Source organism: Ursus americanus, chromosome X, assembly GCF_024610735.1.
Source record: "Ursus americanus isolate L20-20 chromosome X, mUrsAme1.1.p, whole genome shotgun sequence".
NCBI lineage: Eukaryota > Metazoa > Chordata > Mammalia > Carnivora > Ursidae > Ursus > Ursus americanus.
This window is the reverse complement of record NC_142164.1, coordinates 30,020,155-30,141,963: the sequence shown is the minus strand read 5'-3', so window position 1 is coordinate 30,141,963 and position 121,809 is coordinate 30,020,155. Positions and strand designations below refer to the sequence as shown.

General features: G+C 46.7%; 1 protein-coding gene and 1 long non-coding RNA gene across 4 annotated transcripts; both read left to right on the top strand.

Moving 5' to 3' along the window:
- Positions 1-23,255: 23,255 nt before the first annotated feature.
- ZCCHC12 (zinc finger CCHC-type containing 12) lies at positions 23,256-26,518 on the top strand. The gene is made up of 4 exons (XM_045790479.2): positions 23,256-23,531; positions 23,853-23,904; positions 24,098-24,231; positions 24,656-26,518. The coding sequence occupies exon 4, from the start codon at positions 24,767-24,769 to the stop codon at positions 25,979-25,981; it is 1,215 nt and encodes a 404-aa protein (XP_045646435.2). The 5' UTR covers positions 23,256-23,531; positions 23,853-23,904; positions 24,098-24,231; positions 24,656-24,766; the 3' UTR covers positions 25,982-26,518.
- Positions 26,519-36,060: 9,542 nt separating this feature from the next.
- Positions 36,061-101,499, top strand: LOC123787670 (uncharacterized). 3 transcript variants are annotated; one of them, XR_015723366.1, is made up of 4 exons: positions 36,061-36,176; positions 39,860-39,935; positions 77,873-77,990; positions 99,828-101,499. It is a non-coding gene; the product is annotated as an uncharacterized LOC123787670 (long non-coding RNA). The 3 variants fall into 3 exon arrangements; XR_006778304.2 differs by lacking the exon at positions 77,873-77,990; XR_015723367.1 differs by lacking the exons at positions 36,061-36,176; positions 39,860-39,935 and adding an exon at positions 70,085-70,159.
- Positions 101,500-121,809: the final 20,310 nt, after the last annotated feature.

Genomic DNA, 121,809 nt, shown 5'->3' with positions numbered 1-121,809 from the left:
TCTCGGTCCGCGCGTGTTTTCCGATAAGAGCACGCACCGAGTTTAATATCAGCACCGCCTGTGCCAGCGGTACCTAAAGGGATGGGGAGTATTTGATAAATTGTAGTTGTGATAATTAAGGGAAATGCACCGTGGGGTGCAGTGCGGGGGTGGGGGGCCCGGCAGCAAGAGCTGGGTCCACAGGTGCAGCTGAGGCAGCTCCGCGGGGCGGGCGGCTGCAAGGAGCTCGAGCCATCCTCGTCGTTCAGCTACGGGACGGCAAAGTATGTCCTTGCCAAAGACAAGACAAGAAGCGGGGGGTGGCTCTGCCGGCTGCTGCGGGTCTGCATCCTGACATACCTGATGGTTTGGGTGTTCCTGGCGAAGAAGTGTTACCAAGACAGCAACACCTCCCAGCAGAGCTGTGTGTCACCAGAGTCAAGGGCGTGACCTTCACCAACACCACCTTAGAGCTCGGAGCGGCTCTGGCCTGTTGCCAATGATGTCATCCCACCCCGGGGGGAGAACGTCTGTCGTCACCAACCCGACTGTGACCCCCAACCAGTGGCAGGAAACCTATGGGAAAAAAAGAAATACACGTGTGCACGTGCTTGCACGCACGCACGCACGCACACACACGCACATTCTTAAGGAGACTGTCATGGTATACATGATGCGGGACCCCCAGTTAGAAATCAATCCCATGAGCAGGTTAGATTTGAGACTAATAATCGGTTTTCAATAGCTGTCCTCTTAAGAGATGGTAATGTGGTTTCATATTTTCTGTAAATACAGCAAAATGGTTTCAATGTCATGGAGGGTTTTGTTTTTTTTTTTCTCATTCGTGTTGTTAAAAGAAAACCACTGGCCCAGAATGGTGTCACTTACCCAAGTCAGTAAGCCAAGACTTAATACCTAACCTAACTGCGGTCCCAGCCTCCCAGAATGTAACCTTTAACCAGTCACTGTGGGATTTCCTGGTCAGCACTAGGAATTTTACTGATAGACCCTTTCCGTTCCCCTTGGGAGGGTGACCTTGCTTAAAACAATGGATTCCTTGCTAATAATTTCCTTTTTTCCACTCCTTCTATATCTTGGTTATTAATATTTTTTAGTGAGGGGAGTGGGGGAGGGGCAGAAGGCGAGAGAGAGAATTTTAAGCAGGCTCCACACCTGCGTGGAACCAACTGTGCGGGGCTCGATCTCACGACCCTGAGATCATGACCTGAGCTGAAATCAAGAGTCAGACACTTCACCGACTGAGCCCGCCAGGCACCCCTCACCTTGAAAAGCCTTTTCTTTTCTGTGGCTCTTTGGAACTCCTCTCTACTTACTAGGTGGGATGCTGCTGGATTCATGAATCAAATAATAAAGCCAATTAGACCTTTAAAATGTACTTGGTTGAGTTTTTATTATTTATTAGTGTTAAGTTGTAGGAGTGGGTCTTTAGCCAGACCACATTTATTCATTGCCCTGAATCTTTACAAGATCCAAACCTAGGGGGTGGGTAAGGGGCTGCTGATGTCGGCAAGGTGATTTCTTCAACTATCTAGAATGATCCAAGAAGATTCTGGAAATCTGCCTCCAGGTAAGTATAGTTGTGTTTTTAATAAGAAAGCGTTGCTGCTTAATACATCGGTATACTGAGTATTATGACGGAAGACACTTGAGCGCAGACCCTGGAGGCTGCATATCTCTATGAGATCTCTGGCAAACACGTATTCGTAGTCATAAACATGTTCACCTTGTCTCGGGGAGAGAAGCCAGAATGATTGAGGTACATTGATTTCCAGAGTAATTTGCCATTTGTCATTTCCATGAAGTCCTGCTCGTTTACAAGCTCACATGAGAGACACATTGTGCCATCAGGACATTAGTAGTTTCAGGAGAAAACAAGGCAACAAGAACATTTCTTTCAGAGACTCTTCTTTGAAAGCCCACTGATGAGATCAAGCAGTAAGTTTCTTGTAAATACTGTAGCTAAATCTTGGCGTGCTTTTACTTTAAGCGAGGGAGGAGTTTTATTGGCATTTGGATGTGCTAGATATTTTTGACATCAATCCCCGAGACAATTTCTTCCTGAAGGTTCTTTGGCCTTTAACCGTCTTTCCTAATCGTCACACTATTAGTTTACTATTAGCAACAGGAAAATATTTCACTGCTAGTTTTCAACATTTATTAGGTCTAAACATGACATAAAAAGAGAAAATAGTTAGTGGCTACCGGGTGCCAAGTTATATGTAGTATTTCACTAAATTCCCACGTGACTCCCATGAGCTAGGTGGCATTGTTATCTTCATTTTACAGATGAAGAAACTGAGACATGAAATGATTGAGTGGGGGGCGCCCGGCTGGTTCAGTCAGTTAAGTGTCTGACTTCCACTCGGGTCATGGTCTTGGGGTCCTGGGATGGGACCCCATGTAGGGCTCTGTGCTCGGGAGGGAGTCTGCTTCTCCCTCTGCCCTTCCCCCTGCTTGTGCACTCTCCCTCCCTCTCTCCCTCTCAAATAAATAAAATCTCTAAAAAAAGTAAAATAAAGTGGATGGAGTTGTGTACGCAAGATGACCCAGCTAGTAAATAACAGACAGAATTGGAAGCCAAGTCAGCCTGACATTAGAGCCTGTATTAGAAGGCCAGTGATGTATTTACTTGTCCTAAGAAGAAAGCTACCTAAAGAAGAAACATTTTAGTTCAAATTGTTGCCAAATTGCTTATCAAATGGAAGCGATTTGAGAATTTAAACCATTTAAGTGAGCTTTTTACAGCGTCTTCCTACCCATTTGTGCGTTCTGTTCAATGTGCTTTGCACAGGGCAAAGTAACCTAGATTAGAATGTAGGAGTTCCAAGTGACCTTGGGCAGGCTTTCTTCCTGTTTGCATCTGCTTCCCTATCTATAAGATGAAGATGTTAGTCTTAGTGATTTTTCATCCCGTCCCACGTTCGTAAGGGTGGCCGTAAGCTGTGGAACTCATTCGGAACAGGGGAGCTTGGCTGCAAACACGAGCAATGCCACGGGCAGGTCCCTTCCTCTCTCTGGGCATCAGTGTTCTTATCTGTAAAATGAGGAGACTGGACTAGATTCGCTCTATTCTGACAGCCAACAAAAACTGAGATAATGACTTGTTTTGCATATCAAGAAAATGCATTTACGGTCACCGATTGTTGATACAGGAAGTAGCTAGCTAGGAGCAGTAACTGCCAAAAATAACCAGAGTGGGTCCCTTAATACAACAGTAAGAACAGAGGAATAGGTATGTGGGATTAGCCCTGTGGTCCATCCAAATCAGAATTTTCACAAGGGCCCAGCCATGATTGTGCCTAACAACTATTTCTTACCATGCTTTGCAGATCTTAGGTCATTTTGCCTAGAAACACAAAAATGGGTTTTTGTGTAATATAGATTCCTTGTGTAATGACATTCAATATGTTACCTAAGACAGAGTCCCTTTGAATTCCATACTTGTAAATTTGGTCATTGGATTTAACATTTTGGGTTTTATTTGATCAAAATGAAACATGTACATAATTTTAAAAGTTGAAGAATACCACAGGGTTTATAAAAAAAACAGTGGTTCTCTGCCCCAAGACTCCTGACCCCTGATTCCTTCTCCCAGAAAAGACACCCTCACCCTATCCCTGGAACCTGTGAAAAATGTTATGTTACATGGCAAAAGGGGCTTTGCAGATGTGATTAAGATTATAGATCTTAAAATGGGGGAGATTATCCTGGATTATCTGGGTGGGCCCAATCTAATCACTTGAGCCCTTAAAAGCAGAGAAATTTCTCTGGCTGGAAGTGGAAGAGGAGGACAGAATCAAAGCACAGAAAGGCCTCAAAGTGCTGTTGTGGGCTTGAGAATGGAAGAGTCCATTAGAAAGTGCTGGAAGGAACTGGATCCTGCCAACAACATGAATGAGCCTGGCAGCAGACTCTCCCCCTAGCATCTCCAGATAGGAGCCCAGCCTTATGAGACCCCAAGCGGAAAATGCAATCATACTTTGTTGGACTCCTGACCCACAGAAGTGTGAGATAATAAAGCTGTGTTGTCTTAAACTGTTTTTAACGTTTTTAGCTGGTTCTTTTGGTATCTCTTCTAACACCCAAATACGGAATGATATTTCTTATTTTTATTTAGGTTTAGAAATTACCTATTTCTGAATTTCTGCTATGGAAGATGAGGAACTAGCTTTCTTATATGTCCCCAGCACACACACACACACACACACACACACACACCCCACGTGCACTCACACTTCTGCAAATACAAAAAATTTTGGTTAAAATATTCAATATTTGCAATATTTGTATGATCGCTGTGCACAGTTGATCCATGTATGGTACCATTAAATTGTATTTCCTTTATCTTATCTCCCCCAAATTGTCTCTTTTTTGGTTTGACTTGTTTTTCTATGTACCTGTCATGAGTTCATCCCCAAACTTGCTGACAGAACCACAAAACACCCCTCGGCATGGTCACCTATCACACGTAATCAGTGAGTTCCATTTCTTTTTCTTGGAGACAACGTTCACTCGTGGAGTTTGCTGGCTTCCTGATCCATTCTGGAATGTTTGCCCTCCAGGCTTGCCACCCAGCTGTCATCCGGGGAGCACCCTTTGTTTTTCTTCTTTGTTTGACTCTGCTTTCCACATTTCAGCTGGTCCTCTTTCTTACTTTACGCCCTGGTTTTGCCGGACTACACCCTGTGGTAACTTCCTTAGAAAAATGGCGAGGGAGGTATTTTTTAAAAAGATTGTTTATTTGAGAGAGAGAGTGAGCAAGAGAGAGAGAGAGAGAGAGAGAGAATGCAGAGAATGCACACGAGCCAGGGGAGGGGCAGAGAAGCAGACTCACCACTGAGTAGGGAGCCCGATGTGGGACTCGATCCCAGGACTTTGGAATGATGATGTGAGCCGAAGGCAGATGCTTAACTGACTGAATCACCCAGGCGCCCACGAGGGAGGTAATTTTTTAATAAAACCCTTCTGTGTCTGAATATATCTTCACATATGATTAAAATTAGCCCTAGGTGAAGCATTCCTAATTAGAAACAATATCCCTTCAGAATTTTGGAAGCCATATTCCACTATGTTCTTGCTTCTAGTGTTGCTTTTAAAAAGTCTGATTCCTTTATTGATTTCCAGTTTGTTGGGTGTAACTCTTCTCTCTCTGCAAGCTTAAAACTTTTCTTTTTCTCTAGTGTTTTAAAATTTCACAATGATATGCCTTCTTGTGCATATCATTTTTTTTAAGATTTTAAGTAATCTCTATACCAGCATGGGGCTCAAACTTACAACCCCAAGATCAAGAGTTGCCACTCCACCGAGTGCGCCAGTCAGGCGCCCCTCCTTCTCCCTTACGTGAAAATGAGAATCCTGGTAGCAGCAGTGTATCTTGCTTTTACTATCTCATGTTACACTGTTTACCTTCAGTGGACTGAATTGGTAGTGGCACGACATTTTCCAATTGCACTGGTTTTAGAAAAAGAATTCTATACTCGAATCTTAGGAATTTAGAATCTTAACTCTTTTTAGGCTTCTAAAAACACTTAAAAGGTTTTTTTGAAAGATTTATTTATTTGAGAGAGAGAGTGGAAGGGGGAGGGGCAGAGGGAGAGAATCTCAAGCAGACTCACGGCTGAGTGCTGAGCCCCACATGGGGCTCGATCTCACGACCCTGAGATCATGACCTGAGCCAATATCAAGAGTTGGTCACCCAACTGACTGAGCCACCCAGGTGCCCCAGATCAAAAGTAGTTTTTCTTTCTTCCCTTCTCTCTTTCTGTCTCCCTCCCTCCCTTTCCTTCCTTCCCCTGGGGTAGATGAAAACTGGAAACATAATGCTAGGTAGCTGCTCCTTGTCAGTACAATAGGTTGTCTGGAGCCCACACTAACCATTTTCTCAGGATGGGAGTGCAGTATGAATGTCTAATGTACGGGGATTAATGGGCGCCCCGCCACGCAGCCCAAAATAAGGCTGGCCAGTACCTGGGGGCACTGAGGAAGCTAACAGACAATTGACAAGCCTCAGCCCGAGGAGAAAGCCTGGGTTAGCTGTAGGCTTCACACCCAGGAGCTGCCTTGCCAGCACATAGGGGCCCCATGGAGACGAGAACTAGAATCATAGAGGAAGAAGGTACCTAAGCCAGGAACAGCCTCAGCTTGCCTTCTCTATTGATTTGATCATTTTCTTTCGACCAGCAGTGACGTGAAAACTACACGACATGGGCACCAACCCCTCAGACCTGATGTCAGCTCTAATTTCTTGGTAGAGTCAAATTAGTACACATCGCTACCGGACTCAATAGATCGCCATTGAGCACCTACCACGTGCCTGCTGGGCGAGTCACTTCCTTTCTCTTAGTTTGCGTTTTCTCACCTAGGAAAAAAGTGGTAAGCAATCTACAGGGGGCCTTTCAGGTCTAATATTCACAGCTAAGAAAATGGCAATTTGGGGTCGTTTCTTAGAAAATAAATGGAAACAGACATAGAAAAAGAGCAGCTGACCTAAGACTTGTAGATTTGAAAATGCAGACAAAACCAGAAGGTGATTCTATGAGTTATTGTTTGACTTGAGAATTGGACTAAGAATGAATTCCAAATGTCTTATCTCCGCAATGTCTCTGAAAGCACCGGAGGGGAGACAAGGACAGATCTCCCCCAAACGTGAGTCTGCTTTACAGCTTGGATGTTCAAGCTGCAGCCCACCAGCCCCCCGCCAACATGCATAGACAGGATACCTTCCCCCTTCCAAGTCCCACTCCTTTCTTCTAGAATTCTCTCTCCAGCTGCCACCATCCCCAGTGCTGTCCTTCAGTAACAGGCGGTGGCTTGTCCAGTCTGGCAAGAGTCCATGTTCCAGGCCTTTCCCGCCTTCCTCTCTTTTCAGACTCGCCTTGCCTCATTTCTCGTCCCTCTTTGCCTCTGCCTCCTGATACAAGACATTTGATCTGTTCATCCTTTCTGATATGGTCAAGGAAGACCCACGTGTTTGTGGGTTCCTACTCCTGGGTAAGATTCATCGTCCGAGAAGGCTCTCCAAAATCATGCTACCGCTTTCATGGTGTATTTTTCAAAATCTTTTATTATGGAAAAGTTCAAACATAAACAAAAGTAGAGAGACTGTTACAATGAGTGACCATCCTCCAGCTTGACAGTGATCGACACGGTCGGTCTTGCTTCGTCTCTACCTCCACCCAGTCTCCATCTCGCAGACAATGAATTATTTTGAAGCAAATCCCAGACATTGTATCATTTCATCTGTAAATACTTCAGTACACATCTCTGAAAACTAACGACACTTTTGTTTAAAAGAAAAACTACAATAGGGAAAATATTCGTTATTAAAGCTAATTTAAGGTTGTGGTTTTAATGAAAATAGACGTGTCTTTAGAGTTATCGGGATTGAATATACAGCTTCTGTTCTGTCTGTGTTTACTGAAAATCACGTAAGTTCCTGTTATCTCAGTTGCAAATTTGTCACCAAAAAAAATAATAATAATAATGATGATTGACTTTGTCCAGTGCCTCCCAAAGTGTTGTGGGTAGTCTAAACATAATTAAGAACAAGTAAATTAAATAGATGTAAATAAGATGAAAAGGTTTATAGGCAAACCGTTAAAGAGCTTCCAGAATCTTTAGTAACCGGTAACTTCAAAGTTTTGCCAAGTTAAATGATGAGTAAAGTGAAAATCATGGACTAGCTAGACCTTGTCCAAAAAGGTAAGAGAAGAAAACACGAAGTACCAAAAATCAATCAGGAAATAAACTGCAATACCATCATCATACTTTTAAAAATTAACAATAATTGCTTAATATTATCAAATATCCAGTCAGTGTTTACACTTCCCCAACTATCTCACTTGTTTTCCCTATAGTTTGTTTGAATCAGGATTGAGCAAGGCTCATGATGGATTTTTGAAGACCAACGCTTTGTTATTAATAGGGGCAAGGATTTAGGAGCAAACAATTGTTTGGCCCTCAAGACCTTACTGCATTGGCATCTAGTCATGAATATGGCCCTGTCACCACAAAGTAGCTCCCCCCACCTTCCAGATGGCTGTACTGCACATTAGTGTCACCTGTGTATGCCACGGGGCTCTGGAAATTCTCGATAAGGACCGTAAGTCACCCATAAAATAAGTGAAAACTCAAGATTAGCCTTGAAATTCAGAAGTTCTTAGACAGCCAACACCCAGTTTTCCTTGGAAAAAAAAAAAAACAACCCTACACACACACCCTGCCCCACCCCCCACACAACCAAATGCCAACTTTTAATACACGTAGGGGATGTTCATGCACATGGCAATCGAAAGCACTTCTCTGTTGTATCATTTCTCCCCCCTTGAGATAAGGCCCAATATAAGCATGTTGGAAATGTGATAATGAAAGAACTCTTCAGCATGGGTTCATTAGGACCAAAATGGCGCGACCCCTTTAGGATATTTTTAAACGTGCTGAAAATTGGAAAGCAGGCTGGAAAAACAGGCTTAGGAGTCTGCTTGGTAGGCCGAGGAAAATTATGTGTGGTTAAGTACGTGCTCCTTCCACCTGATGAGTGAACACTTAGTCATGCAGCTTTTGGTAAGTTGGAGTAGATCCACTAGAGTGAAACAAAGATGAATGAATTGAACCGTGGAGTCTGGGAGCAGCATTCCTGCTCCCAGGGTCTGCTCTAGTCCACTGCTTTATTCCTTCGTTCAGAAGCATTTAAATGAGTATAGATTAGGTACAAGATGCTGCGGTGGGTTCAAAGAATAGGACTTGCTTTCCATCTCATTGTTTCTCAGAGTCCGAGGTAGGGAGGGGACATCTGTTCCGTCTGGTGAACCAGCTCTGTCTGCCTGGAGACACTGTTTTGAGAAGGATTTTGAGATTGAGTTTAGGCTTGGCAGAAAGACAGCTAAGATCCATTAGCAAGGCCTCATTGGGTACTGGTGGGGAGGACTTGAAGAATTTGTGCCACGTAGTTGCCATCCTGGGCTAAGGGAAGGAGGGAGATTTCCATAGATATAAATAATGAATAATCTTCAAGGCAGAGGGTGAAAAATGAGAGCTATCAGAGGAGGTCCAAATGAAGCTCAGTAGACCGTGGAAAGAATGATCTGCACCTTGAAGTGTGAGGAGAATCTGAACAGATTCATGAAAGGGGGCATTCTTGTCCTGGGCGGAGTTTGGGCAAAGTCACAGATGGTGGCAAGATGGATTGTGGGAGGAAGACGATGGAGATAAGCGGATGAGGTAGGAGCTTAGCTGAGCGGTGGTGAGGCTCTCCTGTGCCAGGAGAGTTAGAAAAGAGAGCTCAGATCTGAAATGTTTCGGAGGTGGACTCACCAGAACTTGATGAATGGACAGATGTTCAAGATGCTATAGAGAAGTGAAGGCTGGAGTGGGGGTGAGGGAGGGGGCGCGTGAGATACAAATTCTGTTTTGGACATGGTAGACTGTGGATTGTTGGCGGGAGCCATTGGGTCACGATTTCCAGCAGGGTTGGAGCGCACCCTGGGGGGCAATGAGAGGAAAGCAACTTCCAGAGTCAGGGCTGCTGGGAGCCAGCCCCCAAGGAAAAGACCAGTGGGCTCACTCCCAGAAGACACATTGCAAGCCTCTTGGCACAGGGTGAAGAAACTCCGAATCTGAGCTTGCTATAGGGCAGTCGTGCGATGGCAAGCAAGATGGCAGGGCAGAGCCCTTATGGGCAGCTTGCCGCTCAAGAGTAACACACTGCTGCCATCTGGGGGCTGCATGGAGAAATGCTAATGGCAGCTCTGTGATTGCCACTTAGAGGGGACATGATTTGGGGGCCACCAAGACCCCTCCTCTGGAAAACCTTTTATAGTTCTTCCCTGAAGACTCGTTAGGCTAGCTCTATTCCTCCATCCCCAACGAAGAAAACTACAGGGGCACGTGTTCCATAGTATCCTTTCTTTCTGGAAGGGTTTGACCCTCGACAGCAGACTACTTCTGGCCAGCTATGGCATGCTAGCGCCAAATTGAGATCTTTCCTGCCGCTGCTGCTGTCACGTAGCTACGACCAAAGTTCTGGCTGGCACCACAGCTCTCTGCCGGACCCACCGAATCCCTCATTTTGACCAAGTCACTCGTTGGCTTTGACTTTTGATACCAGGGCCCCCTTCTTTTTACCTCCAGCGGCACCGCTTTCTCCTCGATGTTTTCCTTTGCCAACCTCCTTTTCTGGAGTGGAACCAGGTCTTCGTGTTTTGGTTCATTCATTCATCATTTATTGAGTGGCTACAATGTGCTAAGCGCTGAAGCTACATTGGGAAGGAAAACAGATGCGGCCCCTCAGGAGGTTGTATGACGGTCTAACTGTAAAGGCAGAAGACAGTCGTATGACATGTGATGGATGCTCTGAGGGAAAGATGGATGTTGCCGTGGGAGCAGGTAACAGGGCAATCGGACCACAATCTGACCATCTTGAAGGGTAGCAAAAACTTTTCTGACATTTAAGCTGAAATTTGAACGATTAGTAGGAATCGGCCAGGAGATAACTATTCTGAAAAATATGATGAAATCCCCAAGGCTTGGGAAATAAGGAGCTATGGTCGTGTTTCCTCTGTGTTCTGGGATGACAGTGCAATAGGGAGAATCATTGGCTTTATACAGACAGTCCCTAGGAGAGTCTTGAGTCTGGAACTGTTATATCAATTAAAGTGAAAAGTATGTGTTTAAAATAAAAACAATAACAACAACAACAATCAGAAAATCAGGAAACTTAGAAATATAGAACCAGGAGCACCTGGGTGGCACAGTTGGTTAAGTGTCCGACTCTTGATTTCATCTCATGTTGTGATCTCAGGGTCATGAGATCAAGCCCCGCATCGGGCTTCGCGCTCAGTGCAGAGTCTGCTTAAGACTCTTTCTCCCTCGCCGTCTGCCCCTTCCCCCTGTGTGCACTCACTCTCTCAAATAAATAAAATCTTTCAAAAATATATGGAACAACAACAACGACAACAAAAATAACCCCCCAAACTCTGAATTAGCCTGAACTTTTGGGAAAAGAATACATATAAGAAGATAAAGAAATACTAATATTGAGGTCTTGAAGTACCATGTTTCAGTTTCTTTCACTTTTTTTCCCTTTCTAGGAATTGAGCCAATTTTTAAAATCTCCACATACACTCATTTGAACTGGAACATAATGTCTTAAATATTCTAACACATTGGATCTGAACCAACACAAGATACCAAACACCTACTTGAACTTCAGATTCCTCATCAGTAACATAGGGATGATAACAGTAGCTACATCCTGGGGGTTTTTTGGAGACGTAATGAGTTAACACCTGCGAAGCACTTTAAACCAGTGGCTGGCCCCTCGTAAGCACATAATACACATTAGTATTATTTCAGGGCTGACCTGTTCATAGAACATGTCAGGGGAAAGACTATCGGGCTGATGGAACGAGGTTGCTTCGACACCATGCCATGGAAAAGACTGGCTACTCCGGCCACCCACAAAGGGCCAACCCTGACACTAGAAATGCTAAGCGGAAAAAAAAGAAGCCGAGAATGTTGCACATAAGTCCGCTCGTTTGCAGAGGCGTATCCAGAAAGACACTTATTCCGTAGCTCCTCTTCCCTCGTTCCTGACAGGTAATCTGTCTCCCTCTAAACACCTCCAGCGACAGGGAGTTCTCTGTTGTTGGAGAGAGGCCGTTTCATTCTCTGATGGTCCGTTCTAATTTTTTTAGATCACTCTTTACATTCTATGGTCAAAAATCAGCTTCCTCGTGTATCTATCTACCTGTGAAAACTTCTACCCTGGGGAACCAAAGCGAACAGAAAAAGTTTTCCACACAATACTTGGAACAAGGACTGTAGACTGTAGATCTTGAATTTGATAACCGTGCTGTGGTTATCTCTGAGAATGTCCTTGTCCCTGGAAACTACCCACTGAAACATGAAGAAAAGTGGAATGACATACACGATAGTTCTGCAAATGGTTCAGAAAAAAGAACATTAATATATAAGTAGTGAGAGAGTCCCAAAATATTTGCAATTGGTGAGGTCTGGATAGATAGCCTAGGAGGATTCTTTCTAGTATTCTTTTTTTTCTAAGGTTTTATTTATTTATTTATTTAGAGTGCGAGCAGGGGGAGGGGCAGAGGGAGAGAGAGAGACTCTCCAGCAGACCCCGTTCCTAGCACAGAGCCCCATGCGGGGCTTGATTCCGCAACCCTGACATCATGACCTGAGCCGAAATCAAGAGTCGGAGGCTTACCCGACTGAGCCCCCCAGGTGCCCCTCTTTCTAGTGTTCTTGCACCCACTCTTTAACTTTGAAATTATTTCAAAAGAAAAAGATAATGAAAAAAAATCCTCCCTCTTCCATATGACAGCTCTTCAAAGTTTGAGAACAATTACCACATTAATCTGATTCTACTTTTCTCTCGCTTGTTCGTTCATTCATCCCTTCATTCTTCGACAAATATTGATTAAGCACGTGCTTTGGGCCAGGCCCGGCGCTGAACACTGTGGGTCCAGCGGGGAAGGTAGTCAATTCCATCTACTGTCATGGAACTTGGGGGCACTTAGGGAGACCCAAGGCGATCAACAAGTAGTTCTATTCTTCTACCTGTGATAGAATTACAAAGGAAGAATGGAGGTGGCAGTATGGGAGAGCCTACCAGAGGGTTCTGAACCTAGCCAATGGCCCTGGCATCTAAGGTTGTAGGGTTGCAAAGGGCAGTAAGCCAGAGAGATTAGCGCTCCTTTATGAAAAATCTGTTGGCTGAGGGGAAGGATTTGTGGGCCCAGGTGAGCAGCTTCGGCCAAGCATTTGACAAGTTGTTCCATCTGCTCCCTTAAATGTCACAGAGCATTGAAAAGAGATTACCTGGATTTGAATGACAGCTGCTGTGTCCCAGCGATGTAGCCGTGAAAGAAAGAGATGAGTCTCGGTGCCCTGGTGCACGTTGGAACCCATCAACAGTCGGGGTCTTTAGCTGGCCCGTCACAACACTGGGGACCACCTCAGGAAGAAGAGCCCCAATGGCTCGCCCCCTGCCCCTGCTTTTGCCCCGCGTCAGTCACAGCCAGGCCCGATGGCACAGCTATGGTAGCTGGGCCCCTTGCCACGCACAATCGAGCTTGGGGTTGTGTTGTGCCTACAAGAGCCCTGAGAAAAGAAACTCCCACAGGAACCAAGCCAACGTCTGTAGTAAGATTTGCCTTACAGCTTCGGTGAGAAAACTCAAGCTTTAGAGCCATTAACATGTATTTTTTTCCCCCAAGAAAAATAGTCATTACACGTGGGGGTGAGATTGGAAGATGAAGCTGAGGATGTGCACGCAAAGCCTAGTGCCGAGAACATCATGAGCTCTTGATGAATGGCCGCCGTTGCTCTTTTCATGGCGGGACTGAGTGGGCGGGGCTCGGGAAAACATGGTAGCATGAGCACACTGGATATTCATACCTCCAGGGCACCTCCCTGTCAAGGGACGGCGACGGCACTCCAAGGAGAAGGGTGCAGAAACTTACTTCTGCCTGTCTGCTACCTTTGCTTATCGCGAGCACCCAGTCTTCAAAATAGTCAGTACTCCTAGTCTAGTACATATATTCTTCATTCATTCAACAAGCGTTTATTGAGAACTTGCTGTGAGCCAGACACCGTCCCAGGGGCCCGCATTACACAAGTAAAGAATGCAAGCAAACACATAACCCCATCTTTCTGTATACCGTCAGTTTTCACAGTGCTTTTTTTTTTATTTGAGAGAGAGAGAGAGCACGAGCATGGAGAAGGGTGGAGGGAGAGGGAGAAGCAGACTCCCCGCTGAGCAGGGACCCCCGATGCAGGGCTTGATCCCACGACCCTGGGATCATGACCTGAGCCGAAGGCAGATGCTTCACTGACTGAGCCACCCAGGCACCCTTTACAGTGCTCTTACAGGATGATTTTATTTGATCCTTGCGACAGTCTGATGAAAAAGCTACCCTTGTTAGGACGTCCGCCCTTTAGACGAGGAAACTGACATGCCCAGAGATTGATGAATTGTTCCAAGAGTGGCAGAGCTGCCATTTGAACCCAAGCCTCCAGGCCGTAATTCAGTGTGCCCTTCATTGCACACACCGGAATGGCCAGCAGCCTGATCCGCCGCTCACCCCGCCAGCCTCCCGTGACAAGGGGGCACCCAGCGCTTTCCCACCTGCCTTCACCTCTGCACACCACCCTCCTCCCTCTCTCGCTCTAGATCTGATCCGTGAGAAAGACACATAGCATACGATTTCCCTCCTGCACGGGATCGAAAACACAAAACCAACCAACAAAAAAACCAAAGAGACCCTGAAACACAGAGAACAAACTGGTGGCTACCGGACGGGAGGTAAGGGGAGGGAAATTGATGAAGGGAATTAAGTCATACAAACGTCCAGTTATAAAATAAATAAGTCACAGAGATGAGAGGTACAGCTCAGGGAATTTGGTCGACAATATTGTAATAACATCTGTATGGTGACAGATGGAGACCACTCTTGTGGTGAGTCATGTGTGGAATTGCCAACGCGCTACATTGTACACCTGAAACTAACACAACACTGCATGTCACTGCATGTCAACTATACTTCGAGAATAAAAGAAAATCTAAGCCACTTAAAATTCTTAAAAAACGCAGCTGTTAAAGTGATCTGAAAAATTAAATAAAAATGTAGGGGCGCCTGGCTGGCTCAGTCGGTAGAACATGAGACTCTTGATCTCCAGGTCGTGAGTTCGAGCCCCACGTTGGGTGTAGAGCCTAGTTAAAAAAATAAATACATAAAAATGAAAAAATGATTTAAAAAAAAACCCAGCCTTATTGTGATACAGTGCACACTCGTACAATTCATCCTTTTAAAGTATACAACTCAGTGGTTTTAAAAATATATTCAGAGCTGTACAATCATTATCACAATTGATTTTTACAACTTTTCCGTCACCTCAAAATGAAACCCTGTACCCATTAGCAGTCGCCCCCTTTTCTCTCCTCCCCCCAGCCCCGGGCAACCATTAGCCTACTTTCTGTCTCTTTGGATTTGGCTCTTCTGGACATTCCATACAAATGGAACCATACAATCTGTGGCCTTTGGCGACTGGCTCCTTTCACTTAGCACCGCGTCTCCAAGGTTCATGGGTGTGGTAGCGTGGATCAGTACTTCATTCCTTCTATCCGTCCACCAGTTGATGGACATTCGGGTTGTTTCCACCTTTTGACTATTACGTGTAATGCTGCTATGAACATTCGTGTACAAGTTTTGATAGGGATATATATATTTTCATTTCCCTTGGGAATTCACCCAGGTGTGGAATTGTTGCATGGTATGGTAATTCTGTATTTAACCTTTGGAGGAAATTCCAAAAATTGCCAAAGTGGCTGTATCATTTTACGTTCCCACCAGCAATATTTGAGGATTCCAGTTTGTCCATTGCCTTGCCGATACTTGTTGCTGTCCGTCTTCTTTATTTTTTTATTTAAGATTTTATTTATTTATTTGACAGAGAGAGACAGCGAGAGAGGGAACACAAGCAAAGGGAGTGTGACAGGGAGAAGCAGACTTCCCACTGAGCAGGGAGCCCGATGCAGGGCTCGATCCTGGCACCCTGAGATCATGACCTGAGCTGAAGGCAGATGTTTAACAGACCGAGCCACCCAAGCACCCAGATTATTTGTCTTTTTATTATTGAGTTATAAAAGTACTTTATATAGTCTAGACACAAGTCCCTTATCAGATATGCGATTTGCACATATTTTCTCTCATTCTGTGGATTTTCTTTTCCCTTTCCTGATAGTGTCCTTTGATGCACAAATTTTTACACTTTGATGAAGTCTGTTCATCTGTGTTTTCTTTTGTTGCCTGTGCTTTGGTGTCATAGAAGATTCTGCCTAACTCAAGGTCACAAATATATACTTCTACTATGATTTCTTCTAAGAGTCTTATAATTTTAGCTCTTATATTTAAACCTATGATCTATTTTGTATTGATTTGTGTACATGGTGTGAGGTGGGGGTCCAACATCATTACTTTGTGGATATGTAAGTGTCCCTGTGTCATTTCTTGCACAGACTATTTTTCCCCAATGAATGGTCTGGCACCCTTGTCAAAAATCAATTGACCATAAATGTATGGATCTATTTTTGGACACTGAATTCTATTCTATTCTGATCTGTATATCTATTCTCATGCAAGTACCACACAGTCTTGAGTCTGTAGCTTTTTATAAGTTTTGAAATTGTGAAGTGTGAATCTTCAAGCTTTGCTCTTCTTTTTCAAGATTGTTTTGGCTACTCTGGGTCCCCTGCATTTCCACATCAATTTTACCATCAGCTTGTCAATTTCTACCAAGAAGCCAACTGGAATTATGACGGGGATCAGATTGAATTTGTAGGTCACCATCTTAGTAATATTAAGTCTTCCAATTCATGAAGATGAAATATCTTTCCATTTATTCAGATCTTTAATTTCTTTTTTTTTTTAATTTTAAGTAGGCTCCATGCCCAATGGGGGGCTCAAGCTTGCAACCCTGAGATCAAGGGTCACGTGCTGTACTTACTTGAGCCAGCGAGGCACCCCTAGATCTTTAGTTATTTTCAGCAACGATTTGTGTTTCTTATGGTAGGAGTCTCACACTTGTTAAATTTATTCATAAATATTTTATTTTTTGATGTAACTGTAAATTGAATTGTTTTCTTAATTTCATTTTTGGGTTGTTCGTTGCTAGTGTATAGAAATACAATTGAGTTTTGTATATTAATCTTGTATCTTACAATCATGCAGAACTAATCGATTTGTTCTAGTAGTTTTTCAGTGGTTTCCTTAGGCTTTTCTATGTACAAAATCATATCATCTACAAATAGAGATCATTTTACTTCTTTCTAATCGGGATGTTATGTATTTCTTTTTCTGGCCTAATCTCCCTGGCTAGAACCCCCAGCTTTTAGGGTTCCTAGACCCAATTCCAACATGGGGCAGTGGTCCCCCGGTGAACACCAAGCAATTCTCAAACACCACCAGGGTGTCCGAATATTCAGCTTAATTCTGACTCCGTCTACCCAGAGATGGCATCAGATTCCACAGGTTAAGGGCTCAGTCCTACAAGAGGGTCCCCCGCCCCCACCTCAGACACACCAGTCTCAAGCCCAGGCTGTTCCCTGTGCTTCTGACTGTTTGGCTATGGATTCCAGGTTCCAATGGTTTGATGAACTTGCTAGAACAGCTCGTATAACTCAGGGAAACACTTACGTTTACCAGTTTATGAAAGGATATGATAAAGGATACGAATCAACAGGCAGATGAAGAGATCCATAAGGTGAGGCCCTGAACAAAGGAACTTCTGTCCTCGTGGAGCTTGGAGCCTGGCTCCGTGGCATGTGGAAGCATTCTGGTCTCCCAAGCATGGAAGCTTCCAAAAGGCTGTCCTTTTGGGGGTTTACGGAGGTTTTATTACACTGTCTCGATTGACTAAGCCTTTCTCCATTGTCTGATTCAAACTGCAGCCCCTCCCCTTTCTCCAGAGAGGGTGGAACTGAAAGTTCCAACACTTTAATCACTTGGTTGGTCCTCCTGGCGACCAGCCCCTACCCTTGTGTGGGGTCCAATAGTCACCTTCATTAATAACAAGACACCCACTTCACCTTTCCGACTCTGAAGCATTTACAGGAACTGAGGTTGAAGACTCAATATATCTGAGGAATGTATTTTGGTCCTCTGAATGACGGAATCTATATTTCTTGTAAATCATTAGATCGTACCCCAGTACAATGTCGAATGGAAGTGTCAAGAGAGGACATTGAATTGTGAGGTGGTTTTTTTGTTTTGTTTTGTTTTGTTTTGTTTGCTGTTTCATTAATCTCTGTTCTTTATAATTTCCTGTTTTCTTAATTTTGTTGGGATTACCTTGTTTGCTTTTTTTAAACCTTGCAAATGGATACTTAACTCATCAGCTTTTGGCCTTTCGTCGTTGCTAAGAGATACTTCTCTCTAAGCATTGCTTTAGATGCATCCCACAAGTTTTGATGTATTTTCTTTTTTTTAAAGATTTTATTTATTTATTTGACAGACAGAGACAGCCAGTGAGAGAGGGAACACAAGCAGGGGGAGTGGGAGAGGAAGAAGCAGGCTCCTAGCAGAGGAGCCTGATGTGGGGCTCGATCCCACAACGCCGGGATCACGCCCTGAGCCGAAGGCAGACACTTAACGACTGAGCCACCCAGGCGCCCCTTGATGTATTTTCATTATTGTTCAACTATAAATGTTTTGTAACTCCACTATCATTCTTCTTTGACCCATCAGTTATTTCCGAATGGGTATCTTAATTTCCAAACATGCAGAGATCTCCCAGCTATCTTTTATAGTTATCGATTTCTAACTTATTTGCATTATGATCAGATTCTAGTTTTTTGAAATGTGTCGAGGCTTGCTTTCTGGCTTACTACATGGTCAAATTTTATAAACGTCCTGTATGTGTCTTCTGTAGTTGTTGGGTGCAGTGTTCTATACATTGGCTATAAGCTCAAATGACTAAATATGTTGTTCAAAAATTCTATATCCTTAGAGACATGTTTTTTGTCTCTTTGATGAACTACTGAGAGAGGTGGGGAAAGACCTCGCACTCTGATTGTATATTTGTCTATTTCTCCCAGGAAGTTAACTTTTCCTTTATATAGTTTGAGGTTTTGTTATAAAAGCACAATCATTCCAATCATTCCTGGTGAATTGAGTCTTTTATCATGATGAAATAAATGACCTTCTATATCTCTAATAATGCTTCTTGCTTTTTAAGTGGCTTTTTTCTGATATGAATATCACTACACACGTTTTCTATCACTTACATAAGTATTTGTATGATTTATCTCTCTCCATCTTTTTATTGTCAACCTATCTGTATCCTTATATTTTGGATTTCTCTCCTTGAGTGCAGGGGAGGGGAGGGGCAGAGGGAGAGGGAGAGAGAAACTGAAGCAGACTGCACAGAGCGTGGAGCAGGAAGCAGTCTTGATCTCAGGACCCTGAGATCACGACCTGAGCCGAAACCAGGAGTCAGACACTTAACCGACAGGGCCACTCTGGTGCCCCTCTCTCTATTTTAAAAAGACTTATTTATTTTAGAGAGGGAGAGAGAGGAGAGCATGTGTGAGTGGGGGGGCGGTGGAGGCAGAGGGAGAGGGAGAGGTGACTCTCAAGCAGAATCCCCACGGAGCACGGAGCCCGACACAAGGCTCAACCTCACCACCCTGAGATCATGACCTGAGCTGAAACCAAGAGCTGGAGGCTTAACCGACTGAGTCCCCCAGGCGCCCTGGATTTGTTTCTCCCAAACAGCATATGGATGTATTTAATATTCCTATTTGATAAGACTTGAGCACTTAGCTCATAAACATTTAATAAAATTATTGATACATTGGGGTTTCGAGCTACCCCTTTTTTCCAAGCTACCATTTTATTTTGCGCTTGCATTGGTTCCGCCTGTGTTTCTTTTGCCTCTTCTTTCTTGACTTAAAAAGAATTGAGATTTTTTAAATTTTTCAATTATTTCCCCCTCTCTCCTAGTTTGAAGATTTACATTATGTTGCTATTATTTTAATAATTACATCCTATTACTTTCTACATACATAATTACCTTTGATAAAAGCCTAGATTTAATAAGTACCTAAATCGCTTCCAATATGAAACGAGCTTCTTAGAAAACTTGAGCTCCATTTATGCTGCTCCTGACGTCTTTTCATATTATAAGGTACTTCAAGTTTATTTTTGAGAAAACAGAACGGACATTTTTATGATTCCTTCTTCCATCCACGTTCCCTTGAATTGCCCACATACCATTACTTTCCTTGCTCTCCATTCCACTCTGCATCTCGTTCTTCTAAGATAATTTTCCCCCTGAAGTACATCCTTTAGAATGTCCATTAGTGCAGTCTGACGGTGACAAACTCTCTTAGTTTTTGTTTGTCTAAAAATACCTTATTATCACCGTCTTGTGGAATATTTTCATGAAACATGCCACCCTCGGGGTCCCTGCTCCGTCTAGAAAGGGTCTTTTGGAAACATCTCTGTTTGGCTTTGACTTCCGATGAGCCAGAGCTCTGGTGTGAAGTGACCGCAAGCCCTTAGCTATTATCTCCACAGGACTGCTGGAGATGCTTAAGTGACATAATGGATGGAAATTTCCTGATAAAGAGCAGCAAGGCAAGCAAAGGTAGCTATTACTGCTTTGATTGAAAAGTTTTAGCTCCTGACTGTCAGTTTGTTTAAAGTTTATGTTTTGCAATTGGAAAATCAGATGTGGCCTCCTTAGAGCCACCAGAGCCTGAAGCGTTGCGATTGGAAGTGTCCCCAGACACCCCAAAACATGAAGTCAGAGATAAGGGGTGCCGACTGGGGCCAGCTTAGCAAGTGCTCCTTCCAGCGCCACGTGGAAAGACCCTCTTTTTGTTCTAATGACCCAACCCGGGCACCTGCTACACCATCCATTTCCCTTCAACATTTCTGCCAGAGCTCTGAGGTCTCATCTTGGTCTTCTTCGATGCCACCAGGTCCGGCTGCAGATCACCTGACTTGGTGACGAAACCATTCAAATTCAGAAAAAGAATCTGCTTAGAGGCCAGGGTCAGATGTCATGGTGCTGGGGAGCCAAAGGAGCGGTCTGAAGTTAACCCAGAAGCTTCTGCCAGCATCATCGCTGACTGCAGGGTGACCAGCCTGCCTTCCCCCTACCTCTACCACCCCCCACCCCGCGCTGCTCCATCCACAAGACACAGGCCACAGTCCTGAGATGGAAGGGGCTTTGCCTCCCAATGTGGATTGTATCCTCCAAATGTGGATTGTATCCTCCAAGGGATTCTAAGTAGTAGGGTTGGAAATAAGAAAGCAGGAAGGAGCAGGCGAGGTATCCTGACAGGCTGAAGAAGAACCCGGCAAGAGCTGATGGGCATCCAGCTGTTCACTTACTTCCAAGCATCACTGGTCAAGAACAAGCAACAGCAACAACCTTGAACTTGGGCAGTCCACTTGGGCAGTGCCGGCCCTCACCACCCTGAGCCCCCAAAGTCCCACAGGGACCTCCTGGCCACACTGTACCTTAGGGAAAGGAGACACGCTTTCCCAGAACCAAAAGTAAGGGAAAATAATGTGTGATGGGCTGAATCGTGTCCTCCAAAGTACATGGGTGGGGGCCCTAGCCTCCAGTACCTCAGACTATAACTGTATTTGGAGATGGGCCCAGAAAAGAAGTGATTAAGTCAAAATGAAGCTGTGAGAGTGGGACCCTTGTCCAATATGACTGGGGTCCTTATAGGAAGAGGAAATTTGAGGGGCGCCTGGTGGGTCAGTGAGTTGAGTGTCCGACTCCTGGTTTCGGCTCCGGTTGTGATCTCAGGGTTGTGAGATCGAGCCCCGTGTCAGGCTCTGTGCTCAGTGCGGAGTCTGTTTGAGGTTCTCTCTCCCTCTCACTCACTCTTCCTCTCTCAAATAAATAAATAAATAAATAAAATCTTAAAAAAAAAAAGAAGAGGGAATTTGAACAGCAGAGCAGGCACAGAGAGCATCGACCCTGAGAGGAGGCAGCAAGAGTAGAACTTTCCGCAAGCCAAGGAGAGAGACCTCAGGAGAAACCAATCCCGCGGGCACCTTGATCTGGACCTCTAGCCTCCAGAACTGCGAGGACACCCATGTCTGGTTTTCGCCACCCGATCTGTGAGACTTCGTGATGGCAGCCCCCGCAGGCTAGTATGTGGAGCCACTGGCTTCCGACCACTGGCCCCGGACAGCCCCGCAGGCTGTCTTCGTGCGGTTGCTCCTTCTCTGAGGCCAGGGGTGCCACATCCACAAAGGAGAGGTCCACCCAGGAGCTCACAGAAGGGCGACCCAGCACCCCGTCCTCGAGTTGAGAGACCGAAGAACCATATCACCTGCAGAGAGCTGTGGTTCGGGGGTCTGGTCGCGTTGTGTGTCATTCCTCACACTTCTTCCTGTCCTACAAGATGAGGGAGAAAGATATTAATGAGGAAAGATTGGAAGGGAGTGGTTTTTAACCATTGCTGGACCCCAGGCCCCTCTAAAACTCTACAAAGCTGTGGACTCAGAAAACTACAGAGTCCGTATTGGTTTCCCAGGACTGCCATCACAGATCACCACAAATCTTGCGGCTTAAAACATGAGAAATGTATACTCTCATCGTTCTGGACACTGGAACTTCAACACCAATTTCTCCGGGCGAATCCAAGGAGTGGGCAGGGCTGCGCTCTGTTCTTCGCCCCCCCCCCTCCGTTCCCGATGGTCCCCGGCATTCCTGGGCTTGTGGCCACACCGCTCGCTCCCTGCCTGTGTCTACACCTCCCCTTCCCCTCTTCGGTGTGCGCTGTGCGTCAGCTCGCCCTCTTCTTCTCTCTCACGAGCACAGGTGACTGCATTTAGGGGCCGCCCAGATACCCCAGGATAATCTCCCCACCTCAAGATCCTTAATCTAAGCACCAAGGCAAAGATTCTTTCAGTTTACAAGGTACCATTTACACGTTCCAGGGATGAGGACTTGGTACATTTGAGGGCCCATTACTGTTTCCTACAGACTCCAGAATCTTTGCACACAATTTCGGGCGGACCATGGACCCCTGGGGGAGGGGCGTCTGCTCCGGAGCTGCATTTCCCCACAGATAGGCTATGAACTGATACATTGGAGGCAGGTCCATTTACTTATTCACCATCCTCCCCGCACCTCTCCGAATGAACCGCCCGAGCTGGTTAAAAATACGAAGCGCCAAACCACGCCCAGTTCTAGTCCTAGTAAATGAGCCTTCCCCCCAGATACGGGGCCCAGGAATCTGCATTTCTAACAAGCGCCCCCAAATGATTCTCATGCAGCCAGCCTTGCACCCCTACTTCGGTGAGTACCGGTTAAGAGCCCGGATGCCTGAGCACCTTCCCTGTTCAGCGGACACACTACTACCTCCTTCACAGCAAGAGTGGGGCGAGCCTGTTTGCGCCGAGAAAGCGCTCGTGCTCTTCGCTCCCTTCCCCCCCATACAAAGGTGAGCGACTTTTATCGTTGATTTGATCGCCATCCCACTCTGGGTTTAATGCACCCGAGCCCCCGAGGCGCGGAGTTGAGCCACGGGGGCGAGAGCGAGAAGGGAAGAGCCGCGAACTCTTCCAGTCCAGGCAGTGAAGCTGCCCTGGACGCCGGCAGAGCTGCTGCCCCCCGCCGCGCGCCCCGCGCCCCGCGCCCCGCGCCCCGCCGCCTCCGCAGGCGTGCGTTTGCATCCGGCTGGAGCCCGCGCGGGAGCCCGCCCCCGCGCCCCGCTGATTGGCCGCGCCGGCCCTCTCGTCACGCTCTTTTGTCTCAGTGGGCAGAGGATAAAAGGCGCGGCGGCTGCCGTGGGAACCGCGCTGTCTGGGCTCGGCTACCGCTCGCTGGAAGGCGGTGCGGAGCCGCTCCGCGGGCAGCTCGCGGTCGCTGGGCGGCCGAGGCCGTGCCCGTCCCTTTGCCCCTGTAGGGCCGCGGACCCCGGAAGGCGGCATCCGCAGCTGCCAAGGCCCGCGCGTCCGCTGCCCAGCAGCCGAGCACAGGTAAAGAAAGGGGGCGCGATCGCCCGGCGCGGAGAGAGGAGGGGAAGCCCCGCCAGTCCTGGGCGGCTCCCCGCTTGGGGGATCGAGGACTGCGAGGGTTAGGAGCACTCCCCTGGCCCCGCGGCGCTGAGGGAGGAGGTGGGGTACCGCCGGATGCTGCCTACTGGGTAGGATTTGCCTGGATTGAGAGGGGGGTGTTTTCGGGGTGGGGGGGAGGAACGCAAGCTGTCTGCCTCGAACCCCCTTTGCATCTCCTCATCTCTTCTGGAGAGGAGTATGTGGGTGTGCGTGTCCAACTCCCATTCCCTGTCTCTGTGGCAGGCCATCAGAGCCGAATCTGAACTTGAATTCTGCGCGGCTGATTGCAGAGCTGGTAGGCCGAAGATTGCCCGGGCGGAAATGTCCTGGGGCGGGGGTCGCTTTGGCTGGTACTCGGAAGGTGGGAGAGGAATTTTCCGCCTGCCGGCGGCGGAGGGCGGGGGTGGAGCGGGAGGGAGGGAGCGGGATGAGGGATGAGGCTGCTCCCGACCCTTCCCTTCCCTGCCTTGCCCTCCGCGGCGGCGCAGTCTGGACACCCCGAGGTCCCGGATCGGCGACCCCCGGTGGACAGAGATCGGCGGAGACGAGCTTTCTCACGGAGGCCACCGGTTGCAGTGGCTGGAAGTGAAATAAAGGCGCGCGCGCCTGTTCTTGCGCTCCCGTAAGAATCTGAGAAATAACGGGGGAGGGGAGAACTTTGAGAAGGGGGTGTGGTTGGGACCTGAGACCAGGAGGTTGATGAGACCTTATTTATTCCTACAAATCTGTGACCACTGTGCTCTATTTTGAGAGCCCACTATCAGCTTCCATACGCTATGACACTTAGAAGCAACAGTTGCCCTCCCTCCTGGACGACTGGCGGGAGGGGATGGATATGGCTGTAAAAAGCACCCTGCTAACAACGCAGACACCGGCTGGCTCCATAAGGTTGTAATTGCCAGTCTCCTAGAAGATATTTTTAGGGCAGTGGGCAGATATAAAATGTACTGCAGGACATTCAGGAAGGGAGAGAATACCACTGCAGCCAGTTCCCTTATTAACTACTCCCCGTTTTTTGTTTTTTGTTTTCTCTTTCTTGTTTACAGTCCCTACTGAGACGGGAGGAAGGCAGCGTCCCGCAGCACGCCTTCAGATTAGGCTTTTTCACAAAGCCTGGGCATCCTGTTAGACTCGGATCCTCCGATCCTCGATCCTCGATGTCAGGCATGGCTAGCATCCTTGCGCGCATGGGTAATAGCCGGCGGCAGAACGCACCGTTGCCGCCCTGGGCCCATTCTATGCTGAGGTCCCTGGGCAGAAGTCTCGGTCCTTTAATGGCCACCATGGCCGAGAGAAACATGAAAGTGTTCTCGGGGAGGGTGGTGCCAGCCCAGGGGGAAGACACCTTTGAAAACTGGCTGATCCAAGTCGATGGGGCCCTGCCAGATTGGAATATGTCTGAGGAGGAGAAGCTCAAGCGCTTGCTGAAAACCCTGCGAGGCCCCGCCAGGGAGGTCTTGCTTTTGCTCCAGGCCGCCAACCCCAATCTAAGCGTGGCAGATTTCTTGCGCGCCATGAAATTGGTGTTCGGAGAATCTGAAAGCAGTGTGTCCACTCACGGTAAATTTTTTAACACCCTGCAGGCACAGGGGGAGAAAGCCTCCCTTTATGCGATCCGTTTAGAAGTGCAGCTCCAGAACGCTATCCAGGCAGGGATCATAGCTCAGAAAGATGCCAACCAGACTCGCCTGCACCAGCTCCTTTTAGGGGCCGAGCTGAACGGGGACCTGCGCTTTAGGCTCAAGCACCTTCTTAGGATGTATGCAAATGAGCAGGAGCGGCTCCCCAATTTCCTAGACTTAATCAAGATGATAAGGGAGGAAGAGGACTGGGATGACACTTTTAGTAAGCAGAAACGGCCCAAGAGATCTGAGTCCATGGTGGAGAGGGCCACCAGCCCGGTGGCATTTCAGGGCTCCCCTCCGGTAGTGGTGGACAGTGCTGACTGCAACGTGATAGAGATAGATGATGCCCTCGATGACTCCGATGAGGACGTGATCCTGGTGGAGTCTCAGGACCCTCCACTGTCCTCGGCTTCTCCTCTCCCCAGACGCAGGGCCAGACCTCAGGATCAAGTGCTAGTCATTGATTCTCCCAGCAGTTCCCGGGCTCAGTCTCCTTCCACCAGTGGGGGTTCTGGGTATAAGAATGGTGGTTCTGGGAATCTGCGTAGAACCAGGAAGCGAAAACACGCAATCCGCTGTTCATATTGCGGCGAGGAGGGCCACTCAAAGGAAACCTGTGACAATGACAGCAACAGGGCCCAGGTGTTTGAGAATCTGATCATCACCCTGCAGGAGCTGACCCATACGGAGGAGGAGGGGCAGAGAGAGGCCCCTGGAGAACAAAATGACCCTTCTGAGCTACAGTGAGGTGGTAGCCCCCCAGCCCTAAGTGAACCCTAACCCACACTCAGAGTCCAGCAATGGGACGACTGGGGAGGGGCGCTTCTAATTGCATGAATCCACAAAGCAGCTTTCTTTTCCCAGCGGAGCAGAGTAGAAAGGGTCTTGGATACCAGCTCAGTGGAGGGAGACAGCCCAACCTCTGCCCTTGCTTCCCCACTCCCCTCTCTGCTGCCTAAGGCTCTGTATTCTTTGTGTGCCCATTTCCTTGATGGCTTTATTCTCTTTGTGAAAGTGGCATAATTCATCCTTAAACCTCCAAACAATAAAGAGAAGTACAAAAAAGTGAAGTACCAGTTACCCCAAACTCTCCACCCTGATCTAACCACTGTGGACCCTTTGATGAATGTCCTTCTAGATATTTCCCTATACCTACGTACCCAGATAGATACATGTATAGATAAAAGTGCTCAGTACAAGTGCTGTTCTATAGTCTGTATTTTCCCACCGAACAATATATGTCGTGGGCTTCTTTCTATGTCAATAAATATATATCAGCATCTATTTTAATGTCTCTGTGTTATTATTTTCGGAAAAGGTAAAGGAAAAAGGAACAAGGGAAATAGAGTAAAAAGCTATAAAGGGGCGGGGTTGTACCCCGAGGTGGGGTTCTTATCAACCTCAATTTGCAGATGTGGTAAAGGGAAGAAGAAATGGGCTGAAATAGTCCCCAAAGGTAGATGGACAGAGCCCCTTCCCACCACTGGCCTGACCCGTCGGTCATACAGCCAGATGAGGGCGCGCGCTTGTTGACCGCCCCAACGTTTTCTTCTCTACCGTATCCGAAGGAGTCCGATGGGGGAGGAGTCTGGTGCTGAGGTAATAACCCCCAAATGGGGGATTCCAGGGACACAGCTCCTGCTCTTGCTGCTGCTTGTGGACATCCCGGTCACAACGGAATCTCTCCTGTGGCCTGACACCACCCTCTCCTCACTCCCCAGTGAAGGAAAGGAGAGAGCAGCTCCTCCTGGGAGCCCTCCTGATGGCGCCAGGGCCTCCTCCTCATAAGCCCTGAAGAGATCTGCTCCAGGACACAGGCCCCCCCTCCCCGGGCTCCAGGCCACCCCCTCCCCACCCCGAGAACTGAGAGTAGCTGGGGAGGGATGAAAAGCCATCTAGCGGCCCGGCCCGTGGCACCTGAAGGAACCTGGCGATCAGAAAGCCGAGAAGCCCCATCCCGCATTTCAGTCGAGTGGAGGGCGCTCATGGGGGAGGGAAAGAAAAGGTGGACCTTCCTGGAACCTGCCCTGTGCCATCTCCGGATCTCATTTTGGAAGGTGATAAAAGAGGACGTGAGCGGCCTCAGCCCTGAGGGTCCCTGTGTCTTGTGTAGGTGCACACGTCCCTATTTCTAGGAGCAGGACAAGGCTGGGGGTGGGGGATGATGACATTTAGGGCAGGGTGCGGAGAGGGAACTGAACGCACAGACCTGAGGACCCGGAGGCGGTTGTGATGCGGGAAATAGGGACTCGCCGAGCTCAGAGGTTAGCGTAAGCAGCAGTGGCAGCGGGGGCGTCGGGGGGAGAAGCGCAGAGCTGTTGGGGCAAGGGGAGCGCAGGTGCGGGCGCGGTGACCCGGAGACACACGGAGAGCCACAGGACAGGAAGGCCGGGCTGAATCGCAGGGTCCAGGGGATCATACAGAACTCCGGGCTGTGTTGCCCCGGGAGTGGCGGAGGTCGAGGGGCCCTGGGAGAGACACTGGGGCTTTAGTTAGGCTAGCAGTTGATGACAACTCAGTAGGGACAAAGGGGTGCAGGCCGAGGCCCCGAGGGAGCAGGAGAAGCCAGGACAGCCCTCCCTGGGCTGCCATACCCAGAACCGGCCTTGAAGTGCTGCTTCTTCCAGAAACAGCCCCTCAGCTCCTCGTTGGCTTCTTGCTCCTGCTCCATCGATGACATCACAATCTGACCCTAAAACCCGGAGTCCGGACACCCACACTCACCTCTCCACCTCTCCGTGGTGGTGATGGAGGTGAGGGTTGGAGGTTCGGCTTCCGGTGCTCTGCCATCACCCCTCCCCCACCCCCAGCACCCCGAATTTGCCTTAAGCCTCAGCCTGCCTAACTCTCATGGCCAGAAGGAGACCGGGCGGGCCTCTCTGCCTTGTATCCTTTAGCTGGTAACTGGTCAGGACAGAGCCACTGCTTGCATCCCTCTGGGGCACCTCTGGGACCGTGAAAGCCACCCTCATCTCTCCCAAGCCAAAGGGGACCCCTCCCCCACCCTGGGCAAGTGGCAGCTCCCCCCAGGCCCCAAAGCCACAGGGGCCCCCAACACTTTACAGTGTATGTAGATTCTCATCCTTAATTCCTTCCTATGTCTCCCTAAATCTTCCCTTGGGAAGTATCTACCTCCCTCATGTAGTCTAGATTAGAAGAGCAGCCCACTTTCCTATCGTTTTTTCTCAATTTTACTCTAGAAACACTTGTTGAATATTTGTCCAAAGACACAGTTTAGGGTTGCCATAATTTCTTTGTGGCACCAGGTAGACTAGAAAGATGGAATGAAACATCCATAAGTTCTGTCCATTTCCTACTCTCCTTTTCACTGGAGTTAGTTTGGGGGTTCAGTATAGACCATTGCTTTGAAAACCTGTTCTGTGATCCACCCCTTTTTCTTCCCCTCCCCTCCCCTCCGCTGTGTAAATTGGAGATTGTCTAAATTTTTATTTCACCAACCTGATGTAACCTGACATTTCTTTTTTTGTTCTGTTTTGTTTCACTTTAAAGAAAAGAAATACGTATTTTCCCTAATTAGAAGACATGGAACTGACACCCGGGCATTCTGATCAGATTAATGGAGTTAGTCTAAAAAAGGCTTCACTGAAAGCTATAGGCTAATTTGCAATGACCTGGATGGAGCTAGAAAGCATTCTGCTAAGCGAAACAAGTCAATCGGAGAAAGACAAATACCACATGACTTCACTCTTATGTGGAATTTAAGAAACAAAACAGATGAGCAAAGGGGGAAAAAGAGAGAGGCAAACCAAGAAGCAGACTGAACCCTAGAGAACACACTGGTGATTACCAGAGGGGAGGGGGTGGGGGATGGGGGAAATAGGTGATGGGGATTAAAGAGGGCACTTGTCGTGATGAACACAGGGTGATGTATGGAAGTGTCGTACACCTGAAACTAACAACACCATATGTTAACTAACTGGAATTTAAATAAAAAACTTGAAAAAAAATAAAGCTATAGGCTAATTTTCTTCCTTTCTGCCTTTATTCTCATCGGTCGCTAAGAGATGAAAATTGCTCTTTTGTCTTGTCAGAGGAAACCGGCCTCTGAGTGCCCTTTTATGTTAGATCCCCCTCCTTCCTGGCATTCTCTCCCCTCCGTTTCCATGACACCCCTCTCTCCTGGTTCCCCCCTCCCTGATCTTGTTGGTGCCACTTCTCAGTCTCCTTTGCTGAATCTCCTTCCTCTTTTTGATCCCTCCATGATCGTAATAAAAAAAAAAAAGTCCTTACAACTGTGATTTATGAAGAACATATTGTGGGCCGGGCAGCCTGTACCAAAGTCCTTTAAATGCATTAGCTCTTTTAACCCTCTTATTAACCCCCTAAAATAGGCATTACCATTAGCACGCATGCGGGGAAGTTAAGAAACTTGCCTAGGGGTCAGGCTGCTAGTTAGCGGTGGAGCCCGGGGTCAGACTCCCGGTGAGAAGGGGTGAGGAGCGTGGGTTTTAAGGCTGGCCTGTGATTACAACCCCAGGGAGCCGTGATCATCGGCGCGTGACGTCGGAGTAAACTGAGGTCTGTCTATTCGGGATAAGGTGCCCTGCCTTTCCCTGGTGCGTCCTGTGTATGACGGTCACCGGGCTGGCTGGTCCCTCGTAGGCTTTCAAGAAGCACTAGCTGCGATTACTCTGCTCGAATGCGTTACTCTGCCTTAGAAAAGAAGACAGGGACAAATGAGAGGCTGTCCAGGCCGTGCAGACAGGCCTTATTTAGTGTTAATGTGACAACATGACAGTCTGGCTGGAGCAGCGACAGTCGCCGAGAGGATTCAGAAATGCCTGAGAGTTTAGCGATGATGAGGATGAAGCAGATGGTGACGATGACAATGATGAGGTGATAAGAGAACACTTACTAAATGCCGAGGAGGATCTCTCCTTGTTCCATGTGTCCCCAGGGAATGTCTTCTTCCCCCACGTGTCCCCTTGGAGAGCCCAAGACCAGCCGAGTCTTCCTCGACCCAAGCCACTCCCCTGAGCAACAGATGGGGGCGAGGGGAGCTCATCTCAGAGGGACACAGAGGCTCCCCAGCGTGTGGTGGGAAGGGGACGTGACTGAGGTCTGAGGAGTCCTTTATGATCCAGGTAACCTTGAAATCCTGTCACTACTACCAGGTTCTCAGGGGCAGCACAAAAGGGTGTAGAAAGAGTGGGGCTGGGTCCCATGCCTCATGCTGACAGGATGTATGGCTGTCATCTCAGACCAGAACTCACAGCTTATTACGGCCCCTCACAACCACTCCTTCAGAGATGGGCTGCATTCACCGCCCCATTTGACAGACCAGGACACTGAGGCACACCCAGGTATAGTAACTTGCCTAAGATCAGTGAGCGGATGAGGGGTGGAGCTGGGGTTGGACGTCAGAGCTGCCCCTCCCCAGAGCCAGAAGTCTTGCCGAAGCCGGAGGAGTCAATCCTAAGGTCATGGGTGCAAATGGTCTGATCATTCTATGGGTGACTGCGTCCCGAGCGTGGATTTCAGAAGCGTCATACTCACCATGTAAAGTCCGCACAGCAGGATGGCTTCCGTCTCATTTCTTTTATTGAACAAGATAGAAAAAAAAAACGATCAGTTTAGGAAACTTCCTTCTCAGAGCCTGAAACTGTCTTCTCATATTTATTTTTATATCCAATTTCTGGGATAAAATACTAAAAATAACAACCTGTTGGTAAGGATGTGGGCAGAGTCTCTCTCCCACACTGCTGGTAGGACTGAGAATTGACACATTCTTTCTGGAAGGCCAAGCGGGAAATGTATCAAAGGTTGAAATATGAAAACCCCTGAATCCAGCAGTTTAACTTCCTGAAATTCATGCTAAGAAAATAACTGAGCAAGTGTAAAAAAGATTTATGAACAAAGATGTTTACCCTGGCTTTCCTGGGCCGTAGTGGGAAGCTGCGAACAACTTGAAAGACCAGGGGTAAGGCTCGGCTGAATAAAGTAGGCTCCGTGCTTGCAGTGGAATGCGATCCATCCAGAACTCTGGCTGTGCCTTCATACGACTGGGCCTCACCAGACAAATGAAGTATGGCCCCTCTGGAAAAGGGCCTTCAAAGGTCACCAGTCTGCCAGGTCCTCCGTGTTATCTTTGACTCCCAACGTGCTGTTCCATCGGCCCGGTGCTCCTCCTTACCTGGCAAAACCCTTGTCAAACTTCTAGAATCATCTTCCCTGGCAATCCCTTGGGTCAGCTTTCCCTGGCTCCACTCGAGGTCATCCTTTATATCTTAGGTAGTACTTATCAGTTTTTAAATTCAAATTCAATTAGCCAACCTATAGTGTATCATTAGTTTCAGATGTAGAGTTCAATATCACACCCAGGGCTCATCACATCACGTGCCCTCCTTCATGCCCACAACCCGGTTAGCCCATCCCCCCCACCTCCCCTCCAGCAACCCTCAGTTTGGTTTCCAGAGTTGAGAGTCGTACTTATCAGTTCGTCATAATTGCTTATATCTGTCCTCCCCTCTAGGCCTATCACCCGCATACCTAGCAGCACGGTTTGATTTTTCGGGAGAGAACCCAGGCCCACCCACACCAAACGTGTTTGCTCTGGTGGTTGTTACTGTCCCTCGATCCTTCACCGCGTTCCGATTTTTGCTCAAATGGCACCTTCTCAATGAGGCTGACCCTGAACAGCCCATTCGAAAACGGCACACCTGGCCACCAGCACCCCCACGCCCCTTCCCTGCCCTATTTTTCCATCACACGCCTCTCTTCTCGGCTACCTAATGTACTGATGCTACTCTATCAATTATTCATTCCTGCCTCTCCCTGCTGGAATACAAACTCAAAAGGGCAGATGTTGTAGTCTGCCCAGTTCACGGGTGCACCCCCAGCTCCTAGAACGCTGCCTGAAACACGAGCTGGCTCTTATTACGGGTTTGTAGCTGGAACGAACGAAATGCTCTCCTGCACCCAGCGCTGCTGGGGAGCAGATGGTCAAGGAGGCACCAGCGCACATGGAACGGCCATCCACCTCTCATTAATGGGGTAAGAAACCTGGGAGACGTTCTAGATCCATTGCTTGCTTCTCACTCTCGCGGGCTGTGGCTTATGAGCTGGACCATTCCCTCCCCGCGTGGCAGAGAGCAAGAGATGGGCTTCCGTGTGACTTCAGCGCTGTGACGTCATCAGACCTTAAGTTTAGGCCTTTCAAATTGCCAGGCACTCCGTGCGCATTTGTAAATCCTAAAAGCAACGGCACCTGTAACATATGACTGTTTGGGGTACTGTTTGCTCTTTTCCTTATAATAAAGGATAATCAAGAGTAATAACAGTAATGATGAATATTATTTCCAATTGCTCGGTGTTGACCATGTCAATAATAGAGTAAGAGTTATTAACCTCATTTTAGAGGATATGAACGAGTCTCAGTAAGAGATAGCAAGGTGATATAACAGTAAACAGATGGTAAGCCTGACACCAAAGCCTGTGAACTTCCTATCATATATTTCAAGGCAAAGTATTGACATTACTGAGAAAACCTGTATCGCAGTGGAAGATTAGTTATTGGGGCAGGGGTAATAGGCAGATACAAATATTTGACCAGTTTCCTGTCTGTTAAACACAGGTTAAAGCTGTTTGAAAATTTGTAAGTAAGAGAAATTTTACTAGAGGGACACGATGAAGGTTGATTTAAAAAATGTTTTTTAAATTGATTTAGTTTTTTTTTTTTTTTTAGTAATCTCTACACCCAACGTGGGGCTCAAACTCACGCCCCCCAGATCAAGAGTCGCGTGCTCTTCTGACTGAGCCAGCCAGGTGCCCTGATGAAGGTTGATTTTAAATATCTTGGATGAACCAAGATCTATTTTAGCTCAAGAAAACATCATTGAAAATAGAATCTCTTTGGTATCGTTGATAGCTGACACTTAAAAGAGACCACATACACACTTTTTCCTTCCTGCCTGCCAGAATGTTTTGTACAACTATTTTATTTATTAAATAATTTTAGAGTTGTTATAAAAGTAGAATGTACAGAATGGCACAAAGCTATGTAAAAGATTTTGTATGGTTAATATTTAAATAGGTATAAAAGTACACAGAAAGAGCAAGAACAGCCATAGGTAAGCACTGAACCTTTTGGCATATTTCTTTTAAAATGTTTTTCTAACTCTGCATGTGAACACAGATACACATACAATTTACTTTATTGAGGTTGTGCTCTCTAGAGTTTTACACATACACAGCTATCATTTTTTGTTCTTTTTCTAATGAAAAGTGTTGTCATTTCAAGAGCAGAAATGGAAGATCATTTCTAAAAAGAGGAGTAAAGGGGTGGGTAAAGTCTAAGCAAGTATAAAAACATACAAAAAAGCCTACAAGAAATAAACACAGTTGTTACTGGTCAACAAATCCTGAGCATTAATTGTAATAAGTATGATTGTTTTCACAGGAAAAGCAAGAGAATTGGTGGAAACGTCTGAAAATAATGAGGGACATTAATATAAAATCGGAAAGATTCAGAAGAAAATGTTAAAACTCTTTTGGGCACTCAATGAGAAGATTTGAATGGAAGAAGAGAACTCAAGTTCAGCTACAGCACGGTGGGCATGATGCCTGCGGAGAGAAAGAGATCACCATAAAATCACCCAGGTCCCAGCCACATCACTGGGTGACCTTACAATTACAATGCAGGGGACTTTGGCCCCACTAGGCTTACCCTTATGGACTCTTGTAGTGAGAGCCATGGCGAGGATGAGCCGGGGACAGTTGGAACACAGAGGGCCCTACAGTCCAGGGGGTCAGGAATGGCTTCTCATTGGGGGTGACGTGTGGACCACAGGACTAGTGTCCTTAGCAACTGGGAGCTCAAAGGGATCAGACTTTAACCAATGTGAAACCTACAAAACCCACTTTTGCAGTCAGAGAGTCCCAAGCAGGAAGTTTAAGAGGCCTCAGAGGAAGACACTCATTTCAAGTTGAAGGTTTTGAACTATAGTGATGAGGTCTCAGCCGCCACCGGATCTCTGTGGGGCCTTCAAATGCTGAACTCCCCAAATATCACCGACACACCTATTGATTTGACAAGGCTGAATGTATTCCTTACCTCAGCATGGGAGACACCCACCTCTCGAGGTTTTGGCAGCGTTTCAGGGAGGAAAGGAAAGGTCGGACTTTATCTAGAAATGAAGGTTTGTTTTTTTTTTTTTAGATTTTATTTATTTATGTGACAGAGAGACAGCCAGTGAGAGAGGGAACACAGCAGGGGAGAGGGAGAGGAAGAAGCAGGCTCCCAGAGGAGGAGCCCGATGTGGGACTCGATCCCGAAACGCCAGGATCACGCCCTGAGCCGAAGGCAGACACTTAATGACTGCGCTACCCAGGCGCCCTTAGAAATGAAGGTTTTGATTTAAGGCACAGAGTCTTTCAACACGGAGACTGGATTAGGTTGGATATGGGTCATGATGCCAACAGTCTAGGATTGGTGGAAGCAGCAAGGGGAGAATTTTGAGGAAAGGGGAGGATTTTAGGGGGCAAACCGTTGATGCTTTCCATTGAAGAGCTGATGGGACTTTGGAGAAGTACCTGTAATGGAGAAACTTTTGCCTGGACAGGAGAGTCTGGGAAAAGCAGTGCAAGCGAAGACAGGGGACTAGCAAAGTCCTGTGTATGTAGACAGTAAGGTGTGGTTTTATTTCTCAGCGTCCAGGCTAAGTGTGGCAACAGACTATTTTCATTCTCATATACTTAACGTTTTTATGAATAATTCACCTTAGGTATGTGTTTATTTTGTGGCGTCAAAATCCTTTTGTTTCCCTGAATCCCGAGAAAAGATGACCCCTACTCTTAGGTAGTTTGCTAAGTAAGCCCTGAGAAACATTATATAACTAGCTTTAACTAGTCCGCTATACCCGTTAGGTGTGTTAAAAAACAAAATTCAACTGAGTCCATTTTAAAGATGTTATCGGCTTTATTTAAGGATTCATGAATTGGGCAACATTCCACCTAGCAGACAGAAAGAAGCTCAGAGATGCTGCATAAGATGAAAGACTTTTGTATACTGAAGGGAGTAGGAACAAGGAAGATACTAGCAAAAAGTGAATTGGTTGGGATGAAATCACTTTCCTTTATGTTACTTCGTTAGTACGGACCTGGTGATTCCTGATTGACTGCTTTAGGACTCCATTTCTGGGAAAGGTGGAAACCAATATTAGGTCTGGGTTTGGTGACCCCGAGCTTAGCATGAGCGCCTCCATTTTGCGCTAGCTGTCTTATTTTTAACGGATGGATTATTTTATTTAATCCTCACAAACACCTTGTCAAGTAGGCGCTATTATTATCCCTATTTTATAAAGGAAGAAACTGACGCCCAGGGAGGTCATAATTAGCTCACATCCACGCACCTAAAACTACTCTTTTTTCAGGCCCATCAAGAACAACCCACGTCCAACAAAACTGCCTTGTTCTGTTCCCCTTTTGCAGAAGGGAACGGGTGTCCCGGTGCAAAATATTTATTGGCCCGTTCGGCGCTCTTTGGGGTCCCCGGGGAGAAGGAGGCCAGGGTGGAAGGCAAAGGCCGCGGGCGCCCCCAGTTTGGGTCTGGGTGGGCTCCCCTGGCCGCCCCGCCCCGCCCTCCTGCAGAGGCCTCACCTGCGCCCCCGGGTGCACCGGAAGCCAGCCCGGCCCGCGCCCGTACTGCCGCCGTGCCCGCCGCTGGCTGCCAGGGGGCGCTGCGACACCGGCGCCGGGCGCCGAGGGGCGGCGGCCACGTGACCGGGGAGCGGCGCGTGGGGTCCTGGGGTCCGCCAGGCGGCCCCCACCAGCTGCTGGTGCGCTCGCCTGCTTCCCCCCACCCCCCACCCTCGCCTTCTCCTTTGGCTCTGCGCCGGCCGCGCGGTGGGTCTGCGTCGGCGACAGCGACTCAAGTCCGGGCTCCCCGACCTGTAACCTCCCGGCGACCCTGCGGAGCAGCCGCGTGAGTTTCGCGGGCACCCGGAGCCCCCGGGAAGAGACACCGCACTCTGGCTTTGTGGCACTTTTCGCCCTTCCCGCAAGGCAGAGGAGGGGGGACTCGGTGCCAGGCTTTCCCCTAGCTCGGAGAGGGGCTGTCACCTCCCGTCGTCCCCGTGGAGGGACGTGCTGTTCCCAAGGGGACCCCGTGGGAGTGCGCCGCGCGCGGGGAGCGGGGGTTGCCGTGGGGGTTTGGATCATTTGGCTGTTCTGGCAGGACCCCTTGCCCAGTAAGCACTGACCAAATTACCCCCCACCCCCACCCCCAAATGACCATTTTCACGGATATGCCCTAATGGAACATTCACTTGGTTGTGGACAGGGCTTGAGAGTGGCAAGAAGTGAATGTCTTAACCGACTACGTTTCTTACGTGGAGTAGGGGCCTTAGGCACACCCCCCACTTAGCGGGGCAGAGCGGCCACGGATGGTCCAGACGACACACTTGGATCGCCCAGCCGGAAATGCCTCGTACACCTCAAGACATCTCACGGTGTCACACACACACGCAGATGCTGACTTTGATGTGTCTGTCCGCACAACCCTCAGCCCCAACCGACAGGAATGCGTCAGAAACTTCGTTCCCCACCATTCTCACCAGGCCCTGTAACGCGGGTAGTCCCGCTGGGGCAGGGGGGAGGTTAATTTGGAGAGAAACTAAGTAATGGGAGAGATGGAGGGATTTTAAAAAGAGCCTTACACTTTGCTTCCTATAACGTTCACTCATTTTAAGCGCCCAGTTATTTTTAGTAAATTGGCGGAGTTGTGCGCCCATCACTGCCATCTGGTTTGAGAGTACTTTGGTCCCCATTCACCCCCCCCCGCCGCCCACGCAAATCCCCATAAAATTTCAGCTAATCTCTCCTCGGACCTCTAGCCCTAAACAACCATTTATCCGTCTTCTGTCTCTATATAGTTGCTTGTTCTGGTGCACAGGAATGGAATCCCACACTGCTAGGTGGTCTTTCGTGACTGGCTTCTTTCACTTAGCACGGTGTTGTCCCGTGGCTTGTATGTCGTAGCAGGGGTCAGTGTGTCATTCCTTTCTGTAGCTGAGTCATGTTCCCTGGTTTGGGTCTACCGCTTTATGCAAATACCACGTCTGTTGATCCATTTGGGTGGCTTTCATTTTTTTGGTTATTAAGAGTAATCCAATAATTGGGAACATTTGTGTGGACATATGTTTTCAACTCTTTCGACTTCACTGCCTTTGGCTGCTGCTTCCCCGGCACTCTTAGCCCATTTCTATCCTAACACTTCACACACTGCCCGTAAGCTTGAATTCATTCTCTGTCTCCCCACTAGAGAAGGCAAGGACCAGGTTCCCTCGTGCCCTGCTTCACGAGTGGAATTTCTGCATTAGATGGCAACTGTATGTTTCACTTTTTTTTTTGAAACTTCCAGACTCTTTTCCAAAGTGGCTGCACCATTTAAGACTGCATTGGTAAATGTAGGAAGCTGCCAATTTCTCCATATCCTCAGCAACACTGGTTTGGTCTTTTTGTTTGGTATCTCATTGTGATGTTAATTTGCCTAGACTGAACGGTGTTTGTTAATCAGTTTCACTTCACTTTAATGACTAGCTTTTTAAATATTATAAAATCTCGTTGCTGAAATGAATAATACATAGCCCAGCCATGCAAGGAGCTCATGGCTCCAAGAAGGAGACAGAGGAACATAATTACAGTACAGTGTGTTAGGTGCTCTGATGGAATGGAGCACGGGATGCTGTGGGGAGCAGAGAAGAGGGACCCTAACCTCAGCTGGGAGGATGGAGGAAAGTATTCAAGAAGCCTTTTCTAGAAGGGGCTTTAACGTGCCTCTGGTTTTCTTTCTTGTATTTTTATCAAAATTATACATGTATGTAGTTTTAAAAGTCAAATAGTTCTACAAGCTTTGTTATTTTTTTAAAGAAAGGAGTCCCCAGCTTCTCTCCCCATTCCCTGCTCCCCCAAAAGCAACCACTTTCTATTCTTTTAACTCTTTGGCTATTTATTTCTCTATCTTTAAATAGCATAGCCTGTTTTTATTTGAGAAAAAAAAAAATAGCCCTGACATAGGCCAATTACCGTCTTCACTTGCACTGATTTCTAAATTGGTCAGCCGCATGAAATATTAACACATGGTTAATTATGAAAGCCGCAGTCACAATGCAACCTACCTTCTTGCGATTTAAACACAAGAAGACAGGCTTTACCAACAGTTAGGTACTGAAGTAAGACAAGATAATGCATTTCAAAGGAGTGGCTAAGGAGTTTTCCTCAATGGTACTTTAGTACCATATAACTTCAATAAGCTGGAACCCAATTATGACTTAATTAAGAAGGATGTTAATTTCACTCAAACACAAAGAAAAAGCCAAATCACAGACAAGCAGCATAGCCTAGGACAGAGGTTGGCGAACTATGACCTGCGAGCTAAGAATCTTTTATCAGATGAACCTTTACAATTAGTTGGATCGTGGGGAACATTAGCTTTCAACCATAATTAAATAAAATGTTATTCTTCTATTCCATTTTTTTTTACTAGTAGACCTGTATTACAAAACCTTGTAGTCGATTATTGTATTTCTATCATTATATTTTCTTACAAAGCCTAAAATATTTATTTTCTGTCCTTCACAGAAGAAGTTTGCCAGCTCTTGGTTTAATAGAATAAACAGAGAAATGGAAAGCAATTGCCACGTACTTGCTGGGTGACCTTGGGAAGTCACTTCACTTTTCTGGTCCTGATTTTCATTATCTTTAAAATAGAGATAAAGGGTGATGGGTGGAGGAGAAAAAGCTCTAAGGTGAAATCCCCCCCCAAGTTTTATATTAATTAGTTCAATTATGTAAACATCTATCGAGCTACTACCGGGATACCAAGAACTGTCAAAGGCATTGGGGATAGAGCGGAAAACAAAATCCTCATCCTGAAAAAGGATACGATTCTAAATGAAAAGAGACTAAAGATGCAAAGTGTGGTCTGAGATTGGATCCTGATTGGAGCAAGCCAGCTTTATCGGACATTCGAGGAAAAGTAGGGAAATTTGAATATGGAGGGGTATTCGATGAGATGAAAATTTATGAACGTGCAATGACGAATGAAGGTGACCGACTGATAAAAAGCAGTTATAAAGCATTATGTACTGTATTATCTCATTTTGGTAGGAAGTTCAGATACATATTCTGTAAACTTAGAAGACGATCTGGAAGGATATGTACTAAGCTCTTTTTTTAAAAGATTTGTTTGAGAGAGAGAGAGAAAGCACGAGTGGGAGGAGGGGCAGAGGGAGAGGGAGAAGCGGACTCCCTGCCAAGCAGGGAGCCTGAGGCAGGAGTGGATCCCAGGACCCTGAGATCATGACCTGAGCTGAAGGCTTAACCAACCGAGCCACCCAGGCGCCCCTGTACTAAGCTCTTAATATGGGTAATTTCTGGGAGGTGGGAATATAATATTTTGATTTTCTTATTTTTGTTTTCTAATTTTCTACAGTGAACGCACACTGCTTTTATAAAAATAAAAGATTCTGTCTAATTAAAAAAAATAATCTCTCCCTCCGTGGAGTTTACATGCCAGGGTCTCTTGTGAGTATTAACCTCGCTGAATCTGTCACTTTTTTTGCGGGGAACATCTGTAAGACTGGAGACTGCTCTTTCCCCCTACAGGTAACAAAGGAGCAAGGCTTTCTCTGTGGGATAGCTGTGAACTGATGCTGCTGGCATTTTCCTTGGAGTTTTAAGGGTGAGTAGAGCCTTCGTATACCCAATGCTTTAGAAAAGGGTGGGATTTTGTAGGGTGGCTGGCATTAAGAAAGGTCGAGAGAGGCCAATGTTGGTGGTGTCCGTCTGGACACTGTCTAGGAGAGAACATGCCCAGGCTGATCCCGAGGCGGGTTTATCTCTGTCGCATCAGTGGACACATCGATGTGATGAAGCATTCGAATCTTGAAACTACTCGTCTTATTCCAGGGCTCTGTAAACCCGGCCTCCTATTTTTGTAAATCAAGTCTTGTGGGAACACAGCTTACGTACTTGTTTATGAGTTACCTATCCCTGCTTTTGCCCCGCAGTGGCAGGGTGGAGTGGCGGCACAGAGACCGTATTTGACCCACAAAACTAAAAGTGTTTACCGCCTGGCCCTTTAAAGAGAAAGCGTGTGGACCCCGGGTCTCGGCCCCCCAGAAAACTGCCTCAGGAGGCATGCCTGGGGAGAGAATGGCCACTTCCCAGCTCAGCGAATGAACTGACACTCTGATAAACTTCATTCTCTCCTGGGCGTTATTAGCATGGGCCAGTATTCCCAACGTCAGATAACTCTAGGTTACTCATAATACTGGATTTCTTACCCTGCAGAACGGTGGCGAAGGCCGGACCATAGGAAAATAGAAACTTCATCAAGGAAAATGATAGCCTGTGAGCCCGGTCAGTAGCGGGCTAGTTGGTCTTCCGTTCGTCTAGCTAAGGTCTACTTGGGCTTCAAAGTTTGTTCAAGTGCCTCTTGCTCCCAGAAGCCTCCTCTCGCTCCCCACCCTGATTTCACTGTCCCAGGCCAGTGCTCCCACAGCACCCTTAGCAGAGCCCTATCATGACCCTTAGCACCCCACCCTGTAAGCATGATTTCCTTCTCGGACTGTCCACCACACAGGGTAAGGACCATGTTCACTCGTTCCCTGGTATAGCCCCGGAGCCCAGCGTAACGCCTAGCATATAGTAGCATATAGTAGCTTCCTAGCTGCGCGTCCTCAGCCGCGCTACTCCCCTGAACCTCAGTCTTCTTGTCGGTCCAATGGGAATAATAGTAATAGTAGCTCCCTTGTTGTGTGGACTAAATGCGTGTATATTAGCTATTCAGCAAACACTTGTGGATGAACGAAGGAATGAACGACATATAGGGAAGTGTTTGGATCGTACTGGGGATTGTGAGTCTGCATCAGCAGTGCCTACAGTCACAGGGGTTGTTCTATTGACTGTATTTAGACCAGCAACACACTCATCCTCCACTGGCCACCCAGACGGGAGCAGCACTCATCTATCCTGTCAACACTTAGTGAGTGCCTACTATGCGCCCAAGATTACGCGAGGTATTGGGGATATACGGGAATACACACCGTCTCCACCCTCATGGAGATTACGTTCTAGTGAGGAAGATGGGTCCATCCACAAACTGGTACATAATATGTTACAGACCGTTTGATCGGTGATAAAGAAAATAAAGAGGCTAAATCGTAGTCATCGAGATGGGCTGTTACCGGTCTGGTGAGCAGGGAGAGCTTCTTTAGAGAGGTGACATTTGACATGAGACTGGAAGAGTGAGCCAACCATTTAGAGGAGCTGGAGAAAGAATATTCTAGGCAGAGGAAGACGACGTGCAAAGGTTGAAAGCCATCAAGGATTTGGCCCAGTCAAGGACATGGAAGGAGGCAAAGGAGGCTGGCAGGATGAAGAGGCTGGGCTCTTTCTAAGAAGAAAGGGGAGCTCTTTAATGATTGTAAGAAGGATACTAAGATCTGTCCCTCTGTGTTTTTAAAAACTAAAAAAATATCTGGGAGAATGATGGCCCTCCCCCAAAGATGTTCACATACTAATCCCGAGAACTGACTGTGTTGCCTTATATGATGGAAGGGACTTTGCATATGTGATGAAGGATGGAAATCTGAGATTACCCTGGTGGGTCCAACAGGATGACAAGGGTCCTTGTAAGAGGAAGACACAAGGGTCAGAGTCAGAGGGAGGAGATGTGCTCATGGAAGCAGGGCTCCCAGTCAGAGCAATTTGGAGATAGAAGAAGGGGCCGTAGCCAAGGAATAGAGACAGTGCATAGAGGTTGAGAAGACAGGGGAACAGCTTCTTCCTTAAAGCCCCCAGAAAAAACAGCCCTGCCGACACCTGGACCTTTAGCCTTATGAATGTCAGTTTGGACTTATGACCTTCAAAACTGTAATATAATACATTTGTGGCGTTTTGAGCCACTAAATTTGTGATTATTTGTTACAGGAGCCACGGAAAACCAGTGCTCATTGTGTGGAAAGATAAACCAAAACTAATGACATTAGTAATTTACATTGGGATGGGAACAGGGTTGAAAGGACCGGGAAGGAGGTAGAAGGGATGGGAACTTTTCTGAGTTTACCTTTTTTTTTTTTTTTAAGATTTTTTATTTATTTGAGAGTGAGCAGAGCGTGCAAGAGAGAATATCAGTTGGGGGGGGAGGAGCAGACGGAGAGGGGGAGGGAGAAGCAGACTCCCCGCTGAGCAGGGAGCCCCACATGGGGCTCAATCCCAGAATCCTGAGATCACGACCTGAGCTGGGGGCAGACGCTTCACCGACTGAGCCACCCAGGCGCTCCCCCCCCCCACTGCCCCGCTTGCGGGCACTTGAATCCTGGACTTCTGGCCTCAAGAACTGTGAGAAATAAATTTCTACCATTTGAGCCAACCCATCTGTGGTATTTAGTTTTGTCAGCTCGAGCAGACTACTGTACTAACTTCGGAAAAGAGTATTTTGACTTGGACTCTACGGCAGGGGTCCTCACACTTCAGTACGCGTCGGAGTCCCCCAGGGAGCTCGGAGAACTCTGGGTGATGGCCTCCCCCTCCAGCATTTCTAATTCAGTGGGTCTAGGGTGGGGCTCGAGCATTTGCATCTCTGACAAATTCCCAGATGAAGCTGATGCTACTGGTTGAGGGACCACGCTTCGAGAACCACTATTCTAAGGCTAGCGACCAACCCCCGCCCCCAAACTGAACATCAGTCCCGCACTCTAGATAGTAGGTTTGTTTTCCACAGGGACACGGGTTGGCCATTCTGAATCTACTCGAACAAATAATATACCGTGAATAACGAGAGCCAGCTTTTACTCCCTCGGAGGAAGGAGTTCCACAGAAGAAAAGACGGAAGCCTGGTGGTGATCAGAGGTTATCAGTATGAATGCGTCATTTCATGCGCGCACAGCCGCCCACCCAGAGATAGATCCAGAAATAGAGTTGTTTGTAGAGACGCATGTGTTTCCTAGCTCTGTCTGCTGAGAAGGCCTGGAAGCGGCGACACCCCAATACCAGCGAGTACACCTAGCACTCAGATCTTGGTTTCCAAATACCATTCTCCAAATAAAAGGAACCAGAACTCTCAGAGAAATGGCTGATTCCCAGGCTGGGGCAGGGAGACTAGAAGAAGAGCGGGGCATGTCTTCCTCTGCCAGAAAGTAAGACAGTGTCCATGGGATAATGGGGACATGCCAGGAGGATGCAGGAGTCACTCTGAAGGGATTTCCAGTGGTGAAATCTGTGACAAGCAACAAGATAATGCTAGTCATGGATCATAACCCAGACAGGAAAATAAGAACCCACGAGTCCATGCGAATATAAAGGACTAACTGAGTAAATAAATGAATGAGGGGGAAGGAAAAGCACTTACTTACAATAGCATTCCAATCAGTAACATGTAGAAAGAATAAGAGGACTAGAAACTTACTTGGCAAGCCCAGCAGTAATAACTATTTCAGGCCAGGACCATCAGTGGATAGTAAAATGAATGGACAAAAGTATGATGAGAAAGTGTGTTTATATAGTCTTAAAGTATCTTCCCCCCCAAAAAGCTTATTTATTCCAAAGGGCAAAATACTAACGTCACTGGGGAGAAACCTCGCAGACACAGCCTTAACCAAGTGATCAAAGTTCACATCACCAGTCGTGGAACAAACCGATGCCATGTGTCTCTTGACAGGATGCATCGAGAAGGACACACCATCATATCTGTAGTGTTCTTGCCAAAGCACATAACCCAATTTGAGTCACCATGAACCATCAGATAAACCCCACGTTGAAACCAGCTAGTGTTTTCCAAAAGTATCATGGTAATGAAAGACCAAAAAAAGACCGAGGAACTGTTCCAGGGTAAAGGGATACATCAAAGAAAACGTCTGTGATCCCTGACCACAAAAAAGGACATTGGTGGGGCAAATGGAGAAAATGGAGTCTATCGATTATAGTATTGCATGGACATTAATTTCTTGATTTATAAAGTATCGTAGTTATATAAGATGGTAATATTTGGGAAATCTGGGTGAAGGGTATAGGAGGACTCTTCGTACTAGTTTTGCAACTTTCTGGGGGGTAAGTCTATAATTTTTCAAATGAAAAGACCTGAGCCACCCTGAGATCATGACCTGAGCCCAAGGCAGACGCTTAACCCACTGAGCCACCCAGGCTCCCCTCAATATTGTGGATTCAGAATCCTCTAGTATATAAGCTGGACAATGTATCATGGAGTTTGTTTTTTATCTTTGTTTTCCCCCATAGTTTTTAGTAGTGTTCCTCTCATCCAAGGGAAAACAAGGAAAAGGGGGGATTTCTTTGGTTCCTTCCTGTGTTTACCTCTGCCGAGGACTTTTCTCTTGAGAATTTATCTCTGCTCTTTTCAAGGAGGGGTTTGAATTGTGCTGTCGCCCAGATTGTGACATTTGCAAAGCCCTGTTGGCCTACTAGGGTTTCCACATGCTGTGCCCTTCCCAACGTTTAGGCCTTTACCTGGAATGCTCTCTTACTCAAATTTTGTCTGTCTTTCAAGGCTCAGCTCAAGAACCACCCCCTCCAAGTTGTCTTCCTGGATTTACTCAGCCCAAAGTTATCCTTCTCTTTCCCGAGTAAGTCATAGCTCTTAGTTTATTCCTCTCATTTGGCCCCCATTCACTCATTCACAGCCATACCCGTTGCTTTGTACTTATTTATACATAATTTACGTCCTCTACCAGATTAAAAATCCCTTGGGAGTAGGTACTTACGTTTTTCAGCTTTCAGTTAATTATTTTTTTTCTCAATTTCAGATGCAAAAAAGGTTCACCAGTAAAATAAGTTGATAAGCCCCCATCCCCCGCCATGTCCTTTGAATCTAATCTTTAGTTCCCCTTGTTTCTCTTGAGGACTTTCTCTGTGAAATGCTGGAGTCATCTCCTTTCTCCCCAGTGGTCTCCTTTATAACTTAAAGCCTGTCGCTCTAGGATTTTCTCTTCCGTTGTTTGGGTGGAGTTGCTTCCACCAGGGGGCGCTCTTTACCATATATAGGTGCATTGCTCTGGGAGGCAAAAGAAAGACTTCATCAGGTGAAAATATCAAAGCAATGGAAAAACAAACAGTAGGAGACTGGAACTGAACATCTCCTGGGATTTGACTTGGTCCCAGCACTAGCTGGCTGCTCAAATAACATTTCACTTGTTATATTGTGTTTTGGTATGATTCTGGCCCACGTGTAAAGATTTCCCCCTTCGTAACCTGCTTCATTTCTTTCCTCTACAACTATATATTGAGTGTGTGCTTTGTGTCAGGTATTATCGTAGATAGTGAGGCTTCCACTGTGAACAAAACACACCAGGTTCCTGACTTACAAAGCTTATTCATATGTGGGCAGCAGATAACCAATGAGATAAACACATAAAAGATATAGGATAGATAGGGATAAATACCAAAGAGAAAAAAGAAATTCAAGGCTTTATAGGCCATTGGAAGAATCTTGACTTTTTCTTTGAGTGAGATGGGAAGGATTGGGGAATTTTGAGTAGAGGAGGGATGTGACTTGACATATTTTAAAAGGGTTGCTGTAGTTGTTTTTTTTTTTTTTGGATAAAAAGTTATAAAGGGACAAGCTTGGGCTGGGCTGATAGCAATGGAACTGGGGAGAAGTGGTTGGGTTTGGGGATATATTTTGAAGGTAGAGCCAAGTGAATTTGCTAACAGATCAGATGTAGGATGTTGGAGAAAGAGGAATGAAGGGAAACAGGGTCACCATGTTGCATAACACCAGTAGCATTGAATAAAATGTGGCTGGTGCCCTCTGGGGTTGTGTAACACAGCATTTCTGTTCGGGATGTTGCCAAGGTTTTTGTTCTGAGCAGCTGGAAGGATGGAGTTGCATTGGTAAAGACTGTGGGAAGAACAAGGTTGGAAGTATATCAGAAGTTACATTTTGAAAGAAATCGACACAAGTAAATGGAAAGATATTCCATGCTCACGTATAGGGAGAATCAATATTGTTAAAATGTCTGTGCTACTGAAAGCAATCTATAGATTCAGTGCAATCCTTGTAAAATTCCAATGGCATTTTTCAAAGAAATAGAACAAGTAATCCTAAAATTTGTATGGAACTACAGAAACCCCCACATAGCCATAGCAATCTTGAAAGGGAAGAACAAAGCTGGAGGCATCTTGCTCCCTGGTTTCTATATTACTATATTCCAAAGCTCTAGTAATTACAAAGTATGGGATTGGCATAAAAACAGACATATAGGGGCGCCTGGGTGGCTCAGTCATTAGCATCTGCCTTCGCTCAGGTCATGATCCCAGGGTCCTGGGATCGAGCCCCGCATCAGGCTCCCTGCTCCGTGGGAAGCCTGCTTCTCTCTCTCCCACTCTCCCTGCTTGTGTTCCCTCTCGCTCTCTTTCTCTGTCAAATAAACAAATAAAATCTTAAAAAAAGAAAAAACCAGACATGTAGATCAATGGAACAGGATCAAGAGCCCAGAAATAAACCCACGCCTATATGGTCAATTAATATATGGCAAAGGGGGCAAGAATATACAATGGGAAAAGGATATCCCTTCAATAAATGGTGTTGGGAAACCTGGACAGCCACATGCAAAAGTATGAAACTGGACCGCTATCTTAACACCGTATACAAAAATTAACTCAAAATGGGTTAAAGACTTGAACGTGAGACCTGAGATCATAAAACTCCTAGAAGAAAACGCAGATGGTAAGCTCCTTGTCATAGGTCTTAGTGATGAGTGTTTTGAATCTGGCACCAAAAACAAAAGCAATGAAAGCAAAAATAAAGAAAAATACAGAAGACTGTATCAAACTGAACCGCTTCTGTACAGTGAAGGAAACCATTAGCAAAATTAAGAGGCCATCTACTGAATGGGACCAAATATTTACAAATCACTTATCTGATAAGGGGCTAATATCCAAAATATATAAAGAACTCATACAACTCAGTAGCAAAAACCAATCTGATTAAAAATTGCCAGTAGATCTGAATAGACATTTTCCCAAAGAAAAAATACAAATGACCGACAGGTACATGAAAAGATATTCAACGTCATCAATCATCAGGGAAATGCGAAGCAGAACCGCAATGAGCTGTCACCTCATACCTGTCGGAATGGCCAGTATTAAAAATACGAGAAATAACAGGTATTGGTGAGGATGTGGAGAGAAGGGAACCCTTGCACGTGGTTAGCAGGAATGCAAATTGATGCAGCCATAATGAAAAACAGTGTGGAAATTCCTCAGAAAATTAAAATAGCACTACCATACGAACCAGCAAGTCCACTATGGGGTATTTATCCAGAGAAAATGAAAACACTAACTTGAAAAGATATATGCACCCCATGTTTGTTTCAGCTTTATTTACAATAGCCAAGATATGGAAACAACCGAAGCGTCCATTGATGGATGAATAGATAAAGAAATTTTTGTGTGTATATATATGTGTGCATATATATGTATATACACACACACATATATTTAGTAGAATAGTATATATATTATATATACACATACATATACACACATATATAAATACATGAAATATGTATACATATACACATATATATAAATATATGGAATATATATATATATAATGGAATATTATTCAGCCATAGAAAATAATAAAATCTTTCCATTTGCAACAACATGGGTGGACCTTGAAGGCATTATGCTAGGTGAAATAAGACAGGCAGAGAAAGACAAATACCATATGATCTCATTTCTATATAGACTCTTAAAAAAAAAAACCCAAAGAAAATCTAAGCTCATTGGGTGCCTGGGTGGCTCAGTTGGTTAAGCGACTGCCTTCGGCTCAGGTCATGATCCCAGGGTCCTGGGATCGAGTCCTACATCGGGCTCCCCCTGCTCTGCGGGGAGCCTGTTTCTCCTTCTCCCTCTGCCTGCCACTCCCTGTACTTGTGCGCGCGCGCTCTCTCTCTCTCTGTGTCAAATAAATGAATAAAGTCTTAAAAAAAACTGAGCTCATTGATGCAGAGAACAGATTGGTGATAGCCAGAGGCAGGGGGTGGGGGTGGGAGAAATGGATGAAGTGGTTTTTTTTTTTAAGATTTTATTTATTTGAGAGAGAGAAAGCAGAGCGGGAGAGAGAGAGAGAGCACGAGCAGGGGGGAGGGGCAGAGGGAGAAGCAGACTCCCCGCTGAGCAGGGAGCCCACCATGGGACTCAATGCCAGGACCCTGGGATCATGACCTGAGCCAAAGGCAGACGCTTAACCAACTGAGCCACCCAGGTGCCCTGAACTGAGTTTTCAACAATTTAAATAAATTGTTGAAAAAAAATACTGTGGGAAGAACAAGGTTGGAGGTATATCAGATGTTAAATTTTGGATATGTTGAATTCGAGATGCCAGTTAGACACCTGAGTGGAGATATCAAGGACGCTGTAGGCTATATGAGCCCGACGTTCATAGGAGTGGTTAGGGCTGGAGATGAACATTTTTTAGTCCTAGGCATCTAGATAGTATTTAAAGCCCTGAGATGGTTGGTAAGAAGGCACCAGAAGACAATGAGAACAGTGAGAGAAGAGAAGGGGACCAAGGAGTCAGCCCCGCGGCACTCCCACATGTAAAGGTTAGCAAGTCAATGAGGAACAAGCAAAGGAGACTGGCAGGATGTGTCCCGTAAGGCAGAAGGAAAACCGGAAGAGCACGGTGTCATGGAAGTCAAGCGAAAAAGGTGCTTTGGGGAAGAAGGAACGACCAACTGTGAAAAGTATTTCTGGTTGGCCAAGCAAGAGGAGGGCTGAGAATTAATTCTTGGTGGACTTTAGCAACATAGGGGCCTTGATGAAAGCCATTTCAGTGGACAGAAGCTTGATGGGAGTGGATTCCAGAGAGAAGGGGGAGGAGAAAATTGTACACAGGGAATACAGACAACCGTCTTAAAGAGTTTTGTTGCAAAGAAGAGTGGAGAAGTGAAGCAGTCGCTGGACCGGTGTGGGGGCTATTTGCAGGGGTATTGAGAATGGGAAGAATAATTGACAGTTTGCCTCGGGTGTACCCACTGGTTGTTGGCGTTCGCTTGTCCTTATTCGCCTGCATTTCTGGGCATCGTAGCCAGCCATCCTCAGAGAAGCTGGAGGGTGAGGGAAGGGAAGTGGTCAGCAGGTGTGAGTAGAACAGACTAAGGGAACCCCTGGACGGCCTTTGATAAAACTGGATTCAGAACCTCTGTGGTTAGCAAAGGAGAGAGTATCTCCACGTGTGGACAGAAGAATGGGAGCCATGAGACCTAGCTGTTCTAAGTTGCCCACATGGTGACTCCAGCCTCCTTCGCCAACCTTGGAGGATCTGGCTTCAGTTACACTAAAGGAGCATGGGGGTCCCCTTCCAGAAACATTATCTATCGTATGAAAGGAAGAGGGAGAGAACTTCCTACGGATACCGTGAAGCTGGCTGAACCCCAGGTCGAGTTTGAACCAAGTGGGAAAACTGCCATAAACATTCAGGCCACAGTTCCACGAATTCTTTCCTTGTTCCTTGGTGAGAAGTTGCACCAGGCTTGCTGCTTAGCTCCGTGGGTTGGTTGTGATGGCTTCAAGAACACAGCTAAGTTTTCCTGGTCTCCATGTACCGTTTGGATTTGAATTTCTTTCCTCTTCTCATGCCTTCAAGGCCCAGCTCAAGCGTCCCCTGGTCTGCGGAGCCTGCTCCAAGCCCCCTCTCAGGCAAGATGAATCCTTTCCTTCTCAGAGCTTCCATAACCACTTTTCTCTGTCTGGGAGGAGGCGTGAGTGGTTGTCGCGGAAGAGGCAACGGAGTGTGGTGGCGGAGAGCCTGGGTTCAAGCGCTGGTCTGCGCAAGGTGCTCAGCCTCCTTGGGCCTCAGTTTCTCATCTGCTTCATCTCCATTTCTTTAAAAAAGACCTATCTATTTGACAGAGAGAGAGACAGCCAGTGAGAGAGGGAACACAGCAGGGGGAGTGGGAGAGGAGGAAGCAGGCTCTCAGCGGAGGAGCCCGATGTGGGGCTCGATCCCATAACGCCGGGATCATGCCCTGAGCCGAACGCAGACGCCCAATGACTGAGCCACCCAGGCGTCCCTGCTTCATCTCCATTTAGTAAGACTAGGACTTGCCTCGTGGGGGTTTTGTCAAGATTACAGAAGCTAATACACGTGAAATACCGAGAATGGTGCCCAGCCCATAGTCAGCACTCAATATGCTCTTGTTACTTGTGTCTCTTTTCGAGGAATACGACCATACCTTTATCTTGGCGCCCTAATTCATAGCAGTGGGTTCGGCATGGAATACTAGGTGCTTAATAAGCTTTTGTGTGAATAAACCAGGTTTCTAAATCAGATTAATTCGGTTTCATGTTCAGTGCTTTCATATGTCGATAGCCCTTTTATCATCTCACGTACTTATTCCTGTGTCCTACTCCATGTGGTTAAGAAGGAAGGTTCTAGAGCCTGATCCCCTAGTTTGTATTGTTGCTTTGCCACTTATGAGCTTATTAACCTATCAGTGCCTCAGCTTCCTCAACTGGAAAATGAGAAAAAAAATATAGGAAGTTAAACCGAGTTACTGAACACTCAAGTGTTAACTATGCTTACTATTAATCTTACTGGTGAGGACATGATTTAATGAACACCTATGATGTTTCAGGGACTGTGCTAGACCATAGAGACGCAGAGAGGAATAAAGCTTGGTCCCTGCTCTCAGAAGCCCATAGGGTAGTGCAGGGAGCAAGTGTGAGCCAGTCAGCTTGCAGAGAGGCTAGTGGAGGAACGGACCAAGTCTATAAGAGGGATCGGTGAGGGGAAAAGGGAGCGTTTTTTAAAGTTTATGTAGAAAGTACATCCTGAGCTTTGCCTCTGGGGGTGGAGGGTCCTGCGATATTAATGTCTTAAATGGAGGCGACGATCCCTTCTGTGGCCCATCAGAAATGAGTTTTAGTACAGATTTCCTTAACAAGACCCCTTCCCAAGAGTCCCCATCCTGTATTTTCAAACCCAGAGGAGGCACTCTGGGTCAACAACAACGTATCCTCAGGCCTGCCCAAGTGCACCTAACGCGGTTTTGACGTTTTCCTTGAGCAAAACTCCTCTTTCCTCTTTGTAGGCAAGCCCGAGAGCTTCCACCGGCAGAAGACCGCTTTTGAGGTACTTCTGTCCTGCCCCTTCACTCCCTCCCTCCCAATGAACTTTCTGAAAAGGTTGGCGTTTATGTTCTTCCCTTTCTCACCCCAACCATCGGGTGAGAGGGAATGTAAAGAGTGGTATGTTTTCTAAGAAAAGGCCAGGACCCCTTTCTAGCTCACACTTGTAGTAGAGACGGCCCCGGGGACAGGAGGATGGAAGCGGCATTTAAATGATTGAGATCAAGGGCAGGCTACTGGTGGATGAAAACCTTTATGCCTCTGTCTCTTAGAAAACCAATAAAGCCATTGAAGCTTGTCTGTTTCCCCAAGTAGTGAATGAGAACAATAGAATTGAGAGTTCCTGGTGTTCCTCTGGAGCTGATTTTGGCAGGTGACAAGCAGCTTGTAAAAGGGCTTATTATTTGTGCAGAGCTTTGGCTGCCTGACTTTTAAAGTTGATTATTTATTTTGCATGTTGTATAACAGAGCATTGGGCAATGCTCAGAAGAGGCCTTCTGGGTCAGAGACTAGGGACTGACTTTTCTGGCCATCTCTTCCTACCAGACCCCACTTCTAGCTGCGGGGTGAGGGGCAAGCTTACAGAGGAGGCCCAGGCCGTGGCGTCTGTATAGCCCCTAACCACCAGCCAGGCCTTCTCATTCAACAGGGGCTGTGAAGACATCAAAGTCTTCATGAAGTCCTAGTTCAAGAAAAAAATGTGCATGTATAATTTCTCCAACTTATGCTGATAATGAGACCTGCCTTTGAAAGAAATAGTTTTAAAGACCATATTTTGGTCATCTGCTATAAGCAGTCATCCATGGGGTCCCTGTCATCTCAGGGAGTAGATGTTCTGAAAGGTAGGGCTTTCCGCTGGTTACAGTGGAAAATAGTCAAGAGGTCTTCCCTCCTTTGTGAAGAGTGCCAAGCCAAAATTGTCCCCAGCTCTTTTGGTTCAAGCTTTAAAGCATTGTGCCTCCTAGCCTATGCTGGCCCTGCTGGCTCACTGAGATCTCGCCATTTTAGAAACAGTGAGTGAGGGGAAGTTTCTTTTCTTTCAATTCTAAACTTTAAAAGTGGATTGAGCCAGGTCCCTCTAGGAATTGAGATGATCTTGATAGAAACTTGGTTGTGTTTCCTTTTTCGCTTTTCTCTTGTTTGTTTTTTTTTTTTGAAGATTTTATTTATTTGACAGAGAGAGAGACAGCCAGCGAGAGAGGGAACACAAGCAGGGGGAGTGGGAGAGGAAGAAGGTGGCTTCCTGCTGAGCGGGAAGCCTGAGGCGGGGCTCGATCCCAGGTCTCTGGGATCACGCTCTGAGCCAAAGGCAGATACTTAACCACGGAGCCACCCAGGCGCCCCTCTTGTTTGGTTTTGATGGAAACCTGAATTTGTGAGGAAGTTCTGATATAGAGGCTATAAGCCGGCTTCGTGTCCAGTGATGGGAGGAAAATGGGGAGCAGCAGGAGGTGATGGGTGCCTAGGAAGAGAGTTCATGAGCTATCGGATGAATTTGGGATGTCTTATGATATTTTGGAGACACGTGTCTTGGGAGCAGCAGCCTTTACACTGGAAGTTACTGTTTTGGGACGAACCATCCTCCCTCAGAGACAACATTTTGTTGAAAAACGTCTTGGGAAACAGGAAATCCGATCACCCTTGTAGAGTCTGTGAGCACGGCCAGGTTAATTTCTCGCGCTAAGGTCTCTAATGTTCTGGATGGGCCACTGCTTTGGCTCCCCTGCGAGTCAGGATAGGCTAGCCTCTGATGCAGTGACACATAAACAACACAGGCTCATTTGCTGCTCACATAAATAAAGTTTGATGCAGACTGGTTGGCCCTTCCCTGTCACGTAGCAATGCCACCCGGAACGCGTGACCTTCCAGGACACCATGGCAGAGAAAAAGACAGCTGGAAGCCCGCATGCGTTCACTGCCACTTTTTTTTTTTTAAAGATTTTATTTATTTATTTGACAGAGATAGAGACAGCCAGCGAGAGAGGGAACACAAGCAGGGGGAGTGGGAGAGGAAGAAGCAGGCTCATAGCAGAGGAGCCTGATGTGGGGCTCGATCCCAGAACGCCGGGATCACGCCCTGAGCCGAAGGCAGACGCTTAACCGCTGTGCCACCCAGGCGCCCCGTTCACTGCCACTTCTGCACCCATTTCAGTGACAGCAGCTAATCTCCTCGCCCCGACCTAACTGCGAGGGGGACTGGGCTGTGGAGAGGTGTGCCGGGTATATATGGCGGCTGGTCGCAGCCTCCGCTGTGTTGTCTGGGTACCACCTGACCATTAACTTCCCATCCCACTCTCAGGGAATGCATGAGCGATGCTGACGTTCTAATTCCGTAACAGACTGGACTGCGATCACCAAACCCCCTCTTCCGTGTGGCAGGACAGGAGGCAGGACAGGCATACTCCCCTGTTTGCCACTTACTGTCCTTTTCCCCCCTCGTCACTCACCATGAAACACACACTCTCCCCTCTGCTTCTGTCCCTAAGAGTCACGCTCCCTGTGAGCGTAAGTGTTGCCTCCAGGTCAGACGCCTTTGTCACTCGTCCCAGGTTCTGGTTCTGACAGGAGCCGTGGGAGCGTTGGGTAAGAAAGTGCGGGAGTTGTTCTTTGTGAAGTTGGTCTCCCAAGGCCAAGGCAGGCCGGCCATGTCTGCAGTGGCCCTCATGCCGCGGGGCTGATTGAGCTTAAGTTCATTTACGATCTCTGACAAGATCGGGTGAGCAGACTCCCCCGGGGTCTGTGAGTATCACCGGGAGAGGGAAGGCGGTCCTTCTCCCAGGAGGAGGATGACTAGTGGAGCCATTTCCAGATTTCTCGCTGGCAATGAAGACCAAATTCCCAGAAGTTACCTGCGCAGTAGAAAGTGGTTGGCTGTTCCTGACCCGACTCAGTGTTTACCTGAACCATAACCACTAGAGTATACGAGAGTGTGTGTGTGTATGTGCGTGTATTCAGATATATATGTAAAATATATATCAGATATATATTTATGTACGTATACGTATATATAAATCCTATGGTACTTGCTCAGCCCTTACAACAATTTACTTCTGTCGCTTTCCCTTTGAATCTCAGGCATGAGCAAATGACGGCAGTCATTTGCTCTTTCGGCCTTCGGGGTCTCGCACAGGAAAGGAGTGGGTGGAGTCAGTGTGGACGAGCCCAAGGAGCGCAGATCTGCCAGACCTGCAGCTCGGCTTCTGTGCCTCCGACATCCATGCCTTTCTGAGGCGTCGGCTCCGAACCGGCTGTGAGCTACCCACAGAGTGGCCGGTTGGCTGATGAGCTGGCTGGGGAAGAGGGGTGGGAGGGGCAGAAATGGAAGGAGGTAGGGGTCAGGAGGGGCCGTGTCTGAAAGAGGTGGCGATGATCTGTTTTCACTTTCCCTCTTGGGCTTCATCGCTATACTCTGCGTGGGTCTCGTTTTCTTGTTTTCTTGAATCGGGGCGAGACTCACCCAGATGTCAGTTCGCAAATAGAAATCACATCCGCTTATAGAATCACTGCCAGACTCATTATGGTTCAAAGATTTCTAAGATGCGCGTACAGCAGTCACTTGGGCTGGAGTTTCCCATTTAAATTTATTTCACACAATTCCATCTTATGTCCTTTATAACGTGCTCTCATTGTGTCTCCGTTATTTCAGCTTGCACTGCTTTAAAAAGTTCCTTGACGTAATCTTTAAATCTAGCTGTAAAAACATCGTTTGAGGGTTGCCGTTTACATTTCCCTTTTCTTTCGCCATAACACAATTTCGATTCTTCAGTTTGACACTTTCATGTCTTCCTCTTTCCATTTCATATCTCTGCTATGATCGCCACTTTCTTCCCTAAATTCCCTCCTCCTCCCCAACATCAAATCCTAAGCTTTCCCCCTTTTCCAGATCTCTGATTGGAGGTGTTACGTATGATTTCTAGTAAAGCTTTGGAGAGGTATGTGTTTAACTTTTAGCCAGTTAGACTGTCTCAGACTTACGTGATCACTCCAAGGACTTCAAAGAAATTCGCCTTAAAAAACTAAAATAGTCCACTGTGATACCTCATTTATCCTCTCCAAATATCTGGAAACTAGGTGGGGATGAGTTTTCCCTCCCCTGTTTTACAGATGGTAAATCAAGGTTCAGAGATGCTCAGTAACGTTTCCGCTTTCATCGTCCCGCTGGTTGGTGGGCGTCCAGCCCAAAATGACGAAATGATGACCTGTGGACTCTGCATTATTGCTTGTAGCCTGGGCTACAAATGACACTGGACAGGCTGAGGGGGACTTCTCTGCATTATGTGGGGGTTAATGGTCTGGCAGAGGCAGAACTCTGGGGTTCGAAGTCCCCAGAGGGCAGGGACCCCGGCCTCTAGGCCACCCTCCTTTTTTATCCTGTGCATAGCTGGGCCTTTGGGGCCTGGCCCAGCTCTCCCAGCAGCGCCTGGTGGTAATCCTTGCCTACAGAGGGGTGTGGACACAGTGAGGATTTCTCTGTCAATAATGACCATTTTCAAGCGTCGGTCCTTAAAGTAAGTGATGGCTGAGGATGGGAGGCAGAACGGCCTTCCCTGCAGCTTGTCACATGAAGCAATGACTATGAAAGTGGGTTCTAAATTGTGAAACTACGGCACCTATGAGGGCTAGTGCTATCACCTCGTCAATGGCGTGCGTCGCTTTTCTCCCAAGATTTTTAGGAAAGACCTCAAAGATCTCAAGTATTGCTACAGTTACAAAACTTCAAAAATCACTTTGTTTGGCTTACTTCTGATAAGTGCCTTTTTTTTTTTTTTTGCTTGAAGGTAGAACCCCTGGCTTATTTATCACCCCCCACCCCGCCCAGCTTCATTGAGGTATAATTGGTATACAAAAAACCTGCAAATAATGAATATATATAATTTGGTGAGTTATGGATGGACCCAGAAGACATTATCCTAAGTGAAATAAGCTGGTCACAGGACAAATACTGCATGATTCCTGATACACGAGGTGTCTAAAATAGTCAAAGGTATAGAAGCAGACAGTACGGGGGTGGTTATCAGCGGGGGGGGGGCACAGGGATGGGGGCATTGTCGCTCAATGGGCATAAAGTTACAGTTACACAATACAAGATGAGTAAGTTCCAGATATCTGCTGTACGGCATCGTGCTGAAAGTTAACAATAGGGTATTGTGCACTGAAACAATTCATTAGTGCATTTTTTTTTTTTAAACGCCATCGGGTTTCCCTAAGGATCTGCCTAAGCACGAGAAATCACATTTTCCATTTCCTCAGCGCTTCACGGTCCTGGGAACAAAGCAGAGATGCTCCCCCGTTGGAAGTTAGAGGAGATCTCCGAAGCCAGCGTTGTCCCTGCTTTGTCAGCACTTGATTTTCTGAAAGAAGAATCTGGCATGGCCTCGTGTTTATCCTTAGCTATTCTTCCCAATTTTCTGTCACTCAGAGCTGTCTGAGCCCGGGAGTTGGTGTGGGGACAGGGAATTTTGAGGCCTGGCCTGATCCCAGGCAGATATTCAGTAGCACAACACTTAACCCTAGGCCAGGCTTCTGGCACCTTCTGTTCTCTGGTAATATGCCCTGACTCTGAAAGGAGAAAATAGCTACATACTCCGTCAAACACACAGAGATAGCACTGAAGCTACAAACTTTATTCCCTAGGCCTCTTCTGGTGCCTTGTTTATAATTGCAACAAGCTCTAAAGGGTTCTGTACTCTGGTTTCCTAGGCGTACAGATCAGAAGCAACAGGAAGAGATGTTGGAGTGGGGGATGCGGGCGTGGGCTGGGGAGAAGCTCAGACAAACTGACAGGGGAAGTGCCCACTTGAAGGCCTGATATCCTGTGAAGGGACAGAAAAACAAAACAGTATAACACAATACAGGATGTTGCTGCTTCTGGTTACCCTGAGTTAGCCGGAAAGAAGATTTGAGTGAGTAAGAAATCTGGGAATGGTGTAATATATACGTATATATTTCATGTTATCAAAACCACTGTTTAAAAGTTTTGGAGTTTAAAGGAGAAGATTCCCTTATGTGCACAAATCCAGTTATTTCTAACTCTGCCGTACCTCACCTAAACCAGAATTATGAGGCATTTACTGGAATGACATTATAATGCTTTTTTTAGAGTAAGGATTTGCAAGGGCCCAGAGGGACCAAAACGAACAGGGGTTTTGTGAGAGAGATTCAGGCCCTGAGGCAGAATGAAGGAGGCGGGGGTCATTCATTCTCTGATTTGGTCCGTGTAGAAGTGTCCCCTTTCAGACCTCATCGCAGCCTCCCTCAACGGCCCGTAGGATTTTTCTCAGATTTCTGCGATTGGCCCAGGATCGGCCTGTGATCCTCCCAGGAAGCCCGAGCTGTGTGGGAGGGCAGCCGAGGGCTTGGGGTCCCAAACAGGAAGTGACTTCAATCCTGCCCGAAGTCGCCGCCTGCCAGCTCGGCTGTTGCCCGGGTTCACTGTGCTGAGGCACCAGCCCAGCCTATTCATCACGGGCGCTGAGTCAGCGATCGGGGCAGGGCACAGAGGCTGGCGGTGCGCAGACAGGCTGCCTGTCCTTTCTGACCTGCTGCTGTGAACTGGCAGGACTTGGGTGGGAGGCGACGCTGGTGGGGCCGGGGCTTTCAGCGGCTGTCACGTGGGACAGCAATCACCACCCCCCTCCGCTCCCCCCATCGCCGCTACCCGCCCCCGGCCTTTTGCTGGTCATTTGAGAGTCTGGCCTCCCACTTGCGCCAGCAGGAAGGTCTGTTTTGCTCACTGTTCTCCCCGAGCCCCCGTCCCCTGACACAGAGTATGCTTGACTTGGCTCGAAGCCAAGAAGCAGCGAGGCCGCCGAGCCCGTAAAGCAGGCAGAAACCCGTCTCACGAGTCCTTGGAATTGTGATGCCTTGGCTCGGCCTTTTGCCGCCCTTCCCTGTTCCCCTGTTCTGGGCCCTTAACGCGCTCCATCGAGGGAAGGTTGCTGATCGGAACCTACGGCATTCACCTTCTCTGGGGGATGACTCTTATGGCGGTGGAAGTACTACGTAGGCACTAAAATGAGCTTGACACCAGGCCGGGGCTCAGGAAGGCCGCGCTCTGGTCCTGCATCAGCCGTGGACCGCCGGGCAGTCTCAGGCAGATCTCTTAGCCATCTCCCCGAGCGGGAGGGAGCGATGGTTCTAGGAGACAATCTCTAAGCTCTAAGCGTGAAGCCTTCCATCCTCTTTCCTGTTCAGACAGACGGAAACCTTTTGGTCCATCCCCGAGAGTGTCTTTTCTTTTTCCCTTGGTGCCCTTGTCCCCCTTCCCAGGAGCCTCGCTTTTGGTGACGTAGTTATTAATCGATTCCTTTTGGAGGCTGCTCTGGGAAGAAGGAGAGATTGTTTAGAGACGCAGAAGTGCTGGGGGGTTTGACTTTGGAACTGCCGTATGGAATTCAGGATGAATAGTGAGTGTGGGCCCATCTGGAATTCTAATCACGGAGTCACAGGGAGATGAGCCCAGCTCCCCGTCTGTGACGCAGTGAGATTGGGAGCTAGACCCCTCCGCCTCAGTTTGCTCCCTTGCAAGTGACCGAGTGGGCGCAGAAGGGCTGTGCTGCGCCGTCACCTCTCGTCCTTAGCACTGCCCAGGAAAAGCAGGAGGGTGTGGCAGCAGGCTTGGACCTGGAGACCCAGCAAGTGGCAGACTGTATTAAAGGCCCACTGTTTGGTGCCTGAGCCAGGCATTGTGGAGTAGGGAGACTAAGAGGACAGCTTTCTTCAAACAAACCCTGCCTGTTCTTGCTTTTGGGCCTACATCAAGTTGTTCCCTCCAGCTGGCATGCCCTCCTTCTCCGCTTAGCTTATGCAAAAAATGCCCATCCAGCAAGTTCCTCCTCTTCCACTAAGTCCAGCACACTTTTACTGAGGACCTCTCACTTACCCAGCCCTCTCTGGGGCATACACAGATGAAGAAAGGCTTAGTCCCTATCCTCAGGCTGACCGAACTCTATTCCTATTTGCTTCACGCTCGTCCCTTTCTCCTCTCTGGCTAACACTTAAGCGCTCTGAGGGTGATGGCCGCATCTCGAGGGATCCACAGCCACTCCAAGTTGGGCGAGTCACTAGAAGGACTCACAAACCACAACAGCAGATTTTACTCACAGCTCAGGTTTTCACGGCAAAGGGTACAGAGACAGGCAGCTGGAAAATGTAGGCCTCAGCCAGGCATGGGCTTTCAGGTTCTTCCGCTTCGAGGGTGACCCAGGAGCAACTAGCAGCGAGCTATAGGGACACCTGCGACATGTCTCTGCCCAGGAAAGCCCGCTCAAGCCTCAGGGTCTGAGGCTTCCATGAAACAAAAGTCAGGATTCCAACATCAAAACCAGGTACACCATGGATCTTGTTAGACGATTCTGAGAGGTCCTCCTGAGCTGGTGCAACTTGCCCCATTGCTCTGGACATATAAAACAACATCATCGGTCAGAGACACGAAGAACCTTCTGAGGGCCGTATTCCCAGGGGTGGGTCCAGGGTCAGTCATGATTCCAGGCTCCCGTGGGGACGTGCAAGGAGTGATCAACCAGGCCTTCTGCATTCATTTTCTCTTCTAAGCCGTGTCTTCTCCATTTCACATATCCTCTCAGAGTACCCTCTTGGCGCGGAGTCACGCCAGACCTGACCTCTCCTCTGAGCCCGAGACTCGCGTATATTTCACCATCTACTTGCCATGTCGGGTTCCGTGAGTGTTGGCACGTCCACACATCAAAACGTGAACTTGAATCCCTCTCTTAGCCTGCCCTTCCCCGTCCCAGGCGCTGTCAGCATCAATCTCGCTGTCGCTCAAGCGCCCGAATCTGGCTGTGACCCTTGGTTCTCTTCTGCTCACCTGCCACAGCCGGTCAGTGATTGCCATTGGCTCTAACTCGAGGCGCCTCCCAGATGTGACCCTCTCTCATTCTCTCAGCCGCCGTAGTCTACAGCACCAGCAGCTTCCATCTGGATTACTCGCCTTCGAAGTGTTTCTGCTTGTCTCCCCGACGGCCCGTTCCCCACCCCCCACCCAGAGTGATCCCTGAGAATGCAATACCAGGTATGTCACTGCCTGCTATTCACAACCTCCGATGGCTTCTCGACAGGCTGGGATTAAAATTCACACCTTTTAGTCCGCTGCTCACTCGTCATGCTCTAGCCTCACACCAGTGAGTGGGTCTCTTTCCTCCTCGTAGGATCTCCCTTCTTCCAGCACTGTTCTTCCTCTAACCCTTCAAATGCTTCGTGGTTTTTTTTTTTTTTAAGATTTCTTTCTTTATTTGTTTTAGGGAGGGGGAGGGGCAGAGGGAGAGAGAGTCGCCAGCAGTCTCCACGCTGAGCACAGAGCCCCAGGGCGGGGCTCGACCTCATGACCCTGAGATCATGACCTGAGCCAAAACCGAGAGTCAGACGCTTAACCGACTGCACCACCCGGCTGCCCCTGAAATGCTTTGCGTGTTACTTCCACGGTCAGTCCCTTACCGAGACCTTCTCTGACCGCCCTACCTGAGGCAGCCTTGGCCCTCCCCTCATCTGAAATCATGATCATTGATTTGTTTATGTATTTGTTGTCACGCAACACTGCCTAGAATGGCAGCTCATGAGAGAAGACCATCTGGCACCTGGCACCATGCCACATTCAGAGTAGGGATTCAGAAATATTCGTGATAAACGCAGTAGAAAATTAATCAGTAATCCACATGTGATTACGAGCGGGTCTCTGCCCTTAAAGGTTTATGTTCTACGGAAGAGTTGAGTAGGAGAAAGCAAAACGTACAGAAAATGTTCCTGTGCTTTCTGGTGTGCCCAGCATAGGACAGGTCAGCGTCCTGGGTAGGAGAAACTAGCCGCCGATGGGCAACATCACACAGCTGAAGTCTCTCCAGCCCAGCATTCTCTTCTGACCGGCTTCGAGGGGCTGTTTGGAGGGAGATGCCAGCAGCCTGGAAAGTCCAAAAGGAAGACAAGGGTTGTGGGAGCCGAGGTCTTACCCAGGGTAGAGGCGGTGGTGTCTGTGCCGGAGTAGTACCCACAACTGTGCTTGCACCGGGCCTCCGGCTTCTTCAAGCCCGGCCATGTGGGTCTCGACAGATCCTGTGGACGCTCTGATATTGTTTACTAAATTTCTGTTCTGCTTAAACCCGTCAGAGTGGATTGCGCAGTTTGCCACTGAGACCTCTGCTCTATCTCCTAGGTTGAGAAAAAAAAAAAAAACGTTGAAAATCAGGATCCTGACTTGTAACTGACATTGAAGCTTGACTGGAAAACGTTAAAGTTATACGGGCCTTGGAGGCTTTGCCTCAAAACCGAAGCGATACGTGTAACCGTATCAAAGTGACATGCCCAGTCTGAGGCAGAGTAATTTATTTAGTCACATGCCTGGGGAAAATTGCATATGTTGTTATGTGTTTGTGAAGCACCCTTAAAAAAACGAGCATCTGCTTCTTTAAGTTACACACTATTATAATCCAGTGTAATTCTTATTACAAGGGAAAGAGACTTAAAATATTTTAAAAAGGCAAAACTAGGGGCGCCTGGGTGGCACAGCGGTTAAGCGTCTGCCTTCGGCTCAGGGCGTGATCCCAGCGATCTGGGATCGAGCCCCACATCAGGCTCTTCTGCTATGAGCCTGCTTCTTCCTCTCCCACTCCCCCTGCTTGTGCTCCCTCTCTCGCTGGCTGTCTCTATCTCTGTCGAATAAATAAATAAAATCTTTAAAAAAAATAAAAAAAAAATAAAAAGGCAAAACTAAACTGCAGCGTTGAAAGTTGTAACTTGGGTGACGTAAAACAATAAACAAAGGTAAGGAAGAGATTACTGCAGAAGTCAGCCTGGCGGTTAATTTTAGGATTGGGCTGTATGTGTCAGGCTTCTGAAGCAGCTGGCAAAGTTCTATTCCTTGACGTAGATGATAATAAAAAGATATTTACTTTATAATAACCTTATCAAGCTCTACTGTTTTCCATATGTTATATTTTACAATTAAAAGTGGTTAAAAAATGAGTATATCAACTACTCAAATGTCAATTATTTTTGTGCAGATGGCCCTGGGTGTTTTCATTTCAGCATCTCTCAAGACTTTGTTGTAGATTTTTGTCTCTGGGAACAAGTGAGTTCCTGTATAAGTTGAACAGAGAGCATAAAACATGTCTCATTTCTTATCATTAAAGTCCTACGGATGACAGCAAGCACCCTTTTTTCCCCTATCAAGTTGGCAAAGACTTACAAAGACGTTATTACTCAATGTTGGCGAAAATATGAAGAGATGGGTATTTAACGTGCCCTGCTGGTAACAACGTAAATGAGTACGATCTTTCTAGTAAGCCATTTTGTGGTTTGTAACAAGGACCTTAAAAATCGTCACACTTTTTTTTTTTTTTTTTTTTTACCCCGTGAACTCAGTTCTAGGAATTTTATGTTGAGGAAATGATCAGAGATGTGCAAGAAAATATACATGCAAGGACGTTCTCACGGCAGCTTTGTGCAATGTCTTAGAAGCAGCAGGAATGTTGACCAGTGGGAAAGTAGTACCATCCCCAAATGAAATAGTACACAGCCATCAATATGATAGTTTGGAGCATAGGCACAGGGAATGGGGGATACTACTGCTGCTGCTGGTGGCCAACATTTACAGATCACTTACTGTTTGCCAGGGACTCCTAAACCTCTTTACCCGAATTCTCTCATCCTTGCAACACTCGGGTAGAGTACTTTATTTAGTCCAGCAGTATCTCATTTTATGTGAGTAGTGAGTGGTATCTCATTTTGCAGATGAGAAAACTGAGGTTCAGAAAGGTTCTGTAACTTACCCAGGCAACAGCCAGGGCCTGAATCCAGGCCTGAATACTCCAATTTCCAGAAAAGCTGTTAATAGTACTAATATTTAGGGGGAGGGAGTAGAGTGATTCTTATTTCCTACTTTATATTTTCTTTCACAAAGTTTCATGAAAGAAACACTTATCAATATTGCAATCAGAAAACAAGAGGAACTCCCGCCAGATATTCCTGCCGCACAGAGATACGCTCGCTGACTCCTAGTGGAAGTGTCCAGGAATGGGAGAAGGGCCAAGAGTCTTGAGGCAGGAAATACTAAATCGTTTCCTTGGGCTCGGCCTCTCAGGCTCTGTGACTAGGCCAGGACTTTCCTAAGAACACTGCCACCTAACTACAGACTGGAAAGCGGCTGCCTTGGTCTGGGTGCCTTGCTTCTGTACAAGTGGAATCTGGCTGGGGACAGAAAGGGCACGTGGACAGTGACAAAGGGTGGGGACTACCTGCTTTCTGAATGCTTTTTTTTAAAAGATTTTATTTATTTATTTGAGAGAGAGAGCACACAAGCAGGGGGAGCAGCAGAGGGAACGGGAGAAGGAGACTCCCCGCCGAGCAGGGAGCCCAACATGGGGCTCGATCCCAGGACCCCGGGATCACGACCTGCACCAAAAGCAGACACCTCACCAATGGAGCCACTCAGGCGCCCCTGCTTTCTGAATTTTCTACTAAAACTGCCTCCCTAAAATCTTGAGTTTCAGACCGCTTGCCTGAGAGCTGTGCACTAGGCCGCAGGAGTTCTGATTTGGCACTTGTGTGTACTTCTCTGCCACCTTCTGGCTCCATGCCAGGGGCCAGGTCCCCTCCTTCTGGCTCTGGGTAAGCAACAACCTTGGTTAGTTGGGGAGGACTTGCGGCTCCCAGTGGGTCACCGTGACTTCATACTGTGTCCGTAAGAATGCCAGCAGCATCCCCTTCCACCGGGTCACAACCAGTCTCTTCCCCAGACTTGGATCTTTTGAGGGAAGGTGAGGCAAGAAAATACAGCAGACCCAGCGTGAACCCTTCTCCCGGCCCGGGAAAGCTTAGTCAAGAACGCTGCCCTCCTAAGGACAAGTCAGTATATGGAAGAGAGACACTCGGGGAGTTTGCCCCAAGGTTAACTGCGAGACCTGGAAACGAAACCTAGCTGTCCTGCTTCTTGGGCCCCCCTCTGCCGTCTATATTTAGCCAAGAGGCCCCGAGGCTTGTCCACCTTGTCTGAGAGCCAAAGTAGGCACACAGTTTGCTCATAAACATTCCCGTGCTTGCCAGCTCACGCCTGCCAAGCATTTACATGTTGGTTTTAAAATGCGAGCCTCCCCTTGCACCCAGCTCCCAGGGCCTGCAGGGAACACACACCAGGGGATCGACAGGCCTGAGTTTTTCCCAAAGCCAAGTGACCTCAGCCAAATGGCCCAAAATGAAAGGCGTGACTCTCACTGTTTCATCTTGGCAGGGCTCAGCGAATGACTCCCTCTCAGACCCACTGTTCCCGGTCACAGTTCTTTGAGTGTGTTGACCTACTTTCTCCCCTTCAGAGGGAAGACAGAAACCAATAAACGTCTCCAGCGAGTACTCTGCTTTCAGGAACATGGATTCTGTCTTCTGGCCCCTGGTCCTCCTTCCCATGCTCCATTATCACTCGGCTCTAAGCACTTCGAGCATGACTGCGTCAGAACCCTGAGGGTCGCTTACTGTCCCCATTTTACAGCTGTGTTTTCAGAGGTAGCACGCCCCACACATCCCCGAGGTGGGGGCAGAGCCTGCCCAGCCTGCTTTTCCCTGCCACAGCTCACTATTAAGTGGCACGAACTGCACCAAAGTCCCTTCTGCCTCCGAATCTTCCGGAAATCAGCAGGGGGGCCTCTGATTTGGGCCACCTTATACCGTGTGCCTGGACGCATTACGGACTGAGAGACATTCAGCTGGAGACCCCAGACCTGACTCGTTTTAATACATCTTTGGTGTGGGCCTCCAGGAAAAGTCTTGGGGGGCTCAACTCTTTAGTCACCTTGACAGGTGGAACCCCTCTTTGGACAGTGTGTACAGGTGACTCTCAAATACCTACACTAATTTTTTTTCTATGACAAATCGATCATTCTAGGCTCTTTTACCCTTCCCAGTCTGCACGCTCTTGCCCACTTCCTGTAGCTGTCGGCTAGAATCAGCTTGGAAAGTATATACTCGTTTTAATGTCAAGCTGAGAAAAGTTAATTAGAGGCATAAATCTGCTGGGGCTCGGAGGAAGGGCGTGGATGGGTCACATCATGTATTCCAGAGTGCCTTTTGGATTCTCGGCTGGCTTTATTAACCCTCCACGTCCGTTCTCCACGACCAAGGGTAAGTGAGCATATCTTAGTTAGCTCCGCTATCCCTGGGGGTCCTTCCTCTCCTTTCTTCCCCCCTCATCCGTGTGAGCAGAGCAGATAATAACCTGCCTGCCTTCTAGCCGCCTCTCGTATTTCATTTACATCGGGGAACTTGGGATTTTTAAAAAAGGTTCCGGGTCTTTTTTACCAGCTGCACAATCATACTGGAGTCCCAGTGGCCACCAGAGGCTGTACCCGAGCAGCCAGCAGCTCTCAGGCCAGCTGGGCCCGGGCTGGGGTGAGCCGTCCCTCGGGAGAGCCGAGCAGGCAGCAGGTGGTGGGACAGGGTGTGGCTGCAGACGGCCATCCGGGATCTCTACTTCTTGGGGACCTTCCAGACTTGTGGCCCTAAAGGGGCTGTCCCCCACCCAATCATCCAGGTGGGAAGCAGCATGAGAGTGAATAGAGCTCCGCATTCCCAGAAGCAGAGAGAGGAGGGGCAGACAGGACGGGGCTGAGGATGAGCCACGGGCAGCGGATGGAAAGGGTGACATTGCCAAGGAGGTGAACGGGGTGGGGGGGGGTCAAGAGTGGAAGTTATTACCTTAACGTATGTCTCCGAGTTGCCCCAGGATCCTGAAGTGAGAAGAGCCCAACTGGCACGGGAGAAGGGATCGGCCCCGGGAGGCAGCCAGTGGAGCCGGCGCATGAGGGAGAGCGCGCCGTTGTGCCGCGCCGTCCTAGAGAATGTCCCGTCATGAGGGAAATCGTCTCTGTCCACGCTCTCTCGCGGGGCTGTCAGCAGTCGCCTGTGGCTTCTGAGCGCTTGAAGTGTGACTAGTGGCACCGAGGCACTGGATTTTTCATCTAATTTTCTTTGAATGAATTTAAGTGTCCCCAGCCACACATGGCTGGTGAATATCCAGCAGGGGGCATGGCGGGGGCGGGGGGGCGTTGCAGCTCGGGAGTGACAAGGTGGGGGACCCAGGTGACCGGAAGCCAGCGGCCATGGTGGTTCATGGCCTGCTCCTGGCATTTGTCCCGGTTGACCGCTGACTACCTCTGCAACCTTGGACAAGTCACCTACCCTCTGTGGGCCCACTCTGCCCTCTGGGCGGTGGAGAGCAGAGCCCTGCCGACAGCACATGGGGCCACCAGAAGGCCTGACTGCATGTGACATGCGTCACCAAGTGCCTGGTGGCCACGGAGCTCTCAGGAAATGGTTGCGGTGGCGATGCTTTGGTGTCAGGGTGTCGTGACGTTTACTCCCATCTCATTTTCCTGTGCCTTGGCCCTAGTCACTGAGACCGATAAATCAACCTACCTTGCCAGTGCTCGAGGCATGAGGCTTAATGGCCTGTGCTCCGACTGACTCCCTTGAGTGCCCCAGCAAGAGATCCGTTATTTGATTTTGGAACTTCATTGTGTCTGAGCTTTGAACGAAATGAGATTTTAAGATGAAAGACAAGATGAAATAGTCAAGGTCAGAATAATAACATGAAAGAAATCACAGGCCCCACGTTCCCAATTTCCCATCCGTTGAACAGACATTTATTTACTGAATCTATACTGAGAGACCAGTGCTGACAAGCATAGACTCTGGGCTTGTATCCAGTACTTACTAGCTGTGTGACCTTGGGCAAGTTACTTAACCCTCTCTGTCTCTATTTCCTTATTTGTCAACGGGGCATAATAATAGTACCGATCTTTCGGGGCGTTGTAAAGAATCAATACACGTAGCGCACTCACGGAATTACTTGGCACCGAGGAGCACTTGATAAATATTGGCTGATGTGACGACTATATGCTGGTACCACGATTGGGTCACTTTAAAGGGACCCTGGTGGCAGCAGTGGGGGGCAAGACGGGCAGCAGAGCTACCAGCCAACAGACGATTGTATTCCAGGCATGAGATGAGGAGATTGAGGGACTGAAGGAACTATTGCAGGGATAGAAGGGTAGGGAACAGCTCTGGATATGTTAAGAGACCCAATCGACAGATGAAGGGATAGAGGATACAGAAGGAGGACCGCTTTTGGAGAGCAGGTGTCTATGCAATCATCTCGGCACGCATCAAGTTTATGCAGGGCAGTTAAGTAGTGGTTGTGGAACTTAGGGAAGAAAGAGGTTAGGACCAGGGGTACAAATGTGGGAGACCTTAGAACTCTGTGTCAGGCCCTCTTATTTCTCTTTCTCCACTTTCTTTCAAGGTGATTCCCGGTGCTTTCCACACCGTCTTTAGGCTGAGGAATTTCAATTTTCGAACTTCCATCTCTAGCCCTGATCACCTGCCTGAGGTCTAGACTTCTGGATACAGCCAGCTACTTACGCTCTCCTGTTGGAGGACTAACACACAGCTCAAATTCAATATGTCCAAAACCCTGTTCTTAAATCCATCCCCACCCCCACTCACTCCTCCCCCGTCTTCCAGTCACAGAGAATGGCACCCACCATCGGTCTAGTTGCTTAAGCCCAAAAACGTGGGGGTCACACGCTCTGGTTGTTTCTTCAGGTCACTTTTGTAGGCATTCCTCCCTCTGCCCACCCCTTTGGAATCTCATTCTACTCTTCAGGCTTTCCTTGAAGTGACGCTAAGACCGTACCTTTCCCGTGGCTTCGAGCATCCATCCCCTGACTCATTCATTCTGCAAAGACTCGCCAAGCACCTGCTGGGTACTGTGCAAATGCTAGAGATTCAGTAGGAGCAAGGCAAATCGAGGCACCGCACTCATGGAGTGCTATTTGAGGGGTGGGGAAGACGTGTAATAAACAAACTGATAAATGAAACATGATTTCGGATGATAGTAAGGGAGAGAAAAAACAGGGTGACATGATGAGACACTGACCAAGGTCAGGACCATGATCAGGGAAAGCCTCTCCGAGGAGCTGACGTTGGAACTGAGACGTGGATGGTAGGAGAACATTTTAGGCAGGTGCAAACACCCTCAAGAGGGAACAAATGATAGGAGCCTAGCAAACAAGGACAGCAGGATGGGCTCAGATTAGAGATTTAGGTAAGGGCTCTATCTTATTAGGTCAAAGTAAAGAGCTTAGATATTATACACAGTGTAATTGAAAGCTCTTGGAGGGTTTTGAAGCAGGGAGACGGATATGGCATGATTTACATTTTGTAAAAGTTGGCTCTGGCTGTGGTGTGGAGAATGGCCTGTACAAGCTGGGAGACCAGGGAAGAGACTTGCCTCCACCCAGGAGAGACACGGTGACTGGGATTACAGTGGAGGCCAAGGGCAAGGAGAGAAGGAGAGAGAGATGAACATGTTAATTGGGGATAAGGCTGGTGGAATTTGCGGGACGACGGATGGGAGAGGAGGGAGAGGAAGGAATCAAAGGTCCTAGCAGGTGTTCCGTGAGTATTTGCGGAATGAATGAGCCAGGGGATGGATGGAGGTTGTTGAGGCCACGGGAAAGGTATGGTCTTAGGGTCACTTCAAGGAGAGCCTGAGGAGTAGAATGAGATTCCAAAGGGGTGGGCAGAGGAAGGAATGCCTACAAAAGCGACTTGAAGACACAAGCAGAGTGGTAGGTGGAGGAACAGGGAAGTGCCGCAGAAGGCGGTCCCGCTTCCCTCTCCAGAAGTAACCGATGCTAACAGATGGGTGGGTACCCTTCCAAATCGTCTTCTATATATTTACATACATTCCCCAATGTTTATATTACATGCATATGTAGTCTTTGGGTTTTTATATAAATGAGCTCATAGTACATGCATTATTCTATCACTTGCTTTCTTAAAAAAATAACAGCTTTATTGAGCTATAATTCACATACCGTAGAATTCACACATTGAAAGTGTACAATTCGGTGGCTTTTTAGTATATTCACAGATATGTGCAACCACCGCCATAGTCCATTTTTAGAACATTTTCATCGCCTCAGAAAGAAGCCCCGTCTCCTTTAGAACGATTGCACCCTTATCACCAGTCCCCTCCCCCCACCCCAAAGCCACCACTGATCTCCTTTCTGTTTCTACAGATTTGCCTATTCTGGGCTTTCATATAAATGGAAGCATATCCTACGTGGTCTTTTGTGACTGGCTTCTTTCACTGAGCACCACGTTTTCAAGTTTCCTTTATGTTACAGCCTAGCTCCTAATGTCTTTCTGTTTATTGCCAAATAATATTCTATTGTATGTATAGACCACATTGTGTTTAGCCATTCATCAGCTGGTGGACACTAGGCTGTTCCCTACTTTGGGCTATTGTGAATAACGTCGTTACGGACACTCGATGACAAGGTTTTGTGTGGACACACATTCTCAGGTCCCTCGAGCGTCTATCTAGGGGTGGAATTGCCAGGCCATGTGATAACTCAATGGTTGACGTTTTGAAGAACTGCCAGACTGTCTTCCAAAGTCACTGTAACCTCCAGTCATTTTATACCCCCACCAGCATCATCACTACACACTGTCCGCATCACCACAAACACTTGTCAGTGTCAAACTTTTTGATTACAGCCACACGAAGGTCTGTGATATCACTCACTCTTCTATGTAATGCACCTCGAATGTTCTTCCATATTGGCACGTATCGATCTCTCGTGCACTGAACTGCTGGGTAATATTTCACAGACACCATTCTTTCCGAGACGATCCCGTCTAGACGCCTGTGTTGTGTCCCCCCACCCAGGGCGCCGTAGCCTGGAGATGGAAACGGCAGTGGCGGGTGACCGCGTCGATCTGAATTTGGAAGTTGTGTGGCAGGTAAGGCAGGAGGCCAAGGTGAAACACGGTGTTCCTGGCTCATGGTGAGAGGGTATGTGAAGTGAGTGGCCAGCCCTGGCACGTACGGGTCCTGGTAAGTGACGGTGACAAGGAAGGCAGTGTCAAGTACAGCGTTGTGCCACACCCTAAAAGCGGGTTTCGCAGGAGAGTGGAGACTTAGTTTTTTGTCTTGTTTTGCACTTACTCGTTTCCTCTGTTGAGTTCCTTCCTTCCCTTCCTTCCCTCCTCCTTTCCCTCCTTCCTTCCGTCCTTCGTTCCTTCCTCCTTTCCTCCTTTCGTTTCCTCTTTTCCTCCCTTCCTTCTTCTTTCCTCCCTCCCTCCGTCCCTCCTCCCTCCCTTTCTACCGCCCCCTCCCTCCCTTCCTTTCTTTCTAAGATTGCGTCATTCGCTGTCTTGCCTTCTCAAATGATTCAGAACATAATATGACCTTGTCTTGTGACTCAGAGTGGCCATTCTGACCATCTGCTTTTGCCCTGGACCTCTGAAGCATGTAGGAATACGTCTTTCTCCCTTGAACGGGTCCCAGATTTCTGTGCTTTTGAAATTCTGTCTGCTTCAACTTCCAGCTTTACTCTTTGGTAAAGAGTAAAGAGACTGTGATCTGCATTATTCTAGGTTCTTCTAATATATATATATATATATATATATATATATATATATATATATATATATATATATATAGAGAGAGAGAGAGAGAGAGAGAGAGAGAGAGAGAGAGAGAGATTTTTGACCAAGGACTGACCCCATGCATCTCCTGGGAAGTTTCTGGGTTTCCTGATAGCAATTTTACCTGCTGTTTAGATGGGTTTTTTCCTCGTCTAGGTTTGTGGTTACATTACGGTGGAGGCTACGAGGAGTCTGATCTCCAGAGAAGTTGTGGGTGCCTCTTTAATTGGATACAAGCTGTTTTGGGTGGGCGAGTTTTCCAGCATAGAAGAATTTAAATGAATAAGTTTGTGTTCACCTTACCCACGCTCTTTTTTAATGGTAGGGACCTGCCCTGTTGAATACAGCAACCACTGGCTACCTGTGGCTTTTTTTTTTTAAGATTTTATTTATTTATTTGACAGAGAGACAGCCAGCGAGAGAGGGAACACAGGCAGGGGAAGTGGGAGAGGAAGAAGCAGGCTCCCAGCGGAGCAGAGAGCCCGATGTGGGACTCGATTCCAGAACGCTGGGATCACGCCCTGAGCCGAAGGCAGATGCTTAACGACTGAGCCACACGGGCGCCCCTACCTGTGGCTTTTACAACTCAAATAGAAATTAAATGAGTAAATCAAATTACCGATTCAGTGCCTCAGAAGTACTGGCCGCATTTCAAGTTCTCAGTAGTCACATGTGGCGAGGGGTGACCCTCCTGGAGAGAGCAGGTAGACAACATTTCCGTCATCGCAGATAGTCCCGTTGGACCGCAGTGGTCTCATCTCCGAGCCAATCTCCTCTCGGCTCTCTCCTTCCCAGTCGGGAGAGTCTCCTGCTTTTAGCAGCAGCCGCACTCGTCCTACTCCGCAGTACCCCCGGTTGGGTCACCTGTCCTCCGTCAGCGTGCCGGGCCCCTGTTGTTGCTGTAACACAGCCCCACAAACGTCATGGCTTCACACAACACAAACACGTGGTCTTATGGGTGTGGTGATCAGAAGTCTCAAACCAGCCATCTCCCAGCGTCTGGAGATCGCCGGCCCGCATTCTTTGGCTCATGCCCCCGTTCTCCATCTTCAGAGCCAGTGCGGAGCATCTTCACATCTCTGCCACACTCTCTGACCTCTGTTTCCAGCGTCACGTTGCCTTCTCTGACTCCCACGCTCTGCCCCTCTTGTCTATGAACTCTGTCATTAGATTAGACCCCCCCAGGTCCCCAGCTAACTCCAGGTCCTGTCTGAGTGTTGGCCCCGCTCTAACACAGGCTCTATTTCAGGGCCGATCTCTGCCAGCCTTTCTCCTTTCTGTCTCTCTCCCTGTCTCCCTCTGTCTGTCTGTCTCTCTTGTGTGTGCATACACACATGCACGCACACGCACACACACCAAAAAACCCTGGGAGCTTGCTACATTAACCAAGGCAAAGCCACCCGAGCTTCCTTGCCCAGAAAAGGGAGGCAGATGAAAGCCTGAGTCATTCCTGGAGAAGCAGCAGCAGAACCCAGTGCAAAATCGGTCTTCTATTTTCAGTCAGGACAAGACGGCATAGACTCATTTCTCCTTGCTCCTCCCCGCTAAGTATAACTATAAATCCTAGAAATAATTCAAGAAGCCACCAAAGAAGAATTCCAGAAGGCGTAAAGAGGAAGGCAGAATGGTTAGGGACCCCAGGACTGGGGGAGCATCCTCATAGTGAGGCGCCTTATGACTTCCGGCCCAACAGAAGGTGAACCAGGCCCAGCGTTCCCCAAGCCCCAGCCTGGCAGCAGGAGGTGGCTCAGGTAGGCGGCCTCTTCCTCGGGATTGAATGGGAGGCCCGCGGACAACCCCGGTGGGCCTGGCAACTCCAGCAAAGGGAATCTAGCAGGGAGCCCCTCTGACACTAAGCAGCCAGGGGAAGTGTTCTCCTTTCCCACCAGGCCAGACTCCTCTCCCTTTAGCACGAGATACGACATAGCTGGGCCATCATCAAGGGCAAATCCGACCACAAGTACTCTGGCCCAGGAAGCCTGTTTGGGCCCGTGGTCTCCAGAGTGCCCTCTCCCTACGAGAGATGCCAGGATGGTATACAGCCCAGGCAAGGAAGGTGCTGCCAGAGCAAGCAAAACCAGGGGAAATTAGTTGCTTCCACACCCTCGAGACTCACTTCTTCCACCTACAGGCCTCAGGCAAGCCAGCTTGATGGAGCACCTTCTGCCCCCTTACGCAGCACCCACACAGACCCGTGGGGGCCCCGTCAGCACCACATTAACACGCAGACCAAAATAGCAGGGCAGAGGCTCTGGAAAGTAAATCGCCATTGAGATCACAGCCTACAAAAGTAGGCCAGGACTTGTGTGCGAAACCTAGAGCGACTGCCCACTAAAGGAAGAGATTTAAACAGTCTCCTGATACAACAGCCAGAATACAATGAAAAATCACCCTCATACTAAGAACAAGAAAATCAGGACTTGAATAAGGAAGGACAATCAACTGAGGTCAATAGCGCGGTGAATCGAGTGTGAGAATTACCTGAAAAGGATTTTAAAGCAGCCATCACAAAAATGCTTCAATAAACAACTGCAAAGTCTCTTGAAACAAATGAAAAAGTGGAAAATCACAGCAAAGAGAAACAAGTTATAAAAAAGAACTAAATGAAAATTACAAAACTGAAAAAATACAATAACAGAAATTAAAAAAAAAACTTGCGGGGCCCATAGTATGGTGAGATGACAGAGGATAGAATCAGTGGGCTTGAGGACACATCAATAGCATTTACTCAGTCTGAACAACAGAGAAAATAGACTGGTTAAATAATAGAGCCTCAGAGACCTGTGGGAAATAACAAGAGATCCAACATTTATATCATCAGAGTCCCAGATGGATATCAGAATCAGACAAAGACAGTACAAAAAAACCCCAACCCTATAGTCCAGTGTCCCTCATGAATGTGGACACAAAAATCCTCAAAATATTAGCAAAATGGGGGCACCCGGGCGGCTTAGTCGGTTAAGCATCTGCCTTTGGCTCAGGTCATGATCTGGGGTCCTGCCATCCAGCCCCACATTGGGCTCCCTACTCAGCGGGGAGTCTGCTTCTCCCTCTCCCTCTGCCCCTCCCCCTGCTTGTATTTTGTCTCTCTGTCTCTCTCTCTCTCTCAAATAAAAAAATAAAATATTAGCAAAATGAATCCAACAATGTATAGAAGAATTATATACCATGATCAAGTGGGATTTATTCCAGGTATGCAAGGCTGGCTCACTATTTTAAAATCATTCAGTGTAGTCCACCATATCAAAAACAAAAGAAAAATCATATGACCACATCAACTGATACAGAATAAAACATTTGACCAAATTTGAGTTTTTGATACTAGGGATAGAGGGGAACTTCCTTGACCTCACAAAGAAGATCTATGGGGCACCTGGGTGGCTCGGTCAGTTAAGCATCCCACTCTTAATTTTGGCTCAGGTCATGATCTCAGGGTCACGAGATCAAGCCCCAAGTCGGGCTCCACGCTCAGCTCAGTGTGATTCTCTCTCTCCCTGTGCCTCTCCCTAGCCCATGCTCTTGCTCTCTCTCTCTTAAAAAAAAAAAAAAATCTATAAAAAACTTACAGCTAACATTATACTTAACGGTGAAAGACTGAGTACTTTGCCTCTTAAGACTGAAATAAGGCAAGCATGTCTGCCCTTATCACTTGTATTCAACATTGTACTGGAAGTTCTAGCCAGCACAACAAGGCAAGAAAAAGAAATAAAAGACACACAGATTGGAAAGAATGAAGTAAAACTGTCTCTATTTGCAGAAGACTTGATTGTCTACATAAAAAATTACAGGAGATCTAAAAAACCCCTTCTAGAACTAATAATTGAATTCAGCAAGGTCATAGGATGCAAGGTCAACACGTAAAAATCAATCACACTTCTATATACTAACAATGTGGAAATCTAAATAAGAAACCACTATACTATTTGTTCCAAAGAAAATGAAATTCTTAGGTATAAAACTTAACAAAAAATGTACAAAACATGAAAACATGTTTCATCTGTATCCTGACCATTATAAAGCACTGACGAAAGAACTCAAAGAAGAAAATTAATAATTTGAGAGCTTTACCGTGTTCATGGATTAGAAGACTCAACATAGTAAAGATGTCAGTTTTCTCCAAATTGATCTATAGGTTAATGAAATCTCTCTCAAACTCCTAGCAAGGATTTTTGTAGACATAGATAGGCTTATTATAAAATTTATATGGAAAGACAAAGGACCTAGAGTAGCTAAAATGATGTTTATAAAGAATAAATTGGGGGGGGGTGTGCCTGGGTGGCTCAATCGGTTAAGTGTCTGCCTTTGGCTCAGGTCATGATCTCAGGGTCCTGGGATCGAGTCCCATGTGGGGCTCCCTGCTCAGCGGGGAGCCTTCTTCTCCCTCTCCTTCTGCCCCTCCCCCTGCTCCTGCTCTCTCTCTCTCAAATAAATAAATAAATAAATAAATCTTTTAGAAAAGACTACACTGGAAGGACATTACTCTTTCCAATATAAAGGCTTACTATAGAGCTACAGTAATCAAGACGGTGTAGTAATAGTGGAGGATAGACACATAGATCAGTGGAACAGAATAGAGCACCCAGAAATAAACCCAAATTTGTTCAATTGAATTTTAACAAAGGTAAAAGCAATTCAGTGAAGGAAGGATACCGTTTTGAACAAACAGTGCAGGAGCAATTGACATCCCTAGGCAAAAAAAAAAAAAAAAAAAAGAACTTTGACCTTAACATTATAAACAATGAATTCAGAATGGATCACAGACGTAAAGTGTAAAGCTATAAAACTTGCAGGAAAAAAAAAACCACAGGAGAAAACTCATGATCTAGAGCTCAGCAAAGAGTTCTTAGGCTTAACACCATAAGCATGATCCATGAAAGGAAAAATCTATAATTGGACTTTAGCAAAATTTAAAAAGTTTTGCTCAATGAAAGATCAAGCTACAGACTAGAAAATATATTTGCAAACTGTGTATCTGACCAAGGATTTGTATCTAGAATGTATAAAGAGCTCTCAAAACTCAATCCAATTAGAAAATGGGCAGGGGCACCTGGGTGGCTCAGTCAGTTGAGCATCTGACTCTTGGTTTCACCTCAGGTCATGATCTCAGGGTCCTGGGATCGAGCCCCGTGTCAGCTCCGTGCTCAGTGGGGAGTCTGCTTGAGGATTCTCTCCCTCTCCCTCTGTCCCTCCTCCCACTCATGCTCTCTCTCTAAAATAAATCTTTCAAAAAAAAGAAAATGGGCAAAAGATATGAATAAACATTTCACTAAAGAGGACATACAGATGGCAAATAGCACATGAAAAGATGTTCAACGTCACCAGCCATCAGGAAAATGCAAATCAAAACCACCGAGATATCACTACACATATATCAGACGGCTAAAATAAAAAATGGTGACAACACCAAATGCTGGTGAGGATGTCAAGAAATTGGATATGTCATACATGTGTTCTATTTTTTTAAGATTTTGTTTATTTGAGAGAGAGAGGAAAAAATGAGCAGGGGGAGGGGCAGTGGGACAAGCAGACTCCCTGCTGAGTGGGGAGCCTGATGGGGACTCGATCCCAGGACCCTGAGATCATGACCTGAGCCGAAGGCAGACGCTTAACTGACTGAGCCACCCAGGCGCCCCTACATGTGTTCTTCAACAAATTAATAGTTAAATAATATGTGCTACATCATTCTATGCCAGGGAATACTACTCAGCAATAAAAAGAAATGAGGTATGGTTCATACAATAAGTTGAATGAATCTCCTGGGAATTTTACTGAGTGAGAAAAAGCCATCTTAAAAGGCTACATACTGGGACGCCTAGGTGGCTCAGTCGGTTAAGGGTCTGCCTTCAGCTCAGGTCATGATCCCAGGGTCCTGGGATCGAGCCCCACATCGGGCTCCTTATTACACGGGGAGTCTGCTTCTCCCTCTGCCTGCAGCTCCCCCTGCTTGTGCTCTCTCTCTCTTTCTCTCTCTGACAAATAAGTAAATAAAATCTTTTTTTTTAAAAAAAGGCTATATACTGTATGATTATATAATAGTCTTGAAATGACAAAAAGTATAGGGATGGGGACATGGATGGTGGGTGCCAGGGGTTAGGGAATGGGGCAGATAGGAGGTGGGTGTGGCTGCAAATAGTGGCAGGAAGGACCCTTGTGGTGACAGTACAGTTCTGTACTGCGTTCGTGGATCCGTGAACCTACACATGATAAAATTGCGTAGAACTAAATACATAGGCACAAACAAATGATTACGAGTAACACTGGGGAGATCTGCACAAGATTGATGGGTTGCAGCAATGTCTATATCTTGGCTGTGATTATGCTATGGTTTTATAAGACGTTACCACCAAGGGAAACGGGGTAAAGGATACACAGGATCTCACTGTATTATTTCTTACAATTGCATGGGAATTTACAATGATCTCAAAATAAAAAGTTTAATTGAAAAAAGAAAAAAAAGAGAACGACAAAAAATTAGGGCCTTGAACATGTTTCCAGAAGCGGGATTAAGGAATCTGGCTTGTTGTGGAGGCATTAAACTAATTGGCCATCTTACCAGACCAGCCAGTTACGAAAAAGCAGTGACTCCCCACACCTGGGGGTGCAGCACCTTTTGGGGGGCCTCTAATAATCCAAAGAGGTATTGTTCACCTTCTGGAAATTCTCAGTAACCAAATTTAATTGAAAATCACTTTCACAGAAAAGCAAGCATTTGCTCTATAAATCTTCAGAGCAGAGGGCAGCACTAGGAAACCAAAATAAGGTATGTCAGCCTGTTCCCACTCTAGCCCTTCCAAAATCAGAACCACTGGCCTGATCCCTGCCCGTGGAGCCAACACAGGAGGCCTCAATGGGCCTGTTAGCTCCATAGAGCGAAAAGCCACCCCCAACCCTTGTCAGTCAGTCAGTCAGTTGGCTCTCACCACAAAGGAAACTCCGAGGGGGGATGAGAGGCTGTGGGTGATTGGCTACAAACCCCGTTTCGTGGCTGGTCATCACCTCCTGACACGTGCTTCACCTTCTCCTTAGATTCAGCGTCTTCAGGAGAAGCTCAGAGCGTTATCATCGTCTTTTCCCCAAAGGCCTTTTCCCGCCTATTCTTCAGACTGGGAACATCTTGAGCTTATCGCTTGACTGTTTATAGAAGGTAAACTTGATTTCGCAGAGGACTAAACAGTGGGAGAAGTAATTATCCCTTACTTCAGTTTTTAAATTAATATATAGGAAGGTTGACTTATAGGTATGTACAGATCTACGAATTTTAACATATAGATTCATGTAATCACCACTCTAGGCAGGATATGGAACAGTTCCTTCATCCCCCCAAAGCTCCCGAATGCTAGCCCTGTGTTGTAATACACCCCCACCCCAAAACCCTGGCTACCACTGATGTGTTTCTCCATCGTTATACTTTTATTTTTTTGAGAATGTCATATACATGGAAACATACAGTAGGTAACTTTGAAACTGGCCTCTTTCGCTCAGCAAATGCCTTCGAGATTCATTACGCTGTTGTGTCTGTCCAAGTTCATGTAAGCACATTTTTAAATTTAAGAATTGCTCCCTGATTTTATTCAGGTTAGTTCTCTAAGCAGGCTTCGTAATAGTGTAGTAACAGTATAATTTTTGCGCAATTAAATCGCCTTTGGTCAAATGACTGACAGTGATTAACATGTTTCTCTTACCCAGTTTTTAATCTGTTTCTTCCGGTGAAAAAAGTAGAGAAGCAAGAAGTAGATGCTGATTTCTAAACCAGCATTACATCTCTGAATTCTGAAACCAGAAAGCGGTATCTCTGAGTGTCTGAACTATTCTTTTTTCTTTAAGATTTATTTATTTATTTGAGAGAGAAAGAGCACGAGCAGGACGGGCAGAGGGAGAGGGAGAGAGAATCTCAAGTAGACTCTGCACTGAGTGTGGAGCCCAACACGGGGCTCGATCCCACAACTCTGAGATCAGACCTGAGCCGAAATCAAGAGTCCGACGCTTAACTGACTGTACCACCCAGGCGCCCCCGTCTGAATTATTCTTGAATTACTTCTCTTACCACTTGGGGAACCTACCAGAACAGCAGTGGCTAGCAGACCTCTAGACATATATATGGGTCTTGCTCAGGAGCCCCTGTATGATTCTTGAGCCAGTTCCATACAAAGGAATGAGTACAACGGTCTCAGGAGTTCTTAAACTGCCCTCTTGAGTACCCCAAAATATCTACCATTAGAATCACTGATCTAGGCTAACAAATTCCAGAAGACCTCTCTAAAAAAAAAATGCAAACATGTCACTTAACGGGGATATCCCATTCTGAAGTTGGGCCCTGAGAGATTTGAACAAAACCTTTTGATCTGAGGTATAGGATAGGTCTGGACTGGTGCCCAGCACTAAGGAATAGGAACCCCAGCTTAAATCAGAGGTGGGACAGGGAACGAACGACCCTGCATGTCCAGGTGGCACCAGGAGATACCGGGACCCAAGGACGTGGGCTGGAAGGTGGGGGAATGTTCCAAGGGGGCACTTACCGCATGCTGAGAGCAAATGTTGCCTATTTCACAAATATACCTGGATCATGCCTTTGTAGGCCTTCACTCTTGAGTCGGAAAGCTGGATGCCTTGTTTGCTTCTGTCTCATCTATCTACCAAGAAAACACTAAGAGCCTTGAAACCCAATTTATTTTTTAAGTGTTTGAATCCAGTGTACTTAGGCAAAGCCAAGGAGGAGGGCACCTTCAGATCTCAGGAGAACTTTATTCTTTATTTAGTATTTTTCCTTCTCCCCACGGGCAGGCCATTCTTGAAGTCCTACTTATAAAAGGAACTCAACTGCTGAATATTGGAGACTTCAGCTGGAGGATGAAGTGAGCCAGTTTCTGTGAGAGGAGAGATTCTGTCTCGGGTGGCCGGATTGATGCCGTTGCTGAGGGCCGTAGGACAGTCCAGAAACTGAGCTCCCCTTCTGCCCAGGGTTAACCAGACCCTTAGTCTTCCTCACCCAGTTTATGTTCACAGCCTGCCCCCGACACAGACACATAGAACTGATGAAGTAAGAGTGTGTCTGGCCAAGAACGCAGCTCATTTCTGTCCTGAGCCAATGCCCAACAAGGAGTCCGTTGACTCATTGACTCGTTGACACAGTCCATAGACTGTGCTCGAATCAACCCATTTTCGATCTGATAGCTCCTGAAACAGACGGCTGCTTATTTTATGTGTTATAGAGGCGGCTCTCAGTGCATCGAAAGAATGTTTAGACTGACAAAAGAATAATCGAAAGCACCTTTATCACCTCGCTCTTACCGGATTCAGCCTGGGTAGCGGCCTCGGCCCTTGGGTAAGGCGCAGAAGCAGAACGCACGCGGCGAGGCTAGGAAGGCAGCTGAGACCCCACGCCACCGAGTGAGCCCTGCATCCCAGCGCAGGCAGGGGCCTTGGGGGTCAAGGCACGGACATTTCCACTGGGGGCGGGGGGTGCAGCCACCGCCCCTCCATTTTTGTTCCCTTCATTTTCCATCTTGCTCACACTCTTGCCCCAGCCCCCCTCCCCACCCCATGCGACTGTGTGCCCCTTCTCTCACGGCGGTGAGACCATCTGCCCAAAGAGCTGGCAGTTGACGCTTGGGGCCGGCCTCGACCTGCCCTGGTCCAACAACAGGACGGCAGTGTGTCCTTCCCCCGCCCCCCCAATACCCTGCTCAGGGGGACCCTTCCGGCCTCACTGCTGGAAGCAGGAGCTGGGAGCCCGTGGCGTGCAGTGCTGAGGCGCGGGTGCTCAGCCCGTGGCTACACGTGGCCTGCTGGTGGACCGCAGGACGGGGTTGGTGTGAGGCCCCAGGCGGTGCCCGCTGCTTTGGCCTCTGCCCCTGGCCACCCCGGGCGCAGATGGAGGCGGCGTGGTCACCAGAGCGTGAGAGGGTAGAGCTGACACAGAACGATCCCATCTTCAAGCCTGCAGAAGAAATGAAAGGCTGTGGCTTACTCATAGATCAGTCGTACCAGCTTTTTGTGGAAAGGACAGCACGATCTTTATTCACAATCCCACTCTTAGCAAAGTATTTTTAGACTTCAGAATAGGAGTGAGGAGCCTAGGCGTGAACACGGGTAAATTGTTCCTAGCTGGCAGTATGGGAGAAGGTGGGCAGGGCATACTGTCCTTCGTTTAATTCCACACCCCCCCAACCCAGGGAAGCTTTGAGGATGTGGCAAGAATAGTTGGTTACTTGAGAACAATAGTGCATCCCCCTTTCTTGTACATAGATTAGAACATTCTTAATACTTATGATGACTGCGAGGGATGTTAGGAAGAGAGGAAAACATTCACTGTCTCCTCCGAAGTCAGCAGGGTTGGGGAGTCAATCTCAGTTTGACCAGACAAAGAGGTGGTTTGGGTTTTCCCGCTTCTGAGCCACTGACTTGATCTCATGGAAACCCAGGCTCACTGTTGTCCAGCCGAGCACTGACATCAACAGCAAGAGGTCAATCACATGTTCCCTTTGACTCCTACTTTCCTCTATTTACCCTATTTTGTGATTGTCCCAGTTCTTTGGAGTTTTTCCTTTTATCAGGAGCTTGAAAAGAACGTGGCCACCTTCCACCCGTTTGTATTAGTGTAAGAGAGCGTTGATACCACCACAAGAAAAGCCTAGATAAACCAGAGGTCAAAGAATAACAGAGGGTTCCCACTGGAGGAGCCATAGAAATAACTCATCCCCGCCCCTTCACTTTTACAGATGAGGAAACCAACACCCCCAGAAGGAAGGTGACAGAGCTCATGATTCCTACTCCTGTCCCCTTTCCAGAATATGATGTATGACTTTATCGTTATGTATTTCCTTTTCTGATTACAATTTGTAAAGGTTAGTAGTTGGCCTTGCTGGGGCCTGTGGCCAATTGGGTGTTAAGGGGATGGGTCCAGAGCCACCCACAGTAGGGAAAGCTAGACCCAAATTAAACATTCACCCGGAATGACCAGATCTGGAGTCGGCAACTTGCACGCGCTGTTGAGTGTTGGCTTGTTATAGGTTCTGTCCTTGACCCTCTTTCCTTGTATTAAGAGTAGACCTACGATCCCAGTGTTCTGGGTTCAAGCCCCACATCAGGCTCCTCCGCTAGGAGCCTGCTTCTTCCTCTCCCGCTCCCCCTGCTTGTGTTCCCTCTCTCGCTGGCTGTCTCTCTCTGTCAAATAAATAAATTTAAAAAAATAAAATAAAAAAAAATCTTTAAGAGTAGGCCTACGGTCAGGGTTGGTGTCTATGGCAAAATAAGATGAACTCTGGATCGAAAAGCTGTAACCATAGTTCTTATGATTTTCTGCCAATCTCCGAGGATAGCGTATCCTCTCTCCCATTCAATGCCAACCTTTTCACCTGCCCATCTCTGAACAATTCTTTACTCTTCCTTTATACTCTGCTGCATTTGAAACCGTCACAAAACCTCAGTTTTGTTTTAATAAAAACAAAAATCTTTTTACCCGATGTCCCCCTTGTCAGCCAAGCCTCCTTAAAGAATAGTCTATACGTCATGTCCCGCTTCCTTCCTTTCCTTCCCCCCCCCATGCCGAACCTTTTAGTCTGTGTTTTAAGTGATCTTGCTCTGCAGTGTTCAGCATCCTTCAACCACTCACCCACTAGAAACTCTCATCATGGCTTTTCTTCTCCTGTTCTCCCGCTCCTGTATTCCTCAAGGACCTTATTTGATAGTAGTTATATTTCGGGTTAATGCCCGGCTTAAGTCTCCTTTATTGCAATACTTCCCAACCCCACAGTGTCACCCACCGTAGAAGGGATGGTGAAGCCTTGGGCCTGGCCAATAGGACTGGCAATGGGTATCTAGGCAGAGGGGGATGCCTAGGAATATAGCGAGATAGAGGGAGGTGACCGTTAGGGAACAGGGCTGAGAAGTTGCATAGCCTCAGAGGCTGAAGCTACGATTCTGGCCACGTGAGAATGGGCGAGTGACCTGAAGACACTCCTGAGCAGGGAAGGGGGTAGGGAAATCAAGTCGATGCTCCCAGAGAAGCAAGGAAGAGATCACGAGCCAGAGGAGAGGTGTGGAGTAGCAGAGGAGGGAGAGAGGGGAAGCTTTGTGGGAGGGACCAGTGGGGCGAGGGAGAGTGATGAGAGAGAGCCCAGGAGAAGGCACCCAGACAACTTTTAGATCCTGGGAGCTGCTGTCATGCTTACTACAGTAAATGTCTGTGTGATTCTCCTGGATCCTTGTAATAACCCTTTTTAGTACCTTGTTTTAGTGGATAATGTTGTTTCTTGCAACTTTACCCTAAGGTACCTCTTCTCCCACCAGCTTCTCAAACTCTCCCTGAGTGATCTCATCCAGTTCTTTTTTTTTTTTAAGTTCATTTATTTTAGTAATCTCTACACCCAACGTGGGGCTCGAACTCACAACCCTGAGATCAAGAGTCACACGCTCCTCCGAGTGAGCCAGCCAGGTGCCGCTCATCCACTTGTTTTTGTAGTTTAAAATGTTTTCATTTCTATCATATAAAACAGGCATATAGCTAAAAAAAGAAATTGAAGAGTACCAAAGGCTTATAATGAGAAGCAAATCTCCCTATGCCTACCCCTTTCCTTCTTCCCAGAAACAATCACTCCTTGAAGTTTCCTCACGGTGTTTACCTCAGTCATGTAAAAGAATACGACTATTGGGGCACCTGGGTGGCTCAGTCGGTGAAGCTTCTGCTTTCAGCTCAGGTTATGATCTCAGGGTCCTTTGATCGAGCCCCGAATCGGGCTCCTTGCTCAGGGGGGAGTCTCCTTCTCTGTCTCTCAAGTAAATAAATAAAATCTTAAAAAAGAGAATATGATTATTATCTTGCTATTTCTTTTTTTATTATTGTGGTAAAACATACATAGCACAAAATTTACCATTTTAACCATTTGTAAATGTAGAGTTCAGTGGCACTAAGGACATTCACATCATTGTGCAACCATCACCACCGTCCATCTCCGGAATTTTTTCATCATCTCACACTGGAATTCTGTACACGTTCAACAGTAACTTCCCGTTCCCTTCCCTGCGGGTCCCCGGTAGCCGCTGTTCTAGTTCCTGTCACTGCGAGCTTGACTATTCCAGGAAAGTCATATGAATGCCATCCTACAGCATTTGTCCTTCAGGGTCTGGCTTATTTCACTTGGCATAATGTCTTCGAGGATCATCCATGTTGTGACACATATAAGACTTCCATTCCTTTTTAAGGCTGAATAATATTCTATTTTATACACATACGCTTGTGCGCGCACACATCCACACACCATATTTTTTTTTTTAAAGATTTTATTTATTTATGTGACAGAGAGACAGCCAGCGAGAGAGGGAACACAGCAGGCGAGTGAGAGAGGAAGAAGCAGGCTCCTAGCGGAGGAGCCCGATGTGGGACTCGATCCCGGAACGCCGGGATCACGCCCTGAGCCGAAGGCAGACGCTTTAACGACTGCGCTACCCAGGCGCCCCCACACACCATATTTTGTTCTCCCATTTGCTCAGCGATGGCCATTTGAGTTGTTTCCACCTTTTGGCTATTAGGAACGTGTTGCCATGAACACAAGTGTAGAAATACCTGCTCGATTCCCTGCTTTTGCCCCTTTTGAGTACATACCCAGAATTGCTGGATCGTTTGGCACTTCCACAGTTTGCTTTTTTGAGGACCCACAATGCTGTTTTTCCACATCCTATTTTCTTTTTTTTTTTTTAAGATTTTATTTATTTATTTGACAGAGATAGAGACAGCCAGCGAGAGAGGGAACACAAGCAGGGGGAGTGGGAGAGGAAGAAGCAGGCTCATAGCAGAGAAGCCTGATGTGGGACTCGATTCCATAACGCCGGGATCACGCCCTGAGCCGAAGGCAGACGCTTAACCGCTGTGCCACCCAGTCACCCCTCCACATCCTATTTTCTTGACAAACACTTTGTCACCATCACCTACTGACTTTGTGTTATGGTAAGTGAGGGGTCATCCACTCTTAAAGTATCTAGCCCTGTGTGCTGATGGCTTCCCATCCACATTTCAAGCCCGGACTTTCGCCTGAGCTTCAGCCTTTAATATCCAAATGCTTGCTGGACGTCTCCATGTAGACGTTAAGCTCAGCGTATCCCAAAAATGCTTGTCCCTGCCCCACCCCCAAACTTTCTCTTCCTCTGGCTTTTCTACTGTCCCCTCCCTCAGTGAGTGTCACCAACGCCTACCCAGTCACTCAAACAAGAAACCTAGATGTTGTCACAGACTGCTCCAGGACCTTACCGTCCAACGGATCACCAAGACTTCCTGATTTTACCTCTTAAATAGCTCTTGACTTCATCTTCTTTACACTCGCCGGCACTGCTCTCGTTCAGAACTTCGGCATCTCTTGACGGAGCCCCTTGCAGCAGCCTCCATGTTTGCCCTCCTCGAGCCCTCCTGCAAAGCAAGCTAAGCCTGTTTAGCCTTTCACATCGTCACTGATTTTTCAGCGACTCTCAGTAGCTTCCAGTAATTAGAGATAGCTGCGGGTTGTCATTCTCACCCCACCCCGCACAATCTCCCTACCAGGTGGTCCGTTCTAGTGAAAACAGGGCTTCGACCCAGTTCTGCCAAGCACACATTTAGTAGTGGTTAGACAAAGTCCTACCTGTCCTCATAAGACCGGGAAGCCCCACGCAGGAAAGGTTCGCCGAAGCACATCTCGCAGTTCTCCAGTAGTTGCACTTGAGCTAAAGTTGCGGTTAGATCAGGTGGTGGAATCTTCCATTAGGTGTCAGGACGCAGGACCCAATGGCTTCCTAGCCCTAGAATGCCACTCTGGGCTCATCAGTGTCTTAGGCCCCATTCATGCGAGGGCAGACGACAGTATAGATCCATAAATCTAGAATACCATTTATTTCACTAGTGAAAGTTCATTTCTAACATTCCTTACATTAATGAGCACACCCTCTCTGGTAGATTTAGGTAGATTGGTTGAAGCTTTGCAGCACTGCCTCTGAAGTGTGTATTCATAATTAGTCTTTTTTAAAAAAAGATGTTATTTATTTGAGTGTGAGAGAGAGATATCATGAGCAGGGGGGAAGGGTAGAGGGAGAAGCAGACTCCCCGCTGAGCCAGGAGCCTGATGTAGGACTCGATCCCAGGACCCCGGGATCATGACCTGAGCCGAAGGCAACCACTTAAATAAATGACTGAGCCGCCCAGGCATCGCATAATTAGTCTTTCAGATGCAAACTGAGCACCCGGGGAGCGTGTTCCTCATTAGGGTACTTCAGATACTAACTGTCCCTAGGACGTACGTATGTGTACATATAGATGCACAGGGGTATGCGTATCGCACACTGTGCTATTTTTTTTTTTAGAGAGCACGTGCGCACGCATGAACATTGGGGCAGGGGCAGAGGGAGGAGAGAGAGACTCTTAAGCAAGCTCCACGCCCAGGGTGGAGCCCCATGTGAGGCTCCATCTCATGAGCCTGAGATCATGACCTAAGCTGAAATCAAGAGTTGGATGCTTAACTGGCTGGGCCACCCAGGCGCCCCTCTGCTGAGTATTTTTTTTAATGATTTATTTATTTATTTTAGAGAGAGAGAGAGAAAGAGCACGAGCGGGAGGGGCAGAAGGAGAGGGAGGGAATCTCAAGCAGACCGTGCTGAGGGCAGAGCCCGACGTGGGGCTTGATCTCATGACCCTGAGATCACGACCCGAGCCGAAACCAAGAGTCAGACGCGTACCCAACTGTGCCACCCAGACGCCCCTGTGCTGATTATTTTGAAAGTAAGTTTTAGACCATAGAACAAATCTACCCTGCTGTGTACGTCCGTTCATATTGTGCCCCTGCATAAAACTCTTTATCTCCATGGTTTCCCAGTCCATAGGAAATAAAGTCCAGACTCCTTCAAGTGACACATAAGGCCTTTCCAGAACCCCCCCCCCAACCTCTCTCGTTTTTGCACTGTATGCTGCAGTCTGGAATTACTAAGCTGCGTGTAAGTTCGCCCCCACCCACGATGCTGGTTTGGGCTCACGCTGTGTGCCTGCCTGGCCCACTTTCGCCACTTTCCTTCACCTTACTCATCCTTTGTGACTCAAACCAGGCATCAGCTCTTTCAAGAATGTAATCCCATTCCGACTTAAGCTTATTTATCTTAACACATGTATAGTGCTTATTATGTGCCGGGAACTATTCTGAGCACTTTTAATCCTCATTATGGCTCTGTGAGTTAGCTTCTATTATTATTCCTCTTTTCAGATGAGGAGACTGAGGCACACAGAGGTTTAACTTGTCAAAGTTCACGTAACTGGTAAGTGGCAAAGCCAGACCGCAGACCGGTGCTGTTGGACTCCAGAGTCCGTGCTCTTGGAAGTCCTTACGCCATGCTGCTTCTCGAGGGCCCTTGCTCGGTATTCCCACAGCCCCTCCAGCATACCTCTGTCCTAGCATCGAGCATAATGGTGTGAAATTGTCTCTCTGTGTAGGCGCCTGCCCCTTCCTCGTGAGGGTCGTAAAGCTTAATAGTCTCCGAGGCAGGTTGCTATCGTGGTTGGCTTGTGCAGTTTGGGATTAGATCTATCTGGGACTAGGGCCACCTCTGCTGTGTACTAGCTGTGTGACCTTACAAAGTTGTGTAACCTTTCCCTACACCCTTTTCCACATTGGTAAAGTGGGGCTAAGAATATGCCATAGGGTGATGGCAAGAATGAAACAAGATGGTTTTTCTAGAGCACCCAGCAGAGGGTCTCTCGTAGTAAAACAAAACAGAAGAAACTTCTTGGTAACGCTTGACTACTACAACTAGTTATTGTTATCTCTGCATCTCTAGCAACTAGCAACTGAATATAATAGACACCGGAGGACTATTTGTTGAACTGAATGAGTATGGAAATCTTTAGACTGACCTCAGTATCTAAAGTATATTTTAGTAGCTAGGACACCCAGAAGAGTTTTACTTCCAAAGGCTAGCTAGCCCTGTAGCTCTTCAGCCAGTATAACTAGCAGCATGTTGTGCTGGTCCTTGCCACCATCCGTTTTAATGTGCTAAAGCTCATACGGGAGAGCTCATCCCTTCCTGGTGTCCTAAAGCATTTCCTCATCCTTCGAAATGAAAGAGAACCCCATTTGGTTTCCTTTCCTTAGAACAAGGGCTTCAGAAGTCTCTGGGGGCCATTCATTCTCAGGGGTTGCTGGCCTTTTCACTTCTGGAGTTCCATGCAAATTTCCGTCCCAGCATGCCAGGGCTTTGATCCCTTCTGCTGTAAATTTCACTTGTCCACTGGATGAAAAATACAGCTATCGGACACGCCCAGGTCAGCTTTGGACAGTGTGGCTATGATCGAAAATGTCCCAGGTATCAATGAAATGCCCATCTTCTTGCAGAAGAAGATGCTTGAAAAGCTGGACTAGCCATACATATCACGTTTGGAGAATGACACAACCCCCTAGAACTCTAGGGTTAGGCTTAGGAAGCTCCCCAAGCAGAAATTTTTGGTTCACTTGGGGCAATGGAGAACCCTCATTTGGGTTCAGCTGGCCGATCTTTCCATAATCTCTGAACCCACTTTCCTTCATGGAGGAAGACAGCCTCGAGACCTCTGCTGCTGTCCTTCATGACGATCTTGCAGGGCCTCTAGCCCGACCCACTTACCGTCAGTGATGACTTCAGGATTTTAGGTGGAGAGGCAAACTTAAGAAGTTGAACTGAATTTGTATTCATCCTGTTCATAGCCTAGAATAATCTGACAGTTTGATTAAACCTCTGGTAGTTTGGTATGTCCCACACACACACACACACACACACACACCCAACTAGTTGAGGGTTCTGGATTCTCAGGTGCTAAAGGATTTTAATGCAAGGGAATAAGGACTGTAGTGTGGGTTGGTCAGGAGGGGCTGCCTGGAGGAGGTGTCCAGGCCAGGATTGGTAGACTTCAGATGGTAAGGGCTTCCAGAGTTGAGAAAGAGGGTTGGATGACAGTCAAAGCACCCAGTGCATCTGAGAAACTAGAGGCGAGGCTTGTGGTTTTAGGCTCAGTGCAAAGCCTGGGATTCCTCTCCCTTTTTCTGTCCAGATGGTTAGAAGCATGGAGGGTCTAGAAACACCGGGGTTGGAAATGTTCACCTCTCGGAAAGTGCCCTGGGTCAGGAGTGAGAAGATAGAATTTCTGATTCTAGTTCTACCACTGATTGCTCCCATAATGGCAGGCAGGTCATGTAAACCTCTCGCAGACCATTTCCTTGTCAGGTAGGGTAGAGACAGATATACGATTGGACTACCACTACTGGGAGGATTAGGTGAAAGCTTGTAAGTATCCATCAGATGTCAGTTGCTAAGAGACTATTAATAAATAAAATGTAGATACCGTGGGAAGAGAGACCATCTCGTCAGTTTGCCTCTTACTGGATATTAAGTACCAGCCGCTCAGGGATGCCAAGAAATGCGTGTCAGGTACGGAGAAGAGAAAGGATTGTTTTGAACAGATGAAGAAACCCAAGTTCAGAGAGCTTAAATCACTCCCCAGTTGTTGAGCACGGGCTGGGCCAAAGCCAAATATGAACTATGTCACTGCTTTGCTCCAAGAACCCGTATCTGTACGTCTTCGGAATAGTGACCCTGTTGGTGAGAATCGTAGGGATAGTGGAAAGCAATGTTTTGGAGGTTGGCAGCTGACCTCAGATGCAAGTAGTTCAATCTCTAGCCCACCAGTAGGTACCACCTGTAATCTTTTTTTTTACTTCTGACACACAATCTAATAAAAATAAATTTATTTTGTGTACTGTTTTGTACAAGCTTATAAATTTTGATTCCAGCCTCTGTGAGCTCTGTGTCGTTCCTTTTGAGCCTAACTTGCTAGAGGGACCAGAGAGTCGATCACACAGAATCGGGAGGTAATGCCCCTTTAAAGTAGGAAATACTGCAGTAGGGAAGTGTCAGGAGAGAGAAAGCCAGTGAAAGGAAAGTGAGCATGGCAGAAATCTGCATTCTGGCGGGATCGGGGAGGAGAGGGGGAACTGAAGATTTCGGGTGTGTATAAGAGGCCGTGTCAGCGGGTGCAGGGAGAGAGAGTTCGAGAGAGAGAACGGAAAGCCCGCCGGAGCCTAGTAACAGTGTCAGAGCCCTCCGGGTGCCTGTGCTTGGTCCTCAGAGCCACCCCAGCCCTCTTCCTAGTCCCTTTGTCTGCCACCACCTGTCTCAGCTACCAGAGAAACTTGACCAAGAGGAAGAGAAAGGGAAAGAACCATTCAAATTGCCCTTCAAGACATCTTCACTTCTCTTCCAGAACGTCCCTCCGCTTGGATCTTGCCATCACTCCACTAACACACTTGTACAGACAGCTCTTCCTTCCGTTCTCTTCGGCCTCTTTAGCCAACACGTAACATGATCTTCGCAAGACGTTGCTGGTAACCTTTCTAAGAACATGTTTGGTCAGTGTCTCCGTGGTATTTCAGGATGTAAAGGTAGACGTCTTACGTTTTTACTTGAAAGAGCGAGAGCATGAGCAGGGGGTGGGGGAAGTGCTGAAGAGGCAGAGGGAGAAGCAGACTCCCCGCTGAGCAAGGAGCCTGATGCGGGGCTCGATCCCAGGATCCCGGGGATGAAGGCAGACGCTTAGCCGACTGAGCCACCCAGGTACCCCGGATGGAAGATTTTAAAGCAACTGCTTTCTGGGGCGCCCAGGTGGCTCAGTTGCTTAAGCGACTGACTCATGATTTCAGCTCAAGTCCCGTGTTGGGGTTCCCACTCAGTGGTCATTCTCCTTCCCTCTCCTCCTCCCCTCTTCCCCCGCTCGTGCTTGCTTTCTCTCTCTAAAAAATTAAATAAAAAATAAAATAAAGCAACTAACTCAGAAAAATTCTACTACCTTCACCTCCTCAAATCTAACTGCTGTATCTGAGAGAATTCTGAGTATTGGTTGTGTTAACACCAGTGTCAGTCCCTTTTACACCTTGGTTGGTTGAAGTTGTTGGTGGAAGTTCACACTTGTATGTTCACATGTGACTTTAATCAGAGTCCGAAGATGACCCATTGTTAATAATTTGGCATATGAAAAAACAAAATGCTTTTATTCTAACAAAGAGAGAGGCACTAGAATCCGACCTCAACCCCCACCCCATGAATGTGTATTTTACATAAAACCAGACAGATTTTCTTAACAACATTGATAACATGCTCTTACAACAGAATTGCAATATTATACCAGAAGCATTACCAGTGCTAAGTACTCTCCAATTTAGAATGAGTGAATAAATTCTCTAAAACTTTTAAGAGAAGAGTATCCATTTTCTTCAACTAAATAATCCATAAATTCAAAAGGTAAAAGGAATAGCTCTTCTTATACAAAATGTGGCATATATGTGGGAGTGGAATTTCGATAGGAATTTGTGAGCTCGGGGCTCCTGGCTGGCTCAGTCGGTAGAGCGTGCGACTCTTGATCTTGGGGTGGTAAGTTCGAGCCCCACATTGGGTGTAGAGAGTACTTAAAAATAAAATCCTTTTTAAAAAAAGATTTTATTTATTTATTTGACAGAGAGACAGCCAGCGAGAGAGAGAACACAAGCAGGGGGAGTGGGAGAGGAAGAAGCAGGGTCCCAGCGGAACCTTGTTAGGTGATCACTTCGTGATCTAACCACGATCGCACCCTGCCTCGGAGACTATTAAGCTTTACGACCCCCGCGGTGCAGCGGCAGGTGCCTACACAGATAGTTTCACACCATTACACTCAGTGCTAGGACAGAGGTATGCTGGAGGGGCTGTGGGAATACCGAGCAAGGGCCCTCGAGAAGCAGCACGGCGTAGAGACTTCCAAGAGCAGGGACTCTGGAGTCCGACAGCGCCGGTCTGCGGTGTGGCTTCGCCACGTACCAAGTACCCGTTACGTGAACTTTGACCCTGGAAACAAGTGCCTTCCTATAGCACCAGCTCAATTTGCTTGGCGGTTTTCCATCGCTTGGAAGAATGAGCTTCCTCGTGCCCCACTCAGAGACACCACCACTGGTCTGTGCCTCCTTCTCGAAAGTCTGAGCCCTAGCACCCGGGGACCCTCCTCCAAGCTCAGAGATCCCAGCACCAGCTAGCAAGCGCCTCCTTCTCAGAAATCTGAGTCTCAGCTCCACGGAGGCCCTCCCCCAAGTTTGAGTAATTATGAATTCTTCTCTTACCCCCCACACCCCCAGCCAAGGAGTGCTAGCTGGTTCCTGAAGTTTTTATGTGTGGGACGCCTTACAGCAGCACTGTCTAATAACAATATAATGTGAGTTACACACCAATCCTTAATTTTCTGGTAGCTACGTTAAAAAAGTAAAAAGAAGGGCGCCTGGGTAGCGCAGTCGTTAAGCGTCTGCCTTCGGCTCTGGGCGTGATCCCGGCGACCCCGGATCGAGTCCCACATCGGGCTCCTCCGCTGGGAGCCTGCTTCTTCCTCTCCCACTCCCCTGCTGTGTTCGCTCTCTCGCTGGCTGTCTCTCTGTCACATAAATAAATCTTTAAAAAAAATTAAAAAAAAGAAATATTATGAAAGGATTTACGTCAATAAATTTGAGGACTCAGATGAAATGGACTTGAAAGACACAAAATACCAAAGCTCATTCAAAAAAATATGTCTAACATAAATAGTCCTAAATCTATTATAGACATCGAATTTGCAATTATAAAACTTCTCACATGCAAACTCCAGGCCCAGATGTTTTCACTGGTGATTTCTGCCAAAAGCCTGAGGTAGAAATAATACAATTTTACCCACATTCTTCCAGAAAATTAAAGGGAGGGAATACTTCCTAATTCATTCTGTGAAGACAGCATTACCCTGATACCAAAGTAAATAACATTATTTAAATAAAAATTAAATAAGTAATACTACATGCTACTATCCCTCATGCACAGAGATGCAAAAACCAGAAACAAAATTTTAGCAAACTGAATCCAGCAATATGTAAAAAGAATAATATATCATTTTCAAGTGTGGTTTATGTCAGGAATGCAAGTTTGGTTTACATTCAAAAATAAATCACTATAATGCACCATATTAGCAAAGTAACAAAGAAAAGCCATAGGACCGTCTCAATAGATACAGAAAAATCATGTGACAAAATCCAACAGCTATTACTGATAATACCTCTGAGCAAACTAGGAATAGAAGGAAACGTCATCAACCTGATAAAGGCCATCTCTGCAACACTTCCAGCTAACATCATACTTCATGGTGAAAGCCCGAATGCTTTCCCTATAAGGTCAGTAACCAGTCAAGGAGAGTCAGCACCGTGGTAGAGGTTCTGGCTAGAGCAATTAGGCAAGAAAATGTAATAAAAGGCACCCAAGCTGTGAAGGAAGAAGTACAATTTTCGTTACTTGAAGATAGCCTGTTCATAAACAGAAAACTGGTTGAAATCTAAAACAAGTTTCTAGAACTAACACATGAGTTTAGTAAAGTTGTAGGCTACATCATTAATAGATAATTTTTTTACAATGAAAACCACTGTCATGAACAATTGAACCAGTGAACTGAAATTTAAAAATATCATTTACAATAGCAACTAAAATATTAAATAAGGAATTTCAGACAAAAGATGTGCAAAACCTATACACTGAAAAATATTAAGTATTGATGGGAGAAACTAAAGAAAATCTAAACAGAGGTTTACGCTTTATTCATGGGTCAGGCCTAGACTCCACACTATAATAGTGTGAGTCAGTTCTTTTTAAGTCTTATTGGCTTAACATTCACCTGTTTGTTTATCCGTTCACCTGTTGATGTACGTTTGGCTTGTTTTCACGTTTTAGCTATTGCAAACAAAGCTTCTATGAACTTTTGTGTATGAGACTTTCTGTGGATGCATGCTTTCTTTTGTCTTGGGTAAATATCTAGGAGAATAATGGCTAAATCATTTCATAGGTGCATGTTTAACTTTTTAAAACACTACCGAACTGGGGAGCCTGGGTGGCTCAGTCGGTTAAGCATCTGCCTTCGGATAGGGTCCTGGGATCGAGCCCTGAGTCGGGCTCCCTGCTCAGCGGGGAGTCTGCTTCTCCCTCTGCCCCTCCCCCCTGCTTATGCTCTCTCTGTCTCAAATAAATGAATAAAATCTTTAAAAAATAAAAAAATTTAAAAAAGCTAAAAACCACCAAACTGTTTTTACAAAGTGGTACCGTTTACATTACCCCCAGCTGTGGAAGAGAGCTCTCGTCCATTGGCATCCCAGCAACACTTGCTATGGCCATTCTTCTTCGTTTTGGCCATTCTGTTTGGTGTGTAGTGTTACTTCATTGTGGTTTTTAATTTGCGTTTATTTACCTAGTGACCAATGGTGCTGGACCTCTTTTCATGCGCTTTTGTGCCATCTGTATGTCTTCGGTGAAATGTCTGTTCCGAATCTTTTGCCCATTTTATAGTGATTGGGTTGTTCCTTTACTTCTTCTTGGGCTTTTGGCGTATTTCACATATTCTGTATACAAACCTTTTATCAGATACATGCTTTGCAAATATTTTCTCCCAGTCTGTGGATTATCTTCTCATTGTCTTAACAGTGTCTTTGAAAGAGCCGAAGTGTTATATTTTCATGAAGTCTAATTTATCGATTCATTTTTAATGTATTGTGCTTTTGGTATCATATCTAAGAAAACATTGCCTAGCTCAAGGTCATGAAGATCTTTCTCCTGCATTTTTTGGGAGGAGTTTTACAGTTTTCGCTTTTATATTTACTTCTATGAGCCATTTTGTGTTTATTTTGTGGATGGGGCAAGGAATGAATTCAATGTGCTTTTCTTTTCCTACAGATAAATACCTTATAGTTCCAGCACCATTTGCTGAAAAGGTTATTCTTTTTCCAATGAATTGCTTTTGTACCTTTGTAAAAAATCAGCTGTCTATATTTGTGTGAGTATAGTTCGGAATTCTCTGTTTTGTCCTATTGGTATATTTGTCTGTTTCGATGCCGCACTGCACGATTTCAGGTTTGGCATATGTATACACCGATGAAACCATCCCCACGATCAAGATAACGAACGTGACCCGAAGTTTCCAAGTGCCGATGGTTATGAGCGTTATCTTTTTTTTTTTTTTAAGATTTTATTTATTTCTGTGACAGAGAGACAGCCAGCGAGAGAGGGAACACAAGCAGGGGGAGTGGGAGAGGAAGAAGCAGGCTCCCAGCGGAGGAGCCCGATGTAGGACTCGATCCCCGGTCGCCGGGATCACGCCCTGAGCTGAAGGCAGGCAGTTAACGACTGCGCTACCCAGGCGCCCCATTTCATAATATTTCTTTATTATCCTCTCTGTATTTGTAGAATCTGCTGTGCCATCTTCTTTCTCTTTCCTGACATTAGTAATTTGTGTTTTCTCTTTTCCCTGATCCACACAGCCAGCATTTTATCACCTCTGCTCATTCTCTGAAAGAACCAACTTTTAGGATCACGGAATGTCTCTGTTCAGTTTCTGCTTTCTATTTCATTGATTTCTGCTGCATCGTACTTTGGGCGTGGTGTGATCTACTTTGTCTCGTTTCTTAAGGTAGAAGCTGATGTCAGTGATCTGAAATGTTTCTTTTCTTACCTATGCATTCAGTGCTGTAAATTTCCCCCCCCACATACTTCTTGCGAGGTATCTGACACATTTTGATACATTGTTTTCATTTTCATTCAGTTAAAAATACTTCACGATTTCCCTTTTGGTTTTTTCTATGACACGTGTTATTTGTAAATGTGCGATCATTTAGTTTCCAGATATCTGGGGAGTGTCCAGATCTCTGTTATTAGAATCTAATTTAATTCTACTGATGTCAGAATACATACTTTGTATGACTCAAATATGCTTTTTGCTCTGTGTATTTTGAAGCTTCATTATTAGGTGCATAAACCTAGTTTAGATTGTTATATCCTCTTGATGAATTGACCCCTTTATTATTATCATCCCAGGTAATACTGTTTGATCGGAAATCTCCTTGCCTGTTACTAATACAGCCATCAGTCTTTCCTGGATCTGGCTATTAGTTAGCTAGGTTTATTAGTTGACTGCTGCTGCCAGAAAAAATTACCAAAATCTCGGTGGCTTAGAACAAGGTATTTATTCTCCCACAGTTCTGGAGGTGAGATGTCTAAAATCAAGGTATAGACGGTACCACGTTCCTTTCTGAGGCTCTAGGGGAGAAACTGTTCCTTGCCTCTTTCCACTGTTGGGTCAGCATTCTTTGGCTTGTGGCTGATCTCTTTCTGTGCTTTATCTTCATATTGCTTTCTCTGTGTGTGTCTAATCTCTCTCTGTGTGTCTCTTATTAGGGTACGTGTGATTGCATTTAGGGCTGTCCTGGATAAACTCCTCAAAGTCTTGAGTTAAATCACGTCTTTGGCCAAATAAGGTAATATTCACAGGTTCTGGGGATTAGAACATGGGCATATCTTTGGGGCCACCGTTCAGCCTACTACACAAGGTATATCTTTTCCTGTCCTTTTATTTATTTTTAAAGATTTCATTTATTTATTTGAGAAAGAGAGAGAGAGAGTGCCCGGGGGGAGGGGCAGAGGGAGAGGGAGAAGCAGACTCCCCACTGAGCAGGGAGCCTGATGCGGGACTCGATCCTAGGACCCTGAGATCACGACCTGAGCCGGAGGCAGATGCTTCACCGACTGAGCCACCCAGGTGTCCTCTCCCATCCTTTTATTTTTAACTTATTTGTGTATTTGTAGTTAAAGACTATTATAAATAGCGTACGTTTGGGTCTTACTTTGTTATCCAGTCTGACAGTCTTTTCCTTCTAATTGAGGTGTATGGTAGATGAGATGTCCACACTCTAATCCTGTGAACCTGTAAAACAGTAACCCAATATGGCAAATGGGACATTGCAGCTGTGATAAGTGAAGAATTTTGGTGTGGGAAGAGTATCCTGGATTATTGGGGTGGGCCCAATATAGTCACAAAAGTCTTCAAATAGGAAGGCAAGAGGGTCAGAGTGAGAAGGAGATGTGATGACAGAGCAGAGGTTGGAGTCATGTGCTCCGAATATGGAGGAAGGGGCCGTGAGCTGAGGAATGCAGGCGGCCTCTGGAAGTTGTAAAAGGTCAGCAAACAGATTCTCTCTGGAAGGAGTGCAGATCTGCTGATATTTGGATTTTTAGCTCCGTGAGACCCGGGTCGGATTTCTGACCTGGAGAACTAACTGTAGGTGTTTTATGTTGTTGGAAGCCACTAAGTTTGTGGTCGTTTGTTCCAGCAGCAGTCGGAAAGTAAGGTGTTTAGCTCATTTATATTTAATGTGATTATTGATATAATTAGGCTTAAATCTTTCATCTTGCTGTTTGTTTTCTCTCTGTGTCATCTTGCAGTTCCTTTTTTCCCCTGCCTTCTGTTGAATTAATTGTTTTAGTTTTTATTTTTATCTCTTTTGTTGGCTTTTTGCCTATACTTCTTTGTTTTTTACTTTTAGTGGTTGCTTTGCAGTTTAGAATTCAGAGCTTTAATTTATCGTAGTCTACCTTCAAGTGATATTCTGTCACTTTATAAAGAAGGTAGAAACTTTACAATAATGTACTTCTGTTTCCCTTCTCCTGGTCTTTATACTGTAGGTTTTTTTTTTTAAAGATTCACCTATTTATTTGAGAGAGAGAGAGAGAGAGAATGCATGAGCAGGCAGAGGTGCAGAGGGAGAGGGAGAAGCAGACTCCCCGCTGAGCATGGAGCCTGACACAGGGCTTGACCTCAGGACCCATGACATCACCATCTGAGCCGAAACCCAGAGTCGGATGCTTAACCGACTGAGCCAGACCCAGGCGTCCCTATTCTGTAGTTTTCATATAATTTACTTATGCATAAGTTGTAAGGCCCACAATACATTTTTATTGTTTTTGTTTATAGTCAATTATCTTTTAAAGAGATTTAAGAAATAGGAAAAATATCATATATTTACTCATGAAGTTTCTGTTTGTAATACTCTTCATTACTTTGTGTAGATCCATGTTTTTATCTGGTTTCATTTTCTTTCTGCATAAAGGATATCCCTCAACATTTATTACAATTCAGGTCTGCTAGTGGTGACTTTTTACATCTTTTGTATGTCTGAAATGTCTTTATTTCACTTTTGCTTTTTTTAATTTTTAAAAATCACGGTACAATATGTATAACATCAAATCTGCCATCTACACTGCTTTGAGTGTGCAGCTCAGTGGTGTTCATCATCACTGGCCATCTCTAGAACTCTTTTCATCTTGTAAAACTGAAACTCCAGGGTGCCTGCGTCCTCGGTCAGTGAAGTGTCTGCCTTCGGCTCAGGTCATGAGCCCAGAATCCTGGGATCGAGTCCTGCTTGGGGTTCCTTTCTCAGCAGGGAGTCTGCTTCTCCCTCTCCCACTCCCCCTGCTCATGCTCACTCTCTTTCTCTCTCTCTGTCAAATAAATAAATAAAATCTTAAAAAAAACATGGAACTCTATACCCATTAAATAACTTCACATTTCCCCCCTCCCTCAGCCTCTGGCAACCACCATTCTTTCCTCTATATTTCTTTAAATTTGAGTATCCTCGTACCTCGTATAAGTAAGACTACGCAGTATTTGTATGTATATTAAATCCCCTCTGATCAAAGAGCTCCTGCAGTTTTTTTTTCCTGATCAGACCCGATACATCCATTTAGGCAACTTTATCCTCAAGGCAGCATAGCGACAGGACTTGGAATTCCAGTTTGGCTGTCACTTACTAGCTGTACGAGCAAATTACTTAATCTGTCTAATCCTCAGAATATTACCAGGGAAAAATGGAGAGAGTAATACCTACTACCCAGAGGGTTTTTTGTGTGAGGAGCTATGAGACCACCTGACACACAATAGATGTTCAATTGAGACTATGTCGTTTCATCCATTTCTTCATCAGCGTCTTCTGGGCTCTTCGATCTATGCTTCTCAGCCACAGCCTCCCAGAGCGTTTTTTCCTACCTCCCCATCAATCCCACACTGTGCTGCGGCCCTTTTTCTTGGGATTCTTTTTCAACACGTGTTTATCTTAAAAAGTAACCAAAGCTCATTGTGAATGAGTGATTGTGGCTTAGAGTGTTCCGAAAGGGGAAAAGCAGTCGATATCGTTTTGGTACCACGGTAGGTCAATAAAAGGACGTATTATGGGGGAAGGACAACGTTTGGTTACCCCAGCCTCGCCCACAGCACAGCCTGTGCATGGAACCGCGGTGAAGGGGGTCTGCGTCGACTCTCTTGGCATGAGATTACTTTCTCTGTAGTCCCTTCAGCTCGCTAGCACGGTGCTGTAAACATTTCATGGGCAAGAGGAGTAAAGAAATGGTAGGCAGGCAGATATCCTTTCTTTCCTGCTCTGTCTTGCCCCTTACTCTTTGAGCTCACAGGGCCTAGCTCTTGACAGCTGGGAGAAACAGGTCAGGGTTGCCTTGGTGTCTGTCCTTTGCCTGCCACGTGTTCCTTTCTCCCAAGGGCCCAGTGTGTCCTCCTACCCGGGGTCATTTCGCTCTCAAATCCCAGGAAATCCTGTTCTTCCCAGGGAGCATGGCATGCCTGAGGCCTCCCCGAAGCCTCACCTCAGCTTCCTCGGGACGTGTTCTGTTTCTTGCTCTCTCCAGCAGTCCCGGCCACCTAGGGGATGAGGGCTGCAGAGAAGAGGGCCCTCAAGCTCTTGCCTCGGCATGCAACCGGGCTGCTGTACTTTTCACCGGCTGTCACCAGCTCCGAGCACTGAGCCCCCCTGTGTGGGACAGTGCTTCCCCATCTCCCAAGCCCTTTCCCCCCCTCTCTAGGGACACTGCTGGTGATCCTCGGGTGGCTTGGTTTTCAAGGGCAGGTACGCCACCAAAACAGAACCGCCCCTTCCTGGATTACTGTATCTCCCACTCGTGGTTCTAAGTTACTGTCCTTGAAATTGATATTTGAGAAAACTATAAGCCTCTGCCGAGGCAGCCATCCCTCTCCACGCGTGGGCTGTTCTGTCTTACCTTGGCTCACAGGAAATGAAGAAAACAAGCTATTTTTGTTTAAATGACCGAGACTCAACATTAAGCATTCACTCCTTTCTTTGTGTAGCAAACAAATGGCCATCATGTACCTACCCTCGACGAGGTGTTCCTGACAGCGACCTCCTCAGTATATCGCGTTGCTTTCTGTTCACTCCATCAGCCGAACGCTTCAGGGAAACGCGAAGACCTGTACATGGTTCAGTTACGAAAGCAACCAACTGACATAAAGTCAGGCAACTTTTCAACGACCGTCAGCAAATCTTTCCAGGTTGCCCTGAAAGGCAAACACCGCTTGAATCACAGGTGTGGACATAAAATCATACGATTATCGTCTCCTGAAAATCAACCTGGGAGGGTCTGGGTGTGCTCATCGAAGGACATCGTCTCCCAGTTCGCGGAGCCACTTTCAGAGTCTGTGCCCTGGTTCTCCCAGTGTGGCCAGATACTTGTCCTTTGGGATGAACATTCGACCTCACCTCCTCCTTCAGGAAGCTGGCGCTCACCCCACGTGTGGGTTTGATGCCCCTCTTCTGCGTCCCCTGAGCATCCTGCACTTATGTCCGTCGACGCACTTATCACACTGACTGTCTGTGTCCCCTGCCTGGCCGAGGGCTCCCTGAGGGCAGGGAAGATGTCCTGTTTGATTTGTATCCCTGGGGCCAGGCACATCCAGGACTGGTTGCTCAGTAAATGTTTGTCAATTGAAAAAATGTGCATCATAGTTTTGGACTATCTTCACTGCAAGCCCGTCTTTCTTCTTTTAACAGAGAACGTGATTTTCAGAAAACAGATGTGATTCGGAAATATGCTGGGTGAACAAGGTATTCACCAAACCTAATAACACTGTCTTTATTTAAAGAGGAGCTGTCATCATAATGTATTGAGTGCTTTTCTTCTGTGAATCACGATCTGTCTCTGAAAACTCTTGCAGAGAAGGAATCACAAGATGTTTAAGTGCCAATATGTGTTTAGCAAAAAAAGATCAGACAAATAACTATTTGTGTTGAAAATTATTGAATGCCTGCTCTAGGGAGCAGGGCCTACAGTTTAGAGGTAAAGAGCATTACTTTGGAGCTGGATGGCTTGGGTTCAAATCCTGGCTTTGCATCTAACTTAGCCGCGTAGTCTCTGACACGTCACTCAACCTGCTGGTACCCCAACATAGAGTCATTGGGAGGATTAATTGAGTTAATTCCATAAAGCGCTTAGCACATAGAGCCAACTGTCATTGTGCAAGAAACATCCGAGACAGGGAGGAGTCTGTAGCCATAAGCATCTCAGCGTGGTTTTATAAGCACCGAATGCCCTCCACGCAATTCAAAACATGGTCCTGAGAATATGAGTGTCAGTACAACCAGATGCTTGGTATTCATGGTACTGAGGAGAACAGAAGGACCTGAGAGAGAACACTCTTCTACTAAAATACTTCCTTTTTTTTTTTTTAACAAAGAAATGGTATGTGGTGTTAATGCCTGTGAAAGTATTCAGTGTTCCTCACTTCACTTTGAATAGAAACCAGCCTGGACAGAGAATTCATAGCCTCTTATCGTCAATATGTCTCTCTCTCAAACAAAATTTGGTTCCGATTTCAAAAACTAAGATACAATGTTGCTGTGATCTGGAAAGGATGGAATAATCTAGAGGGATTTGCCGTTTTGCCAAGATAATTTGGAGCTTGACTATGGATTCAAATTGCATCAAAATTTAAGATTAGTAATATTAAATAATGATATAATTTACATTTGGGGAGCACATGGTTTCATTACTGTGTCATTTCTGTTACTGTGCAGAACATCGTTCTTTTCATTAAAATATTGGTTGCCTTTTTTAAACTAGAGTTTCCCTGTCTCGGAAATAGTCATGAAGATGACAATTTATCTTGCAATCAGTTATTTTGCATGATTCATGAAGAAGCACTTTAAAAATAACTTTGTAATAAAGACAGAAAACTGTTTCTTCACGATTGTGATTCATCAAAATTATTTTTGAACATTTGGTAAATCCTACTTCTGAAAACTTTTAAAGGACATTAACGCCCCATCAGAGTCTGTTTCAGGGCCTTCTTTATGGATTCTGCAAAAGCTTCAGTAGTGAAAGTGGGCTTGAGAGGTGAGGCAGCTGTGGATAACTGTGCGTACCTGGCCCCTCCTCATCTCCTCAGTTTCTCTTCCGAGAAGTTCAAAAGAGTCAAGGGATTATTTGGGGGAATTAAAGTAATTGCCAAGAGAAACAGCACGGGCCTGCAAACCCTTCCAACGTGGTGGGTTCTGTACTTCTGGGTCCAAGGGGCAAGCCAGGGGTGGGCTGTGTACTGAAAGGTTTCTCTCTTACCAGAGAAGACGGTGGGGTTACCATGCCATTCCTTCCCCGCCCCCCCCCATTCCAGTAGAGTTACCAATGCTGTTTCTTGAGAAGAGAGCTGTGATGGAGTCACAGACATGTCTTCGTCAGAAAGGGGGAGAGAATATGGCAGTGGTCACTGGAGCCACGGGCTGGATGGGGCATCTGTCCAGGTTCGCTTAGTTATACTGAATTTCCTGCTTTAAAGCTTGTAAGTACGATTTGGGGAATGGGCAAGATCCCATTCGGAGTTGTACAGAGCGAGCACCCAGCTGCCATCTTCATTTTCCCCCACAGGCTATTATTGGCTCGTCCTAAAGTGAAGTGTTTTATTCTGCTACACGGATCATGAGTAGAGCGAATCATAGAGCAGAACAGCGTTGGGAAGGAAATCTGCATGCTGAGCGTGCGTAGGATCAACGCCCTTCCCGGACACCAGTAACGAGGCCTAGATTTTCCAGCCTCACCGGGAACTTCCTAAGGTTCTGAAAATGACGTTGTCACCGACTACAGCTATTGTCATCCCCATTGTCCTTCTAACATCAACATCTTTTGAAAAAGTCCACGTCGATGGCACTTTGACTTTGGTAGCACTTGCTTTCTGATGTCCTTTCATAGGATCTCAAGGCATCCTGACTCCCTATCCTCGTGACCCCCTGCCTCCCTGGGGTCCCCTAAACCCAGGCGCTTTCAGTCAGGATGCTAGCTAGCTGGGGGCCACCCAGGTCCTTTCTGCGTTGAAATGTGTCCCCTAAGGGCTCCCGGGTGGCTCAGTTGGTGAAGCGTCTGCCTTCGGCTCAGATCGTGATCTCGGGGTCCTGGGATGGAGCCCCGTGTCAGGCTCCCTGCTCAGTGGAGAGTCTGCTTCTCCCTCTGCCCCTCCACCCTGCTCATTCTCTCTGTCTCTCTCTCTCTCTCAGATAAGAAAATAAAACCTTTAAAAAAAATGTCCCGCCTAATTCTCCCCTTGCCAGACAATGGTCCCACTTCCTGCTCACTGTCCATTGTGCCCCTCAACCTTAAAATACCCGTGAGTGATGATTTGTTCCTTCAATGTCCTAATTCAGTCTTTTGAAGGGCGAGTGTAGAGGTTTCTCTAGGAAGTTCACAAATCCTTACTTGAAATTGAAAAATGTTACGTATGCAGAGTGGGGAATATCCACAGATTCCTTGAAATTCTCAAAGAGGTCAATATCCCTCTAAAAATTAAGAAATATTGCATTAGGGTTTATTTAGTTGCCATTTGAAGATTATATTTTAACAGCTCTCCTGGAAATAATCCCTTAGCCTAGGGAGATGGTCCTATGAGAAATAAAGAGCCGGCTACATGGTACGGAATATATTATTTGGAAGAGGGGTTTCATGATACCTCACCACATTATATGGGTAACCACTTATTTTTCTTGCTCTCTCCCTACTTAATAATAGTGACAAAGGGATTTTATGCCTTCTGTTTCACCCTGTGGTTATGGCTTTAATGAACAGTAAGATATAATGCATCTAAACTATTAACACAAATGCCAGAACAGGATGGGGAAGCATTAAGTCCACTTTGGTTTGGCAAACAGTTATTTGGTACAGTGCTAGGTGAGATAGGATAGAAAGAGAAATAAAATCCTATGAGGTATGAACCTTCTAGAACATGACAATCCCTGGGGGGGGGATAAATACACCCCTACACACCTACATAATATTAATGTCAGACAGACAATGAGATGTGCTACTAGAGAATATGGGGAGGAGGCATTAACACTAACTAGAGAGCATCTAGGAAGTCTTCACTAAAAGTAGAAATGATTCTATCACTCCTCAAACCCCTGGGCCCCTGCCCTTCTCTCATCCCCTCTTCTTTCTTTTTTTTAATGATTTTTATTTTGTTATATTAGTCACCATACAGTACATCCCCAGTTTTTGATGCAATGTTCCATGATTCATTACTTGCGTATAACACCCAGTGCACCATGCAATACGTGCCCTCCTTAATACCCATCGCCAGCCTATCCCATTCCCCCACCCCCTCCCCTCTGAAGCCCTCAGTTTGTTTCCCAGAGTCCATAGTCTCTCATGGTTTATTCCCCCTTCTGTTTACCCCCCCTTCATTCTTCCCTTCCTTCTCCTACCGATCTTCCTATTTCTTATGTTCCATAAATGAGTGAAACCATATGATAATTGTCTTTCTCTGCTTGACTTATTTCACTTAGCATAATCTCCTCCAGTCCATTCCCTCTTCTAAATAACCACCCCTTCATCTTTCTTTTCTTAAACAGATTCAGTGATTAGGCCCATTCAACGTTAATTTTTTTCTTTTTTTTTTATTAGAGAGCAAGTGTGGGAGGGGGAGGGAGAGGGGCAGAGAGAGAGAGAGAGAGAATCCCAAGCAGGATCCATGCCCAGCACACAGCCCAACACAGGGCTGGATCCCACAACCCTGAAGTCATGACCTGAGCTAAAACCAAGAGCCAGATGCTTAACTGACTGAGTCACCCAGGCACCCCTCTTTTTTCTTTATTAGGAAATATTTCAGACCTAAAGAAGTTATATAAAACATTACAATAAATACCCACGTGCCCACTACTTGGCTTAAGAAATAAAACATTACAGATACAATCAAAGCCCCCTGAGTACCCACACCCTAGAATTCTCTTTTACTGACACCCTCTGCTTTTGGCTAGCAGCTTTCAGAGATGACCCTCATTGAGCCCCGTCTTCTGGTATTCATGCCCTCCCTTAGAGTGCAGGCTGGACTTAGTGACTTGATTCTAATGACTAGACTATGACAGAAGTGATGGGATGTCACTTCTGTAATTAGGTTACAAAAGACTGTGACTTCCATCCTGTTGACCCTCTCTCTTGCCCTCTCACTTGCTCTGATAAAGCCTACTGCCATGTTATGAGACCCACGTGGCAAAAACTCAAGGGAGGCCTCTAGCCAACAGTTTAGAATGAAATGAATCTTTAGTCCAACAGCCTGTGAAAAACTGAATCCTTCCAAGAACCGTGTGAATGAACTTGGAAGCAGATGCTCTGCCGTGGAGCCTTCAGATGAGACTGCATCCCTGGCCCACACGTGATTGCAACCTTGTGAGAGACCTTGAAGCAGAAGACCCAGCAAAGCCATGCCTGGATTCCAGAGAATATATGTTTTAAGCAGCTAAGTTTTGGGGTGATTTGTTATACCACATGATAACTAATACACCTTCTAAGTGGTAACCACTATCCTAAATGTGCTATCATTCCATGGTCTTGTATATATGCTACATTTATCTGCATCATTCCCATGCATGCCTGTACACGCACACTCACATATAATCTATATAATACTACGTATTATAGACATATATCATGCATGTATGTGTACACACACTCTAGAAATTATCAAAGGAAACCCAAATATATATATATATACCAAATATATATATATATATATACACCAAATATATATATATATATATATATATTTTTTTTTTTTAAAGAAATCTTTCTATGGCAGTGTGTGTCTAAAAGTTTAATGTGCCCAGGAGTTACCTGGGAACCTTGTTAAAATGTGATTGTGAAGGTCCAGGGAGGGCCTGAGAGTCTGTATTAGTAACAAGGATCCAGAGGCTGGCTGTACATCTCTCTCCTTACAAACATTGTTTTAACTTGACATTTTAATCTACAGCGGATACCAAGAGAAGAACTCAAACTAGGATTACCCAATGATGCAAAGTGGTGGCTTCCGAAGAAGTTAAGGTGGCTCAAACACCAACAAATAGCGTAGGGAAACAGTGCACTCAGTGTTATCGACCTAAAAAGAAATCTGTCCACACTCAAGTTTTTTCACTTAAAACAAACTTTTACTTCTAAGCTGAATGAATGCTGGCACATATATACATAGAATTTAGGATAAAAGTCAGTTGTCAGTGGCTATCACCTTTGTGGGTGATGAAATGCGGAGTAAATATCAGTATTGAGAAAATTTCCCTGGGCAAAACAAAAACCCTGAAAAGAGTGAAGAACAGAGTCTTTCTTTTTTTCCATCCTTTTCCTTCCTCCCAACTATAGGGCAAAATAAGAGAAAATTAACAACGATAAACATTAACCTGCACCAGTGACTTTCTAAATCTAAGAAAATAGTCCTCTGTATGTGCATGGTAGATCTCAATAAGGAGAAAAAAAATACATTTTCTCTTTGTAATTTGGAATTCTGTGTATCTGATGGCTTCCACCCCTGATCGCACCAGCCTTGGCTCTGTTGCCCAATCTCACAAACGCTTGCCTCTCCCTCCCTCTCTCTCTCTTCCTCCTTCTCTCTCTCTGTCTCTCTCTCTCTCTTCTTCTTCTCTCTTTTTTTTTTTTAGAAGAGCCATTCTGGGATTTAGATACAGCTGTGCACAGTTTCCACTTCTGACCAAGTAACAGGGACTAGATTTACCCTCTCACTTGAAACAACCAAAAAGCAGGATAAAATATACCAACTCTATCTGACTTGGTTCCCTGAGCTCTCAGATTGGTGTCCTCAACTCAAGAAGTCTGCCAGGCTCTATCTCAGCTCCCCTTCCCCATGTCCTGTCCTGGAAACTTTCTAAAGGCAGTAAGTTGGGCCAAATCTTCCACCTGAAGACACTGGGAAAAGAAGGGCAAACCCAACCTAGAGCAAGTCAGGAGGAAATAATAAAGATCAGAGTGGAAATTAATGGGAGAGAGAATAGAAAAACAATGGAGATAAATCAATGAAACCAAAAGGTGTTCTTTTGTCAAGAAAATTGACTAACTTTTCATTAGATTGACCAAGAAAAAAGGAGAGATGACTCAAATTTCTAGAATCGGAAATGAACTTACATAAATATAAATGAATTCTATGGACAATTACATGCCAACAAATTAGGTGAAATGAACACTTTCCTAGAGCAACACAAACTACTGAAACTGACTTACGAAGAAAAAAATTATTTTAATAGATCTATTACAAGAGACTAAATTCGTAATTTTTTAAGAAACCTGCCCACGAAGGAAACACCCCAAGTTCAGATGGTTTATCACTGAATTACAACATTCAAAGAACTCATACTAACTCTTCACAAACTTTTCCAAAAAATGGAAAAGGTGGAACCCTTCCCAGTTCACTCTATGAGGCCTGATATTACCCTGATTACCCTAATACCGAAACCAAAGACATCCCAAGAAAACTAGAGATCATTATCTGCTATGAATATGGGCACAAAAATCTGCAACAAAATAGTAGCAAACTGAACCTAACAACATATGAAAAGAATTATGCACCGTGAAAAGTGGGATTTATCCTAGGAATATAAGGTTGGTTTAACATCTGAAAATCAGTTAATGTAATGCATCATAGCAATTGAATAAAAAACAAAATCACATGATCATCTCAATAGATGCAAAAAAAGCGTTTGACAAAATCCAACACCCTTTCACGACAAAAACACTCAACAAACTAGGAATAGAAGGGAACTTCCTCAACAAAGGACGGCTACAAAAGACCCACACCATACTTAATGGTGAAAGAATAGATGCTCTACCCTTAAGATGAGGAACAGAACAAAAATGTCTGCAGCTCAACATTTTGCTGGAATTCTAGCCAGCGTACTTAGGCAAAGAAAGGAAATAAGAGGCATCCAGATTGGAAAGGAAAAAGTAAAATTATCTCTATTGGCAGAGGACATGATCTTGTATGTAGAAAATGTTAAGGAATACACACACACACAAACCCAACAATTACAGCTCATAAAAAAGTTCAGCAAGGGGGCGCCTGGGTGGCTCAGTCAGTCAAGCGTCTGCCTTCCACTCAGGTCATGATCTCGGCATCCTGGGATCGAGCCTCGAACCCCACATCCAGCTCCCTGCTCAACGGGGAGCCTACTTTTCCCTCTTCCTCTGCCTGCCGCTCCCCCTGCTCGTGCTCTCTCTCTGTCAAATAAATAAATAAAATCTTTTTAAAAAAAGTTCAGCAAGGTTGTAGGATACAAGATCAATATACAAAATCAACTGCATAGCTGTATATTTATAATGAACAATCCCAAAATGAGATTAAGAAAACAATCCCCAGGCTGCGTGGGTGGCTCAGTCAGTTAAACACCTGACTTTAGCTCAGGTCGTGATCTCAGGGTCCTGGGATCAAGTCCCGCATCACACTCCTTGCTCAGTGGGGAGCCTGCTTCTTCCTCTCCCTCTCCCTTTGCCCCTCCCCCCACCCATGCTCTGGCTCTCTCTCTCAAATAAATAAAATCTTTTAAAAATTCCATTTACAATAGCATCAAAAAGAATAAAATACTTAGCAATAAAGTTAAGAAAAGGAGCACAAAGCTTATATACTCTGAACACTTTAAGACACTGTTGAAAGAAATTAATGATCTAAGTAAGTGGGAACATATCCCATGCTCGTGCACTGGAAGATTTAATATGGTGGAAATGGCAGTACTTCCCAAATTGATCTATAGATATAATGGAATCCCTATAAGAATCTCAGCTGGCTTCTCTTTAGAAATTGGCAAGCTGATTCTAAAATTCATATGGAATTGCATATGACCCAGAATAGCCAAAACAATCTTGAAAAAGAACAAAGTAGGAGGATTCACACTTCCCAATTTCAAAATTTACTACAAAGCAACGACAATCAAGCCAGTGTGGTAGTGGCATGAGGATAGACCTATAAGTCAATGAAATAAAATGGAAATTCCAGAAATAAAACCATGTATCTATAGCCAACTGATTTTTGACAAGACTGCCAAGATCAATCAATGGCGAAAGAATAGTCTTTTCAAAAATAGTGCTGAGACAGCTGGATAACCACATGTAAGAGAATGAAATTGGACCATGCCCCACACCATATGCAAACATCAACTCAAAATGGATTTAAAAACCTAAATATGAGGGGTGCCTGGGTGGCTCAGTCGTTAAGCTCAGGGCTTAAGAGTCCTGGGATCCAGCCCTGCATCGGGCTTCTCTGCAGGGAGCCTGCTTCTTCCTCTCCCACTCCCCCTGCTTGTGTTCCTGCTCTCGCTGGCTGTCTTTCTCTCTGTCAAATAAAAAAAATAAAATCTTCAAAAAAAAAAAAACCTAAATGTGAGAGCTAAAACTGTAGAACTCTTACAAGAAAACATAGGGATAAATCTTCATGACCTCGGATTTGGCAAAGATTTATTTTTTTAAAAATTTTTTTAGAGAGGGAGAGAGAGATAAAGGAAGGGGGAGGGGGAGAGGGAGAGGGAGAGAGAATCTTAAGCAGGATCCACACCGAGCACGGAGCCCGACACAGGGCTTGATCTCCTAACCCTGAGATCATGACCTGAGCCAAAACCAAGAGTCAGACGCCCAAGCGACCGAGCCACGCAGGCGCTGCCCCACAAAAGATTTTTGTTTATTGCACCGAAAGGGTAAGCAACAAAAGGCAAAAATAAATCGGACCTCATCAAAATTAAATACTTTTGTGCTTCAAAGAATACTCATCAAAGCACAAAGACGACCCACAGAATGGGAAAAAGTATTTGCAAGTCATTAATCTTATAAGGGAGTTGTATCTAAACTATATAAAGAATTCTTACAACTCAATAAAAATATAAATAACCCAATTAAAAAGTGGGCAAAGGATAAGAAGAGAGATTTCCCCAGGGAAGATATACAAATGGCCAATAAGCACATGAAAACTTGCTCGATGTCATCAGAGAAATGCAAATCAAAACCACAGTGAACTTCATGCCACCTTATACCCACTAGAATGGCTATAATAAAAGTCAGATGATAACAACTATTGGCAAGGATGTGGAGAAATCGGAACGCTTGTACATTATTGGTGGGTATTTAAAATGATGCAGCTGCTTTGCAAAAGAGTCTGGTAGTTTCTGAAAAGTTTAAACATAGAGTTACCCTATGAACCAGCAATTCTCTTCCAAGGTATGTACCCAAGAGAAAGGAAAATATATGTCCACAAAAAATTTTGTACATCGCAGCATTATTCATAATAACCAAAAGCTGAAAACAACCCAAACGTCCATCAACTGAAGAATGTAGAAATCAAATGGGCTATATCCATACAATGGAATCTTATTTGGTCCTAACAAGGAATGAAGTATATACACTGACGCACGCTACAACACGGATGAATCTTGAAAACATTATGCTGAAAGAAGCCAGTTACAAAAGACCACATATTGTGTGATCCCACTTATTTGAAATGTCCAGAATAGGGAAATCTATAGACAGAAGGTAGATCCATGGTCGTTTAAGGGCTGGAGGGAATAGGGAATAGTCAGCTAAAGGGTACGGGATGTCTTTTTGAGGCGATGACAATGTTCTAAAGTTGGTGAAGGTTGCACGTATCTGTGAATATGCTAAAAACCGTTGAATTGTATACTTCGAACAGGTGAATTGCATGGTATGTGAATTACATCTCAACACAGCTATTAAAAAGAAGCTGAGGCATTCCTAGGGCTCATCTTGTTTGTTTTCTCTCTGGGATCACTGTCCTTTGTTACCTAATACCTAGTGTCTTGAAAACTGTTGCTTCATGTTGTCCTTTTTTTTTTTTTTTTTTGATCGTTTCATGCGGAGGGGAAAAATACAAATCCTTAGCCAGAAGTAGTAGTCTCCCTGTTTTTTTAATTGGCAAAACTGAGGCCAAAAGCAGCTAACGGGCTTGCCAAAGATCGTGCTAGTTAGTGACAGAGTAAGGACCACAACCAAGACTTCCTGATATCTAATCCGAATGCAGACACCATTGTTTCTTGTCTGTCCAGCTTCTCGGGCAGCTTGATGGCAGAAGGTTAATTAGCCAGTCATAGACAAAGCAAATGTCTGTGACTCGAGGAGCCCCGAAAGGCCCAGATCAGCTCTCTGCCTTCCCCTCGATCAGCAAGCATGTATTGCACACTTAGGGCAATGCTTGTTCCGGAGACATTCCTGGGGAGGGAAAAGCACGTGCCATGATCTCTGGCAACAGGGGGCTCACCATCTGTTTGGAAGAAAAGGCGGTACACGAACCATCTCTGGGACTCGAGGACGATAACCTGTAATATAATGAATGTCTCGTCAGCTGTGCAGCCAAAACTGTCGGGAGGGGTCACGGTGTGTGGGCTTTACTCAGGAAAGGTTTCCAAGGGGAGGAAAAATTTGGGTTTCAAAAGACAAGCAGCATCCCCTGACTGGGTTGGGGCACTGCAGGCAGGACGTTGTCTCCGGAGGGCGGAGGGCGTGTGTTAAAATGCACGCAAGGCCTCAGAGGTTCCTTGGCTGTAAGCAAAGCCCGAGTCTTGGGGTGGGAAAGCGCTGGGGTACTGTGCTGCCCACAGGACAGAGCTGGGGGATTTGCTGGAAGTCCTGTGAGGAGTGGGACGACTAAGAAGGCAGCTCCTTAGCCTACTGCAAAATCAAATGCTCCCAGGCAGTGTTTCTAGGAAAGCAAGTGTCTTGCCAGGTCATGAAAAGCTGGGCTGTCCTCTTGAAGTTACAGACCCTAGTTATTCAATAGTCCAGAGCCTCGTCATTCAATCCTTCACTGAACATGTACTGAACACCTACTATATACTGGGAATTATACTAGCGGCTGGGGATTCTCAGGTGCCTAAGACTTGTGCTCACCCTAGTTCATGGTCTAGAGAGGAGGACACTTGCACGATGACAGATTTCCTTAGGGAACAGTGCTCTCTTTCCCCGCCCGATTCCACCACCCACCCACCCCCACATCGGTCAACAGAAGCGGCCAAGTCCTTCCCCCTTGCACACCTGGGGGTCAGAGTAGGACAGGGGGAAGGACACAAGGCTACAACAACTTGGACAGGTTTCCCTTCAATGTCAGGCCTGGCAAGGGCCACTCCCTGAAGACCCATCCAGAACTACCCTGTACAGCCTGGGCCCAAAAGTCACCACCTCCAGGCAGCCTCCTTTCCTGTGTCTGCTCCCCGCCCCACCCCCACAGCCTCTCCTGAATGACAGTGACCTGTGCGGACCTGGTTTAGCTCCCTTGTGAGCACAGGCCATTGAGGGGGGACGTCCGCACTTTGAGTTTGTGACAGTCACGGTGTCCTTGCGCGGGTGGGTGTGGGACAAATGTTTGTGGGCTGAGTTCCAAGAGCTTTGTAATGACTGTCCTCGTCAACGGCGTCGCTCTTCTACCTGCCTAGGGCTTGACTGTCTACCGGGGGCCTTATCCCCTCTCCGTTTCCGTCTCGGGACCCTCTCCACGGCCTCCCGTGAGGTCTCTGCTCCTGTGGCCCGTGGGACGCTCGTGGTGCTGTGATGCTGGGCGGGGAGGGGCCACAGCCCCTGGGTGCGAGCCTGTCCCTGGCCTCCTAGTCCCACCGAGTCACAGCCGGACGGGGCTGTGGGTGTTCTCCCACACGGGGGGTGCCGTCCCCCTGCAGGAGCCTGAAGCCCTGGGGCAAAGGGCCCGGAGCCCAGCCCCTTCTGCTGCTGGCGGAGGCCAGGGGAGACAAGGGGACCTTCAGGATCCGGCCGGCCTCTCGGGACTGGACCTTGCCTCCCCCGTCCCCGGAGGGTCGCCGCACAGGCCCGGGACTGGAGCCCAGCCCCTGGGACTGGGGTGGGTGGTCAGCTCTCCATCGTTCCTGTGGAGCAGGAGTGCAGACCTGCCGGGTCCTGGGCGGTTGGCACCGCCGAAGGCTCACCTGGCTCGTGGGGTTTGAAGCAAGATCAACATGCCTCCGCTTGTGCAGGGCTTTGCCATTCACAGAGACACTTCTCCATCATCTCCTCGATGCCTCACGATAGGCAGATTAGGTGCTGGGTTTTCTATAAAGTGTAAATTCACCTTCTTCATTCATTTTTTTCTCTCCCTTCTGGTTTTATAATTTAGAGAATTGTACTCCCCCCCCAAACCAACAGAAAAAAAAGTGAACCTTAGCAGTACAAGTGCCTGAGAAAAATACAAACAAACCCATGCATCTTGGTTGACAGTTAAGTCTGATAACACTCCGCTCAGCAATTACAGAGCAGAGACGTACTCTCTGGTGAGCAAACGGTCGAGTTTCAGGGAAAATCCGTAATAACTATGAGCATATTATGGAGTCAGAAACCCAACTTACCAAACAGATTCATGAGAGAGTGGTTATTCACAGTTTGAAGGTATACTTATTTCAGAAGAGACTCATAAAGTTATTGAATTTGAGTGAGTATGCATTCGTATGTTCTAGTCCCTGGGGTTTTCAGATAGGAGTTTATAGAAAGTGACTTGCTCTATCCCGCAGCTGATTAGTGGCCAAGCCTAGGACTTAGGCTCATTCTTTCTGAGCCCCAGACTCTTCATTTGAGCCTCCCTGGAATAGAGGGTTTGCTTCCAGACTACTCATTAAACACTCAGTAGAAAGAAAGGAAAAGAATGTCTTAAAGCTCGGGGTGTGAAGCCGTCCTACGTTGACAACCAATTAAAAACTCAGATAAAGTGGCGCCTGGGTAGTGCAGTCATTGGGCGTCTGCCTTTGGCTCAGGGCATGATCCCGGCGTTCCAGGATCGAGTCCCACATCAGGCTCCTCCGCTATGAGCCTGCTTCTTCCTCTCCCACTCCCCGGCTGTGTTCCCTCTCTCGCTGGCTGTCTCTCTGTCACATAAATAAATAAAATCTTAAAAAAAACTCAGATAAAGTACCTCTGAAATGATTATATGCTGCAAAGCAGTTGATGGGGAAACAAGACTTGAATTCCTTAAAAGGGATTTACAGTAAAGATCTAGAAACTCATCTAACAGCATATTCTGGAGGAGTGAACGGAAGATGTCAGGGTAGAAAGCCAGAGTCCTGATCAGATTCCTTCTGGCTCTCGGACCCCACATAAATCATTGACCCTTCCTCAGCCTCTATTACTCATCTTAAGTGAAAGAATGATGCCAATATCTTAATCGTTCCCAAAGAGTAAACTAAGGTCATCTAATCAGTCCCCACATCTGCTCCATTTTATCCTGAATGTCTCTTGAGCCCTCATTTCTCCCTAGCCTCACTGGCCTTCCTTTAGTTCACCTTTCTGCCTGGTCTCCCCCAGGCTGCACTTTGTCATTCATCCCTTTCCACTTTGCAGCCGAAGATCTTTCTAAACAGCAAAGCCGGTCCCATCATGAATCTGCTTTAAACCCTTCAACAGCATCTTCTTCCTCTCAGGATAAAAGCACAAGTCCTTGCCGTGGTCTACATAGCCCTTCATGTCCTGGAACCTGCCTGCCTCTCTAGACTTATCTCACACTGCTCCTCTCGCTAAATTCTACGCTCCAGCCATGACACACTAGTAGCAGTTCGCTAGTGAGCCAGCCTCCCTTACCTCCAGGGTTGGCAGTGGCTTTTTCCTCTATCTCAAATGCTCAGCCCCTTCCAGCACGCCTTTCCTCCCCCAACCCCGTAGTCCTGCAGAATTCTGGGTCCGTATTACCCACCTGGGAAGCCCTCCCCCACTCTGAACTCTCCTCGTCTGAGCCCCCATCAGCACCCTATGCTTCTGTCTTCTCAGCACTCATCTCCCGAGTGCCTTCTCCCATGCTAGTCTCTCCCACTCAGTTCGGCAGGACTGTCTTACTCATCATGTTACAAGCAGAGCCTGTTGAATGAATGACAAGTGTTTAAATGCTTTGTAAATTGCGACTTGCTACACAAGTGTTAAGTATTATGTAATATTACCATGTTCGGGTTGGCTATTTAATATTGTTGGCCTGCTCACCCATTTGATAATAACGGATATCACATTTCAATTACATCATTCTGGCTCCTTCTTAAACCCACTACTAATAAACACTACCACTCACCGAGTATTTAACCTGGGCTAGGTTCTGTGGTAAGATTTGAGACATATGATCTCATTTACACATCATCATAGCAATCTTATGTGAACTAGGTTCTATGATAAACATCATCCCCATTTTTCAGTTGGAAGCACTAAAGCGGGCTCAAAGAGGCGAAGTGGCTCGCATAGCATCAAATAGCTCGATTTTGAATCCAGATACTTCAAGATCCAAACCTGAATTCTAGGGGCGCCTGGGTGGCTCAGTCAGTTAAGCATCTGCCTTCGGCTCAGGTCATGATCTAGGGGTCCTGGGATGGAGCCCTGAGTCTGGCTCTCTGCTCAGTGGGGAGTCTGCTTCTCTCTCTCTCTCTCACTCTCCCTCTGTGTTCTCTCTCTCTCTCCCTCTCTCAAATAAACAAATAAAAATCGAAAAAAAAAAACCTGAATTCTGACATCTCCCAGTTCTCCCAAGGTTTTCAGATAAAGACACTATGAGCAGTGAAAAGCAGCCCACAGAACGGGAAAAGTGGGAGAAAAAAATTGCAAGTCACGTGTCTGATGAAGGATTAATACCCAGAATATAGAGAGAACTCTTAGAACTCAGCAACAAAACAACAAACAACCCGATCAGAAAAAAAATGGGCAAAGGACTTGAATAGAAATTTCTCCAAAGAAGACCTGCAAATGGCCAGTAAGCAAATGAAAAAAAAACACTCAAATCACTCATCATCAGGGAAATGCAAATCAAAACCACGATGAGATGCCACCTCACCCCCATTAGGATGGCTCTCGTGAAAAGAAAACAACAGAAAATAACAAGTGCTGACAAGGCTACGGAGCAGTTGGAACGCTTGTGGTTGCTGGTATGAATGTAAAATGGCGCAGCCGCTATGGAAAACAATATAGTGGTTCCTCAAATTAAAAATAGAATTGCCAGCCCATCATCATATAATCCCACAGTTCTACTTCTGGGTTTCGATCCCAAAAAGTGAAAGCAGGTTCTGGAAGAGAGCTTTGCATGCTCATGTATGTAGGAGTATTATTTGCAATAGTCGAAAGGTAGAAGCAACCCAAATGTCTGTTGACCGATGAATGAACAAGCAAGAAAGCAAGATGAATGTACCTCCAGGGGAATATTACACAGCCTTTACAAGCAAAGAAATTCTGACACAGGCTACAACATGAATGAACGTTGAGGACATAGTGAGTGAAGTAAGCCAGCCACAAAAAGACAGTACCTAGACTTGTCAGATTCATAGAGACAGAAAGGAGAATAGTGGTCGCCAGGGGCTGGAGAGAGGGGGAAATGGAGAGTTGCCATTCAACGGGTACACAGTTTTGGTTTTGCAAGCTGAAGAAAGTTCTGGAGCTGGGTGGTGGTACTGGTTGCATAACGATGCGAATGTACTTAATCCCACTAGACCGTACACTTAAAATGGTGAAATGGTCAATGTTATGTTTTATATATTTTGCCACAATTTATAAAAGATTTTAACCATTCCCAGGCCTGCCGAAATTTTCAGTTCATTTTCTTCTGATGGATGTTTGCTGTTTTCTCTCCAGATAACCTGCCTTTTGTTTCTTTTTCCCCCTAAGACCAGACTGCTCTCTGCCAGGATCTCTAAGGCCTCCGCACTGGCCAGCAGCCCTGCAGAGCGCGGGGCCCGGCCCGGGGCCGTTAGCTTGCTGTCCTGGGAAGAAAGCGCGTCTACTCCAGCAGCACTCGGTACAGTCGGCAGATTCCTTCTGTTCCCAGGAATCCCATCGGGACTCACTGCACTGTGTGTTTTCCATCACTGTGGCTAATCCCAACAGTGACGTTGGGCGTCGTTATTAATAGGTGAAGGACACACACACAGAGAGAGGGGCAGTGGCTTGGGCTGAGTCACACAGCAAAGTTAGACCTCGGAGCTCCCAGCCTCTAACTTTGCCCTGGGCTTTGTCCCACACACCTGGCAGTTCCAGAGACTTGCTCCTTTTTGTACTCTGGGCAGCCAACTCTGGCCAACCAAGTGGGTCTGATTTGTCTTGCAGAGAAATGAAGCACAATCTTCCTTGAGATGATAGCTTCTGATCTTTCTATTTCTACCGGTTGGCAGGAAACCAGAGACCACACTACTTGCTGAATGACCTTGAACACATCATTGAAAGTCTCTGGGGGGCGGGGGAAGAAAGTCTCTGGACCCTCAGTTTTCCCTTCAGTAAAAAGTAGACAAGAATTATTGATAGCCACCCCCCAGAGAAGCTGAGGATGAGCTAGGGAGAGAAGGATTGGGGTGCACTTATCCAGTCCGTTCTGCATTATCCTTTACTTGGGTGAACCCCAAACCTCGCTAAGCATCATCATCACATGGGTAGCCTTTAAATATAGAAATCCCTGGGCCTTGACCAGCTCAGCTTCCTTGAATTTCTCCTTTTTTCCCAGCCAGGTAGCCCCTGATGTGAAGGGAAGCCCCTCGAGTTGAGAAGTGAGGTGGTCTTGAACTTCTCTAGTTAAATCCTCTCCCGCTTGGCTTAAAGGCACCCTCTCTATGAGCTGGGAAGCAGTGCCGTCTGTCTCCTTTGAGCTCTCGCTTGGACTCGCTGTTCCCCAGATTTTGGCACTTCTCACATACTGCCTGTTATTTTTACTTAACTATTTCAAATCTTTGCCTCTTGTTTCCTCAGTTAGCTACTGGAGGGTGAGAACTGTGCCGTATCCTTCTATTACTGCCCACAAATGCCAGCTCCGTTAGCACATAGTATATGTTCAGTAAACATGTGCTGAATTGCAAATCGTGTAAGAAACCTGAAATAACTTCCGACTTATGTGGGGAGATGTTCTGTGTCCTTTGGAAGCTTTCTGCTCGCATGGGAAGAACGTTAAACAGAGATGGGAGGCCTAGCTTCCGATCCTGGCCGTGTCACGGATTCCCACAGCAAGTCAGTTCCCTCATTTGTGAAACTCGGGCTGATCTGTCAAGTTTGTACACTTTTAGTCTTGAGCGGTGGGTTTGGGCTACTCTAGATGCCAAGAGGCAGCCTTTTTCTTGTCAGTTTAATGCCCATGATGACTTTTTTCCCCTCATAAAGGCTGCATAATTTTTTTAAAAGATTTTATTTATTTATTTGACACACAGAGAGAGAGAGCACGAGCAGGGAGAGCAGCAGGCAGAAGGAGAGAGAGAAGCAGGATCTCCGCTCAACAAAGAGGCCAATGTGGGGCTCAATCCCAGGACCCTGGGATCATGACCTGAGCCGAAGGCAGATGCTTAACCAAGTGAGCCACCCAGATGCCCCAAGGCTGCATAATTGATGGGTCACCCCCAGTTTATAACATGAGAAACTCAAGTAAAGAGTAAGTAAGTGCTTTGGCCAAGCTATAGTGCATAGCGTGTATGTGTGTGTATGTGTGTGTGTGTGTGTGTGCAGGGTTGTATGGGACTGTCGGCTCTTTCCAATTTTAGTATATGTGCTGCCAAAGCGAGCACAGGACTGTCAACACTTAATTATCTGTGTGTTCACTATCTCCTCTGTGAATGACCCAGGGCAAAGGTATGACCTTCTAGCTGGATGTCCTTTTGTCCCTCTGCACTCTCCCATGCAGAACCAAAATGTCCACTGCATGTTCAGTAAGATCTGTTCGAATTCTGTCCTTTGAGGGGCACCTGGGTGGCTCAGTGGGTTAAGTGTCCGACTCTTGATTTTGCCTCAGGTCATGATCTCAGGGTCCTGGGATCGAGCCCCGCATCAGGCTCCACACTCAGCAGGGAGACTGCCTGAGGATTCTCTCCCTCTGCCCCTCCCCCTTCCCTCTCTAAAAGAAAACAAAATCAAAAACAAATACTGTCCTTGGAGGAGGAGATGAAAAACCCAAGAACTAGTCTTGCCCTCATGGAATTTCTAGTCTGTCTAGGAAGTTGGGATAAGAATGTGTGGGGAAAGTATGTGCAACCATCTGTAAAGGGAGCGCCTGGGAGCCAAGTGCTGCTTTGATCTCTCTCCAGTACCTACAACAGTGCCTCAACAAATATGTGAAAATAGGTGAAAACTGCCATGGTTTTCAAACTTTTATTTTATTGTATTTATTTTTATTTACATTCAATTAATGAGCATATAATGTATGATTCGTTTCAGAGGTGGAAGTCAGTGATTCGTCAGTTGCATATAACACCCAGTGCTCATTCCATCACATGCCCACCTTAATGCCCATCACCCAGTTACTCCATCCCCCCACCCCCCTCCCCTCCAGTGACCCTCGATTTTTTTCCTATGATTAAAAGTCTCTTATGGTTTGTCTCCGTCTCTGGTTTCCTCTTGTCAGACTTCTTAAAGAAAGGAAAGCCTTTCTTCGGTGAGATTGTACTCCAAAGCGCACTGTGAAACAGACAGACAGTTGCAGTGCTGCCCTTGAAGGGAGCTAGGGTGGAGCCCTGCCAGCTGTCTCCTCTGGGTCCCAGAGAGGTTCCTCAGCGCCCAGTTGGAAAACTTTCTGTAGTCACTGGAAAAGGATCAACCCGTGCTCTTCCCGCCCACCACCGTTAACCATAGCCACGGGGGATCCTAGTAAGATAAACTGAGGTTTGAAGAACCAGGCACTCCCAAGGGAATATTTGCATCCGAAATGTGTTGTCCATCTCTCCTGCCCCCTCCTTGTAGGGAGCTCCAATTAGTGACAGCAGAGGGGAGGAAGTTTTGAGTAGAGGACTTTTGAGTTGGTCCACAAATGTATGTGGAGGTGATGTGTGTTTATTTTAAATAAAGAAGGAAAGAAAGCCACTGTGGTGATGTTTTCCAGAATTCCATAGAAGCCCACTTGGTGTTATCCTACAGGCGGTCCTGATATGCAAATACAATAGAAACCTCTCATGGAGTCTGTCCGGTCAGTGAGCACATGGTGCCGCCTGTTTTTGGTACCAGTGCGCCCTGCATCACCCTGGCAGCTATTAACAATCCTGGCCAAATTCATGGTCAGCTTCGGGTACACACAGATGCCAAAGGGGGCTTCCTGGTGAGAGCATCGCTACTCCATGCCTGCAGGACTGAAACCGCTGCCTGACTTGCCTTGGCCTTCTCCTCGCCCCCTCCCACCCAGATGGGCAAGGGAGGGTGGTCCAGGGAGCAAGGCGCATCTCAGAACTGCATCTGAAAGACAACTGGCAGTGACCAACATCTTCTTAAAAACTTGTCAAAGGGATAAAGATCTTGAATTAAGCTTTCATCATTATCCATTCACGGTGCTTTCATTTCCTCTCATTACCTGCCCATTACCTATAGACTGTCCCTCCTCACAGGTGTCAGAAGGGGAAGACAGATAATTAAGGTTGGGGACCCTGCTATAGACTGAATGTTTGTGTCGCTCCAACACTCTTATGTTGAAACCGAATCCCCCAATGTGATGGTATTTGGAGGTGGGGCCCTTGGGAAGTGATTAAATTAAAAAGGGCTCTCACTCTCATGAATGGAATTAGCGCCCTTATAAAAAAGATCCTGGAGAGATCGCTCACCTTCCACCATGTGAGGACACAGCCGGAAAATGGCTGTCTATGAACCAGGAAGTGGGCCCTCACCAGACACCAAATCTTGATCTGGATCTTGTTCAGCCTCCAGAAGTGTGATAACTACATTTCTGTTTCTTAAAAGGCACCCGGTCTATAGTAGTTTATTATGGCAGCCTGAATGGACTAAGACCGAGCCCATTCAACAGCAGGGCAATTCGAAGGGTGAAAGGAGATTCCCTTAGGAAGCTGGGAGCCCCAGCTTCTCCTCCACTGCCTGGCATGGCCATCTCCTCCCCTCTTGGCCAGTCCCCTGACTTCTCTATCTTCAAAATCTAGCTCAGGCCTGACCCTGATGAAGAGGACAGCAGTCTAGCCACCCCTGCCCTTCTGCTACTACTGCCGACTTCACTCCCTTGTCCAAGCCACCACCACCCCCCTCCAGCATCTGGACTAGTCTTGTACTTAAGTAGTTGAGTTGGTATCAGGAAATTCAGTCTTAGGATAGAAGCCACTGAAGGCGAGGGCTGGAGGGAACCCTGGAGAGCAGGAGAAACTAAGGCCTGAGTGGAGGACTTGCCCAAAGTCTCACAGCAAGTCATGGCGAAGCTAGGGCTGCAAGCCAAGTTTTCCTATGAGCGCTTTGTGCCTTCCTGGCTACGTCAGGAGCTCCTTGGTTTCTGTTCTTGGTCTCTTTCCCCTCTGTTGCAGAGTCCGTTCTCCCCTCTGACCCTTCCCCCAGTCCTGTCTCACCAGAGGGAGGCTCTAGAAATCGCTGCACAACAGTTGTTCTTTGGGACTTTGGTGTTGACTCGAGGGGAGATTAAGGACCTGAAGAGACACAGAGCCCTGACGGAGCCTGTGGTCCCCAGCTCTGAAACGTGACTTGATCCCAACTAAGATCATCCCTGACATGTGTTCAGAACCCCAAACATCGGTTCCTAGAGTTTAGATCATTTGCCCAAGGTCCCTCAACTAAGAAAGGGCCACAGCGGGAACCAACTGTAGGTCCTCGGACGCTGGGGCGGCGCTGGGCCCCCGCGCGCGGCTCCAGGCACTGCTCGGAGCCCCCAGGCGGCGGAGGCTCCGGGAGCCAGGGGCAAGCCCAGACCTCGCCCCCCTGCTCGCAGCAGCGTGGCGGTGGCGGATGTGCGTTATTACTTTAGGTCTCGAAGCCTCTTCGTTTGCGCGAGTGGCTCCCGTCAACTTCTGAGGGCGGGGGGTGAGGAGAGATCGCGTGAGCAGTTCGCACGGGCCTTCTGGAAGGAAGCGGGGCACCCTCGAGGCCGCCCAGCTATTGTGAGCCCGGCACCGCGGCCGGCACACAACCCTCGCCCCCCTCCCCGCAGCCGCCCGCCGCGACGCGCCGGGGCCGAGAACGAGGCGCTCCGGAGCCCCGAACCTGAAGGCAGCGGGGCCCGCCGCTCGAGCGCGCCAGGACTCGCGGACTTTCCCCGGGGGAGCGCTCTCGGTTCCTGTCCCGCCTGTGGTTCTCCCACGCCCCCAGGGTACCCG

Coding starts and splice junctions, on each gene's coding strand:
- ZCCHC12 (XM_045790479.2), top strand. CDS start 24,767: ATGTCAGGCATGGCTAGCATCCTTGCGCGCATGGGTAATAGCCGGCGG.